At 39.9% G+C, this 144,179-nt stretch overlaps 7 protein-coding genes across 8 annotated transcripts; 2 read left to right on the plus strand and 5 right to left on the minus strand.

Annotated features, from left to right (window-relative positions):
• Positions 1-268: 268 nt before the first annotated feature.
• Positions 269-16,186, plus strand: LOC127355416 (calcium uniporter regulatory subunit MCUb, mitochondrial). Its single transcript, XM_051386260.1, has 8 exons — positions 269-633; positions 11,981-12,050; positions 12,248-12,415; positions 13,848-13,952; positions 14,129-14,289; positions 14,472-14,675; positions 15,182-15,298; positions 15,889-16,186. The coding sequence occupies exons 1-8, from the start codon at positions 526-528 to the stop codon at positions 15,964-15,966; spliced, it is 1,011 nt and encodes a 336-aa protein (XP_051242220.1). The 5' UTR covers positions 269-525; the 3' UTR covers positions 15,967-16,186.
• A 218-nt stretch (positions 16,187-16,404) lies between these two features.
• Positions 16,405-21,103, minus strand: LOC127355418 (caspase-6). Its single transcript, XM_051386263.1, has 8 exons — positions 21,022-21,103; positions 20,677-20,718; positions 19,473-19,515; positions 19,208-19,357; positions 19,033-19,109; positions 18,597-18,772; positions 18,320-18,470; positions 16,405-18,159 (listed from the first exon to the last, which is right to left on the minus strand). The coding sequence occupies exons 1-8, from the start codon at positions 21,038-21,040 to the stop codon at positions 17,921-17,923; spliced, it is 897 nt and encodes a 298-aa protein (XP_051242223.1). The 5' UTR covers positions 21,041-21,103; the 3' UTR covers positions 16,405-17,920.
• A 705-nt stretch (positions 21,104-21,808) lies between these two features.
• On the minus strand, positions 21,809-26,200 carry pla2g12a (phospholipase A2, group XIIA). Its single transcript, XM_051385468.1, has 4 exons — positions 25,782-26,200; positions 25,319-25,395; positions 23,925-24,090; positions 21,809-22,883 (listed from the first exon to the last, which is right to left on the minus strand). Exons 1-4 carry the CDS (start codon positions 25,999-26,001, stop codon positions 22,765-22,767), a joined length of 582 nt encoding a protein of 193 aa, XP_051241428.1. The 5' UTR covers positions 26,002-26,200; the 3' UTR covers positions 21,809-22,764.
• A 2,245-nt stretch (positions 26,201-28,445) lies between these two features.
• Positions 28,446-36,045, minus strand: dnajb14 (DnaJ heat shock protein family (Hsp40) member B14). Its single transcript, XM_051386509.1, has 8 exons — positions 35,875-36,045; positions 32,574-32,748; positions 31,335-31,480; positions 30,945-31,133; positions 30,395-30,480; positions 30,116-30,225; positions 29,515-29,687; positions 28,446-29,393 (listed from the first exon to the last, which is right to left on the minus strand). Exons 1-8 carry the CDS (start codon positions 36,011-36,013, stop codon positions 29,269-29,271), a joined length of 1,143 nt encoding a protein of 380 aa, XP_051242469.1. The 5' UTR covers positions 36,014-36,045; the 3' UTR covers positions 28,446-29,268.
• A 1,807-nt stretch (positions 36,046-37,852) lies between these two features.
• Positions 37,853-43,394, minus strand: LOC127355533 (tetratricopeptide repeat protein 39B). Its single transcript, XM_051386500.1, has 18 exons — positions 43,241-43,394; positions 42,652-42,683; positions 42,083-42,187; positions 41,795-41,926; positions 41,552-41,628; positions 41,069-41,198; positions 40,850-40,955; positions 40,608-40,673; positions 40,412-40,520; positions 40,223-40,290; positions 40,067-40,126; positions 39,802-39,963; positions 39,628-39,719; positions 39,426-39,546; positions 39,239-39,350; positions 39,028-39,145; positions 38,611-38,727; positions 37,853-38,413 (listed from the first exon to the last, which is right to left on the minus strand). Exons 1-18 carry the CDS (start codon positions 43,268-43,270, stop codon positions 38,299-38,301), a joined length of 1,752 nt encoding a protein of 583 aa, XP_051242460.1. The 5' UTR covers positions 43,271-43,394; the 3' UTR covers positions 37,853-38,298.
• Positions 43,395-45,721: 2,327 nt separating this feature from the next.
• snapc3 (small nuclear RNA activating complex, polypeptide 3) lies at positions 45,722-50,463 on the plus strand. Its single transcript, XM_051386508.1, has 9 exons — positions 45,722-45,954; positions 46,601-46,684; positions 46,788-46,866; positions 46,987-47,091; positions 47,213-47,362; positions 47,618-47,700; positions 48,378-48,536; positions 49,571-49,678; positions 49,764-50,463. Exons 1-9 carry the CDS (start codon positions 45,722-45,724, stop codon positions 49,909-49,911), a joined length of 1,149 nt encoding a protein of 382 aa, XP_051242468.1. The 3' UTR covers positions 49,912-50,463.
• Positions 50,464-50,581: 118 nt separating this feature from the next.
• Positions 50,582-61,530, minus strand: psip1a (PC4 and SFRS1 interacting protein 1a). Of its 2 annotated transcripts, XM_051386501.1 has the most exons (17): positions 61,374-61,530; positions 60,929-61,019; positions 60,577-60,653; positions 59,972-60,110; positions 59,210-59,299; positions 58,760-58,873; positions 57,311-57,370; positions 57,144-57,204; positions 56,862-56,955; positions 56,303-56,480; positions 56,085-56,164; positions 55,780-55,835; positions 55,170-55,240; positions 53,996-54,097; positions 53,678-53,879; positions 52,310-52,406; positions 50,582-51,315 (listed from the first exon to the last, which is right to left on the minus strand). In XM_051386501.1, exons 2-17 carry the CDS (start codon positions 60,998-61,000, stop codon positions 51,285-51,287), a joined length of 1,524 nt encoding a protein of 507 aa, XP_051242461.1. In that variant the 5' UTR covers positions 61,001-61,019; positions 61,374-61,530; the 3' UTR covers positions 50,582-51,284. The 2 variants fall into 2 exon arrangements, with proteins under 2 accessions (XP_051242461.1, XP_051242462.1); XM_051386502.1 differs by lacking the exon at positions 58,760-58,873.
• Between the last annotated feature and the right edge of the window lie 82,649 nt (positions 61,531-144,179).

Raw genomic sequence — 144,179 nt, forward strand, 5'->3', positions numbered from 1 at the left:
AAGAGGGGGTGATATTTGCAACAGGTCCTGGGGCATTAGAGTCCAGGACCTCTGAGGGGTCCTCGAGCCTCAGTTTGACAACAGACCCAGTGCATGTGTATTAGCCCTTGTGCTGCTGTCTTCGCCGATTAGCCCACCTTTAGCCTGCTACCCTGTTCGGGACGTTGTGTCGGATGCAATGTGAGCTCACACCCTCTGGTCGGGTTTAGTTGCTCCCTGCTGGCTGCTTCATGCGAAACAGAACAACGACTTAAAAAAACCCACAACCACCCACCACACACACACACACAGAGGGCAAAGGAATCGAGTCTGGCACGGACCGTGTATTGTTAGTAGGAAATGGTACGCAGCTCAGGCTGGGCTGTTCCCTCCCTCTGTCCCGTAGCTACCAACTCATCTGTTGTTATTTGCACAGACTACAGCTCGTTTTTGAACCGGAACACCGTTGCACCGAGGCACACATTTGTGGAGGTATTTGTACCCGGTATGCCCCAACAGCAAAGCTAACACGGTTAACGGCTGACGATGGCTTCGGTGCGGATGGTCGGCAAAGTTACGGCGAGACTTTTGGGAAGTGTTCAGCCAATTCACCGCGGTCTCAAAACTACCCGTCCGGTTGCATTTCTTCACCAGGTAAATGATTCTTTTAGCTATTTGCTTTAATTCGGCTAACGTTACACCACCGTACAACTAGGCTATCTATGTAAGTCTGCCAGGATGTATGTTAACACAGTTGATGAACTGGGTTTCCTCCTTTATGAGCACAACACTGTGTACTTTGGTACACTGTGGACGGGTTGAATAGCTAACTAAGTTAACTTTAGTCAATCCCGAGCACTGTTCAGATAAAGGGATTTCTTCTTGCCTATTTTCTTGACCAATCTAAAATGAGATATAAACTTAAGAAAGAACATGTTTATTTTCACTCGTTCAGGGTGCTTGGATATGATCCATTTTTCCACATTTCCTCTTAATGGAGGTTTTTATGGCTGTGGAGTGAAAAGGCCTCCGTCATTGCCTGCTCTTATGTTTCTGTGCCCTGTAATTTTCATGCAGGACTTACAGAACAAACAAATAAATAATTCAAGCACATTACCTAGCTCTACAGGGATTTAGATGGTATTAACAGGTCTACATGACTGATCAGCTTTGAGAAGTGCTTATGACTGATCAATACTGCACCTTATCTCATCACTACAGCAGTGCTTATTTGATTAGTCCTGTGCGAAAAACCCATTCTGGCTGCTAAATATACTTCTAAACTTTAACTAGAGACTTGCTTTGCCCTACACAATCTCCAAGAAATCACTAACGTTGCTGTCCTCTGCAGCCTGCAGTATGTTCAGCATAGGGGTCAATATCTTGTATCGTCTGTCAGTATTGGGCATCATCAGGTGCTTGTCTGCCATAGTCAAAGGTGCACAAATCATTAAATGCATATAGTTTTGAGGGGAAATGTGGCATAAAGCGAAACCCCACGTTGCATCAGAGCATAAGCAAGAGGTTTTTGTGGTCTGGCTCTACTCACAGGTTTATTTATAAGCTGTTAACATGGCCAGTTTAAATGACCTGTATCTTTTATTATCCATTTCATCATCCATTGCAAAAAAAATTGCAGAGGTCAGCTAAGTCGTAAGCAAGCAGATCCCAAGTGGACGCCTCACATCTCTACCAGTGCAGGAAGAAACAGAGCATACTGTACAGCTGCACGCCATGATAGTGTCAGTAGTGAGTGAATAGTGACATACAGTTTGTGGGATTAGCCATTCTTTCTGTTAGATGGGCATGCTGACATGAGTCACTCCTGCATCCCAGAATGACTAAGATGAGTTCTATTTTTAGACTGAACCATATATAACGTTGGAGCTGCAGTTTTTCCTCTTTTCCAATGACATACTGTAAGAAAAGTGTTTGTACAGCAAACCTCTCTTAAAGCTAAAGACACATTGAAGGCAGCCACAAACAAGGTTAAGGTCACTACTTCCATGCTGTGCTATCGCCCTCTTTGAAGCCCTAAAGAGAAGCAGTGTATTTTACCTGCTTAAATACAGGCAACAAGGGTCCCTGCAGTTACATAGTCGGCGTCTTTAACCCATCGGCCACCAGGATGCCCCGCCTACAGCATACAAACTGGGTGAATGTTTGATAGTCAAAAGATCGATTTTATGTGGCTAATTCAGTGCTGTGTAATTTCCTTAGCCAGCAAAAAAATTACTTCCCTCCCTAAATGTGAGATTTAGATATTGAATAAAAAGTATCACTCTCAGGTCAAGACTGGGTTTCTTAAAGGAGGGGCTGCTCCAGACAGAGAATTACTGCTGCATACAAAACCAGTGTTAGGTATCCAGAGAGCAAGTTGTCAGTTTTTTTAGGAAATTGTTTTTCTAATAAATAATAGAGAAAGTGAATATATATATTCTAGGAAGCAGTATTAGCCAGTGAAATAGACTGGGACTCCAGAGGTTGTGGGTTAGAAAATGGAATACCACAGAGTCTGGCTAATTAATTGGTTCTAAAGCCCTGTGTAACAGCAACTACAAACAACTATAGTCAGTGGGAGCAAACGTGAAGTGAGCGTCGACCTGTGTGAGCAATCAACAGTGCTGTTCAGACCTGAGGTATGTTCTCTTGTGGGGTAGTCTTGGAAAGTGTCATTTTTGTCACAATTTGTTTACCAAAATGTAAAATGAGCCGTTGCCCATTAAGAGTGCACAGGAAATAAAACCTCTAACAAACACTCTGACATCTGCCGTAATTTTTCGTCAGGAAAAGTTTGCTCCTGGGAGAATTTTTATCAAGGCAGCGATTTCGCTTTTATGAGAGAAGCTTTGGGGATTTGGCTTTTATGTCAGTAAGTGATGGTGCTGTCAGATAATTAGTTTCCTTTCTACAGTCAGAACTGGAATGCTTTACAAGTGAACATAACGGATGGAGCTTGAAACCCTGCTAAGCAGTTCAGTGGTGCTGAGAAAAGTTTGACCTGCAGCACTCTCAATGAAGATAAGTGATATTGAGTTTGTTCTGCAGCAGCCTGTATTTACAGTAACATGTAACAGGAGCAGTATGACATTTTGCAAAGTAAATTTATTTGCATTTTTCAGTCAGATAGGAGGATCCATAACAGTTTCATCTCCGTGCATGCAGTATTGAAAGGTTCAGGAAGAACGAAGAATCGGGGAACTACTACTGTAGTTCAATCAGAAGTGAAGAATGCCTTTCAGCATGTCCAAAACTTTCTTATTTACAAACTCATCTCCTGTGTATTCAGCATATGCATTATCTCCTAAAACAAGATGCCAGTCCTAGGAGCAGTCATATTGAGTCGCTTTCTGCAAATCTCTTGGCAAAATGACTGCACACATGATACTAAAAGTCCTGTTTTCATGGTGAGTTGCAAGGTTTGTGCACTCTGCTCTTAAAAGAACCTGGACTCCTGGAGGTGTTGGTGACAAGGATAGGACAATATGAAAATTTCATGTCAACATTATCCTGGCCAATGTAATTGCAATTTATGATATTATCCTGGTAATGAAAATTCACCACAATAAACTTACCTGAGTGGTAAGTATCCCTATACGAGATAACATGCTATATTGTCCCACCCATATTGGTGACTACCTGACTTATTTTTTCCACTTCTGACAGAGGTGGGGTAGCAGTTCCCCTCTGCGCCCAGGTTTTGTGCTTAGCAAGTTAAACGTACTCCCAACACACTGAACCTTTGCTCTGGCTTCACAGAGATGATTGATTACTTCATTTGACTCTGTGTGTGATTGCAAACCAGCCAATCCATCAAAACTTAACGTATGTTCCTTTAAGTATGGAGTGAGTGACAACACTGCAAATTGTGAAAGTAAAGCATGCACAAGCAGGGTTTCCACATCATACAGGAACAAATCAGGAGAAAGGGTTTGTGTCTGAAATAGAGGCAAATTTATGCTATTCTACAAAAACCATAAACATCAAGACGGCAGACACAAGCATCACTTTGTCACCAAAGGGGTTGACATTATGGCCTGACAGCTGGCTGTCCATTTGCTGTCTTGCAACTTTCATCGTCTGGACTGGCACTATACTGTAAGATGGAAGAGGTATCATTCCAGCAAGCCAGACTGCCTGTTCCTCAGTATCGAGACGGTTCCTGCCAGGCATACAACTGTTCTTCATTAGAGTAGCATCCACAGAAATAGAATGAACTCCTGAAAGAAGCACGTGGACATCACCCATAGGGAATTTTTTCAGACTTGTGTTTCACCCTGTAGAACTCGGGACCGGTGCGGATCAGTATGGAAAATTCCTCAACAGAGCATGTAATCTGAGACGTCTGGTAGTTAAGAAGCATACCCTATAACACAACATCCCCAGTTTCATCCCAGCTGGGGCCTTTTGTTTCATGTCACACCCCTCCCCCCTTGTGCTTCAACTGTCCAGTAAAGATGAAAAATGCTGAATATGCTTGCAATCTGTATCTGGATCTCTAATCTGGATAAGGGAAATAAATGCACGTTACTTCAAGGTGTACATTCATGCAGAACCCATTACAATTAGAGTGGTATCAGACAGAATACCTCTCGAGGTGGTCTGGCTCCCAGTGTAATTAGATCTTAGCCAGGTGTAAATGCAGTCAATACAATTTATTTTTCCTCCTGTCTCATGCAGGACTGGCAAAACAGCTACAGATACGCTCTTCCTCTGAATATGAGAAATAAATAGAGTCAATACAGCTGCTTCCCTTGACCTGGGACACTCCATGCTTGCCTATTTTACACTTTTATTTCCACAAGTCAGTCCGCAAATTGCTTTTTTAGATAACAAGAGAACACTTAATTGTTCCAGTCCGGATGTTAATGCAGTGACCTCTGATTAGGTGTCTTTAAACAGATGATGTTACTAGATACAAGGAGATGATGTGGAAAATATTGGATGTTAAAGGGTGACATCATTAAGCCTAACTGATACAACTCACCAAAGCTGGAACAAATGGTGTTCATCAGCTGTTGATTTACCAGCTCCTGATAATGGTTTTAAAGTAAAACCAAAACCATTAAACAGCAAAATACTTCCACTAACTCTACTCGTATCAAGATACAGATCGCAGGGTTACGCCAGGTATAAATGGGGGTCATTGTTTTCAGTCTTTCTCAAAACTGCAAAATGGTTACGCTATCAAAATATTTTTATAGAAGATAAATGTGTTGCCTGCATTTTGCTAGACACCTAGACGTATTTGAATATCTTTTATTTTGCACAGGCTATAAATCTTACACTGACAATCTGCTTGAGCCAAGTCATTATTGATTCTTCGCAGAAATGTGCATAGACAGTAAAATTACAATCAAAGTCCTTGTGGTTAAAGGAGAGCCATAAATAAGTCATTTGATGGAGTGGTCTGTGTTATGTCTTGTCAACAAAACATGCTGGACAATGTGAGATCAATAAGGCATTACTGAATCCTTCAAATTAAAACTTATCAGTTACCACTATGATATTAATGGATGGGTGATAATGATGGACCCCATTGAGAGAAGGTTTTGTGATAACAATCCCAAAACAAAATCATTGAGGTTCATGGCACTATATTGCATGATGATGTGTTCATTGGACGCAGGAATCCTAGAGAGTCTGAACAGTGAAACAAAGTGCATTTATTTCCTTAACCTCAGACTTACTGAGAGTCTAAGTACTAAGTATGTTCATGGTAGTTTTTAATCCAACAGACTGGTTATCATCCAGTGTGCTTCTAGTCCTGGGCGTGACCTTGTGATGATGCATTGCTTGGCTATGTGTGGCCCAAGGGGAAATATGACTCACTCAAGTTGGCAAAAGGCAAAGTTTTTGTGGCAGATCTGCATTTTATTTCGGGAAGTTGTTTGTTTTTTTGTTTTTGGCCTTGGAATAGTTTTGCTCCTTTTCAATTGTCTCCTTTAAATCTGACTGTTCTGGACCTTTGCAAACACCACATGAATTCCTCAGTGCCACCCTTTTTGTCTACCTCTTCAGTATTCAGCTCCATTGTGTTACACTAGGCTGCGAGGTAAAGAACTGTTTGCTACAGAACTGTTTAAACTCGGTGTATAAACTAGGCGTATCTTAATGTGTTGTCATGAGCCAGTAATAAATATAGTAATTTGGGCTGAGTGGTGATTAGCTGTAAGAACAAAATTACTACTCTTATAAGTAGTATAAATATATAAAAGTTATTTTCCCTGTCTTCTCATGGCAGAATAACTATCTGGAGAGTTTCCAGGAACTGAAAAGCTCTCCTTGTTGGATCTGCATCCTTACATTCCTAGCATGCATTTCATTTGGAGTATCCATGTTTTTTAAGTTTTATTCATTTTGTTTTTTTATCCCTCTAATGAATTTTTATTTTTTATTTTAACACATTTTTTACAGTATGTTTTACAGTATGATTTCCACTATTACCAAACATTTTAAAGGCACTAGAAAAACACAAACCTCGTCTTTCCATCTGCATGCCTTCTCCATCCCACTGCTCTGCCCCCATCCTCCTTACCTGACCGGATCCTTAACTGGATAACAGAAGACAAATGCTTCAATGCAAATCTTTTTCATGGTACAGTGCTGGCTGTTCTTACTCATGATGGCAACAGGGACTAGTTCATTTTCTCCTCTTGGCAGCCTTCATTTTTCACCCCAGTCTTTAGGCTGTTTATCACTCTCACACATTTTTCTTTCTGCCTGCTTCAAGTCATGCCTTCGAGATACTGTAAGTCATCACATTACAATCGTGTGTGTGTGTGTGTGTCTGAAAATTTACTTTCCTTTTGCTTAGTGGTATTGAACCCTTGACGAGAGTGGGAGGAGATACCTTCAGGAAGTCTAGATGCAACAGGCCATAGCTCAGTTGTGACAGAATTTATAATGGAGTGACCTGCTGGGAGACTTTGGGGAAAATGCGACTGCTTGTCACCGTGATAACCCTGTTCACTGCTCGAGCAGGAAGCCCTGGCCTGCTTCACTGCAGAGGAGGGACATGGCAGGTTGTCTCCATATTGCACAGTTTTCACTCCAGATCTTCCCGTTCTCCTCCCTCCCTATTGGCATGGCATGAATTAGAAATGCATAGCTTAAGGGGTAAATATACTTTCAGCTGATTGTTTTGAGGAAGAGCAGTTGGAGGAAATTGTTTGGTGAAGGGGAGCAGGTGTGCAGCATTGTTCCCTGAAGCTCCAAATTGACTCCCGAAATATGTGAAGGACAATGGATATACAGCAACCAGCCTGCACTGGAAATATGAATTAGTGGTATAATTGGAAAGTGTGTTTTGTTTTGATAAGCAGACAAACATTGTGAAGCAAATGGTGACATTAGTCATCATGTGAAGTAGAAGGAGTGGGCCCTCCCTTCTTCAGGCTGTGTGTGTATTGTGACATGGCATGGGTGTGGTTGCCTGTTACTTTTGTGTTTGTTCTGTATGGACTTGTTCAGGCAGTATGGTGTTTAACCTGCAGTCTGTTACATGCCATTGTAATAATCTATGGGTGTATCTGTTTCTTTGCATGGGAGTAGCAGCAATGAAACCATAGATCATATGTGCCACTGAGGCTGGACATTTTTTTAATTTAGAACTGCTACGGTGCGAAGCCTGAATTCTCTGTCTACCACACATCTTGCATGTACAATATAACAGTAAAAAAAATACTGACTAATCAGCAGGTGAAAGTAATTACGATTACTATTCACAGCAAAAAAGCTGTATGACCTAGATTTATCTTAATTCACATGAAGGTAAGTCATGTGTAGTGTAGTTTTTTCTTTTGCCTGACTATTAGATGTATTGCCATGAAATCTGGTACAGACATTCGTGCTCCTAGAGTTGAAATTGAAATAACTTTGGTGATTCCCTGAATATCACATTAGTGCTATCTTTAGTTAAAAAGTTTAATTTATATAGTACTTTTAGTTATACGTTGTGCTTAGTGTTAATTACCAAATGTTAGCATGCTAACATGTGAATTTGGTTAAGACTGTAAACATCATCTGGTAAACATCAGTATGTTGACTGTAATTGTTAGCATGTTGTTAGCATGCTAACATTAGACAGCCTCATGGAGCTGCCAGCATGGCTGTAGACACTGTTGTTAATACCAAAGGATTCCCAGTATTGTTTGCCAGTGGGTTCTAGACATTTTGACCAGCAGCCAGATTATTCCCACAAGGCACATAAAATGCATTATTGCACTTGCTCCTTATGCGTTGGTCATTGAGTGTAATGAGGGAAGGGGGCTCGTCTGCTTTTTTTCCACACATACTGTTACAAGAACTCAACTCTAGGGGTCACCTGTCACATAAATAAATATATATACAGCACATTGTAGCTGAATTATTCTTTACTGCTGCATAAGAGCATTTGTAACCACCACATGTAAGGTGAGGGAACTAAAAGGGTCAGTATTTATAATGCAGTCAGCGTGCTACAGACTGTAATAACACAGCTTAAGGAGCATGGCTTGGAGAATGGGCTGTTATTCACCACACAGTTCTCAAGCTGCATTATCTGCCACAGCAGCCACATTCTGTTGATTAAGAATGGGATTGGTATGTGTGCACATAGCATATAAACTGCCTGGAGTCAGTCAGCTGTTGAATTGATTCTGGTCAATGATCTTGCACATGCACACACCCACTCAGTAAAGAGACAAATAGTCTAGCCTCGCCCTTGATGCTTCGCTCCAGATCTGCTCTTTTCACATAAGCAGGGCGCCGATGTGCAATGTGAGCTCAAATGTTTTTAAACTTCTCTGACATGAAGTGTTTGCTAATGAGAGGGACATGGCGTAGGCATTTTCTTCACATGCAGCCGATGTATGTGTTGGCAGTCAGCGGCCACACCACTCAGTTTAATGAAGCGTGATGGCTGCGGCAGAAGGGGTGGCTTATAAAATGCTGTTCCAGGCTGTTTAACACACTGGAAATGTGTTCGCTGTCTGAGGTTAACTATGAGGAGTCATAGAGTAAGCAGACTCTTTCAGGGACAGCGTGGTTATGTAAACCGGTACGGTGAGATATTACAAATTTGTAAACAGTCAAAGATACTATATATCTATACCATTCATACCGTGGCAGCTATCCCTTTAATCTTCTCCTGTTGTTGACCAGTGGTTCCCAGCCTTTTTGTCTTACGGCCCCTTGAAGGACCAGTATGTAGAAACTAGTGCCATCTAGCAGTGAAGTTGCAGATTACAACCAACTGAGTAACTTCCTGCCTTCCAAGCGTTTAGAAGAAACTACAAAAGGCCTATCTAGAGCCAGGGTTTGATTTGTCCCTCTGTAGATAAAAAATGGCTCTTTCTATGGTAAAAAGCATAACGATTCTTATTTCCAGGTGATCACACACTAATGAAAACACAATTATAAATAAATTATATGTATTCCATTTCTGCAATAGATTGTTACAGGTTATGGCCGCAGTGTGGATGTGAATTATGAGCTGTGGTTGTTCCTTCTTGGATTGTTTTTTTTATTTTTAGAAGCCTTTAATAAAGAAAAGTCTGAAATAATATTTTATTTAAGAAAAATACATATTTGTATTTGTATAATCATCCTTTCACCTCTCAGATTTATGTTGTGACCCCCTGGCTCTACTGGTCAGAAAATAGTTAGAAATGGTTTCTTAATGGACTTTCTTGAAAATGTATTATATCAAAATATAAAACACATATGATACATATAGAGGGATTGGGGATTTTATCCATATTACCTGCTTTATACTGCACTGTATGTGTCAAACATAAAACAATCTTTTCAGCAACTCTTGGTAACTCATGATTTTTATTCTATTGTATTTTATTGTATTTTAATGTACCTGGCTTCTATGACGACCCAATTTCCCTCTGGGGATTAATAAAGTCTATCTATCTATCTATCTATCTATCTATCTATCTATCTATCTATCTATCTATCTATCTATCTGTCTATCTATCTATCTATCTATCTATCTGTCTATCTACACTGGATCACACAAGCATGGTGGCGCTTGTGTGATTATATGCATTTGGATGGCTTGTGTCACTAGTGTTAATGAATACATACAAACCCCTTAAAAACACGTTTTCCCATGTCCAAGAAGAGTCGGTGTACTGATGTTTAGGTGGTAAAGCTCTGTGACAGCTTTCAGCTGTATAATAACATCTGGAGATCTCACACAAGCTGAACAGCTAAATCTGGTCGCATTGGGATCACTTTATTTTATCTTTTTGGGACACAGAGTGTTTATAAAATTGTGTTTTTCGTCACAGTGTGGTGCACAGTTTCATTAGCAAGCCAACAAACTTTGTATGTGATCTCCAGATAACAATAACTTTTTCAAGCCTTTAAATGTGTCTGTCTTTTTCTCCCCTTGGTTCTAGCTACTGTAGTGCATTTTAGGTTGTTGCCTTCATGGTTCATGTCACCACAGAAAATAAGCCTCTGGTCTTGTGGACAGTTACTCATTGTTGCATGTGAATGTTGTTTTTCCTGTTAAAGCCCCATCGCCTAAACAGTAGAGTGTAAGGGACTCCTGCACATCTGGCCTCTGCTCCATCACTGTGCCTCAACACTTGTTTGCCTTCTCTGCCTGTAGAAAAAGACGGCTCCCTTGTTTCTCTTTAATGTGATATTGATTGAACAAACTCCCAGTTGGAGGACAAAGCGGTGGGAGAGAGGGGCTGCCACAACCTTAGATGTCAGTTAAGGAAAGATGTATTCAAGTGGGACCCTTTTGAGTCTCAGCTAAATGGGAAATACTGCGGAGGAACCTGTTCTTGAGGTTCAAAATGCTGTGTTCGAACCCCAGGCAACTAGTGCTTTTAGTAGAGGAAATAATAATTGTTATTAATGCTGTTGTTACAATTACATTTAGTACATTTGTGTTGGTTTGGTTTGATATTTTTTACTGACTGTCCACGGTAAAGTTCTTTGTGTTTATGGCTTCATGCAATAAATGCTTTGTAGCACACCCCAGTGGCTTTAAATATTGAGTAGAAATATGAGTTTGCATGTAAACTGCCAAAGAATGTCAAGTACAGACAGACGTGCTCCTGCTGACTAGAATAATGAGATGTTCTTTGTGGATGCCCTCTCTATTATCAGGAGTGTGGGAGAGACCTGAGGCCTTGCAGAGTGATAGTACGTTTTAATTTAGACACACTGGCATTACATTAAACATTAAAGGCTGCAGCCTAAAATTTAATTAACTAAATGAAAAGCTGTGCATCAGCGAAAAGAAGCTGGTTTTATCAAGAATCTGTACTGCGTATCGGATGGTCAGATTACACACCAGTTAGAAAGGGAGTGAAAAGCAGTTCAAAAGCCAGTAATTGCTATAGTAGAAAAAGGAAAACAAGCAAAAGCACTCTCAGAGCAAAGCTCTGAAAACTCAATTGATGTGGTTTGTTGGCAACCTGTTTTTGAGTGGAGCTTTTCTCAGATCCTTCGTTTCAGGAAGCTCTGTTTACTCTCCAATGTCAGCTGATGTGACAGTTTACCAAGGGAGGGATGCACTTTTTTATGACTTGCGGTTTTGATTTGGCAGTATGCAGATCAGTGTATAAATGACATTTGATACATTCACTTTCAAACTGTCTCCATTCCCACCCTACCCAACACAGAAACGAGAGGGTTCAACCTGATATAGAGTGGCTTGCTTACAAGACCTTTGTCAAGGAGTACAATACAGTCCTGAAAAAATTTATGAAAGTTCAGTGATTCCGGAAAAGTAGATAGCAACTTATAGTCTGCTAATATATAATCTTTGTGCAGAATACAAACATACAACACTTTTATGACATTGGTAATTAAATGTTATACCCAGATCTCTCTCCCAGACAAGTTAAAGGGCAGCAACAGTTTTATTCCCTCCATATTCCAAAAGCTTTCTATAATATTTAGGAGGGATGTACTATGAGTTTAAAAAAACTGAATCAACTGGTAATGCTCTTCTTTCTTTCTTTCTTTCCTTTCTTTTCTTTTTCAGGTTCAACAGAGACCGCCTCTACTTGGAAATTGCCAAGCTCTTTTCTACAGTACTCTCCCAACCTCCAGTGGTAATATACAGTTACTGCATGCACATGAAACTATATTGCTGTATGTCGCATGGCTGCCCCCATGTTTGTGACTTTACAATCACTCCTGCTGGGTAAAGGAAACAACATTTTAACAAATTAAATATGTCTGTGTGACTGGATGATTTGCACACAAGATACATAGCATGAAACAGATTCCCCCCCCTGTTGTGTTGCAGATGTGTCCTTGAAGTACAAATATGGCCGTTTGGTTATGGAGGTGCCGTTGCCCTCCAGGAATGAGAAGTGCCTGTTCTTCCTCAGACCCATGCTGATGAGTGTAGGAGACCTGATCACAGATCTGCAGAAAGAGGACCCAGGAGCTACTGCTTCCATTTTCTCCAAGGGTAGGACACGACATGTGATAGCTATGCTCACACCAGGCCGATCACATTCTTGAAGTTTAGTCAGGCGGGTTTAATCATTTTTGTTGCTACCTGGTTTGGCAGGTTGTCTGTTGCAGGTATTTGGCACAATGCCCGCAGAATGTCATTTCCAGACCATGAACCATTACTTTCACCACTGTTGCTAGATTGCTTTAAAATTCACCCTAAAGGTTTTAAAAGGTTAATCAGCTTTGAATAATAGAGAGATACGTTATTAATTGTCTTTTTATTTTAACCTCAATACAGTTATGGGAAATGTATCTTGCATTTCCAATAACTGTGATTATTTCTTATTACAATTGGTCAGTGTTTCCCAATTGTTCTTGCTTGTGAAACCTTAAAATGAAGCAATGTCTACTTGTGACCATTCAACACAAGTTAAAGGTGAACTACAACAAAAAGTTGTATAAAGCTATTTGTGGCTTCAAAAGGGAGCTGTGTGGAGTCTGATAAATTGCTTCAAGTCTTCAGACAGCGTCAGTTGGGTCTGAAGACTACAAGTGAGTTTACCAGACGTCGGTAGCTCGCTACTCATCTCTGCTTGAGGCAAGGTGGCTCGAGGCCGCATTAGCCATTACTAGCATAACACACCCGAATCTCCGACCAAACTGTCAGCAGTCAGGTTGCATTGTGGGTAATAAATGCGGCAGGCTTTGAAAAGGAGCAGTATGCATTTAGTCTGGACGTGAGTTATGAGGTAGTCAACCATGAGGGATTTTTCTTACATAGATTTGAATTTGTATTCAGTATTTCACCAAAAAAGCAAATATTTCAGAAAAGTATAAAAAAAATAAAGATATCTTTCTGTAACAAAAATATATAATTTTCTTTCTCTTCCCTTTAATCTTGTTGGGAACCGCCTGATCTATCTTGGGACTCCAGGTTGGGAACCACTGCTGTTGGTGGTGTTGTGGCTAACTGTAAATGTTGAAATATCTCAGTATTTTAGCTATCCTTGTTGGTCCATAATGCAACGCTCCTGAAATGTAAATAAGGAGTGCGACTCACTTTCCCTGACTGGAAAAACTTGTTTTTTGTCCAACTACAATGCAAATGCAACACATACAGGCACAGTGCCGCTCGAAACTGAGGCAGGTTGACTGGTAGATTTAGCTAATTTCAGGAAATAGACTTTGTAGAACTGAGGTACATTGGAGTCTTCTTTATTTTTCCCCATGTGTCTCATTCCTTGACAAGAACTATTGTTTTGCAATGATGAACTTGGTTAACTCCCTCTCAAGCAATATTTATCTGAAGTTTATGTGGTGTATGCAGGTGTGCATACACCAGTCTAGTATTTCATTATGTATATTTTTGTGTTTTTTTGCTGGGCTATAAAGTTGAAGTTATTGCAGTAAAAGTACGGATTCGGACCTTTGTCCTCTTCTGACAGATGGAGAGCGCGTAGCCAACACCACGCTGATAGACACTCTGCTGGACAAGGACTTCCAGCTCGTCATCAATGATGCAGTTTATAATGTCTTCTCTCCTGAAAAGGGTACAAACAACATTTCCTTCCATCGTTCAGTCATAAATGGTCTTCATTTTGTCTGCTTTGCAATTACAACGTAGGCCTGCTGATAAATAACAGTTATTATCTCTCCAGGCAGGACTCATCTCACATTTCATCTAATTTTCTCATCCACATCCACCTTGTTGTGTCCTCTGCTGCAGTGTGTACGTCCAGTGAGCACGCCATGGAGCTGGAGGACATGAAGCATGTTGTGCATCTGCTGCACACAGCGCTCCACCTGCCTGAACACCACCTGCTGAAAGAGAGGCACCTGCTGGAGAGACTGGACAGCCTCAAACAGGAGCTGTCACCTCTGGAGAAGGTAGTAGATATGTCTCAACATCTGTATGCCATTAAACCTCTCTTTCTCCCTTGTTACATCCCAGTGATAGTCTGTTTTAGTACTGTTTTGAAAGCGACAGATGGCATCTCTGACCTGTTAGTTTTGTTGGACATGGTTATATGAAATGGCTGGTAACCCATCCCTCCTTTACTGCCTGACAGATGAAAGCACAGCTGTCCCAGACAGCAAACTTCCACACCTCCAGGGTTGTCTGGACCGGCATGGCCTTGTTATCTGTGCAGGGTGGTGCTCTGGCCTGGCTCACCTGGTGGGTCTATTCATGGGACGTCATAGAGCCTGTCACTTACTTCATTACCTACGCCACCAGCATTGGAGCCTTCGCCTATTATGTCCTTACCAAACAGGCAAGTCTCAGGGACACAAGACAATAACTTTGTTCTCTTCCTGTTGTGGATTTTAATATAAATGAATAGTTTGACATTTTGGGAAATACTTCACTTTTTTGCCAAGAGTTAGATGTTAGAATATCGATACCACTGTCCATTAAAATGGAAACTACAGCCAGCAGCAGTTAGCTTAGCTTAGCATAAAGACTGGAAACAACTAGTCTGGTTCGGTCTGAATGACATCACCGTGACGACAAGACTCCAGGAAGTCACTGTGCCACACTGCAACCCTAACCCTAACCCTAACCCTAACCCTACCATAACTGCAGACTTCCCCCGTTTCCAGTCTGTATTCTAAGCTAACTGCCTAGCTAGCTGCTGGCTGTGGTTTCAAATGTAATAGATAAATACAACAGTGATCTAACTCTCATCATCAAAGTAAATTAGTGCATTTCCACAAAATGAATGCAGATATGTTTTTCCTCCCCACATTAATAGCAATCCTACTTTATTCTTTCCCTCAGGATTATGTATACCCAGACGTTAAAGACAGACAGTTCCTGCATTACTTTTATAAGGGGGTCAGCAGGAAGAAATTCAACGTGACAAAATACAATGAACTGAAGGAAGAACTGTCTCAGGTTGGTTGACTGCATCACTTTTTAAAATCTCACATTAGCTAAATCTGTAGCCACACGCTACCTCTGTAACACGTTTTGGACACGTAAAAATGTAGGAAGAATAGCGTAAACTATGCATGTGCTACAATTCCACTATTTCCATACTAAAAATGTAAGAGAAAAAATTAAAGATAGTGTTATACATGGAAATATTTTGAAAGCTTTTGATTTTTTTCTCAAGATATATAATAAATTCTGTCATGCATAAACCAGGTCTTACCCAGCCAAGATATCTGTTTTCTACAAGGAAGTGTACATGACATGACTTTCAGGAATTAAGTGAATGCCCAAGGCCAGGAATTTTAAGACTATTCATCCAATAATTAATATTGTGTTCCTCATTGTGGCGCTAGAGGGAAAGTCCGAGGATCACCAAAGTAACACTGCTTGCAGGACTAAAAGCAAGTTCAAATGAAATGGCAGTTGTTTAAGAGAAATGCACTCTTACACTCAATGTTTCAAGACACTGGAATAATTGTAATCCACTGCCTTCTGGAGATCTCCCTGAATTAATCACTGGGTCTGTATGACTGCTGTTTTCTGTGTATCAGGTGGAGGAGGATCTGAGACGTCTAAGAGACCCAACTCAGCTTCAGCTACCACTCGAACAGATCCAGCCAAAGCCATGAACGAAGCCAAGTCACGAATAATAGTCACTAACACTTGCAGCCTCCAGAGCAAAAACAATTTTCTGCTTTATTTTGATAATGGCACCTTTTTACTAGGAATCCATATCATTCTGTGTTTTGTTTACATTCTTGATAATGATGCCAATTATATCTTTGAGAAACATACAGACACAGCTACTATTGAAATAAAAAGTATTTCCCAAAAACTGGGAGAATCTCCTGTCTGCCTGATGTCTCATTATTGAAATCTCAAATGTGTTGTGATTGTACTCACTGCTGGTAGACACCTAATAACCCTGGATTATTTCAGAGGATGGAGATTTGTAAACAACTTCAGGGCACAAGTGAAATAAAGACATCCCTTGAATACACTTATTGCCACATAAAAAAATAAAAGCCTTATAAAATCATAATCACTTTGGGGAGTAAAACAGTCGCTGATATGTCACACAGATTTTATTATACAAAGTCACAACAGTAAGGCCACAAAAACACAGGATCAATGTCTGCTGGTAGATTTGTTTTTCCTGAGTTGTAGATCATGTGACACAGAAGTGTTTTCTGTCCACAGTACAGCTTTAAAAAAAAACACCCTTCCTCCCTGAGGTACTTCCCACACTGGTGTTTGTTGCCATTTTGGGTGCAAATACGCATTATTAAAATGTAGTACTGTAAACTGCTACAACACGAAGAACAGCACAAACATGAATTCCCTTTTTGATGGAGCAAGCTTGAAGACAAACAGCAGGTTTATGTGGTGCCTGGATGATCTGTTATGAGAGATATTACTTGATCATTGGTGCTTACAGAGACATGATTAAGTATTAAACCCTGATGTAAAGGAAATCATTAGAAGTACCTGATTGTTGTGGTGTTGTGTTACCCGCCTCGCAAGATACAGTAAGCTGGAAAGTATTTGTCTAGCTTGTAGACATTCCTGCAACTGACTTTACAGTCAAGAAAACCAGATTCACCTTACATTTCCAGTTTCCTAATAGACTATGTTTAGTTAAAAAAGACCACCAGAGGTTTCTACTGTCATTCTGGTTTGTTAAGAAAAAAAAGTCAGCTGTGGGGTAGGGTAACGTGTGGTACCATAGTAGTTTAAATCTGATTAAACAAGAAAGCAAAAATGTGACAAAGGGCAAAGACAAGTAGAGAAAAATGTGGTCCATAATTATTCTGCAGTTTTAAAATCAATTTCTTGAAAGTGCAAAATGTGTTATGGTCTATCGGGAGTGGACAACATAACAGGAACACCTGAAAACCCAATGCAATTCAATGCAACATTATTGCCTCAAAAATCAACCTTGATTTTGAGTTAAGATTTCTATTGCAAATCAGAAAAAAATTCAAGTTACAGGCTTGTATATCAACTTTCTTTATGTTAGTTTTGTTTGTGGCCCACCTACAGTACTCTGTAAACTCTGCGCTGTTCTGACTATTATGACCAACAGACAGTCTATAAGACATGTGAAATGCTTTTACCTGCTTACCAGTATCTGTTAATGCATACATGTAGCCGTGATGAGCGAATATAGGCCCTCCAATATACTGGTCTAACTTTGAATTACTGCAGGGCTGTTGTATTAGATTGCCTTGTAATGTCTACTATGTGTGCATTCACACAATAACCCAGATTATTGTGAGAAACCAGTAATCAGATGTCGTAACCTGTTTCGTAGCAGCTGGTCTGTAATCAGATCCTTTTCCTCTACTTGCTGCCAGAGATACATTACCTGCCTTGATTCTTCATAAACCAGGTCTTACCCAGCCAAGATATCTTTTGCTCTTATTATTACTGCTATTTTAGTACTGTGAATACTAAGGCTGCCAATTTAATGATTGTCCATTGCATATGTGAATAATAGTGTTCATAATCAACATACAGTAGAAGACTAAAAAAAATGTCATTAATATGAAACCAGCTGATTTTTATGACTCAGGTTTGAAACTACTGCTTCTTTGGTCGAAAGTAGAGTTTCTTGGTGAGCATTGAAGCAAAGCAAGGTACTTGCTTCTTCCCAATGGCACTCCGGTCATTACTGTTCCCAACACTCCTCATCGACACTTTCCTGTTGACCAGCGTGAGTAATTCTGTGAATTCAAGGGAGTCCCCATAATGCCGAAGCAGCTCACACAGATCCTGGACATACCAGGAACCGTTTATGGTCTCGCGGTGGGAATAGTAACCTTAACAAACAACACAGGGTGACAGGATAGTTAGTCATTAAACTGCGAAAGGTGACTCTAGTTTCTATGTAGGATTACTGCAACATCTTCAAAATATCAACCGAATCAAATGGGAGAATCTACCCATCATGCAGACTTTTAAACATCCCAGCCAGCTCACCTTCAGCCACAGAGTAGCACATGATGAAATCAGCACCAGCGGGGAGGGTGTGTACGGCGCTGGCGTCCACCACCACCTGATTTGTCTTCAGCTCACTGTCCACAGCATCACAGGCAGTCACTGGATTGTCATGCTTGTCTCCGCGGCATGCCTAGTGAGTGATGGACATAGCTATGTTCACGTTGACTGCATTTTTAAGAGCTAAGGGTTTCCAAGTAAAGCATTGAAAAAAAAATTTTAGTACTGGATTTGAGATCTGAGTTCTGTTTGAACGTACCTGTAATATAAAGATCTTTGGTTTTCCCACAAGGCTGTTGCACTTGTCTCCTTTGAACAGCGATGTGATATCCTGAATGCTGATCTTTCCATCGTAGGTGTAAACGTGATCATTCTCACCGTGGCTCAGGAATACGAGCAGAAAGCAGTCTGCGCCTGAATGGTCTTCTTCTGCGGCTGGTGGGAGAGCAGGTATTTGTTAAACTCCCCAATGAACAAGTAAAAGTGGCCCGTACCCCAGCATATTATGTGTTGGATCTGACACAGTTATCTTGCCTGAATATCCCAGTAAAAAGGAGAAAAGGAGTTTAAACTTTTTTTATTAACTGATTACTTTTACTATGTCTTATTTTAGGGGGTGCTGCAGGTCCCTCAATACCCCAACCTCCTGCGTCCATGCATTTTAATGTGTCATACGTGATCACGCGTGAGCTTACCTTCACTGATTTTGTCTAAGACTTCCACCTGTTTGTAGTTATCATAAGCCCTCACTTCGAAGTTTAGCTCTGCCAGTCTAAAAGAGAAAGAGTTTCAGTCGCTAAACAAGTTCAGACAAGTTCTTAATCACACAGTTACAGATTTCCCTCTCTGGTAGCTGGCTGGGACTTATACCTTCTCTCCAAGTTGTAACGGTCAGCATTGGTTCCATGCCTGTCATTCAACCCCATGCGCCAGAAGAAACGCTCCTGGTTAAAGATGAGTGCGAGGCCTCGTCGCTTGTTGTCCATCTTGTACTCCTCTGCAGGATCCAAAGCTAAAGAGCTGTTTCATAATGAAAAAGAACACACAAAGACAGTATTTTGGGGAGGATACTGGACCAGAGGATTGTGAGAATTTCCAGCAGATCGAAACGCACAAACAAGAAGAAACAGTTTACCTTCTGATGAAGGCATCAGTCTCTGTTAGGTTCTCCGTACATGCTATAGAAAACAACACATACATGAATAAACCACGCAACGATGTAGAATACAATTACTTAACAATAATGCACATGACTTTACAGCCACTTTAAATATAACAAATACTCTGAATATGCGATTGAAGTTGCCAGAAATACACAGGAGGATTGAGCTTTTCAGGCTTTTGCTTCTTTGTTAAGCAGCACAACTACAGGTGCATGAATTGCTCCACTGCTGCTGGTATGGGGGTCAAGCAGCCATTGTTCTATCAGCTCAGAGTTCTCGTAGCTTTCAATAGCTGAGTGACAGGTGGAGAAAGATGGCAAAGGCTGCTAAAAGAACAGAGGGCAAAAGTGACACCTCCATACCCCACCCTACAGATATGCAGATGTGTGTGTTAAAGGCAGCCGCTCAGGGTGTCGACATGTCTTTGCCTGTGTGGCTTTTTTTTCCCCCTCAGTTGCCAGATTATTAGGTACACCTAGCTAAAACTAGTGCAGTCTAATAAACATAACATAATGTTCAGTTTCTGCTAAAATAGTTTAAAGAGGTGTGTATATATATATTCAACTTAACAGCCATTTTGGATGCTGTGCACTGAGAGGTGTTTCTGATATTTAGTACTCAACATCACCACAAACACAGCCTCATAACTGACCATGCAATTAATTCAACACCTCTGTAAACGGCTTCAGTACAAACTGAACAATATAGCCTTTTTAAGAGGAGAATTTACACCACTGATGTTATATTAAACTGCACTTGTTTTATCTTGGCAAACCTAATAAACATGCAATTAATACTGGATCAAGATAAAACTATTTAGCCAGCTGGGCTGTCTCATCGTTCATGCTTTTATTAGTTTTTATTCCCCCCATAAAAGCACATATATAGGTTCCTGCTGAATCAGTTTCTAAATGACAACGGAAGACAGGGAATATAAAAAAAATCACATCCTGCCTATATGATATGATGAGTCATAATCATAATCAGTTTTGGTTGATGATTAATCTCATATTTGAACTGGCTGCACTTTGGCTTTTTGGTACCAATGCTAACTATGTTTCACTTTTGCTTTAATGAGGGCAAACCTCTTACCATGTCCTACTAGAAAATGAACGAGAAACTTAAACAGTGCACACGCTTTTAAACACCATATGTAAGTTAGTGTAAAGCACTCACCCGCTCTGTCTGTGTCTGTCCTGCTGTCTTTAGCAACACTTCCTGGGAAGGCGAGAGAAAGAGCAATTCAGTCCTAGCATTGAAAACAGTTTAATGACATTAAAAACATCCCCCACCTTGTACTAACTTGGTGGCTGACTGAAGAGAAAGAAGACTTAGAGTAAAGGAGTTACAGCCTTTGTGTAAGAACATAGTAGTAAACAGCCTCACTGATGATACTGAAGTTACATCGGAAATTAAACGTCTTTCCATTTATCTTTTCAACGTGTTAAACGCCGTACGCAGGCGTCCACAACATATGTCTACTAAAAATGAAAAACATTCATAAATAATAAAAGTTGTTACCTCCACATCTGTCAGACATGTTCACGGCTTATCTCCGACTGCTACTACTGAAAGGAAAATGAATTTGCTTCGTCAATACAACACCCATAGGGCTTGGCTCCTCCCCATCGATCTCATTGGCTGAGTGTGACAATCGGAGAACACGATTGGCTCTCGCGTCTTTCAGTCAAAGGTCAACCACCAGGATGTCCGTTTTTGTCATATTACAACAGCCACTCATAAAACAGGAGATTCAATAAATCGTGAACAATAAAAGTGAGATTAGGGTGGGCAGGGTCGAAGATGAGGAGAGCTTAATATCTAATACAGACTTTATTTCATTTTACGACTTTAACTTCGACAACGTAATAGAAAAGTTTATGTTTCATCTTTTGGATGAAGGATCAACAAATATCTTCAGCACTGTAAAACCAAATAAGTTCATTTAACTAAAGAAAAATTGTTGAAACTGACTACATCAAGATTTTTAAGTCAAACACACTCAATTTTGTAGGTTAAGTAACTTTAGTAATTTTAATTGAGAATAAGAATGAATTTCATTTTATAATTTTTATTTGTACTTTGGAAACAAAACTTAGTGTCACTTCAAATTACAGCTTAAATAAGAATATTTTTTATCAAAAAAATTGAGTTTCTGTTGCTTAAAAATCTTGATGTAATCAGTTTCAATCATTTTGTTCAGTTTAAAGAACTTACCTGGTTTTACAGTGAGTGGTCACTAGACTCCACTCTGTTAAAAAATGCTGCTTACAGGATACATACATTTCTACAAAAATGACACACAGAATTATCAATAAAAGCAAGTTTCTTTATTTTTATGGCAGTTTAACACAGGTTTTCATTAGTGTTATCACATTTGAGTTAACCAGTGCATTTACCTCAATATGATATCTTACTATTTGTTTTTACAAATTTTATAAAAGAAAAAACGTTTAGGCTAAGATGCCGTAAAAACAGACACTGTTGACTTACTTATCAGATATTCCTATTAGGGTTATGGGAGGAAGGACAGGCCAGTAATGTAATATTTCACAGTCCATTATTTACTAATAATTTCTTAAAAGTTTCCTATATAAAAATACATTTGGTGCTTTTCTGAGACTTTAGGTTGTGCTGAGTTTAGAAGTAGTTGCTGATTTCAAGAGGAGCTGCCTTGAAAGAAGAGCTCCATTTACACCCAAGTACATATTTATTCATTATTATTGATTACTTGTTATAGAAACATTAGTAATCATATAATATTTGCTTCTGGACACATTTTGTATTTTCAAATGTTCAGCTGTCCCGCTGCTTACTAAATAAAAAGCTCCTGGTTTATCTAGTTTACCATTTAATTGTAATGAATCACTTGGAAGAGTACCAATTGAACAGTGCTAAATTACATATTTTTTTTACACCACAAACACCTTTTAGTAATTTACAAACCCATAAAATAAAGTGTCGGGTGCAACCAAAGCATCCAAAAGCCAGGGAAACCCTGAACACCCTGTTTCCAGTCCACTGCAGGACAGACACATTACACAGTATTAACAAAATATAAATATTTAATTGCATGAGAAAGATACTATTCATCCACTCTAAAAACTAGCTATTATTACATTCACTTTGTCTAATGGATGCCAAAGAAGCTCTATCCCTGAGAAAATCTACGAGTGTGACAAAAGAAAAGTTTATTGTTGGCATCCTTCTGTTAGTGTTGTGCTTTTGAATCAGTCCTTCCACAGTTGTGATCCTGTGGCGATGTCACAGTTCCCTCTTCATTTCATACTGACACACACAAGAATCTCTCTGGCTGTCCAGGTATGGCTTACACCCCAAGTGCATAACGGCGTCAAACAGCAGAGTTACTGCCGACTCACAAGCTGCAAAGAAGGACAGAAAGAACAAGAAGATGAACATGAGGAAATACACAACAGAGGAAATGTGAGTCCGTTAAAAAACAGCGATCATGTTACTGTAACATGACACGTTTTCAAAACTTGACCAAGATCAAAACCATACCGATATTCAAATTTCACTTATGACAGGAGGAGTTTGATTGGATGACTGATGATTGATTTATATTTCTAGGATTAGATTGTCAGACCCAGGAGAAGAAACAAGAAAAAACCAAAGGATAACATGTTAAAGTGATCTTAATTAAGTCCCAAGATGTAAAAAGACAAAAGAAAACACAAATAAACACAAGACATTCAATGTGAAGCTTAATATTGTGGTTAAGTACTTAAGAATAGCATCACACTGAAGCAGATATCCAGATTTAGTATTTAAAAATCAGCTCTATCTTGCCCTCTGCTGGTCTTACTATGTTTTACAACAGTTTCTACTCATAAAATGAACAAATGCATTTCTGCTGTAGTTCAACGATAAACATGAAAGTTACACAACATGCCTGCACAAGCATTGCAGCAGAAATGCATTTGTTCATTAAATCAGATGTAAATGTACATTTTTATTAATTTCTACCACTGAAGCATAGCTCCTCCCCTTGCTAAAAGTGTGCCATAGTCCACCAAAGTTTAAGTAGACTGCATTCTCAGTTGCACCCCGGACCTTAAAACTGAAGCAGCTCAATGGAATTCAGCTATCATATTCATATTATTTACACCTGCGTTTTTCCTACTGTGACATGTCAACATGTTTTAGATTTTTCCATTATTGGTCACTTTTTAGATTTCGTTGATAAATGCTACTTATTCTCCAAACCCACATACTACTTAAAAAACCAAAGAGGTTCATTTTATGTTTCTACAGGATTTTTCAGGCTTGGCATGCAATGCTTCATAAATTCACTGCCAAACAGAGCTTGACAACGTGTATGATGATCTACAAAAACCATGACCTAATTCTGGTAACCGACCTCATCCTGTATCTAATTTGAACACGTTGGTTCAACCTCTTACCTTTCACACTGTGGGCCAATCCCAGAGTCCTTTGCACATTCCTGCAAATGGTCTCGAGACAGTCCTGGAACTGCTCATCGCAGTCGTGCTTCTCGCGGCCGCATGTGTCATAACAGCGGTCATGCTGGTTACAACATTTAGTCATCGACGGGATGCCTATGTCAAACTGGAAAAAAACAGGTTTGTCACTCTTTGTTATGTATTTTGGAATGACATTCAAATGATACTGCCTCTAGGAGACAAGAGTTTCCCCAAAATGCAAAAGATGTGACAGCGGTTTAGTAATCAGTAGTTAATAACATCGGGAAAAAAAGCAATGACAAAAAGAACAACACTGGTTTTACAACTAAATATGTATACCTATGATACTGTAAATGAAACATAACTCAATCACATGTGAATAAAATGCGTTTAGTATTACGTATCTTTTAGTATTGTTTATCAAAGCCCAACTGATACTGGATACTCAAAAGGGTAATGTTGGTATTTTTCAACCTGGACCTTATTTTACCATGTTTTGTGTCAAAGTGAGTAATGGGGACACGTTTGGAATTTTGTCCAGTACTGACAGAGCGCGCTGCAGCTGCAAAAGAGGCTACAAGGTAATCCTGTCAAAATATGTCCATTAAAAGTGCTTGTTTTTGTCACTGACCAGCTCAGATAGTTACTGAAAGGACACTACGGAAGAATTAAACGTTCTTGACACAAACATTTTAAAAATAAGGTCCAGGTTGAAATATTCTAAAGTTATCCTTTAAGCCCAATACCAATATCAATATCTGAGTAACAAAATGTGGTAACAACACATTGACTTAACACACAATAAAAAAGAGCATACATACGGTTATAAAGAATTGTGCACAAAATACACACAAAGTGGTACCTCTGTATGGACAGTCTATGGAATTTAGACAATGTAATGTAAATTACCTTAAAACATATATTTGGCATGTCTGTACTGCAATTTCTTGTTACTTACGCATCAACATACATGCTGACACCAATATATCTCTTCAATGAGACGAGTTATTCCCTAAGCTCTATTTTTTCTCCTTTTTTTAATGTGGACTAAACATGTTTTCCCCTCAATTTAACAGTAAAAGCCACCTATAGGTGATTCACATCCTTTTCATTCTCATCAAACCATTAAATGACCCCTTGTGTCCTGTATGAAAGCATCTGCATTTGTAATGTTTCTCCACTCATTCATTTGGGGTTTGGAATTTATCAAAACCAAAAAAAAAATCTATTCTTTAATCTATAAAGCTTAAAATATTATGTAAAATTTAATGTACAGGAATAATGTTTGGGTTGCTGTGTACATCAGGAATCACACGGGGACCAATTTTGCTTGTCCCAGACATGTACGAAACCTCCAGACTCTGACAGACTACCTGAAATCCAAACAGCGGGGAGCCACATCCGTTGGGTGGTGGCTGCTTGTACCCCGGACGAGGCACCGGCTTGTAACCTGTGAGAGAGGAGCAAAGGTGAAGAGGTTTCTTGTTCTGCCAGTCAGGTACAGTCAGTTATCTTGCTGTCACAGATAACCACATCAGTACAGACCATTTAATGGCTTACTGTGCCACTCAAGGGGCGATAATGTATATCTTATGTCTCCCAAGTGTTGCATAAACTCAACATTCATTAATGTTGTCTTGTCCTCCACTGTCTATCTGTGACTTGACATTGCAAATAAAAGCCAAGGTGTGAATAAAGTCCTCCAATAGGCCAGCATGCATGATACAAGGGCCCAATGAAACACAGCCACCATTAAAAGTTATTAGTTACAAATGTGTAAAACTAATTCAGTTGTTCACTTTGAGAAAAGGTCTTGAAAGAAGACAGACAGCTTACCATCACTACACCTGTAATGACACAGCCCGTCATCGCCACCGAACAGGTCCAGGGCTGCATTCAGGTATGTGTCAATCTTGTGTATTCCGTTGCGGATAGTCTTCAAAGTCATCCTCCAGTCCGGAGTCTCTGGCTCATGTTTGCAGGCAGACGCGGACGGGAGACCTCCACCAGAGTACAACCCCAACAGGAAAGCCCAGATGTAGCTGCTGTAGTGCATAGTGCCGCTTCACGTCAGAGCCAGAGACCAGCGGTTCCCGGCGGCTTGCTTTAATGAAGGTTTAATTTATTCCTCAACGTGTTGTCTTGATGGCATCTCAGGTTTCACTTCTGTCTGTTTTCATTTCACTAAATAAGACACATAGGAGGCGCGAGCCGAAGATGTTTATATCGTTTCCGGGTCTGGCGCTGTCACGTGACCGCTGACAAACCAATGGAGATGATGTCATAAATTGCAACGCGTCAGTAATCTAGATAGATAGATAGATAGATAGATAGATAGATAGATAGATAGATAGATAGATAGATAGATAGATAGATACTTTATTTATCCCGAGGGAAATTCAAGTATCCAGTTGCATACAAAATACAAAACATATATTACATACATTACATACATTGAACAGACATTGAACATACATTGAACTAAAATTAAAAACCCTAACCTTAAGAATAGAATTAAAGATAAAATAAAAGATAAAAGATAAAATATTATATATATATAATTAACAGTAGCTACAGTAAACTGCAAATGGAGTGGAGTGCAAATGGAAGTAAAACAGTGCAAATGGAGGTAGAAATTGTCCATTGTCTATTATCTATTGTCCTCCCTGCCTGATTATCTTTTAATGTATTTTGATCTTATATGATGCTATTGTTTGCCACCTGAAAGTTTGTCCACTATCCTCTTGTCAAAAATGGTTGAAATATGAATTTTAGTGCTATACAAAATGCTGTATTAATGCATTTTAGCAATTAAAACAAATCTGTTTTTATTGTAGGTCAGAACAGTAAAATTCAGTAATTTATTTAACATTGCTCTACAGCTCACCTCCAGCCTCCATTACCCACAGTGCAAGGCAAATGGCACAGATTCCCAAGATCATCCTCATCAGTCCCGAAACTGAGTTTAGTATACAGATACATTTTTACATATCTTAATATTTTAGAATTGCTTCTAATATAAATGAGATTATATGTCACTGATATTAAAATGTCATATATATCTCATGAAAGGAGCCCCATAGAAGCTACCTGTGGCCTCTATGAGGGTCCCTGTTGTGTTGTCTCTACCCAGATCAGCTGCAACATTGTTTACAGGATAGGACACAAGAAACAATAAAATAACAACACAATATACATAATAATATAACATTATGAGATGGTACATTCTGTATAATGTACCTTAAATAATTTAACTTTTAAAATATTCTGCCTCTGCCTTTAATGGAGTATAGTTTACACTGTAGTGTTTCTACTTTAGAACTTGATAACTTCTTCCCCCAATGGTGCACACTGTATTTTGGTTCAACTACAACACGTGTAAAGAGGGCTGCGCTCATCTCTGAAGGCATGTATTTCAGTTTTGCTCCACAACTCTCTTTGGTGGGTTAATCTGATCATGAAAAGTAAAACATGAATATGCTTTTTCGTGGTAAGACCATTCTAAGGCCTATCTAAGGTAACATAAGATAAGACTTTATTGATCCCACACTGGGGAAATTCACTCGCTACAGCAGCTCCAGATACAACACAACAGTTAGGGAAAATGCACATAAAAAATAGAATAGCAAAATACAAGACCTAATTAAAATTGAAAAAACAGAATAAGAGTTATATGTACACTATATACAGCTTTTTATATACAGATGTGATTGATATGGAACATTGCACAGGCAACAGCAGGAGGTAGTAGCATGGTGTAAAAATAAATAATTGCACAGGGCAAAAATATCTACAGCAGTATAGTTTAGAGAATATATGCAACAGACAGGGCTACAACCAGTCTGTTGACTCTTTTTCTGTCCCTCTCTATATCTGTAACATGTAGTTTCAATATTGGCTCTGAAAGTGGTTAAATGATACATTATATATCCTGACATTTCTGAAGGCATTTCACTGCCTGTAAAATGTGCTATAAATATTCTTCAGCATCATATGTCTGTATGTATTCTCAACAATCTAGAAACATATTTTAAGCATAAACATTTTTTTTTACATTTTCAAAAGATTAAATCGTTTTTTGGACACAATTGAAGAAAACGTTTGTATTGTTACGTTGTGTCCATTGTAGAAGCTTCATACCTGTAGGTGTACTGTTTCCATGGCAGTGGTTGACTGGCATCTCAAGATTCTGCGTTGCTAGGAGACGCAATTTCAACTGACTGAAACGCATCATAATCGCATGTCTGTTGACCATTGACACAAGGCGGTTTACCAAACTCAAATAGAGTTAGTTTTCAACTGTTTACAACAACTTTACATTCACCTGCACTGTATTGGAGTGGCAACAGAAATCTCAGAAATGACAAAAGGTGAGGAATAAAACTAAAACTGTATGCATGGCTACATCCCATTAGATGTAAAAGAGTAAATGTGTTTGTTTGTTTGTAATTTCAGTGAGCTGAAACCTTCAACATCTGAATCAAAGACACAAATGCATCCTTATGGTAATAATTTTACTTTATTTAAATGATTCGGCGAGCATTGAAGAAATACTGGGTTTCTTCTATATTTACTTAAATAACTGCATAAACTTCAAACATTCAAAAATGAAAATGTACAACCATTTATGAATAACAGTTTCAACGTCCTTCCATGTTTAGTCCCAACCAACTTCACATTTTGAAGTGCTCAACATAAAATGTTCTCTAGTAGCAAAATCACACCTCCCCTTATAATCCATTGTTGGACACACTCACCTGAAAGGTGAGTAGGAAGCTAAAAGACACATTATGTTTTATTATATTTCCATCTTTTGTTCCTGTGTTCTTCTCAAGAAATGGATTTGGGTGGAGGACAGCACCTCCAGATGAACCTACAAAGTCTCCCATCCTATATTTATGTCAAGCAGATGATGCCGGAAGCCGTTTGTTGATCTTAAGACAGTGATTTGCTTGTGCAGATTGCCTCTTGGGGTTCTCACTACTCGAAGCACATGCCTTTACAATCGAAAGTGTCCTTGTCCTTCTTGTTTTCAGGAAACATGAAAAGCAGAGTAAAAAAAAGAAAAGATCTGGGGCTTTCTACAGTGTATGTAGATTGGTTCATTAAGACGTAACAAGGCGGTTCCTGGGGTCAGGCTGGAGTGAGGAAGGAGAGGAGTTGGCGGGGGGAATATGGAGGAGAGGGACATTTTAAAACTTCAACAATAGAGCTAAATTATTTCAGTAAGTTTTTTTTGCTCCTAGTGTAAAGACTCTTCCTTAAAAAAACATGAACATACACGTCTATTCATATACATTTACATGATCTAGAAGTGTTCAACTCATCCGCCCCTGAATAAGTTATTTAGTCTGTCCAGCTCCCTGCAGTTATCCATGGTCATGAGTTCTGCCTTCTTGCGCATTCGGTCGTCCCTGTATACCTTAGCAGCATACAGCAGGTCTGTTTCTGGATGAGATGAATAGAAAAACAATGTTACTGATAAAAGAAGCGTTCAGGAAAAAAAGGTGCAAAGCAGAAACTATAATTGAATCCAGTAAGCTAGTTCTGAGGGTGTATTATTACTCACTTGTCTGTCTCTCCTTCCAACAGTTATTTCTGACATTAGATACATAGTCCTCCTCCACATTTTTCTCAATCTGATGCAGCGCTGAGCCCTTGAACTCCGACTTAAAATCTCTAGTGACGTAGTAGTCGACATGCAAGTTTTCTGTCTGCCGTTTTACGGTCTGACCTGTGGACCTGGAAGAGATGGAAGAGGTACAAGCTGTTGAGAAAATGCTGAAAACTGTAGTAATTTACTAAAATATGTTGAATCCGGAAGGTATTTTATAGTATCCTTAAAACTCACATTGCAATTGACTGTGAAAAGATTGTCAGTGAATACAAATGTGAAAGAAGATAAAGACAAATACAAACAATGCATGGCACAAGGTTTGCTGAGTAACCAGGATTTGTGGCAACATTTCATAGTACAAAAAGGTAGAAGGTATACAAAATACTTTCGAGACGTCAACCAGCCTCTTTGACAGGTAACCAGTCATAACATGACATGTTGTAATCAGTTCCACAGATCTGAAGTAAATGTGACATACAAAAAGTGCAATTAGCTACCTAGTAGTTGCAAGGAACAAGTTTTCCTCAGCAATGGAAAAAAAATGTGTACGTACGGTCTAGAGTAGAGGCTGTAGGGTGGAGGGGACACCATCATCTGGCTCAGTATTGACACTAAAATCAGGACCACGATGGGCATCAGCTGGATGAACATGGAGAAACCACCCTAGAGACAAAAACAGTACAATGAGTACTTCATTTTCAGCACACGCCTATGTGACAATGTACAGTCAAAGCATGTATTTACCATAGGTGCAATACATTCAAATTATAATGTACATATGTGCAAATAAACTGTTAAATAAAAGTTATAAAATCAGAACCCATCCACATACATCTCCCCTTTCTTCTGTTCTCTCTTGTCGGAAATCCGTCTGATGGCTGTAGCTCGTTCTGCTGTTAGTGAAGGTGTGTGTACTTGCTGGAGACAAAAATATTGACTAAGGTCAGATACAGTTATGGAATACGTCACCAGTTACACCTACTCTCAAAGTTCATTATTTAGAACTATTTTCCTGCTGTTTTACATTATGTTTTAGTTAAAAGAGCAGTGGCATAATTTAGAGACACATTCAGGTACATTTGAAGTCTTTCTACCACACAATGTCTATGGACTGAACCCATAAAAGTGATTGTATATATATATAAAGAGAAATATGTCATTATCTGAGGATCACCAAAAAGCCATGATAACGTGGTTACGTTTCTCACTTAAACACTCTTAAATTAAACAAGATTGTTGACTATTAAATTGATGTGAGACAACATGTGACAATATATTTGGACAAAAACACAAATCAAATTTAAATAGGAAGTGATGAGTGATGTAAACTTATCAGTAGCATTGAACTTTAATGTGTTGTTAAAAGCCATATGCATACTTACACGAGGGGAAGCCACCTCCAAAGAACATGTTGAAGAGGTCCTCAGGAGTGATGTCAGCCTCAAAGCCCCTGTGGAAGTCAAAGCCTCCTCCGTGTGAGTGACCCGGGCTGCTCGGCTCCTCCCCTCCTGTCAGGTCATACTGCCGTCTTTTGTCTGGGTTGCTCAGCACTGCATATGCATTACCAATCTCTGAAGGAGGACACAGTTGATCAAAGAGGGAGGAAAGGCTATGGACATAAACCATTTCACACAGTTTTTTCTAGGTGTTAAAACCACTTCTGCTTACATATTCAATCTTTGCATTACATACAGGATTAGTACATCACATGCAATCTACATTTCAAATAGCTTAGGACGGATCATTAAAGGATCATAATTGAGTTAAATTACTCTTAAAGGCCTCTGTTGCTCCAGGTGCGTGATTTTTGTCTGGATGGAACTTGAGCGCTAGTTTCCTGTAGGCTTTCTTTAGCTCGTCCTCACCGACTTCTTTACTGACACCCAGCACTTCATAGTAGTCCTTACACCGCTTTATTCTGAAAGACAGGGACAGAGTGAAACAGCCGAAAACAATCCAGGGGATTTTGGTCATTGGCTACTTTTAGTGTTAGATTTTCTTTTCCTGTCACCTTCTGAACCAGGCACATCCATGCTTAGTGAAAGTAACATGTTGATGGTCCTGGCCTTAAGTCACACAAATGATGATTCAACAATATCCCCCAGAGAAAATCAGTTCATAGCTAAGCTTACCAATCTTTACATCCACCGTGGTTTCTATATCCACACAGATCATACTAAGCTTAAAAAATGTACTACTAACTAAGCCTCCTGCCATGTGTATGTTCTACTAATGCAATTAGCAAGACCCAGTGAGAGACCGAAGACTGTATGCCGGATATCTTATTTCTAACACATTATTCCAAGGGAAAAAAGAAAAATAATTTTATTAAACACTAATGATATGATCAAAAGAAAAATTCACAATATACTCAACGTCAAAAGAGTTATCGCCCAGTCTACCCGTCACTGAATCATGACTAAAGAAAGACTCCTGATTAGATCACATGGGAGACATTTTAATATAAACATAGGGCACAATTGGTCTTACTTTACCCACTGAAGCCTCCCATAAGGATTAAGTAAAAAAAACTTCAGGGAATAGAGAGATCGTGCAATGTACTGGTAGGATTGCATAATGGCAAGCATGTTTATCCTATAAATGAACTTGCAATCTGCAACTTTCTATGATCTAAATGGAGGTTGTATGCTGTGAATAAAATGCACCACCTACCTACCTCTCTCTCTCTCTGTGGTCTAAAATTGGAGCATGTAGTGGCTACCTGGTATCTAGTATCTAGTTCACGCCGCTTAATGTCTCGCACTTTTTCCCCCCTCATGGGCATAACACCAAGCTGAAGAGATTCCCATGGCAATAGCTGTGTGTGCACAACACTGCAGCCAAAGATAAAAGGTCTAACCAAAAATGATAGAAACACTACTGCTGTCACGGGGCCAAACTGTATGAAAGCCCCAAAATAGCAAACTGAAGTGGGCCAAACTACAGTACCAACTTGTTGAAAAAGAAATACAGCATGAAAGGGCAGACGTAGTGAATACTAAAAACCTCACCTCTGCACACCTTCCACCTGCTCTTTGGTGAAGCCTTTGGACGAATCGGTTCCTCCAGACTCTTGGCTTTCCCTTTCTGGCTGGGCGCCGCTGCTTTCTGAGCTTTCTGCTGGTCGCCTACGATATGCACCGTTACCCGCCGAGCTCCCATTCTTCGTTAATGCGTCCAACAAAGCTGAAGGCGAGAGGAAGAAGCTAAAGATTAATTACATGACAAATTATTCCCTTCAGTATCTTAAAATTGTCCAAGCTTTTAACAACTTCCTTAAGTAAAGAATCGTCAATTAAGATGATAGCGTTTTAACATTTGGGTAACATGAGACTCGAAGAGCAATCAGATGGTTTGTCTACCACTGAAAACACAACAATTTTGGATTTTAAGACCATGATTCAATCCAATTTAAAAACAAAATGCATAAATACAAAATATGCTCACTGTGCCCTAATGACAGGTAGTGATACGACTTTCAAGCCATAAAGAATGCAAACTTGAAATGTGCCCCCTGTATTTTATTCAGTGTGTGACAGAGAGCACAATTTCTTGTCTTCAACACTTTCTATTTAGTCATTTACACTAATTGAGGTGTAGGGCCCCTCCAGTACTCTAAAGATCTCATTCAGGCCATGTAGGAAATATGGTTAGTGATGCAAAAATACATACTGAAAGACAGTACAGCAACAGCAGAGCTGCCTGATCATATCGATATGCTTTTAACTGTTATAATGTTCCTTATTGTTTATTAATGCATTATTCATAATTAGACAGTTTGTTCTCATGTAACATAAGCACACAACTTGTGCCTCTCTTGCACAACTATAATCCCTCTTTTCCATAGCATTAGGCGCTACTTAACATGTTGAGAAAAGGCAACAATGTCATGTTTTTTGCGTTCTGCTTTGTATGCTCGCTGTGTACTTACATTTTACAGCTCTTCCCATATTGAACCGTATATTTTTGAGACCTCATTGTCCCATAGTGATCAATTGTTTAATATTAATAATCAAATTCACTCCTGTTTGCGCTGTACTTTGATATATTATTATACTGACAACTTATTACAATCTTCCCTCTTTGATGTCAACACATTCACAGCAGACTGAAAAATGCTGGGTTTACTGAGTGAGTATATAACCAGCTTACTGATGCCAGATAACTCAAACACAGTACTCTCAAATATGTACAGGCTTTGTGATACAGGCACAACCCCCCACGTGGCTGCTGTGAGGAATGCTTTACAGTGTACAGGTGCTACCTTGGTCTTCCTTCTTCTGTCAACCATTTATGTGTGCTGCTATGGATTACAACATTAGGTTATGTGACACACTTCCTACTCCTCAGTGCCAGACCTGTGCACATGTCATGGCCTCTGCAGGAATGGGGAGACATCTCACAACTGTAGATTCAGAGGCTCACTGACTTTTAAGTCCCAGACAGCACAACTGCAAAGGCACTCAGACGAGGTACAGAAGGACCTGGTGATAATGTTCAGCTCTTGTTTTCCTCGTACTATTTTCATGGCTTATTTACTTGCTCAGTATAGCTTGGACTTCAAAGAGTGTTTTCCTTATCAGTATATATCCTTTACAATAGAAAGGCCAGTCTGTATGTTGTATTGTTAACAGTTACAAACTCCTCCTGCTCATATCCTGTCTCACACCAGCACACACAGGCTCAGAAAGACCTTCTTCACACAACAGGATTGGGATCTCTAATCTTGCCAGAGCCTCAAAATGGAGTCCCTTTACTACCCTGCTCCCTTCAATACACACTTATTATTATATTTCCTGTATAATAAGACATTTATTTCAACTCCTCCTACAGAAATAACCCACCTTCTTTGGCAAATTGTTAAAAGTCTTAAACACCTCTCTTTTGCTTAAAGCCTTTTGTTTTGGGGCATTTTGTTTAGGACATTTTTAATGAACATTCCTGTGATGCTTCTCACTACTTTTCAAAATATATCCTGTGGTGTGAATGTGGATAGTAAAAACCCTTGATCGATTTGTTCAAATAACCGAAAAGTGGTTAGCTTATCTTAAATGAGAACTAGTGGCCTTTTGTGTGGTGTGTACTTTTTTCAAGGTCTGGCCAAGGCAAGCCAGTTCTCTATCTGGTGGGAAATGTCATTTAGCGCTTTCCATACACACAAATGCAGCTAAACCTGAGCAGGCACATAATTAAGCAGACAAGAGACACTGCTGGAGATCTGACTAAATTCCTTTTCCACTGACAAGCTACAGTTTAACAACCGAGGAGCTACTTGTAATCAATGTGCAAGCTTATCTGTCCTATTACACATTCACTCACAATACTGAATATTGAACAGCCTGTTAGAATTAAAGTACAGCAGCAATCTAGTCCTTAATTCAAAATCCGACTTAAACATACAGAAGTATTATCAGTAGCGTGTACTTCAAGTAATACTAAATTATTGAATTGTTAATACTAAACAACTGATGAGCTACTTGTCATCAATGTGCAAGCTTATCTGTCCTATTACACACTCACTCCCAATAGTGAATATGAAACAGCCTTTGAGAATTAGGATCCAAAAGATGTATGTCAGTCCCATCCTTAACACCTGTTTACAGCCGCCTAACAGACAGTGGAGTATCCTGGATTAGCCTATAGTCTCCAGGTAAATCATTTAATTAAAAGGATTGGACTAGAAAGAACTAACGCTACATCTCTCTCCTGGCATCACTTCTCCTGTCCTGTCCTGTCCTCACCGGCAATAACAACGCTGGCTGAAGTCTACTACTATTTGAAGTCAAAGTAAAATTACAGCGAACCGAAAAAAAAATAAATAAAATGCTTTAAAAGTCAACTAGCTAGTCTTTCAGGAAATGATAATGATTGACACCTATCATTAACTACTGAATGAATAATGGGCTTATATGTTATTCGTATCCTGAGGCTTTATAATCGGTCACTGATGGCTAACAAATATCCACTTAACATTACACTGTAACGTTATATCCCCGATTCACCGACAACTTAGTTACACCACAGCGAAGCGCTAGCAAGGTTAGCTAACACAACTCTAGGCCCACAGCTCAGCCAACGCTGACTCGGATGTGTGTTGCTTAATTATCCTGTGTTTGACCCACAGTTTACTCTTGACTACTGCTCCCTAACTAATCATAAACGTGTTTTCAGTCGTTATACAACAGTCAACAGATGACCTGCTGTGAGCTTAAACCGTATAGGTGATGTTAACAAACGTCAGCCACTAGCTAACCCTTCGCTAGGTTAGCCCTGGCCGGCTAAAACACAGAAGTCAACCACGAACGGCCTTACCTTTGGCTTTGCCGGTTGGGTACAGCTTCTCTGCTTTGTTGAGAAACTTCACCGCTTTCTCTTTATCTCCTGCTTCGAGGGCTTTCGTCGCTATATTTATACATTTTTCAGCTTCGTCCCTGTTCCCTTCCATCTTCATTCCTCTTCCTCCTCCAGCAGAGTCAGCTGATCATCTCACAAAACACGTGGTCACCAGCACTGACAGCCCGGTCTGAGATTAAAATCCTTCTGCTTTTCTGTGGGTTTGTGGGACTTTCTAAGTCTATTTTTCCTCTCCTTGTTGTACATACATATGTTAGCACTGGTTTTTTTTTTTTTTTTGTCTCTGTAACATCAGCAGACAAAACACTTATCACAGACACCTTTTTTTTGCATACCTGTACTGTGCAATTATATAATTTCTTATACACACACACACACACACACACACACACACACACATTAAGATTATGTTATACATGTACTGTATATTCATAGCCCTATATTTATAGTCTAGATTTCCTTTAAATTACACTGCTGTATATATTTTTTGTCCTGCGCAATTATATTTATTTCTACAACTACCTCCTGCTGCAACCTGTGCAATGTTCCATATCAATCACATCTATATATAGTTTACAAAATTATTCTTTTTATTTTTATTTTTATTTTTATTATTTCTTGTATTTTTTGGGTTCTAGTCTCATTTAATGTGTATTTTCAAAATGTATTGTATCTGTAGCTTCTATAGCAGGTGAATGTCCAAAGTGTGTAAATCAATTTAGTCTATCATATTGTGTTTGGGTTTCATTGTTTTAAATAAATGGGAAAAAAATCATATTAATGGCCATTGGTGGAGGAATCCTCTGATTGTTTACTCAAGTAAAAGGTACCAGTACAGCAGCAATGTAAAAAATACTCCAATACAAGTAAAAGTCCTTAACTCTAAATCCTAATTAAACATACAGTATTGTCTTTGTGAAATATTGTTTAGGTTTATTACTTTGTACCTTGAATAGTCATTTAAATTGAACCATTTTAAGAGTTTAGAGGGGAAATCAATTTGGTGGACCTGCTAACAACTCAAGAATGTGATAAGGGGCCCAAACAAGACAGGGAAAAGGTGGTCACAAGCCAAAAAGAGTTGGGTACCACTGGTTTAATATTTAAGTTTAATATTAATTAATAGTATAATCTTTTATGTAAAATCATCATCTGAAAGTAACTAATAACTGTGGTAAAAAGTATAATATTTCTTTCCAAAATGTACTATCACTTAAGTTTTGTGGTTGCTGCGTAGTCCCACATAGATCTAGCAGCACATTGTTGTTACAGGTGTTGTTTTGATTGGAGTGACTAGGCTGCAGGGGCCTGTTCCAAGAAGAATGTTTATCTGGATCACTGCAGCATAAAACCTAGATCCCTCTAAATCTGTAACAGGGACTGTAAAAATATTTCCTCAATATTTATCCAGATAGCTGAGAAACATGCTCCTTGGAACAGACCTCGGGTGTCTATCCCGACCTAATACCACACTATGCAATTTCAACGAGGTGCACACCTTCAACCAGAGATGGAAGAACTAATCAGGTACACTGGCAACGTCACCGATTAGTCATGCAGTACTGATGAGTTTGAGAAAACTGTTGAAAAATATATATTTGATCAAAGGGTATTTTAAAAAGGACCAGTGTATGGGATTTACTGGCGTCTAGTGGTGTAATTGCAGATTGCAACTCACCTGCTTCACTCTCCCTTTCCAAGTACGTGTTGGCCGTCTGCGGGGTCTATACACAATAGCTCATTCTAAGATAACCAAAATGATTCAGGGGATATACAATAGTGAAAACATAACTATGAATATTAAGTTATATTAAATATTACATTTCCCTTAATGTTGCACACTGGACCTTTACATTGAGTGATCAAACATAATACTAATACACTAACATCATATGCTTTACATTTTGCGTCACAATTAAATAAATATAGGGCATCATTTGAGTCATAACATTTATTCAGTTAGTACCACTGACCAAAGCAGACAGCATTCATAGCGCACAGAATAAAAGGGTATACAAACAGTTATTTACAAAAAAATTGTTTTGATATACATCTAAAAAATAAAATAAAAAATGTACATTGTTTTAATATCAAATGAAATAAAGTAATTTTCAAGTCATTCATACCAAGTTACCTGCACAGTCTGTCTACTTCACTGTTCTTGCTCTTTTCCCCCCGAAAAAAATAATAATTTCAGAATTAGTACAAAACCACACCAGGGCTGCAACTCAGAGCTGCTATACATGTATACAATTATCAAGTGGCCAACAGCAAGATGCCCATCTGAAGGATTTCATGTATGGTCAGAGCTGAAGGCAGCAAACAGGGTTGCGAGACAAGTTTAGCACTCTGATTTTTGTTGAGCTTCCTGCATGAGGTCTTTCAAGCTGGTGTACGTGAAGGGGGAAGTTTGGCTGAAAAAGAGCCCATGGTGTTGAGCGCTGCATGGATGCGAAAGTGCAGCCTCGACTCCATGTTGTAGTCTTTGTAGTTCATCCTACAAATAAGATGACGTATTAGCTCATTGTGTAATATGGCGTTTGAACAGGAAGCTACAATTTTTGCATTTTGCAATTAATTTCACTTTTCAATTTCTGCCTCGACTTAAAAAAGGAAGACATCAATTAAAAAAATTTAATTCAAACATGGAACCAAAATGTAACCCGGGAATGTGGCTTGACTAAAAACACTTACTTTGCATTTTCTATCACAGTGATGGCGGCGTTGACGTCACCTTTTTGTTTGTGCAACAGGCCCAGCTCATACATGGTATATGGCACCAGGTAGTTGTCATGCTTGATCTCCTTTTCTCTGCAAAAAGTATTAAAGTAAAGTCACCAGAGAGTCTCTTTAGTAGTATTAAAAAAAAGTCTCAAGACCACACAAAGGTAGAGTCTATATTTTTTCTGCATCCCATCAAGATGAGGTGTATGGTCAATACCTAAAACTGTACAGCCCTCTCATTTAAATAATACTCAATGTATATTTATTTATAATATTTTTCAGATTTTACTATCAATTTTATATTTACCATTTATGCTTCTAAAGGCCATATAAACGATAATATCTAGGAAAATGTTTAATACGATTAGTGTGTTAAGATGGCCGCACCTGGAAATGACATGATTGAAGCAGGACTCAGCCTGGACCAGACGTCCCAGCTGTCTTAAACACAGGCCTTTCAGCAGCTGGACAACACACTGGTCATCCACGTGATACTCTGATGGGTCTACCCATTAAATGAAATGCTGTTAGTGTCAGGTTGGTGTGAAAACACAAAAACATATTGGTCAGTGCTTCAAAGTTCTGTTGTTTCTCTCACCTGGATCATCTCTGAGCTGCTCCTCTGCTTTCTCCAATATGGTCAATATGCTTTCTGTCAAATCAGGTCTTTTGCCGACTACTGTGAAACCATTCCATACGTACAGCATTTCCTGTAGAAAAGAGATATTTGTTTTGTACTTAACAATGTTCATTCATTGAAAGTATAAGCGTTCAAAAGTCCTCACCAAAGCAGGGACGGCTAGTTTCACAGGGTTAGAAGAAGAGTATCGCTGAGCCTTCTTTGCTGCAAACTTCTCTGTTGGAATAGACTTCCCAGCAATCCTCAGTCTGAGACCATCCACCTGCCTGCAAACCACTTTTCAAAGTTACTATATAATGATTACACAACTGAACTGTATGCACAAATATCCGTTCTCTCTAGCACACCTGAATAACTCCACAACATCTTCTCCCAGTTCAGTCACTTCTTCCTCTGGTAGCATGCTCAGGATGGCAGCTTTCTGGAACACATAGACAGCCTAGAAGAGAAGAGCAATTAGCTTGTTATAAGAGGAAAAGCTTTTGCATCAGAGCAAAAAGAGAAGAGGTTACATTAAGTACCTGCGACCACTTGCTCTCTTTGCAGAGTATGTCGGCGTATCGATACGCCTCCCTCCAATTTAGTTCGAAGGAGTAGGCCCACATCAGCTCCCAGGAACACAGGTGGTGAATCTGACGCCACTCTTCCTGTGCTGCGATACATGCCAGGAACTTCTCCTGGGCCTGCAGAGAAACAGACTCATTCTTTTACTACATCAACTACTATGAGTTGATATTGTATTTTAAAAGCAACAATGGACCACTGTAGTCCTATTCTAGTACTCACAAAGGTGATGTTTCCTTTGAGCAAAGCAATTCTTGCAGTGTAGAAGAGAATTAGGGCTCCCTATGGACAGAAGATACAAACAAATTACTTCACTAAAGAGGGCAATGAAATAGTGACATTTCCCATCCATTAGGATTGGCAAAAAACACTGCTCACATTAGGGAACTTTTCCTTGTAGGGCTCCAGCAAAGCTTCAGCTTCAGTGAGGTTTCCCTCACCAGTACCTGAGGGAAGAAAATGAGTCCCATAACTTTAAACATCACAAAATAAAAACAATAAATTGCTGTTTATCTACAAATGAATGAGGGATTTAAATGCTGGGATGAAATTGAGCCGTGCTCTCACCCAGAATGACTGTAATGTAGAGATGAAACATCAGCAGAGTCAGGGTGCTGAGGATAGAACGCAGGCTGTTGCTGGCTGCTCCCTCTCTCAACTCTGACAAACCCACTTCCTGGAAGATCATTAGCAAATCAGTATATTATGAGTTTTACTGAAAGAAAAGAAACTTCATCTTTACATATTTACTGATGCCAGCTACCCTGTCTCCTGAGAAGCCCAGAAACTCCATCAGTCTGAGGACTCTGGATGGAAGCAGAGACAGCATCTGGTAATAAAATAGGGAAAAGTTGGTAAGTATGATTCAGACATTTCAGTAGCCTTTATTTTATTTTCAAAGGCTACCACACACATCTATAGTAGAAGTGGAAAGACATACAACATGGCTAAATACATTTTTATAAAGGCCTACTGTATGCCTGCAATGATTTCTATAGCTCTCACCAGATTAAATGATCCAATTCCCATGTTGACACCGCCCCTGAAATGAATGTGTGTGCTCTTCTGCTTTTCAGTGTCTTTTGTGACATTTGCCAATGCCTGGCAATCCCTGTTTCAGGAGACAGATCATTAAAACAAAAGATCTAAAAATATGATTATGTTTATTTATGTTTTCTTAATATCTGGTTATAGTATTACATCCCCAGCAAAAGCAGAGCTTACTTGTAAATCTGATAACTATTTCGGATTTTCATCCCTCCTTTGATGAAGCCAATTATACTCTCATCCAGGAACGTGAGAAATGCTTTCTGCAGGAGAACTTCAGCGTAGCACAGCTCTGCATGCATCTCTTCTGTTAAAAGTTTGCAGACAATAATGTTATAGGCCGCACCAAACTGCAATTTCCCAAAGTGTGTTAAAGTGTGATCAGTGCCCCAGAGTAACAGTAATGGGTGTAAAAGCTTGTAGGAGAATAATACCACAAATTCTAAACAGAATATTTGCATTAGCCCATAGCACTAAAGAAATGCGGTATATACCATAACTGAACTTGTTTTTTGTGCTGTGACTTGTCATTGCTTAATCTGCCATCCAAATCACTTTTTAGCTTCATATTATGTAACATTGTGATCATGTCATATAGGATCAAGTATGCATATTCACTAAAGGTGTACAGTCTGGAGACAGTGGGAGCTCATCTCGTACCTTCTGTCAGGTCCTCAACTGGTTGTCTATACCATAGGCTGGTTAAAGTCTGCACTATTCCAGTTTTCTTCCGAAATCTAACACACACACACACACACACACACACACACACACACACACACACACACAGTTTTACAAAGACAATTCAGCAGGACTGTCTCTCAACTCTTTATCTCAAGGTGATGCTATCCGTGCACAATATAAGACTTGAATGTTCTAACAGGTTTATGACATTGTTGAAACCTTTGGCATGTCTGCAGGGATTCCCTCAATGATGCCATGGCAGCATCAATGTCATGTGGGTCAAAGGTCATGCCTGCCTGCATCAGCAAGATGCTGCTGTAGCCCATCGCATGGTACATGCTCTGATTTCTCCTGAGGGGGACAAAACATTTAAAAAAGGAATACATATACCAAGTGGCAAAGTAAAGAATACAATAATATAATTATTATTATTATTATTATTATTATTATTATTATTATTATTAGAAAAGTAGGGATTTTTAGTTTTTTGCAGTTTCGGTGACTCACCAGGGTTTTAAGAGAGCCAACGCATCAGCAAACCTGTTGTTCAGAAAAAAACCGAGGGCGGTGGAGCATCCCTTCAATGCAGTCTCTAAATCCATTTTAGGTGACCTGAATGAAAGACTGGCAAATTAATTTAGGCTTCTACATCCCAACAGACATACATACATACATCTGACATCAAGTCATAATCAAGTATCTGAGACAGGAGTTTGTTAGTGTGTCATTAATGTTGTGTAAACATTTGTAGTACTGGAAAAACTAACACGGTAGCAGGTTGTGAAACAAGGGGTTTTAATTAAAGTAAAGGCTATGTATGCAGAGATTAAAGAGAGTAAGTGGTAAAGTATGAGTAAGATATATCTACTGACCTCTAGTGGGTATGTATTGCATTAAAAGATTAGATTCCATCATATTTGCAATGATAAAAAGGACATTTCTGTAGGATCTTCTGTGAATCTTAACCATATATATATATATATATATATTTTTTTTTAATCATTTGCATTATGTGCCAATCACTGAAATACACGCACAAATCCCTTAAAACCCTAAGACTGCACGATTTCACTTACAATGCATCCTCACTGGAAGGGCTTAGGTCCACCTGAAAAAGGGGAGGAAAAAAAAAAGTTAGTTTTTAAAGTCAAACTAGATTCGTATGATCCTTCAACTGAGTGTTGAGACAGCAGTTTAACTTGACTTTGGTTTAAAGTAGCATCAAATGGGTTTATCAGACCTCTGTGAGCTTATTGGGGGCTGTAGCACAGTCTGCTGGTCCACTATAGCCCCAATGACAATACTGGTTCACTCAGATCTTTTACTTAGGTTAAAGCATCAATGCAGCAACGTAGAAATGACCAATTAGAAGTAAAAGTCCTGAATTCAGACTTGTACTCCATAAGTACTGTGAGCAATGCACAGCAGGCCTTACACACACAGTAAGGTCAAGTTTGGCTTTTTGTAGGTGAGCATGAGGGGAGAACAACTTTTTACAACTTAACTTTCTTCCTCCATCTTACATTTGAATGATGAAATAAATAAAACAAAGAAACAGCTTTAAAAATAGTTGAAATAAATAAAATAAGTTTGTTGGAATACTCCAATTGGACTACTAATTCTGGTGATTAAACGCCTGTGGAGAAAATGCAAAACATCACCTACCTGTTGTAGAGAATTGTCTATCGTCTCCATTTGATCTTGGAATTTCAGTCAGATAACAAGACGTATTAGTAAGGAAATTGATGCCTTTCCCTTGTCAGAGATTCAGCACCCTCTGTCGGCAAAATGTTCTCCTCACTTGCAGACAAGACGCCAATTTGGCCTCCCGACGTTTTTATAAGGAAAGGAGCCGGGAGTGGCCGACATTCGCAAGGCCAACCCAACGGGGGGGCAGCTCACTTAGGCACGGCCTTTTTTCTCCTCAAAAAAGGTTTCGCCTTCCAAGTTAACAGTTCCTGCACTCTGACAAACTTTTCCAAGAAATGTATAAAAAATAAACTAGGCCTCGGCAATAAAATGTGTATTGATTAAACAAGCGGGTGCAACTAATTAATGTGCGTAAAGATCACAAGGCTGATTAAATAATATGGATGAACTGGATATGTGTATGGAATTACAATTGCAGTTCAATGGCCTGAAGGTCATTGTCTTGTCAGAAAATTTTATAGATTTCAAAATGCAAGACAAGGCTCAGAGAGACCCCGTACTGAGAGACTGATGAGGTGCAGCTGCAGATCACAAGACTGATGACACGTTGTGCGCAGGACGGGTGAACTGGGAATACTGGTGAACCAGGTATCCGCTCAAAACCTTAGAAGTCCAGAAGTATTATCAGCTAAAGTATCAGTACAAGGCTATTTAGGCAGTTAAATTTCTTTCGTTTCTCAGCTCGTTTCTCAATTCTTTCGTCCACCTGGCCATCAAACTGTACAACAGCTCTTAGTCAAGGATGGACAATCTCTACTTCATTTTGCACTCCATCTGCACAGTTTACTGTGGCTACTGTGTTAGGTTAACTTTAATTTTATTTTAGTTAACTTTAATTTTATATTGTTAACTTCAATTTTCTTTTTTAATTTTCTTTTCTTCTTCTAATTCTAATTTATGTTTAATGTATGTCTTGTATGCTACTGGATGCTTGAATTTCCCTCGGGATAAATAAAGTATCTATCTATCTATCTATCTATCTATCTATCTATCTATCTACTTTCAATGCCTAAGTAACATTTAATTTCTGGATCTTGATGAGGTGTGGCAACCTAAGGGTCACAAGATAAATCTCCAGGGTCATGAGAAGATGAAAGAGGTCGGGAAGATTAAAAATAAAACAGAGTTCCACTGCACAATTTTGTATTTTTTTTTTTTTTAAATCTACCTCTTTTGACATCAAACAGTTGTTCAAATAAACCCATTTAAAAGAGGTGAAATCTCCCTTTGGAACTGCTTACTAGACAACTTTTTTTTTTTACTAGACAAGGGGTTATAAGCCAAAAAGGTTTGAAACCACTGATTTAATCTGTAGCAATTCACTGTATTTTATAAGTTTAATAGTAATAATAATTTCAGCTGTTGGATAAACGGTGAGTAAAAAGTAGGCTACAGTGTTTCCCTCTGAAGTCTTAGTGAAATATAAGAGTAAGGTAGCATAAAAGGTCTAGTACAAGTTTCTAAGCACTACTAACAGTAATTGCAGTACTTGAGAAATGTTACTTTCCTGGGAGAAACAAGGAACAGGGGAAGCAGAGGAGGGAAAGGCGTCACCATCACAAATTACCACAGCTTATTAATGATGTTGTCAAGGTTCCTCCGGCTGCTCCTCGTCAATAATCTTTAACTCCACTCTGATAGCACAATGGGTTTTTTTTTAATTTAGATTTGGTTAACATTTCTGTATGCATGCATGTGATGTCCCTGCTTAACAAATTATTTCCGGTGGTTTTGTCATTTTTGGTGCTGCACCACACACTCTCTGAAGCTTCTTTCTGCCTTTTTCCCCCCGCACAGTCATCATAGAAATGGATCTGAAGAGGCAATGGACCATTAAAGTAAAGAGCACATGTTGCACGTTGATTTTGCACTTTAAATAGGCTACAATTGATTGATTGGTTTAAGAAAATGGAGCAGTTCATGACTGGTCAAATATGAAAGCAAAAAAAGAAATTCATAGTTTTTCATTTTTTGCTTTTTCGCTGCTTCCTACAGAATAGTGTTCCTGTCACAATTAGTTTTTCTTAGTGTATTAATCCTCATATCTGGTGTTAACGTGAACATGATTTCAAAACTGTGTTACTATTCCCCTTATTCATCACAAGAAAATGAATATAATAATTATTTAAACCATTGATCATAACTTACTTGTAACTATTCTAGTCTGTTCTTTTTACCACAAGGCAGTGTCCAAGTCTTTGGATTAAACTAAAAATCATGAAAAATGAGTGAGTTAGCAATGTATGTTTATGTTTTTACTGAACAATAAGGGAAATACATATTGGACATATCATTATATACATATTAAAACAACAGCCATATCGAGAAAAAAGCCTACAATTCATTAAAACAAGTTCATTTCTCTCTCATCAGTGGCCACTAGCCGCAAAACTACATTACCCACGATCCACCGCGCACCGCGTAGTTCAGGAAAACATGGCGGCGGCCAAGAGCTCGACAGATCGGAACGCAAACATCCCAGATTACGAATACACTGATGTTAACACCAAACCCTTTCACATCGGCTCCTTCAGGAACGAGTGGCTGAACAGACTGAAGCCGAGCAACTACTCCTTCCAGCAGGAGGACGAGGACACGTTTGACGCTAAATTTGCGAAAGACATGGGGATCGGTGCGGATACCCTGGCTGCACTGAAAACCATCTGCAGGTAGTAGTCAGAGCAATAGTTTTTAAACTGCAAACATGAGGAAAGCTCTTCCACTTCCATGTCCCTCTGCATAATGTTTATGAAACATTTATGTTCCTCTGTAAATACCTCCAGTATTGCACCAACAACACATGTACAGAGATCTGTACAAGGCAGCACAATCGCTTCAGTTAGGACAATAGTCCATAGAGAAATTCTAAATAAATAATAAAGACAATACCAGCATGAGGTAAAAGCAAGAGTGTTTTGTAACTAAGTACATTTACTTTTATATACTAATACAGCTGAAACTAGGGTTGTGATATGGTTTATAAACATATTCCTCCTCTTCTGATGAAGACAGAACATGCTGCTTGTATTGTCACCTAGATAGCAGGAGTATATAAGTTTAAGATTTCTCGCAAGGATATAGTAGCAAGTAAAGAAACAAACATAAAATGGAAAAATACATAAAGCATTCTGCGTCTCCTGCTGTGACCCTAGTACAACCTTTATGCATTATGCTGCTCACTATTCTGCAGTATGTTGTAACAAAGGAAATAGTTTATTTGTCTGTTAAAGGCTTCCTTTTGCAAGTTTTTTTTTTTTTTTTTTACCATGTTTGCAAACTAGGTAAATGACTTTGTTTTCATGTTTTCTTTTCAAGTCTTGATTCACTCCGTTGCCACCCTGATGATCAGGAGCCGGATACAGATGTTGTACCTCCAGATCCAACACTGCAAACACTAATGTATGACTCTTCCTCAAGTGTTACAATGTGTATTGTGTCTTTGATAAACCAACAGCAGGTAAACAAATTTAAATTTGGTGTATGTGTGATTTGTTTTCAACAGACAAAGAAAGAAGAGACAAGATTACAAAGCTTCTCTGAAGGTCAGCAAGAATAGACACGACCTCTATGCAGATGAACTGGTGGGTCCATTGGTTGTAATGCTGAAATGCCGTCAGTCAGTAAGATCCCAAGCTAGAATAGAGCAATACATTCAACAGTCATGTAGGCTTATGAATAAATGTTTTCTGTGTGATTTCCAGGAGCGTTTAACTTTCAGTAGGAGACCAGAAGCAGTGGCTGACATGATCCCAGAAGGAGAGATTATTCTAACCATCAACGTCTACTACCCGGCTATTACTGAGAAAGTGAGCTTTCACCTCCCCCAGGGTGCCAGAAACCCTCCAAATCTGACAATTCTTTATCAGGCAGTTTTTTCTTAAATGTTATCCTCTATGGTACTGACATTTTCCTTCCATTGCCCCTCAGTTCAACTACGTCAGACCCCACATGACTCTGCTGATGACGGGCTCCCATAGCTTGGCAGAGCTCAGAGATGCCATCTGCTGTGTCAGCGACTTGCAAGTGTGCGGAGAGTTCAGCAACACGCCGGATATGGCTCCAGACTTCATCAGCAAAGTAAGCATGAGTACAGTTCATCTGAAAGACCAAGCACTCTGCAAGAGCTGAACATAATTACTTTGTCACAGTGTGTATCCACACTTAGAGGAAGCGATGTCTGTGTGTTTACTGTGACTGCATCGCTCAATTTAAGAATTTCATAGTAAAAGTATCAATTGTGTGGTATGGTAAGGGCAGGTTCTGTCAATATTTGCACACCATTTGCAAACCCACTCACAAAACCTAGTAATCTTTTCATGTTCTCTGTTTCAGGATCATTACAAATCAGCTTTCTTTTTCTTCGAAGGAGTTTTCTACAACGACATGCGATTCCCAGAGTGCCAAGACATCAGCATGTACGTTTTTACGTGGCTTTCTTTCTTCAAGTATTTTTTTGGCTTTTATTGCCTTTATTTTAAAGTGACAGCTGAAGACAGACAGGAAAGGGGGGCAAAGAGAGGGGATGACACGCAGCAAATTCAAGATTCAAACCCTGGGCCGCTGCAGCAAAGACTCAGCCTCGGTACATGGGACACCTGGCTTTCTTTTTAAACTTATCCACATAGTGAGTCCAGAACCTATGAAGCCTCAAGAAATTGCATTACCAGGTGTCAGGTGTTAACAGCTTGTGTGCAATAATGCATTATCTATAGGCTTATACTGGAGGGCAGTCCATGAATTCTACGGACAAAAGTTCAACAAAGTGATTATGCAATCAACTACTGAAGAACCAGGGTCGTCTTGGTTTGAGAAAATATTAATTGACTCCTTGTGATGCTTGTTCAGATCAAGATCAAGATGTTGACATTTACTTAAATACAGTTATTATGCTCATAAGCAGAGCAGAGACCTGGGTTAGAAATATTTAGGGCAGAAAATTGCAGTTGACCTGCTTCCATTCACACTCTGAAATCTTTGTGTGTATTTTGTAACTTGACAGCTGGAAATTGACTTCAGTTTAATGTGTTGTATAACTTTTAAATGAACAGACAGAACATTTTTATGATGTACCTTCTGCATGTTTATGATACAGGACTACCATAGAATGGACAAAGGCCTGCAGCTTCCCACCCTACAGACAGGCCAAGATGGAGGACACACGATTCGAGGATTTGACAGTTAAAGTGGGCTTCCCGTACCTCTACTGTCATCAGGGAGACTGCGAACATCTCGTCATCATTACAGACGTCAGGTCAGTGCTGTGTTTTTTCTCATTATTGTTCAACAGCTGGCCAATTCTGGGATCCAGCTTCTTTTCAACACTCTTTCTAAAAGGTGTACCAAGTATGAAAGTTACCATCCCATTTCTGAAACAACTATATCATGTGGGCTATTTGATAGGCGATGTACAGTAGTAGCCCTCTAAAATTGCTGTGACTTAATGGGCCATTGGTGTGTCACCCTTATAGGTCTTACAGTTTTTTTGTTGTTGTTGTTTTTTAACTTTATTGTGGCATACCTCATTCGTTACACAAAATAAGCACAGAGCGTAAAGTGAGCTCCTGCAGTTCCGGTGGAATAAATCACTAAATAAACTAGAGAAGGCTATTTCTGAAGAAATTGCAGGTGTGAATGCTGCCTGCTGAAAGGCTAATGTTAAACTGAGTTTCTGGCTTTGCAATTGTGTGAAAGATGAGGAATATTTGAAGATTTGTTGAAAAGCTGACGCCATACTGAATTGCTGGCTTTAATTTGTATGAGGTATTTCTAGTTGGATAAGTAGGAAAGAGTCTAATTAGAATGAATGGGGCTGAAAAGTTGAATAAATCATCTCATAATGTGTTCAAGATGTTGAATATTATAAGATTTGAATTTAGTTTGAAAGCTTGAAAAACACATGAAGAGGGTTGATCCTGACTTTCATTCATCCTCACCGTCTACTTTAGTAAACTACACTGTTATACTTTGATGCGGTTATATACGGTGGTTTGATATGTCATGTGTTTTTGTCAGCACTTCTTGAATCTCTCTAATTTTACTACAAGCCGTTGAAATAAAGCACTTCGTTGTTGGACAGGATTGACTGCTCTCACAAGACCTCATAGCTAATTCGATTTCATTGGACTTGGAAGTGCATAATAGTAGATGCGTCTATGAGCTGCTTTATCTTCGGTGTGAGCAAGGTAACCGCTCATGAAAGCAAATGTGACGCAAATCTGCTATCCTCACTCAGACTCTTAATGGCCTAGGTCCTTTTCTCTTTTTCTTTCTGTTGCACATACACAGACTGACCCATAAGAACGACTGCCTGGACAAGAAGCTGTATCCACTTCTCACACACAAGCACAGGGTCCTCACACAGAAGTGTTCCGTTTGCCACGTCTACATTGGCAGGTGTGTAAAATTCAGCAATGCATAAACCGCTTTGGCATTTTTTTAAACTGTGAATACAAGTGTTAACATCGCCGTCTCTTTCCAGATGGTTTACTACCAATGACCAGTTTGCTCCAAGCGACCCGTGTCTCTTCTGTGACAAGTGCTTCCGGATGCTGCACTACGATGCTGAAGGCAACAAGCTGGGAGATTTCCTGGCCTATCCCTATGTGGACCGAGGCGCATTTAACTAAAGGAACTGCTCAAATAACTGATTTAATGCTGTATAATACAGTTCAATGTTTTATATTTCAGAAAGAAATGTTTTGACATTTGGGAACTTTATATTTCCTTTCAAAAAGTAAAAGTTTGTGTTTTGATTACACAGACTATCTTGTTTGAAGTAAATGGTAACATTTACTTAATTTCTTCATGTTCAAGCTTATTCATTTATTAAAAACTGAGATGTAATAGCCCAGTAAACAGTCTCATCACTTTAGTGCTTAGCAAATACTCAAGCTAAAATTACTAGGCTGTGGATCTTTAATCTGTCTAACCCTGAAAACATGGTTTCATTCACTTTACATATTTTCCCAATGAACATTAAATGTTAATTACTATATGCACATAAATTGAAGTTAAAGTTTAGGTAAATAAATGTCCTTTGTTATATTTAAGATTTTAATATTCCAATTCTCAATCTGCATCCTCAAGATTGATCTGATTTGATTGACATCTGCCTGGCAACATAAGCAACAGTAAGTAACATGAAACAGTCAAAGTTCAATAAAAACCTTCAAACTTCATCAATAGAGAATCCAAGTAAGGATACTAGTGTGGAGACCTTTGTGAAGTGCTCTATACAACAGCTATAGTGTTTGAGATTTTCACACAATATATGATTAAAGACAAAAGCGAATACTGTTCTGTATGTACTACTTTATTATTGGATGCTGAAACAGGTCCTCAGACAGGCACAAAAAATACTCTTATTTACATCTATGTTAAAAACAACAAACTTTAAAAATCAGACACTTGAATATGTTGAATTCACAAAAAAAACTTTGGCAAACTGAATTTTCTGTTTGTGCATCCAAATGTTAATGTAGCCAATAATATTAGAGATGGTAATGCTATGACTAAACCTCTTTACTTAAAACAATCTTTAAGTGAAATTAAGATCAAACTGTTGATTTTGAAAAAACAGTCTGAATGCATATGAAATGATAAAGAGTACAATCAAAACCATCTACTAAAATTTAAAAATAGGACCAAATAGTAATATCTAAGTTTACAGTGCTGCCGATCTACAAGTTCTTACCCTTACACTGTCATTATTCAGATTCAACAGATGACACACAAGCTGTCTGAGAGGTAAAGATTACACAAAGTAAAAAAATAAAATATGCAGTCAGTCAGTTTATCTTGGGAGTCGAGGGGTTTGATGTACTGAAACCTTTGAGCAGCAACACTGACAGAAATAGTCAGTAAACCAGAAAACAGTGATCATTATCAGTCATAAAAAAGGAACTGGACAGGAGATCCTAGTTGGTCAGCCCAGTTAAGACGAAAGGTTGGATGAGTACAGCAGCAAATATCTTCTCTTTTCTTGACGCATGTACAACACTCAAGTGGACTCTTCCTGAGCTTTTGGGGCACTACAGTCAAAGAAAATAAACAAATAGGTTAAGACAGTATTGTAGCTTCTTTCCTCTGTGCCATGGACCTCCATTGTTGTCAAAAAAATTTAAAAACATCATTGAGCCACACTGTTGCCATACTCCTTTAGTACAATGAACACGGTTGCTGTCGTTTTATCTTGAGTCAATCCCACATACGCTATCCTAATGCTACTCTCTAGAGTGCCAAATGTGTATTAGTCCGCGTCTTGAAATAGTCCCAACAAAAATACAATTTAAAACTACAATGCCCACTTGCAAACTATACTTTAACGTTAACTTTAAATATTTAAAGCTTTAGTACAGGGGTGTCAAACTGATCCGTGAAAGGGCCGGTGGGGCTGCAGGTTTTCATTCCAACCATGCAGCAGCACACCTGACTTGGTTCATTCAATCAACTGAACTGTCTTCACACAGTCAAAAACTTGCAGCCACACCCACGCTTTAATCAAGGGTGGCTGTTTTTGTTCCAATCAAGCAAGAGGACACCTGAAATGACTGTGTGAAGACAGTTCAGTTGATTGAATGAACCAAGTCAGGTGTGCTGCTGCATGGTTGGAATGAAAACCTGCAGCCACACTGGCCCTTTCATGGATCAGGTTGACACCCCTGCTTTAGTACAACTTCAAAGGGGGTCTAAGGGCTTGGGGCAAAACAGGGTAGGGAAGCCGGTAAGGAAGTACTGAGAGACAGATAAGCATTGGGAAAATGTAACATAACAGCAGCCTTACACTCATTGATGTTTCTTAGCCAGCTGTAATGTATTCGAAACACATTTTTCATGTAGTACTCGAGTACTAGTACCAAACCCCAGACAAAACTACTGGAAAAAAATAATTTTAAACAGTTTTAGGGGCAAATTTTGAAAGTCAAAGAAAAGGTCAAATAGATGTGTCTAACAAATGTATACCAGTGCTTATACTATTAAAGTGGAACACAACAATTCACTGTTATCTGTGTATGTGTAGACTACCTATGATTTTCTCCCACTGAGGTGTCCTCAAGAAGCTTCTCTCTCTCCGTCTCCTGCTTCTTCTCATCGGGGCTGATATCACCATTTGTCATCTTGTCTTTAGGCGGTGCACAGAAAGACACACAGACTCAGTGAGGCAGAACATCACTACAAAACCTAAACCACTGCAGAGAGAACTCACAGGAGCATGTGATGACACATGCCGAGCTCCAGATAAATACGATTTTCCGTTCATTTGGCAAGCCTTGCTGTAGAAAAGAGGGTGAGCCAATAGAGCAAGGATGTGGCTGCAGACTTCCGATTACAGTCAGTGTTTCTACTGAGAATGTTGACCACAGAGATCCTATGACGTCCTCATGGAAAGGACAAAAGACACTGACTGGGAGCTTCAATGTCTCTGTTCTCTAGGTGGTTTTCATACGTGACTTAGCTGCTCATAATTGATTTACCAGCCTTATGATGCAACTTTATCCCCAGACCTAGCCAACTGTCGCTGTTTCAACAGCTCACTGTGCTGTTATGAGCTATTTTGAAGCTCGTAGTGTAAGTAAGATTCCTTACTTTTACTATTCCTGTACATTTGTAACTTGTACACAACAATTAAAATAATCGTTACAATGCTTAATCAGCAGTTGAGCCGAAAAGAAACAGATATGTGTACAGATATACTCTATCAGAGTTCCCACTCTTTTCAACAAATTCATTCAATCATTATAGTAATTAATAGGAGTAGGCTAGGGAATAAACTGTATACTTTTTGAGGCCAACCTAAATGTGTCTGTAAGGTCAGGTAAGGTCTTAGGCGTGTTTACTGTTAAGTGCTTACTAGGCATAACAGTCAGCCACAAATACTGCCTGGAGGAAGTAATCATGGTCAATCTGACACATCACAGATATCTTCTAACATGACTTGTGAAGGCCTTAGGCTGAAGACTGGACAAGTAGGATTTCATCGGCACCCACACGGACAGTTCACTCTACCTCTACCGGTCCCTGTAGGCCAAACTGTCTTTTAAATTGAGTCAAGCAACACAAGCTTTCCAAGTGAAGTTTTTATTGTGTGTTGTATTGATGTATGAGTGATTGCTTTAATGATTCTACAGTAGCCAAGAATGGATTAACCAACACTGGCTCTAGATAGGGCTTTCACGTTTTTCGCAGCCACTGCACAAAATTCTACATGCTGGACTTTCCAAGTAGTCGTAAAAGTCCCGATGTGTGACACATTTGTATATAAAATAATCAAATTTGTACACAGAGAATAGTTTCCTGTCTGTATATGTTCCAGCCAACTGAAAGAGGCAGCGTGGGCAAACTAATTATAATATAATGTAGTATAATAATAATAATACTAATAATCAATAGTACCTGAGTTGTTTTCCTTGGCTTGTTCCACTCTCTTCAGTGCTCCTTTCTTGGCTTCTTCGTGTTGCCGCTGTTCAGCTAAAGACTTGTTGAGCACCTGGCTGAGCACACTGTCACCTTCTCCAACCAGAAACATACTCTTGAACTTGTTATACAACATGGTGGCCTTGTCCATGATGTCCTGGCTGGCCTTGAATCTGCGAATCTAGGAATATGGATAAAAAATAAAAAAACAACCTTGCATCACCACTCAACAAAGTGCTTAGAAACACGTCCTGGTGTAGTTTGTTGTTCAATTTGAATTAATTAAATTAAATATACCTTTTTGAGTGTGGCGATTAGTTCACTGTGTTTCTGCAGGTGCTGGGTTGTGACTTGAAGTGCGCCAATCTCATCTAATGCATCCAAGCATTTCTTCACATCCTAGTGAGGTTGAGACAGGAGGGGCCGTGGAATAAAAGTGATGTGGGAGCAAGAAAAGATGTATAGGCACTTAGAAGTTTAGAAGTAGAAGAAATTTAAAAAAAAGGAATAAAATAGTCGAGCAATAGTGAAGAAATGCAGCAAATAATCAAACTTAATCATGGTGTATTTAAAACAGTTCTCTACTATATATATCAGTCCTTCAAATCTGTATCTAATGGGGTTAAGTTCTGAAGACTGCACAAACTGAGGACAACCTTTATTTTCCTTGAATCATGCTGTAAAGATAGTGTATTATGCTGCTTTACCATTTCAAAATGATGGACATAAAAGGGTGTATCAGATAGCTTTGGATGAATGCCAAACAGTGGTCCAGACAATCCCTGACTAGAAAACTGAACACTTTTGTTTTAGATCACTTGATGAATGTTGATGTTGTTTGCCGTTTGTTTGTGTCACTAATTATCATAACTCTATTTCACTACCATCTGTTTTTGGCTCTGATTGAAGAAAGGGAATTCATTTTTAAAATCATAAAACATAAACAAAATGGTTGCCCTGTATGTCTCGTCACTCTGGGGTCACTAATACTGTTACAGATACATTCATCATGTCATGAATTAACTGAAACAGCCATGAGGCGACCTAAGCAATGTCACAGTGAGACACTAGCTTCTGTCATAATTCTGTCTGTTCATAATTTTAAGCTCATGCACAGACCTGAGCCCCAAATAATCCTAAATCTGCAAGAACAAGGAGAGGATCTGTGATTCAACAAGTAGTAAACAACCAAATAATAGGAGTCACAGAGTCCATCTTAGGATACTATCACTCTATATTTTATACTGCTTTCAGTTTCGCAGCATTTTATGGACTGAGCTGAAACACTGTGTCTGAGCCTTTGTCTTTGTTAGTCCAGTGCATGAAGGAGAAAATCTAATTACTGTTTGTTACACTGATTGTGAGTGTAAAAAACATTGAATGACAAACTAAAGTTGTCAGTGGAGAAAGAGGACTTGTATGTGGTGTGAGGTATGACATTAATGATCTGACAGTGATTAGCAAAACTTACAGCGTTGTCAATTTTCAGTGAAATCTTGATTTCACTGTGCAGTCTCTGGAGTTTCAAGTCAGTTGATATTTCTGTGGAAAAGAAAACATTATGATGGAAATGGCTTAGCTTATATTACAGAACTTTAATCAAGTGTGAATTTAAGAATTACATCTGTTTCAAACAGCGTTTTGTATCTGGCTGAAACAACATGTTTCTGTTTGTTTCTCAAGTCAGTTGTAAGTTCAAACTGTCAAAATGTAAAACGGAAACAGGAATTTCCCTGCCTGAACAGGAGGCTACAGCAGTTCAAAACAGGGAGACCACCATATGTTTAGTCTGGCAGGAAAATCCCTCTGTGATGGATTAATCATGAAAATGTTGAACCATAACAAGGGGTCACATTAAATCACAACCTTAAATGATATTACCGCAGGTTCAATTCCATTAGGTTCAATGAGGTAGTGGTCATCTGCTCACTTCAAATCAATTAAATACAACTTTATTTATCCCTATAGGGGCAATATCTTTTATTTCACTGGCTTCAAATAGGATGATTTTACGACTTAACATGAGCCTTGAGAGAGATGGTACTTGAATTCAACACCATGTACAAACCAATTGCACTTACCCTTTTTCTTGACTCCTGTCTTCTCTTCATTTTTCTTCCCATCATCTTTGTTTGGCCTGAAAGACAGAATAACTATGTCAGAAATCTATTAATTCCTCTTAAATCATTCCTGATAAAAGGAATACATTTTATTTTGTAATTCCCTTTTTCAAGATAAAATTGAATGTAACATTTTCTGGTTATTCCTTCTCAAATGAGATTGTGAATTACTTTTGGACTGTTGGCTGTTGGTCAGACCACAATAAGCAATAGAAGGAATTAATTTTGGGCTCTGGTAACCTGATGGGCATTGTATGTATACGTACTCTCTCAATTCATCTGCTTTCCGCCGCCGCACATCTTTGTCCATGTCCGAGGTTTGGTGTTTCTTTCTGCCTTTGTTTTTCTGAGACAGAAAGAAATCAAAATAAGTACATGAAAGCATTATACTGACTGCATACAACTGTAACCTCCTAATTAAAAACAATGTTGGTGTTTCACACAGATACATTCTAAGCTGAAGAATATCTGTGCTGACACCTGCCTCTTCATCGTCAGAGCCTGAGGAGCTGTCATTGGACTGCTTCTTCTTCTTGGCTTCAGGCTCCTTCCCCTCTGCATCCTTTCCTTTGCTCTCCTCCTTCTTTCTCTTCTCCTCCTCTCCACTCTTGGACTTGTCCTCTGGTGCCCTCTTTCTCTTTCTCTCTGACTCAGCAGTGTCCCTGAATGAGAGAGACATGGTTAAGACAAATGAAAGTAAAGACTACGTACTCCTAACACTAGAGAATATGAGGATGTAATTATAATGACTAATAGTTTAGATATAGCAGCTAGCACCCATGAGTATAGCCCACAGTAATATCTACTAATATTGTTTAAGTTTAGAGCAGAAACTTTGGTCTTTACATCTGTTGGACTAGGAGCATTACTATCAGTACATTGCTGGTTTGACAAAATTGTGATTAAAATGATAGATTATAATAAAGTATATTAGCATTATTTCTTCCTTGCAGGAACAGATCATTCTGGGCCCGCTACCACGGGTAAGGTAGCATACAAGAAACAAGTGAGTCTATGTTGTGTGTTCATTTTCTTGTAATTACATTTCACTTCCTGAGCCTGGTTGCTCCTGCTGATGGAGCAAAAGTAATTTCTCACTTTTGGGCTTCCTGCCTCTCCGTTTAGGACCCTCTCCACCTGGTCACATAAAACACACCACACAAAGACATTTCGTAAATCCAGCTTGTTTATGCAACAGGCAAGTTGAATGCTTAGAAATAAAAGTAGACAGTCTCCTACAATTCAACAGTGTGATGTTTGTCAATCTGATTAATGCGTTCTTTCATATTTGCTGTATATGTATATATCGAGAGAATGCTGCTTACCTGTGGGACTAACAGGACTTGCTGGAGCATCGTCTTTTTCAGTCTCCTGCTCAGCATCGCTCTGTAATAAAAATTGATATAATACCATCTTTTCAAATGTTTCCTACAATCAATTTTTTATAGGTTTTAGAATCACTGGAATTCATCCCAAGAATAATGCTACTAACCTTTTTCTTTCTTCCTCTCTTGGGTTTTGGAACATCTGTGGATTCTTTCTGTGCCGAGCCCTAAAACGTGACACCTTTTGTTAACTTCATTACGGTCTAAAATCCAGACTTTTAACTGTCTTTGTAGTTCTCTATAATGTAACAGCATCGGCTGCTGAAATAAAAGCCAGATGTACATAACAAGTAGACAGCTTAGCATATATTCAGTCTTTCTTGGATGATCCATCCCTTTTTTACCCTCCTCTTCATAAGAACAATTTAAATTGTTGGATCAACAGCACCATCTAGTGTATAACTGTGATATTACACTCTATGCAGTATTACATGTGCAGTTTTATTAACAATGACTGTGTCCAAATTCCATACACACTAGTTTAACACAGTATGTATTATATACTAATTCATATTTAAAGGATATACATATTGTATATCATCCTCTGCTGTCCTGCGAAAACCATCTAAAGAAACATCTGTTTTCAGCTTTGTGGCAATTAATGTTTGTTTTTGTTTTGTTGGCAAATCTGTTGGGGCTTTTAATAGTTTGTTTATTCAAAAAAGTACGTAAAAAAGGAAGTAATTCGACAGTGATGAGATGTGACAAACTGACTTTGGAATTCCATTAAAATTCAACTATAATACTTTTTTTGTTTTCAGGGATCCATCTGGTGTCGTTTCTTAACCATTCCCAGTTTATTTTTAATTTTTGCAGCTGTGCACAATAGTGTAAATTAACAGCAGATTCAAAAAGGTTTTTAATAGTCATACTAACATTCTACTAAGTGTAAGGAATTGGGACACAGTTAATGCATTGTTTAAAATATTGCAGACAGAAGGTGAAATGTCAGAACAGAATGAAAAAGAGTCCATCTGACCCTGATCGGAATACATAAAGACATAAACGGAGTCACAACTTACCTTTCTCCAAAGTACACAGAAAGCCATGCAAAAATAAAATAACATGAACAAACTGCAAACATTAGTTTTGTGAATATGTAGACAGGGAAAGGCGGGAAATGGAAAGCAATAACACAATGTTGTCAGGGTGGTCTCAGAGAGGTAAAACAGAGAGGAAAACACACTTCCCAATTAATTTTGTTATAGCCACACACAGAGTTAATGTGCCAAACCTAAATCAATTTGATCCAGAGCCAGCTGAGCTTACCTGATATTATTCAATCTCATAAACTATTTTTAGCGGCAACACAGGCAATGTTTTCTCAAATAATTCAATTATCACCTCAGTGGCATTAACACAGCAACCCCAGACGAAGCACTCTAATTAAAACATCAAGCGCCAACACAAGTTTGTGTCCACCGGCGAAAAACTCTGAGTCAAACAGAAACAAACCACCAGTTAAAAAAACCACCAAAGTGTGACATGCTTTCCCACGGGGAGGGGATGAGACAACCTGCACCGCTTTATGGGATCCCAACATGCAAAGTACGTACATCCTGGTTCTGAGGAACCTGCTCAGAGATCAGAGACCCTTCCTCCTCCTCCTCCTCCTCCTCCTCCTCCTCCTCCTCATTCTCATTCTCCTGCTCAGCCTCACTTCCTGGAACCTGAATGCACCCAAGACACAGCATAGGACGCAGTGTGGTGGGGTAAACGAGTCTTGAAAGGGAGAAAGGTTAGCGAGTATCCTTCTGTTCCACACACTACTCTTAGCATACAAGCCTTCTTTAATACAAAATGACACTGTCTCTTTTTGAAAGCTATTTCCTGCACTGATATGTAATTCAGTGTGAAGCAGATACACATTAGAGAAAGATTAGAGGAAAACAGCAAAAGAAGAAAGAAGCTGACAACACGGCAACACACCGGTAGCATGTCAATGCAGTGAAGCGACTGTGTGTATATTTGCTTGTGAACGACAAATCTGAAGAGCAAAAACTTACTTTGGATTTTATCCCCTTGTCGTCTGCTTCCTCTTCTCCTTCTGGGCTGCTGTCCGAATCCTTTTCAGTGAAAGATTCGGGGGGAACCGGCTTTAAACAAAAAACAATTGATTAAATTAAATAAATTGGCAAAAACAGGAAGCTCTGTACCAGCTATGCACATACAATGATGTCAACAGGTGCAGGAAAAAACAGCACACAGTGATGCTGGACATGGATTAGGCATTGTTTTCTAGTAAATATACTGTATATGAAGAAACAGACTCAGCCAATGTTGCAGATTTCACTGAGCAATAAATATAAAAACATTGTCTATCTAAATCTTTCAGATAATGTTACATTAAATATTAGAGAACTTCACTTATATTAACAGATGTTATTAACAGACAAGTCTTTTATCACACAGCTATGATCGAATAATAATTTGAATAGAAAAAAAAAACAACTTTCAATGCTGAAATGACACTTTAATGGTTAACAGTTCTTATATGTCAAGAAAATTCTGCTGAACTCAGTTCTATGTTAATCTAAATCATTCTATTCAGAGGAGAGGAAGGGTGTGTACAAGTACTAGAGCTTCATAATAAAATAAAACAAAGTGTAACTGAAAAGTCTGCACATTGTGACTTCTGCAACAAAAAAAATGTAATATGCAAAGATGCTTTAGAGTTCTTCAACAGCTTCATGTCAGCCTAAGGACATCGTCTGGAGTGTTAGTACTGATAAATGTCTCTGGAGGAGACACAGAGGAGGAAGATGTACCTTAGGTGCAGTGAGCTCAACTTTTGGGTTGTTCTCAATCTCCCACAATCCTTCATTGAAGCCTTTCCTCTTGTTGGGCTTGGCGTACTTCTCTTTGTTGAGCTGGTACGGAAAGATATCTTTTGGGCCAAGAAATGCGCTGTTTCAAAGAAGATAATGCAGAATGTTTGTCCATTTAATTACAATGTAGTGTTACGTAATGTGTTTACTGTGAGTACTGTGAGACGGAGAAGGCAGCACACAGACAAAACAGACAGGTACCTCTATTCAGCCACTCATCAAACATTAATGTACTGAAAGAAACACCCTCAATAGAGCACCATGACAACTCAAACTTTTGATAAAAGCGCTATATAAATGCAACCATTTACAATTTAAAATAAGGTTTATGTAGTGAACTCACTATACGCTAAAATACAATGTTCTATATCAGCTCTACCTGACAATACATCAGTGGATTTTTCCTGCATTTTCTGCAACACTTCCTATGTGTTCTGGCCACTTAGACTAAGTGAAATATTAAATGCTACTTTACCTTAGCAGGTACAACGTAAGCCCTGTAAGCTAAAGGAAATAACAAAGACTATAAGTGTTTGGTTACGAACGTTTCATGGGTGCCAAAGAAGAAGATGGGGAACTTGATATTGGATGGTTTCACAGCGCCGTCTGGGACTTCATCAATCTGGTAGAGAAATTAGAAAAAAACAACAACATGCATTTACTTACAGCAAGAAACAACAAACATTCATTATACTGTGTCCACATTCAAAAGCAAACAGAGGTCAGGTGTGTGTGATAAGTGACTGTTTGTGCGTGTCTGTGGGGGAGGATGTAGGTTATTCGTTGTCTTTTGGTGGATTGGTGTTTGCTCTTGCATTTGAATGTGACACACACTTAGTTTAACTGTACTGATATGTTCTATATGAATACATTTGCCTCTGATTAAGGCCCACTTACTCTTGCAGGCCAGTGTGGATAACCCTTCATTTTGGCAAAGATCAGATCACCAGGTTTCCAATCTCGAGCCATGCTGAACGTATTCACCAAGCTGGAAAATGAAAAACAAATAAACAAACACCTTAACATAGTTGTACAAATTCAAACAATTTCAGGGTAAGGTGCATACACATTTGATCCAGTGCACCTCCTCCTAACCACCACCAACATCCGCTGGGGTACACAGTTCATTCACACATAACACTCACGTTCAGTCTGACAAAAAATAGTCCTGCATTACACACAGACAGTGCATTTACTCAAGCTTATCTCCCTGACACTCAGCAGCCACTCGAGGCTACGTAAACAAGCGTGAAGCTGTAGGCACAAACCTCATCCACTAACAGACGTGCTAGTTAGCTTGTAGCTACATGCTACCGAAACTACAACAGTTCCTTTCACTGACCTTTAGTTTGCGCAGACGTCTGTTAGAAAGCCGAGTATTATTTGTAGTTCAGTGTTGCTGCAGCACAATTTATTTATTTTTTTTTTACCAGGAAAAGACACCGCTCCTTTCCCCCATAGTGGGCTGCACGTTTTCCGCTCCCGCGCAGGACGTCGACAGACCGTACCATTACTTGGCAGGACGGGGGGGTGTCCGTTTAATCACGTATCATGTTATTTTTTATAATGAAGCAGATTCAAATGCTTTAGGGCGTTTTAAGAAATAAGTAGCTAATTATGGACATACAGTGAGATTCATAATTGCGCCAAATATGATTTTATTAGAGATTTATTATTGTGAAAGTAACCGCCCCGAGCATCTCGCCGATACAAAGATCGTCTACGAGCCACGGACGTTTCTGAAAAAAGTGGGCGTCAACTTCCACGCATGCGCTTTTAGCCCATAATTTACAAATATGTACATTTATGACCACGCTAAACTTCGTTGCCAGAGAAACTAGTTGATGCAAATGTTAAATGAGAGTCCTTTTCTAAAAAAATGTACCACTCGTAAAATGTACGTTGCTTTAATTCAGTATCAGTGGTAAGGTGTAAATGTCGGGTTTTCTTGAAATAGGATCAGAGTGAGAGCTCTGCAGCTGCTCCTGTCCCTGGTACTGATGCTGAGGCTGGTGCAGGATCCAGCCTTAATAATAACATGTAGGTTGATCCCTGGTTCAGGGCTGATGTAGGTCTACATTTGTTTTTGTGGTTATCAGGCAATCTCAAATCCTTCACCGAAATTCAATGAAACATATAATATATGCATGAGTGTGTTAATATTTAATTTAATGGACACATTTTTGAACAAAATATGGGCTTTTTACACTGTATTGACGTCCTTGCTCCAATTGGTTGTCATTCATTGACATCTAGTGGCAAGATCAGGCCTAACACAAGAAGTGTAAGCAAAAGTGATGGATTACTGTCCAGGTATTGGCATTCAGTATTTGTTCCATAAAGTCAAGAGCTTCGAGTCTGGTGTGAATTAAATTAAAATGTATTATCTGGTATATCTGGCATCTGGTATTGAACTGTGATTTTACTACATTGCATCTCACAAATGAAGTTTTTTTTAAACTCTTCATATCCTGTAATGTATAATAGCTCTTTCAACAGTTGGTCTGCTGTGTAAAGTATATGTTTCTACAGTTTAAATTCTAGTTAGGGCTGTAACTACTTATCATTTTAATCATCAATTGATCTGACAGTTGTTTCCTTGATGTATTGTTTAGTCAATTACATGTCAGACACTGCTGTAAATGACTGCCACAGTCCTGGATCCTAAACAGATTTCTTCAAATATCTTGTTTTGTCCAAAACTCAACAATATTCACATTTGGGCAACTGGAACTAGACAATTCAATTAAATTAAAAAAATTATTCCTTATTATTTTGTTTTCAGTCATCTAATTGTTTCAGCTCTAATTACGATCCAAAACATTTTATGAATAATTGTTTGTTTTCATTTGGGCTGAGAAAAACGTTCAGGAAAATGTAAGGGATAATCAAGTTTAATAAAAACACACTTTGCATAAGTCAACCACCAGGCTCTGACGTACTTTATACTGATAAAACACTGCAGATGGTGGAAGTATATGAAGGTGACCTCAACATTTGTGGCCACACAGATACACAAGCAAGCTTACATAAGCCCAAGTCTGCTGTGTGTGTGTGTATGTGTGTTAAAGACAATAGAAGATGCTGATAGTTGAAGGACAGGCTCATCAGCCACAGGGTCCCAGAGAGGGGGATAAGGGAGAAGAGGAGGCCAGGATGGGCCAGAGGAGAGTGGATGAGACAAAAGGAGACGAGAGAGGTGGAACCCAGGTCCATGCCCAGGAATAACTCACAGGAGCTACCAGGCCCCCTGCCCAGCCTGCGAGGTGAGAGACCTTGGTGTTGGACCCTAGCCAGCTTAGTGGGGTTCCTGCTCAGACACACGGCTGTAACGGAGGCCAGGGATGGAGCTATAGCGAGATGACAGTGTGTGTGTGGATATGAATGTTAGTGTGTATCCTTCACCCTGGCAGACGAGGTGTTGGCAGAACATCCCAACCCACTCTGTCTCCAAGGACCACAAAGTCCTGCTATCCTTCCTCACTCATTTGTTAACCTGCCTCTCTTCTTTGCGGCGTCCTCGCTCACACGCTGAGAGAAGCTACTTTATGTATGACCAGTGCCATTCAAAATCACCTCCCTACTTTTGTGCCGCCCTCTGGCCATCACGGCAATGAGACAACCCTAAATGGGAACAGTCAGATTTTAGGAATGGCGGTAATTCGTCTCTCGTTTAGATAAGAACTGCTGCACAGACGAAGGCTACAGCAGCAGCTTGACCAGCACAGGGACAGAGACGCACAGGTAGGTGAGCATCAGGCTCTCAGGTGAGCTCTGATGTCATAGTGAAATGTGCTGGTTCATGGGCTGAATAAACAATAAAAACAAGTGGATGTTTTTGACATGGGTTATATACAGATTAATGTTGGCCATATGTTCTGTACTTGAGCATTTCCACTTCTACCTAATGCATAACAGAGGGAAATATTGTACTTTTTACTCCACTACATTTATTTGAAAGCTATAGTTGCAAGTTATTTTACAGGTAAAGAGCTTACACACAAAACATGATGGGCTTATTTTGGTCAAACTGCAACAGTTAGTTGATTAAACTATGAACTGATTAGTCAATCAAGAGAAAAATAATAATATAATTCCTAATGATGAGTAATTTTGAAAATCAAATAATCTTTTGATTGTGTTATATATTATATTATATATATTATATATGTTGGGCAAAAATGCCAAACATTTGCTGACTTCCACTGGTCAAATGTGTCTTAATTTTGGACTAACTAGTAAGTAAGTAAGTAAAATGTATTCATACAGCGCCTTCTCAAACCAGAATTACAAGGTTCTGTACAATGCAAACATTGCAGAAAAATAGAAAATTAAAAACAGGACAGACCAAGAAATAACAAATCACATAAAACAATAACTACTACAGGCACACACTTTACTGGCCAAAGAGCAGGTGAGTTTTTAAGTATGTCTTAACTAAATACAAAACACAAAAAATATAAACCCCACAGGGGTTATTTTTCTTTTGCCTAATAAGTACATTGTGTTAATAATAATTACAAACCTTTACTTAAGTAACATTTTCAAAGCAGGACTTTGTAAGGGAGCATTTTTTAACAGGGACTTTTCCACTTTGACTTTAGTAAAAAGTCTGAATACTAGTAGCCGAATCAACATTAACAAAATATAGGGTGACAAATAAATCCACATAATACAAGTTCTGTTTTGGGCAAATTAAGCAAATATATGTTGTATATAGCAAGTTTTTTTTAGCAGAAGTGCTCTGTATATTAGTGTAAATGCACGTGAGCAAGTGCGCACACACACACACACACACACACACACACACACACACACACACACGTACATATTGGTTGTCCAACAAAAATATCTCTACAGTGTTAAAACTAAACCTATTTTCTTGTCAGTAACACCTGCAATTTTAATTTGCAGTTTTGAATATTGATTGAAATGATAATATACACATGTGCTGCTAAGTAACAACCTATAAGTGAAGTTTAATTTTATTCATATAGCAAAGAGTCACAATATGTACAGTATACAACATCTTCTCTCGTTAAACCCTCTTTTTGAATAAGGAAAAACTCCCCAAAAACTCTTATAAAAGGAAAGGCAACGCAAGAGACCTTCTCCAAAGTAACCTTATGTGCCATTTCTCAGTCTAATTATTAATACTGTTTACTGTTTTTCTGCTTCAAACTTCATCATTGATCAAAAATCATTGATTTTGAGTTTGTACACGCTCCTGTGTGGCATCATCTGAAGGGCACCTTCCCTGGTCTTGAATGAGCGATGGTGTCCTTGAGGTTGTTGTGTGTGTTTTTTATGTGTGTGTCATACACATGGATTGGCATCTTTCCCCTTACTGCTGGCAACCCTTCAGCATGTTAGGGGAATGGACGGGGGTGCCACTGGAGAATGATAAAGTAGTCGCAAAAGACAGGTCAGTACATTCATTAACACCATAGCAATATTTGTTAATAAATACTGCTTAATTTGGCAAGGGCTTGGCAAAGTAGACTCTCATACATCTGCACAGATGTTAAAGTGCATGTTGGAGGGTTACCTTTGTATTACTGGTTGAACAAGAACTTGTATTATTCAGGCATGTGCAAAACAACTTTAAAATAATACGAGCACACATATACGCAGCTCATATTTAATAGAAATCTGCATGTGTATGTCTGTGGTCTGGCATTAAGGGCTCTGATTTATTAAGGGTGAGGATGGGAGAAGGTACAGTTTATGGGATTTCTAAAGGAGGCGTCCAAGAGCTTCACACAATCACCAAGACAGCTCAGAGAGGCAGGAGCGAGGAAAAAAAGAGGGAGGGGGCAAAGGAGGAAGATAGAAAGAGTCAGGCCCTCGGACAGCAGGTGAGTGTGTGAAGGCAGGGGATGACAGATGCTTCTGTCAGCGTTCCAACAGTCGCCGCTTTGTGGGAGCAGCGCAGATGCCTCCTCCCCCTCCCCCTCCATGCCTTCCCTCCCTCCCACTCCGCCTCCCCCTCCATCCCTCCCTTCCTCTCGACAGGCTGTGATGTGGGGATAACAAGACAGGAGCAGTCCTCTCAGCAGTAAAGTGACCACACTGGCACGGTACTACATGCGGACGAGGGAGAGGGTGAGGTGATGGAGAGGTCCAGGCCTGGGCCCAAGGCTTGAAGAGGTCTTGGCGGCGGTGGGGGTGGGGGTTATAAATGTGGGGGTCAGTGCGTGAGGACAGGGGAAGGGCTCTCTCTCTGAGCTGTGGGAACCAGCTGAGACATGGGGTCCGTGGCGGTCCTGCCTGTGAGGAAAGCAGATGTTTTCACTCGGGGGTGTGCCAAGTTTGCAGAGCAACCTTCAGCTGCTTGGAGGTCAGGTCTTTAATAAGGGGGCTGGGCACGGGACATTTCGGAGGCAAATGCTTCAACTTTGATACAACAACATATTAATTATGACGGTAGACCATAGGGCAGAGGGTTGTAGCGGAACATCCCACCCCACTGGTTTGGAGCCTCCATCAGGCTGACATTAGCCAAGGCTGGCTGGCAGATTTACTGCTGTCCCAGCACTAGCCCTCCTTTTCAAACTGATCTCACGGATGTAGAGGAGCAAAAACCAAATCTTAGTGTTTAAAGCTCCAATTAAGTTGTTATAATCAATATTTTCATTCAATAATAGATCAAACAACTACATATAATGTCACTGCATTATCCCCGGCACAGTTCTCCGCAGGTCTACAAAGCTTTTTAGTGCATTTCACTGCTTTGATTTTATCATCCCTATACCTTTGGTTTACTGTCACCACTTTCATTAGCATTGTGTTCAGGAACAGAAGACAGCTGTGTTCAGAAAAACCTCTAATAAACTCACTTTATAGTACCTACCTAGCACCAAACGCAACCAGATGAAGTTAGAGACTCTATCTGGTGAGCATTTAGCTGCTAAAAAGACAGATGTTTCCTTTAGGGGTTGCTAGAGACCGAGTTAAAAGGCGATTGAATATTGGACTGAAATTCACCATGTGGCCAGAAACAGAATTCAAATAAATGAAAATGTTGCTCTGTATCTGTTGAATGTGTAAATATGTATCTGTTTGCTAACAAGGTAGCCAGTATATTTTTTTCTTTATGAGATGATAATATCTCAATATTGTTTTGACAGCTTGTTGCACTAGCCCCAAGTTGCAAAACAAATCAATTATTGGAGGTTTACACAATATTTCTAATGTTAATTAACCTAGTGACTCAGATAAAATCTGCATGTTTATTGTACTTTTATGGTTTACCAGTCTGTGTACAACTCCACTGGTTTTCACTAAACCCTCCATATAAATTGTGGGAACCAGTTCCAGCAAAACAAACTCACACAATCCAACTGTATGATACCTGCCCTGTGTGAAATGGCAGAGAGCCAATATAAATGAGTATCTGGTGAAGAAAGTCGAACATCCAGAAGCCAAAGTGACCCACATATTTTTCTCAGGAGCTAAAAAGTGAGTGAATATCGGTCCGATATTCGACAGGTGGTGAGAAAGAGGACTCCAGTAGGGTGCTATTGTTGTTACTACTTATTAAGTTAAGTAACTGTGTTGCTGTTCCTTCAGCCTCTTTATCAGAAATTGCTTAATCCAGCTTTAAAAACAGTAACTTATTTTATGACTGCCGGCAACATCGTCTGCAGTTCTACTGTTTTCTAAGTTTGTTGATAAAGGACATTTTGAAAAGCTGTGAGGCTGCATGAAATAGGACAATTAGTTTCATCATGGAGCCACAATGATTACAAAAAAAAGTGATCCTAAGACTTTATCACTTCCCAGCCCGATGAGTTAAGAAGGGAGTTTCACCTCATCTCAACCTTTGCATTGATTTTCGAGAGAGTGGGAGATCTGGGGATTACTTTGGAGAGCAGCAATGAAGACCTAGCTTATTGGGTCTTTTTTGTATTTGGCAAATGGGCTTGACAAAGATGGAGGAGACAAAATCTAGGGCTTACAGCTGCGGCACCCAATCGGGGGAACTTGAAAGCAGCGCTGGGATGGGAAGCTGGGAGAGAGGGTACCTCATTTAGGAGTGGTGAATTTGGACAGGGGGCATGGGGAAATGTTTAAAGTAAACCACAGAGGCCCCAACAATCGTCAGGAATTGAGACGTTTTAAACCTTTAACGGGGGACTGTGATCAAAGCGGCAGCGGATCCTCACTTGAGTGCAAAAGCGGAACCGGAGGGAACAGAGGGGATTGTGGGGGATCATGGCAGGTTGAAAACGTAAAATCAGCACATTAGCTTTATAAGGGCGTCAGAATATAGGATGATCAGGGGATCATTGGACCCATGGGGAACCAAAGAGAATCCAGTATGTACCAAGCTGAGCGGAGGAAAAATGAGGCCACTGCTGACAGAGAAGCCTCCCTTATCAAAGATGCAGTTAGAGTGGGAATAATGTTACTCAATTCCCATAGAAAATAACTTCATACACAAGTTTGGCTTGCGCGCTGTGATATTATCTTTAAGTATATGTTTGCAAATATATCCAGTGCCGTGTACTTTACTACTGAGTCACATTACAAATGAGCAGCTTTCATCATATAAAACTTTTCTTTCTAAAGTTCAGTTGCAAAGTCGTTTACAACTCTGACCATCATTTCATCTTATCAGAGGGAGGGAGAGAGAGATGCCTACATAACAGTTCATCTTTAAACCTGTATGCCATATTCTGTGATCTGACGCCTACCAGGTCCAGGTATGGAACTCACGTCTCCTTCCCCTTTTTAAACCCACCTCAAACAGAGCACAAATTAATCAGGTCCCCCCCCCCCTTGCTGCAGCTTCTCCCAGTCGCAGGGCTAATTCAGAGGAGCACTAGCCTTGGGTAGCATGGGTTCTCACTATGCTGAATTATAAATCAAAGAGCACTTACATGAAACCACTTGCTAATTACATGTTCACTTCGCTCCTTCTTCTCCTTACCATGTCACTTTACACTGGCTATGATCACTGGGAGGTAGTGGAAGGTACAGAAACCTGCAACTGGCTTTGGGATAATCATGTCTAAGTAACCAGGCAAAGATGATAGCAATTATTTTCCTGTGATTCCCATGTGCTACATTGATGTTAATACCCACCGCTTGCTCACACTTTAGGCTCTGTCCTTGATGTGTGCTCCCCAGCTGATACGCCTAAAATAGAGGCCAAACTGCATGGCTACAAAAGCAGCTCTTGTGTCTCATTGCATCTGTACCTTTAGCTCAAGATATTTTTATCTGCAAAATCCCTCCTCTCCTGTACTGTATTTGTGACTTCCTCATCCCCTTCATGTCCTCTGAGTGTCATTCTCCACCCCCCCCTCAGTCTGCGAGGCAAACCAATTTATCACCGGCCAAAGGAGGGCCTTCACTTTGTCTGTTTTTGAGACTCTCCCTCCATAAGCTGCTCTCCTAATGAAAGGGGGTGCTGCGTCCCGGTCAGTCCTCAGAGACTTGAGGGGGCAAAAAGTCCAGTTCCAAGCCCAACTTGGGGAAGTAATTACCCCTCAGGTGGACCACTGAGAGGAGCCCCTCCAGCCGGCCAGAGCAACTCACACACTGTGTTCACTTATGGGCCCATGGCCCGGCCCCCATCGTTAGGGAGGCCCCTGAACCTGGATGTCATATGACCCGGACGGGGGTGATGCGAAGGGGTCGACTCAGCATGCTTTGGCCCGGGTTGCTGGTATTGGCGAAAGGATCGGAGGACCGGTGCCAAACTCAGCAGAGGAAAGGAGAAAATGGGGAGATGGAAGAGGAGGGGCTTTGACAGGAAGAGGAATGAACTGTCAGGGAGAGATAAATAACGAGGGGAAAGCGGGCAGCAGGTGACCCGCGGCAGGGCTGCCTCGTAGGGACAGTGACCGACTGACCTCCGGGCTGGCTCTCGCGGGGGCCACCCACTGGTCACCTACTTCTACGCTGTCACACGTGAGCCTGGGGGTGGATACCCAACATGACGGACTACAGAGAAGCAGGGATCATGATCACCAGCAGACAGCCTTTAAAAAAGAAATTCAATGTTGATGAGCTCTGGCCAGAGGAGGAGCTTTAGGTCAAGGAATTGGAGCACAGACACACTCTATTCTGGACATTCCTTATTACATTTGTGGCCCATATTCCACAAACCACTTTGACAGGCTTGTAAGGATCTTATTCACTTATTGCCAGTGGTGGAATGTAACTAAGTACATTTACTCAAGTGCTGTACTTAAATACAAGTTTGAGACACTTGTACTTGAGTTAGTGTTTCCATTTTAAAAGCAATTTATACTTTAGTTAGTAGTCACTTTACATCATTTTATGATGAGCCAATGATCTATTACACTAGCAGCGTATGAAATCTAATTATATAAACACTCCCAGGGGCCATTTTCTGGTTTATAAGTAGTTTTATTTTAGAACTTTAAATACATTTTCCTGGTTTTCCTACAACCATTAGAACACAGCTCAGCCTTCCAAGTGTGCAGGAGAAACTACGATGGCTGTGAAACTTGCGCAAAACACCAAAGGCCCTATCTGCAGCTGGTGTTTGTACATAAAGACGTCTAATTCTAAGGTCACAATATGACAATTCTTACTTTCAGGTGATTATACACTAATGAAAACATAGTTATGCATATTATTTTTCAATAGATCCTCCTAAATGTTACATCTGTGCAGGGCTTTATCTGTAATGGAGTATTTTGATATCCCAGCATTGCTACTTTTACTTAAGCAAAGAATCTGAATACCTCTTCCACATTGCCTACTGCAAATATTATGTAAGTTTGGGATAACAGATATTCCTCTTTTCCAATACATTATTCTCTATTTTAAACAAAGTTATCACAGAAAAAATAATTTCCAATATTCTGTACATCCAGAGAACCCCGAAATTATAAATCCTTAACTGAAAAACGACACAGACTTTATACAAACGCTAACCTGATGTTTCTGTAACTGAATGTCCATAAATTTAAGAGCTAACTTATCCTGGAAAAACTCCCTCTGTCTGTTTTTTCCTCCATCCTCTACTTTTTTCATCATGAATCAGTGTCTGAGTTTCTAATGTAATTTACTTCAGTGAGATGCCTGGGATGCCCATCATTCTCTCTATCTGTTCCTGGTGGTATTGATCCTCCTCTCTGACCAATTTGAGATCTGCCTCCACAGGAGCTTTTGCATCCATATCTGCACCACTGGACCAAACCCAGTGTCCGTCCAGCCACAACAGCACTTCTTCACGTATCAAATGAATTGTATTTTGGACTTGACTCTGTAGTCTGTGGACTATACTCAATTACTGTAAAATAAACTTCCAATTATATAACATTCTTCCATCAATTTGTTACGCCCTCTCCTTAAATGTGATAAGCTGCTTTCTTCTTTCTTTCTGTTATATTACTATATTGTAGATTGTAACATTTTAATGTCAATAATGCCCAGTGATTTTTGGGTTGTTTTTGTATTGCAACAACAAATCCCAAGAAGCAACAATGAATTCATCCTACCAACATGTACTGGCTTTGTAAAGGTCTGCTAGATCTTATTCTTCTGTACAATAGACCTCCATGGTTGTCTATAAACTGTTAAAAACACATTATTGAGCCACACTGTTGCACTGGGTGACGCATTCCTTTATTACAACACACATGCCCACAGTAGTCTATTTTGAGTCAATCCCATACACCGTCCTGCTGCCGTAAATATTCACTTGAGCAGCAAAAGTGTATTAACCCACCAGTGAAAATAGTCCCAACAAATGCAGTATTTATTCCTGTTCAAGTAACTTTTGATAAAAACTACAGTGCCCAAGTGTTTGGTTTTGGAGTCCTTTTCATCAACCAAATTATTCATGCCTTTTATTTTATTTGAATGAATTGGCTTGGGGTGAAGAGAAGCAAACAGGCTGGGGACGGAATATTGAGATATATTTTTGCTGTTGTTCCCTAACTTTTAAAACAATAATTTCCCTTTTCCCCCCCTCATTTTGGAAGTTTCCTGACATTTCTTTCCTTACAAAATGTGTCGGCAAAGAGGCAAAGAAGCAATTTAAAGGAGCAGACAGATTAATTAAATTTGATGGGTCGCAGTGAGTAATCTGATTTCCTGTTGGATCAATGCAAGAGGATCCTGGAGAATTGTAGCATTAGTTTGGCTCACATTCATAGTCTTGATTAGACTGTAGTTTGCGGTCTGAAGGAGGCCCCTGAGAAACAGTGGCTCACTACTGTAAGACAAGAGGGCCCAGTTGAGAAGTTTATGATGTGTGTGTGTGTGTGTGTGAGTGTATGTGTGTGTGTGTGTGTGTGTGTGTGTGTGTGTGTGTGTGTGTGTGTGTGTGTGTGTGAGTGTAAGAGAAAGTGTGTTGATGTGAATGGGGCTCTGTGCACTCCTCCTAACACATCTTTGCCCAAGGCAGTCAAATGAACCCCATCCCATAATAGTCAGGGTTCTGCCCTGAGGAGAGGTGACAGCAGGCCATGCTGGAGTCGTCATGGCGATGGCCCGTGTGGAAAGTCGATACTTGGTGAGAAGGGGAATTGAGGGGAGGGAGCAGAGCAAGGGTTGAAGGAAGAGCAGATCAATTTTGCTGTTTGATCTTGCACAGGCTCTGAATAAATGTATATTTTAAGATGTCTTTTTTTCTCTCTCTCTGCGCAAACATTGACATTCTTCATGTTGATTCTTGACTTTTGTGGATAGAGACTTGATTTTATCCAACATCTTGGACTTGTTATTCCTGCAGTGGTTTTCCTGTGCTTCTGCAGCCGGGCTAAGGTGGCGATGCATGGGCAGGGCACTGAAGGTTGTGGCTACGATGCAGGAACGCTCCTCTTGGCGCGGTGCTGCACAAACACAGACAGCAGCTATTCTGGCCACCATCCACCACCACACACGCACACACCTCTTCATGGTGTCCAAACCCAGCCAAAGTCATCTGGACCCACACTAGACTGCTATCCAATAACAGTTTTCTCTCCATCAGTAAGTCCTTCGCTCCTGACCACACAGTCATACAGATTGTGGCACATTGTTTTTGGTATGAACACCTACTTCTTGCTTACACTTGTAGCTCAATACACATGCAGGAGAGAAGACAAACATTATTTCTTTATTCAAAGCTCACTGATGCAAGAGTGACGCAAAATACTCCAATGCTTGGACAGTGCCAAATACCAATGCACAAATGGTAAACAGTGTTGCGTTGGGTTGCGTTCGGCTCCAGTGGTACTATCAGACAAATTGTGTGAATGTTGATGTTACAGTAAAATACAAAAGGCCTCTTAGCTCGACAGTACGAATGGTCTGAGGAATTAATACTGTATATCAATATCAGTGGTCATGTATTTTCTCACTTAAAAGGGTCACAACGACAAGGCTAGATTTACTTTTGTACTTTTTTCTGTCTGGGCATTAAAAGGTTACTTTTTATTTCATAAAGACATTCATGGTCTATGGGTTTAAAATACACTCTCAACAAAGTGCCAAGGGTCTGGGAGGATTTGGCCCATTTACAACCCTCTCCTACTACATGGCTATCCATGCTACATCCCTCCATCCCTGCAGTCTTTCTTGTCCTTGATCTGGTTTAAATAACAGGCACTGCTGCCATAATTATGATTTTATCTCATTTAACATCGCTGGATTAAAGTGTTTCAAGGTTGGACAGATTGGAAATAAAGAGGGATTTGAGCGAGAGTTAATGAATTATGCCGACTGGACATTTGTCTAAATTATTTATTGTCTCTATGATATTAAAGCTATGGGGTGATTAGCAATTTAAATGTCTTGAGGGGGAGTTTTATTACGTTCTATATAGTGTATGTAAAAGGAAAAATAAAACTGCTACTTGTCAGGCCATGCCTCTGTAATGTGTGTTCAAAAGGCATATTTATTCCCTCATTGCTTCAGATGCATAAATAATGTAGTCGACTGGGTGTGAAACTGTTTTATTTTCTGAAATGCATCACAAGTGCTGCAACACTGCAATGCAAGATCAAATGAAATTACATAAGTTAAAGGAACACAAGATCCCAACAGTGGTGACCATGGCTCCTCTGTTAAGATTGTACTGTAAGGTTTTAACAAAAAACATTTTTTTTCCCACTGACAAGCAATATATATTCACTGTATACATAAATATTACAAATATATAACAGAAAATGCACAGGTTCTTACTTTTTTAAGTAAGGCACAATCCAAAAGTTATCAAAAAAGGACAGCTCCAATGAACAGAACTCTATATATCACACTCCCAAATTGATTTTGATTGGACTAACACGACAACTAAATTGACCTGGTTGTCAGGTTGTTTTTTCAATTGCCATTTACAAGGTCAAGCATGAACTTCAACCTCAGATTTAAGACAAAATGGGTGAGAAGTCCTTAAAGGGCTCAGCAGAATGTGAATTTAAATATACTGAAAACAGTGACGAAGATCAGAACAGCCTCTAAATGGACCTTGTGGTGAGGTTGTTTTCTCAACAACTAAATCTCAGTTATTGTTTCTGATGCAGTCTGTTTTAACATACCAAGTAAAGGTTCTGCATTCAAAATTAAGTAAAAGTACAAGAACATAATAAGCTAAATGAGCTTAAAGTATCAAAAGTGAAAACCACATGTTAAAATATACTAGTATAAAGTAAGATTAAATGGAAATACTGACGTTGAAGTACAAATACCTTATAATTTTTCATTCTAAGTCAAAAAACATATTTGTGGATTTAACTCAAATTTATATGGTCACAAAAATTAAGGATTGGTCCTTTAATCTGTATTTCACTTTGTCAGTAATAATACCTCCAGAAAATGTGTGTCAGTGTGTGTGGGTGTGTGTGTGTGTGTGTGTGTGTGTGTGTGTGTGTGTGTGTGTGTGTGTGTGTGTGTGTGTGTGTGTGTGTGTGTGTGTGTGTGTAGCTGTGTGTGTGTTTTATTCTACCAACAGCCTTAAATCTCCTGTGCAATTGAATTTTAAAGCAAGGTAATAAAACTGAATGATCCGCACCTAGAGGAATATTTGACATACGGAGAGAACTGGGGTGCTTATGGGATTCCACTCTGTCAATATGGATCTTAATACCACTCAGCCTTTCCATTTTATGTAGGCTTGATGTGTGTGAGTGAATGTGTGTGTATGCACAAGTTTTTTTTCACCCTATCTGGGAAGTACTCTCTATGTGTCTACTCTATTTTGTATTCTACTGTTCACAGCTTTGCGTGTGTGTATGTTTGTGTACTTGTGTGTGCGTAGGGTCCTCAAAGGAGCTGCAGTGGACCATAGTGTGCGACCTGCGCCAGCTCTCGGCAGCATGACTGTGAGCTAATAACAAACCAGCGGGGGCCTGCAGGACTGCCTGCGTGCACTCCCCTGTGCACCGCGGTGCCGGCCTGCTGCATCTCTCCCCTGCCTGACCTGCTGACCTCTGCCTGAGCTAATGAGCAGGTAGGATGGCTGAGCTGGGGCCTTGCCGCAGCTGAGCTTTGCCCCAGGTTCCAGATGATGACATTGGTCCTCCTTGCTGAATGAATGTGAAGGAGGCAGTTCAGAGTGAATGTTTTACTCTCAAACTCACAGGCAGCTGCGGGTAAACATGCAAAATCACAAGAGCTTGCACACACAGGCACAAAAACATACTGAGGACAGCTGCATTAATAATTCACTAACATTAATTATGACATGCCTGTATCTCAGTTTGGTGCCATTGCTGGGGGCATGTTAATGTGACTATGTCTGTGAGGACCACCCCGTCCTTTTCTTTCTCTCTCCATCCTCCTATTCTCCCTTCATGGGACCAGCCACTGCTACTAGCCAGCCACAGCCACAGGGACCTAATTAACACAACATAAATGATGGGATGCTGATAAAGCAGTCACTGGTGCCATCGCAGGGCAGCACGCCGCTGCGCTGGCATTCACTGTCCACACAGCAGACCGACGTGGCCAACTGTGTTTACTTGGTAGAGTAAGTCTGTTTTGCTTGCTTGCAGAGACGTGGGAAAGAGCTGTGTGTGTGTGTGTGCGTGCGTGCGCGTGTGTGTGCGCATGTGTGTGTGCGTGCGTGTGTGTGCATCTATATCTGGCCAATGCCACCTCAGTGAGGGTGTGATTAACTTGAGCCTGGCAGTTCACTGAGGCTGTGCTAATTATTGCCCCACACATTTTAATAATTTCACTGCAGCTTCCATCTTAAATTTTTCATTATTATAATAAGGTTTATAGGGATTTAGTTTTTCTAAACAATAACAAAAGCAGTAATATGAATCATACAGAAGGCAGATAATGATTTTTCTAGTTGTTATTTTCGACCGTTTGCTTGCTTTTTTAAAGGAATAGGTTGACGTTTTGGGAAATAGGCTTATTTTCTATTTTGTAAATAGTTACATGAGAAGACTGACACCACTCCCATGCCTGTATGTTAGGCTACTATTGCTATTTGTTGGCCGGGTGCAGTGACTTCCTGGAGCTTCTGCTAGTTGCCTGGCAACCTCACAGTGACTCCAGAAATGGCCGAAGAATAGTCCAACACTTAACCCCCCCTGCAAAACAACATGTCATATTGGTTTTTGTGTGAATTAAGCAGTAATATATAATATTATAAAATGTATATATAATATAGCTTCACATTTTTTTTAAGTCACGTCTATGTACATTACAACAGTTTTTAACAGCTGTAATTGTCTCTCCTGTCTACATTTGATAGACTTGAGGAAAGTGTGAACCTATCCTTTCAATGCCGCTATGACCTGCTGAAACACTTATGCTTTTCAGAAATGTACACAAACTGATACATTTCCACACACATTTCCCGTCATTTTGCTTGTCAGACTTTATTAACCTATCCGCTATCCGAGCAGATGTCGAACCTGGGTGCAGTGCTGACAATAGATGTCAAAACATAAACACAATCTAATATTCAACTCACACAATTTCTTTTTCTTATTTGCCTCTATGGAGAACACCAAGGTTGGCTGCTCTGGGGTTTAAGGGGAAAAAATCAACCTGCTGATAAATCTCTGAGTAAGGAAAAACATGCAGTAAGGTATCCAATACAGAAAAGTATTAGTGCTTGTATTTATTGTGCCCCTGTATTCTCCTCATTTTCCACACTGCAGGTTGCTGGAAAGTGCGAGTTATGTTCTTGGACTTTAATGAACACAGAATGACTGTATTTGTGTACATAGAGACACTCACTTACACAGACAGAAGCTTGAACTCTTGGCCAGTAAACAAGGATGACTCTCAAACACTTTATTGCAACAATAGGAAGCCCTTCAGCTAATACTCCCCGTCAGCTCCAGATGTTTGCTGTATCATTGAACAAACAGAACAACCCACGCTGAAAACATGGTGGCAGTGTTCCTTTGTGGATTTATTACACGCACACACTAAAGCCATGCTATTGTAGGTAATTTCTCCTGCAGTTTGCCTTTCTGTTGAACATGTAATATAGAGGAAAAAACAATTCCTTTTGGTATGTTTGCACAAGTGTTTGCATCCTCAGTCCTCTTTCCAAGAGTCCTTCTGGTGCCGCCACAGTTTGACCCTCCAAAAACAAAAGGCCATTTCACCCATAAAAACATATTAATGTTGCATGACCAAGCAAACAAGCAAGGGAAGGGAAATTCACAGTAAAATCAGAATTGCCCAAAGAGCTTGTGTGCCCTCCCTTGAAAATACTTCGAAATTGATGCTGAGCAGTGAAAGGTCCAAAGGAAACATGTTAGATTATTGCATTACTGCAGGTTAGAATCCCTTACAAAGGAAGAAATGGGATTCACTGACCGGTAAAATGATGTCTCATGAAAGTGATTTCCCCCCCAAACCACTGCACACCTCAGTTAAACATGTGCCATGCACATTTCTTGTCTGTCAGGCCTGTGGAAATTCAGTTCAGGGTACAAACACAGAGGGATTGGGCCAATAATGTATTTTAAGTATTGTTTAGTAGTGTGTCAACCAGCTGACAATAGAGGAGTTGTCTCTCTTTGTCTCACAGGTGTACAAATACATTGACGGAAGGGAAATGCTGATGATCATGAAAATACACGATACACACCCAGTGGGCACTTTATTAGGTACACCTTTACAATCTAACTGTTCCGCCATAAATCTGTCTTTACTGAGCTCACGGTGTTCAGTTCTTCGTCACATAGTCAGTTCAATTATGTTTATTACTGAGGTCATAGTTAAAGGTAATATTAATAATAGTAAGTCCTATTATTAATATATTAACCTGTAATAGTACAGGAATGCATTATGTTAGAAACATCTAAGTATGTGTTTCTAATATATTTGAAAAACCTCTCAATATATTTCCACAGAAATGTGAGTAATTGTTTATTGTTTTATATTTATGTTAAATTATTAAAACATTGGGTATGAGAAAATGAGATCTTTTTGGCCAAAGCTATTCATGCATAACAGCCCAGCTCTGTGCATACAGGCACACAAAGCAGGTAAAAACTGCTGGCTTTGTGGCTTCGCAGTCCTACCAACGATGTGGGCAACTGTCCCAGAATGTAGTGTGCCTGGGGCAAGCCTGAGGTGACCCATGAGTGCTCCCTGTCAGTGACAGCAGGCAGCCAATCAACGAGGGCACTTAAAGGCTGACCCTTGGGTAAGAGTGGCAGTGGATCAGGGCAGTAAAGTTGCTGAGACCCCTCACAGGCAATGGGAAGAGAAGACTTGATTTAAGTGTGCATGTAAGTATTATTATCGCTTACAAGTAACAAAACATTCAAAGAGTTGTCTAAAAATTGCATTTATGTTCCTTTTTACTGTACAGTATTCAGATTACCCTGGTTCCAGACCTGTGAATTATAAACAACATAAAACAGGTAATATAAAATATCACTCAAAGTTAAACTAAATTGTGATTATAAATTCATCAATAAGATATCTCACACCATGTAAAAGCTTTCATCATTAAAAAAAAACAACCCTAAAGCTGTCTACAATTATTGAAATAACCCCTTTTCTGTAATTCAAATTGTTTTGATTATGGACAAACAATTGAGCCAATCACTTAAGAATGGGTATGTCATCATCCTGTGTCAACAAAAATGGCGACAAACTTGGCTGAGATCAGAGCAGCTATACAGATTGTTGTAAATCAGTTTACAGAAATAACAACTCTCAAATCTGCATGTTTATTTGATTAACATGACAAATGTTAACTTCGCCTAGCAATAGGTAATTAGTAATAGGTACTGTCCAGTGTTTGAGTCCGGCCCAGGCCCTTTGCTGCCTGTCGTACCCTCTCTCCCCCTACCTTTCCTGTCTGTCTGTATAACTAAAGAAAAAAGACGGGACAATATGGGACTAATATGTCAGTCACTAATGATTAATTATAGGAAACTAAAACCCCTCCCAAACAGAAAACAGCTGACATAACACCTATTATCAGGCTATTTTAAGACAGTATGACAAACAAATCATTAAACATGCAGCATACTGGACCACGTAAGCCAGGCCAAAAAGGCTTTGAGTATTTCTTGAATGATTAGCTGCAATTTCTCTACTGGATGTTTTTTGGAGCCTTGAACAACACAATAATAATATTTTTAAAAAGTCTGAATAAGTGTTGGGAGCAGGCTTGGGAGTATACGAGAGAGAAAAAATAAGAGAAGACAGCAAGGCAGTGGTCGATAAACTAAGACAAGATGAGAATGGAAGTCTGGAGCCGTCTGTTAACCTCCAGCAATAGAGGAGACAAACCTCAGCCGTAGTTAATGTAGACATGTTGGGGACCAGCAAAGAGAGGCAGTGGACTTAAACAACACTAAGGGCATGATAGCTACTTCACTGAAATAAAGTGAATGAAACAGTGGGCTAATGAGCCATGAAAAGATGGAACCCACTGGCGCCAACATCTCTGCCAAAAAAAGAAGCAAGTAAATAAAGTGGGGGGAAAAAACAAACAAACAAAGACTATTCCAGCAGCTCTTGGCTCTTGAGGAGAATCAGGCAGTGCTCAGGTAGCCTTGTTCTCTGTTTATCCGAGAACAACAGAGAAATGGGCCGAGGTGTGTTCCTCCAGGTGCATTGTGGGCATTGCCCACGGATGCGCTGTTTGATTTGCGCTCGGCCTTGCTGTTGTGCTTGTCTGTGGGCTCTTGACATGTGCACTGCCGCATGAATAATTGAGGCCTCGCACGCAGTCAGGGTCCAGCAAGCACTGCTTGCTCTCTCTCTTTCGCTTTCCCTCAGTCCTCCTTTTTGTTTCTCCCCTTTTCTCAACCTTCCATAAGTCTCTTTGTCTCACTTTCCTTTCAACTGGACCCAACAGCCAGTCCTTGACAGAATGTCTTGAAGATGTTGTGACACTGTAGTTTTAGTGAGATTATAACTGAGCCAAACATTACTTCTATTTTCCAGTTAATGCCCTCATGCTAAAAAATGGTCTCACTTGTGATTTCATCCAGCTGGCCTGGCAGAGCCCCACTATTTAAGTAATGTCTGTTTTATACTGAATCTGTGACTCTTATTAAGAATAGCTGGATATTAGAAATAGATAGCAAATTATAAAGTCTCACTTTCCAGTCTCAGTAAAAACAGGCGTCTGACAAACAGGTTTTTGATTAAAAATGTATCAAAACGTTTTAATACAGAAATCATATGTCCCTATAAATTATGTCCTTGGCCTTGTTTAGTCCATTTGTGGCTGCTTTGACTGACACGCGCTTGGCAGGTGCTCCTGTCAAGTCCATACCAGAGGTCTAAGCTGGAGCGTGAGATAAAGAAAAAAAGCCGTACCTGGGTCAGGCTGTTGATGAAGACATGCTAAATCAATGAGAAAAGACTGGAGGAGATGAGAATATATGAGTAGTCTGTCTGTCTGTATCTCCCTCCCACTCTCTTTCTCCCTCCCGCTCGCTCGCTTTCTGCTTCATACTTAGGCCAGTAGAGTTATCAGCCCCAGCAGATAAACAAGTCTGGCTGCTAGATATAACTCCAATATGTGAAACTCAATCATAACTCCGGAAACCGGCTGGGAATATGAACGGAGGAAAGAGGAAAATGAAAGCTGCCATGCCCACAGGGCAAAACCCAAGGTCCCTTTTGGCAAAGTAAAGCTCCCTCTCTTCCCTCTTTTCTATCACTTATTTATCTTAGAAAGTAAAAAAAAAAAATCACCATGAAGCAATCTCTTTTTTCTCCCCCCCTCCTTTAAATTTTTTGTGTTCTCACTAGTTTTTATAGTATATAGCAGAGAAGATGTGCTTGGTGTCTTCATTCTTGAGTTCAGGACACTGATAGCTGTAGGGTACACGTTTCTGAAGTCTTCTTCACTCTCCATCTTTTGCCAGTAGGATCTCTGTGATTTCCACTTGTCAGTGAGGGCCAGTCATGCAGAGGGGATGGGACCTGTGCATCAGAGGGAAAGAGAAAACTTAAAGGGAGAAAGGGAAAAAAAAACAAGTGTGTGTGTGTGTGTTGAAGGGGGGAAGACTACCTTTGACTGGACTCACTCATGCTTTGACATTGACGGCCCTGGGAGAGGAGAATAGGACCAGCTACCCCAGAGGACCATAGAGAGGGAGAGAGGGAGGGAGAAAGAGGAGGGGGTGAACTGCCAGAGGCTGCTCTCGGCTTTGAAGCAAGGACTAGAAAGGGCTGAGGGCACTGTTAGCCCCCTTGAAGTGGTTTCAGCACTTGTCACTCTTTCGGGCATCGCCTAGAGCTGTGGACAGCTCTGCTCTTTCAGGATGAGGTCCCACAATGGACTCTGCTGCACTGATGCTCACCTTGATGTGGTGACTTGGATCAATAGTTGGACCAGTGAGCCACTGGCACCAGTATGTTGTGATGTTAAAAAGTAGCTGAAGTGCTGCTCAATGCCTGAGCGCCGGGCAAGTGAGAGGAAGCGGTTCCTGTCAAGATCATCTCAGCAGCACACTGCAGGCTACAAAGTACTGGAAAGCCACAATGGATCAAGCCATACAAAGCTGCTCTGTAAATGGATGAAAATCATGGAGAAAAAGGAAACAAAACAGATAAAAAAATAACTTTAAGTTATATTTGTAAAAATGTACTTCTTAAAAGTCTGAATTTGCATCATATATAATTAGTCCTTAAACTTGTAGTAACAGATTTTTCTGACTCTTGGTGCCAGCAGAAACAGGCTGTAAACACAACACTGACATATCTATCTACCTATCACCTTATAAAGTTATGACAAACATGTTAGCAAACAGTTTTCCATTTACACATCCTGCAGCTATGGAGGCAACATTTTCATTAATAAAGAGCCAAGGCCATGATGTCACGTCCAGGCTAGCCTCTTTAAAACAAACTGTCAGCCACTGCAGCAGTTGCTATTAGAAATGAAAACCTTTGTAATTTTAACGAAGTTAAAGAAGAACCAGTGTGTAGGATTTAATAGCATCTAGCTGTGGAGTTGCAGATAAAATTGCCCTCGCTTCACCCTTGTTTTTTCCAAGTGTGTAGCAGAAATTAAGGCTAATCTAAAACCAGTGTTTGGTTTGTCTGTTCTGGGCTAAACATGCCAGTTCAACATGTCAGACTCCAAAAGGGACCCGCTCCCTCTGTGGATAAAAACGGCTCATTCTAAGGAAACAAAAGCACGTTCTTATTTTTAGTCAATTATAAACTAATGTACATTTTATTATATTTCTACCACTAGATACTCTTAAATGTTACACCCTGTACGTTTAAACAACAATTACTGTGAGAGCATACACAAAAACTACAGCTCCCATGAAAATTTACCAGTTCAGCAGCAGCAGGTTTCATCCAGTAATTTTTCCAACAATTTTCTCCCACTTCCCATTATTAAGGACAATGTTATTTATCATATATTTCTCTCTATAAAAACCTGTATCTTTGCTTTAGTAGCCCAGCTCAATAAATAGCCTGAAATACTCCTGCTCCCAAAGTACCCACTAAGTACTATTAGTATTTACTGCCTGTGTTTCCTCTGGCCCCTCTTTCGGCCTCTCCTCTCCCCAAAGATAGATTACATCCAAGACAGCCTATGACCGATGGATAGGGGGCACAATGCCTGAGCCTTTGGAGAAATATGTGCTTATGAAATCATAAATATTATCTCAAACACTAATTAGCATTAAGAGCACTGGTGATTTTATTTATCAACTTTAGCCACAATTAATAACCACAGCCTTGAGAAGAGCACGAGGCAGATAGGCAGGACATGTTTGCCGCGTCAAGGCCGTAAACCCATTACACACATAGACTGATTGAGGCAGCCCCACTGGGGGAATAAGTAATTGTGCCTGAGAAATTTTAATTGCCCTGAAATGCATTCTAAATTACACTACCTTGTTTTCAGACAGAAGTAACATGGCTGAAGGGCTGGGATAATGGTGGAGTGTCGTGGGTCCAGTAATGCGTTGCTAAACACCAGACGACCTTGCTTTTTTTAAAAACTGATTTTACCCCGTGCTTCTCACAAAAGTCTAGGAAAGTAAGAGCAAATGTTCACTGTGTAATATTGCACACTGTTTTATCTTAAAGCTTAAAGCAATACTTCGACATTTTGGGAAATTCATTAATTTCCTTTCTTCCCTGAGAGCTGGATGAGAAGATTGATAGTGCTCTTGTGGTTGTCTGGTAAATATGAAGTTACAGCCAGCAGCTGGTCAGCTTAGCATAAAGACTGGCAACAGGGAAACAGCTAGTTTAACTCTGTCCAAAGGTAACAACATCCACCCATCACAACCCTAAAGCCAATTAATTAAGACGTCATAGCTTGTTTGTTTAATCTGTACAAAAATGAAATGTAAAAATTATGAAGTTGTAGTTTTCTTGTCTTTATGGGGAGCTAACCGGCTGCTGGCTTCAGCTTCATATTTAAGAGATAAGATAACGAGAGTGGTATCCATCCTTTCATCTAACTCCAAATATTCCTTTAACAGTAACCTGTAAATAACTAGCTGGAGACATTCCCACTCTTCGTGTATTAGATGCTTATTGGTCTGACAGATGTAGACGGTACAGAACATGGTTAAATGGAGGAGAAGAGATGGAGGGGGTGAGTTAAGCACGGTTTGAGGATGAAGGGGGTGAGATATCCAGGGGATACGGGGCTGGTGGTGGTGGGGCTACGGGCGGCTAGTGGTCTCATTGCTAATTATCTTTATTGTGCTTGCCTGGCAGTTTTTCTGTGCAGGGCCTGTCGCTGGCTCTTGTGTGGGAAGCTCTCCAGAGTCCTCCTTAGTGGCCCCTGGCTAATAACCGCTGAAGGAATCACTACGAGGTCACAAGTCTCGGCTCTGTCGCGTTTTAATCCCTGTTGGATCAGCAAGGAGTATGTGAACAGGGACCGATTCCACCACTCCTACATTCTTAACAAGCAGTAGTTTGTAGCTCACGGCTTTTTGGGAGTTTGTTGAGCCGCACACTGGAAGATGGACATCCAAAATGTACACTAAAGATATGCCATAGGCCTGCAGAGGTCCTGCCTGAAAGCAAAGCATGATTGGTCTAGGTTGGGTGAAACAGTCAGGCCCCAAAGGTGAGCCTCTGCCTCACCTGCTTCACACGCCAAACCTCCTACTCTCTGATTCTCACCCTCACTGTGGGGGGGCTAAGACGAACCCTCTGCCTTGAAAAGTGAAGTGACCACTGGGCAAAAACCAAAAGGCTCTGACAGCTCTTATGCTGTAGGAGGCGATAGGTAGATGTTGTTTTTCTTTGCGATCCATGACAAGCACTGTGTTGAATTACCTTTCATTCAAATGCTCACATGCACACTCTTTGTCTGGTATTCACAGCGGAGTACTCTGAGAGATTTTTGATGATTTATGTTTCTCTGAGATCTCACAACCCTGTTTTGACCCTGTGGTTGTTGCTGGGGTTTGCATCACCTCCAAATATTTTTTGTGAAAGTCAAGAGGGGAAACCTATCAGATGGATGAAGATTGGACTGATGTGTTTGCAGAAAATCAGTAAACAACATTAATTTCATATGAATTAATAAGAAAGTAGGAAGGGGCAATTCTCACGTGGGCTTCTTTAAGTGATACTCTTATCAAGCTGATAAACTTTTGAGGTAAAAGTAGGATATTAATCAAAGTTTTGAGTTGATGACTCAAAGTCATTTGACCCTTAGACCTCCTCTATGCTTTTTTTTCATGAAATACAGTTTGTGAAAGATGTACTGTGTAATTTGTCATTCTCTAGTTACTGAGAGACCTTATTCAGGCTGCATACAGACCTGTAAAACGCTGATAGGGGAGCTAGTCTGCCAACTCTGTAGTAAAGACCTCTGTACTGTACACTTCTACAGAATTAACACAGGAGCCAGTTGATCTTTGTCGCTTCAGGGGAAAACAGACACCACAAGTAAGGCCAGATATAGTTTGAAAGCACCCTGAGATCATACACTGTCTTTAACATCAAAAAAGTGTCCACATGGATATTCTTAATGGGTTTAACTTGGATGAATTATTCAAATCTTCCCCAATGCCTCTCACTGGCAAGTGAATCCACAACGCCCAAATGGTCATAGTTAAATGTTATCACACTTCTAAATCTTTATGAGTCAGTTTCTCAGTGCAGTCTGTCTTCTGAAAGTTGATCCAAATTTTCTATAACTAATTAGACTATTGACAGTCAATAGAAATTGAAAGTGTTGCAAACTATTTTTCTCACTGGACTTTTATATGAAATCTAAATGATGTCTTGAAATGAAATGTGTACTCCACTTTATTGTAGGATGTGACAGTGAGAATATTTCAGTCATCAAAGTCAGTCTGAAAACACATTCACTGTTTGAATTTCTGTGTGGAGATAATATCTCAAAACTTTCTAGTTTACACATGTGATTTACTGCATTTATATGAATGAATGTGTCTTCAATTCACTGATTAGGGTCATATCATATTCCCTTTACCACTCAACATCACACAGTATACGGCACATACTAAGAATTTGCTCTTGAATTATTACATCATTAATATTTTCATCTGCTGGCTGGCAAATTCAGTGTGAAGCAGAAAGCTTTGCAAAATGGTGGAGAATCAGTGAAGAATTGGTCTAAGAAATGAGCAACACAGCCTCCTGCTGTGAACTGTCAAATCATCCAGATTGCTTGACTTTTTGAAGATCCTGCCACATGTGGTCTGCTTTTTGAGGCCAATAAAGAGGGAGCTCTGCTAAAGCTCGGTGGGGCACCCACTTTGATACCCAACTCAACATGGCTTACTGTGACAACACGTCACAGGGGGTCTCTGTGAAGCTAATCTCTAATAAGGGATGAAACGCTGCTTCTGATGAAGCGGCTGAATGCCAGGTTGATCTTTACAGAACTGCTTTAAGATTGACCGTTAATGATGATGTCCTAAGATGGTTGAAGTAGAAGTGTTAATGATGGATCCTCCACTCTTGGATCTGCTCCTGTTCATTGAGATACTGCAGTTTGTTCATACATTTTTTATAAAACAGTTTTTTCTCTTTTATATTAGCAACTAAATATGACCTTGTGTCATATTTATGAGAAAAAATATACATAAAAGCATTAATATCAAAATAATAAGACCTATTTTTTTATTGGACAAAAATGAATGAAAAACAAGTTACACAATAGATTTAATAAATAATATAGCTATAGCTTTTTTCAAAATAAATGGGCAGCCAATCACATTACTGGCTCCGTCCTGTCTGTTTTTATTGGCAAAGTTAAACAAAGTGGCATTATGTAATTAAAAAAGTTACTGTAAATATGTTGTCTTGAAATAAAAACAGCGAGAATTGAATTAATATGACCTACAATGATTTTAATGAAATCAAATGGAATAATGTTTCATAATATTGAGCTGATTTTTAAAACCTTTGGATTATTTCACAATATTGTAAGGTTTTACATAGTCTGTCTGCATGTATTCATATGATGGTTTATTTAATAATGGTCTGTTTATTCATATTAATATTGAACATGTTGTCATAACACATTTTCAAAAAATAATAAAAAAAATACTTCTGTGGTTGGGAAGGTTAAAACTGAATCAGATACAATTACTAATTACCTGTTAAAAATGTAGTCAGTAACCTAATCCAAGTATCTCAATATTAAAGGAACGTATTAAGTACTTTCCATTACTTTTGGATTTCCTCAACACCAAATCTGCAAATAAGAGACCTTTTTCAAATGTCAATAAGAAGTATTGATGCAAGTACATTCCATAAGACAACAGAGCAATGTAACCTTTGAAAAGAAAATGGAAATTGATTAAAATGCGTCCTCTACTGTATTATTAATCTACTATTTTTAAAGAAAAACAGTTTTCTTTAAAAATTGTAATCCTGCTAAATAATCCCCATTTTTACTAAATGTAACTGTAATCTGATTATTTCTTTTTAAATGTAACTGTAATGGATTACAGTCATCTTTTTTTGTATCCTGATTACATAACTCAGTTCACGTTACATGTAACGTTACTCTCCAACCCTCGACATTGACACAGGTACCCAGCGTCATTCAATCTGAAGCTCGCGGTGAACGCCATCTTTTTCTCCGGTGTTTCGGGGAGTCCCGTTTGGATTAATGGGAAGATAACGTCCAGGATTAAACATTTCACCTGGAAGCTGGAACTGAATGTACTCATAAAATCGGTTTTGTTTCTCCAAAACACGAGTGAAGTTTGGTGTGGCATTTGAAATGTGGAGGCGGCTGTGGACTAGTGGCACGGAGTTGGCATTATATTTGCTGTACAGGTGAGCGACCTGTGATATACAGAGCAGGTAATGATGGTAACATAAGAACGCAACATAAGATAGATAATGTTCACAAAACGTTAGTTTGCAGAAGCATTAATTAACATCTGAAATACACTTAACAGGACTTTAATTGTGCCTCATGAAAATCTCCTCTCAGTACACAGATAAAGTCAACTTTATATATTTGTATTTTGTTGTGTGGCAAATTAAAGTTTCCATGAAGAAGGACCTTTTGTAGGTTAATGTGCCAGTTAGCTGATAGGTGGTAACCTTCAAATTAGTTGTTTCTGATGTTGTTGTTGTTGTTGTTGTTGTTTACTATGGTTGACACTAAGTTACATGTTGCAAAACAACCATAATTTCACTGATAGATCCTTACTTGTTAGGACATCAGTTCTCAAAGTAAGAACCCTATGATAATTTGTCAGGATGTAAATTAGTTTATGGTGCTGTTGAATGGTGTATGTACTGTATTATTTTGTCCCTCCCATTTATTTTAATGAGGGTAGGTTAAATAACACAAACATCTCTCTGTATTAAATGAATTACAGTTGAAGTGGGTCAAGTTTATATCCAGCCTTTACAGCTACAAAATGCAGTAGAATTTTTAATGCTGTGACATAGAGTATCTATTTAATATGTGAGGAATTAATGCAAAAAGTATGCATATGTGAATGCATGTTCTCTGTAGACTTTTATATTTATCTCAAGTGGTTCCCAGCCTGTGGGTCGGGACCATCCCGAGGCCTCACAAGATAAATTTGAGGGGCGGCAGGATTATATTAGATTTTTTTCTGACTTTTCTGTAATCTTTGCCTTCGTATTGTGAAATTCTGAATAGTACAGGCCTCACATTAACCTTGCGTATGCAGCTGACTCACGAGATCAAGCGATAATTAATACTGCCAGGCCTCAAGCTATGTGCTTGTGCTATGCAACCACAGTGGTACCGGACCAATCGCCATCCTATGAGTAATTATTGGCAGCTATGAATGAGTAAAAAAAAAAGAAAAGGGTTCAAACACTGCTTACAGCCCATTTATATACACAACTTGTGATTAAGGGGCTGCTAGTAGAATGATTTGCTCTAAACGGTCACAAGGTAAAACGGTTTGATATCACTGACTTCAATTAATTGGCTGTTGATATTGAAGTTGGGATGCACCGATACCATTTTTGTTACATTTGGGTACTTGCCCGTATGGAATACTGATATGAGTACTTAGTAATACCATTACAGTTCTAACAATGATTTTGAAACATGTTTTCATCAGATGCTCCTCACTTTAAAGGAGCCTCTTCTTGGCAATTTAGCAGAGCATAGTTTGCTCTACTTTTGTCATGGTCCTTTATCTTAAAATGTCTTCAGACTGCTGACATTGATTCTCCTCCGCCTACTTGCTCAACCAACAAGAGGTTGATGTCACGTTGCCGTAAAGTTGTATCGGGTGCTTTGGTAGTTTTACGATTACAAGTACATGAGCACAGTATTGGACCCGATTGGTGAATCCCTAATTGAAACAATTTATTACTGACGTTCCCTAATGATCAGACGACCTGCTGAGTAAAATGTATTTTATGTGATTAGACTTTTTTTTTTTGCTTTTCATAGCAGGAAAAGCGCAGGTGTAAATAATAACCTTAATGACGGCTGCATTCCATTTAGGTGAGACTGTTCTCGGGTCCTGGTATTGTGCATTGTTCACTAAGGGTTTCCTGGGACACTTGAATAGAACAGAGCCAGAGTTAATGTTATTAGGTAGCAAGCCAAAGTTAAAGCAAAATCGTCAAGAAGGGTCTATTCGGGGTAATGAACTTTTTAGCCACCTCAGTTCTTACATTGCCAACTGTTCTCAATGCTTAGTTCGTTTAACAAATAAGCTGGCAGCTCTTGATATTTTTTCAAAGATCAAACTAAAGTAAAAAAAAAAAAAAAAAGGGGGGGAACAGTCTCTTTGGCATGACAACTTCTTTTATGTTGAGCTGAAACGAGGACCAAATAGACAATAAACGCCGCTGATGATCTCGCTGTCAGAGCCTGCCATTTTATATGTAACAGATCAAATTATGAGAGACCTTGCAGTGCAGTGCCGGGGCTCAGCATGGGATTAGGGGGCAACTATCTCAAGGCTGTGCTTCTCAGATAACCGCACCTAAAGCAACCTTTTCTCAAACACACAATTACCCGTCAGCTCCCTCCCCCAATCCCCTTCACCACCTCCCTTTTGAATTTCATCAGGGGCTTAATTAGTATACAAATAAAACTTCCCTTATCTCCCTCTCGCCCTAATTGGCCTGTCTTTAGTTATGCCTGGTGAGTGTGTGTTAGTGTGTGAGAGAGCTGGGGCCCCTGTAATTAGGGTGACCGTGTTCACCTTTCCTCTCAGACGCACGGGTGCTCAGGCAGCCCATAGGGAAGGTGGGGCTCTACAATGTGCTCTGTGCTCACATGGATGTGTGTGTGTGTGTGTGTGTTTTTTGTGCGTTTGGGTGAGTGTTTGGAGTATGTGAGTTTGTATGGTGGTGTTGAGATGTGGGGGGGGTGCTCAGGATTATTGCTCTGCAATCATTCTTGGACTGTCCCAACGGTGTTCTCATGAGCCAGGAGGGCTTTGGGTGCTGCTGGTTCCCACTGAATGGAAGGGGCATCTTACTTTTCTCTCTCTCTCTCTCTATCTCTCCCCCCCCCCCACAACTAAAGTGTTTATCGATTATCTCGTCCCGCTCTTCAACAACTTAATATTGGGTGACAGTGCACTGTGTTCTCACCGTAATTAGAGTTCAGCTCTGAGGTGGGGGTGCGGGGTTGTGGGGGGCAATTAGAACCCTTTGTTATTAAACTTGATTCATCTTCCTCCTGCACACCGCTGCCCTGCTCTACTCAGGTCTCCGCTGCTCTCGGATGCTTACCAAGGGTATCGGGCCATCCAGCCTCCTGAAATTGGCTAACCCGCAAATTATCATGTTTGCAGTTAGACTTCCCCCATCTAGCCCCCCTACCCTGAACCCTTCCTCCCAGGTCTGCTCTCCTCGTGATGCCAATAACACACAGTAATAACTGTAAAGATCCCCAGTCAAATCCGCTCAGATGCCTGGACTTACAATCACAACAGAAGTCCTCAAGAGCCACTGAGAATACATCCTTCACTGTATGACTGCACGTATCGTTGGATGAAAGTGTTTAATGTTTGATTATGTTATTTATGACTATACAGTCGTTATTTTCAGTCTAATTATGAGTCCAGATTAATTTTAAACCCGTTCAGTCAGTTGTAGATGCTGTAATTTTTATTTGCCAAGGGCGTTGTGTTTTGTTGTTCAGCAGGTTTGTTTGTTGGTTAGTGGGGTACTCCAAAAAACTATTTACAGATATCAATGAAATTTGGAGGAAGGTCAGGCCATGAGCTGCAAAGGAAATTATTTGTGCACATCCAGGAACTTTGCTGAAGGATTTATTAATATAGCAGGATGGACATTTTGTAACATAACGTGTATATGTACATCTGGTTATTGTTGTTGTAGTTTCCTCTTTCAAAGTAATACCAATGTAGGCCGGTAAAAGGTGTACCAGCAACTTTAGGGCTTTAAAGGTCCAGTATGTTGTCAGGAATGGAATATGATATGTGTTATATTATAGGTATTATAGGTATGTAGGTATATATTTTTATTAGTGTATAATACTCGTGTTTTTGTTACATTATAAATTAGCAGTTTTTATCCATAGAAGTTGTGGGTCGCCTTCCGCAACAGCCACCTTCCGAGGCGGGCGCCATGTTGAACTCCCGTGTTTTTGCAGTAGCCCAGAACGGACAAACTAAGCACTGGCTCCTGATAGTGAGTTACAATCTGCAACTGCACAACTAGAGGCCACTAAATCTTTCATACTGATGATTGGTTATCAAAACTAAGTCAACTGTTTTATCATTTTTGATCCGACGATTGTACATGGCAGTTCATTAGAAATGTTTATTATTATTATATTTCAGAACATTGACAACACAAAAATGAACAATATTGATGAAATAAAAAATATCAAAGAACATTATTGTAATTTACTGTGAGTGTGGCATCATAGCAGCAGCTGCTCCATTGCTACTAACGGGGCAATTAGACACTTTTTGTGAAATGTAGTACTTCTCTGATACACAGGTCTGTGTGGCCTGCAGTGCACATATATGAAGCTCCAGTAACCTAATTAAAAAAAGTAATTTTAAATATTTAAAACTAATTCTGGTGTAACTATTGTATAAAATACCTCACTAAGAAAAGGCCTATAACACTCATTATTGTGCAATTTAAAAATAAAGTGCAGCTCTAAAGTGGAGGAGGGCTGTCACACATACAGTCTGTCTCAGTCTGATGGTATTTACCCAATGTCCAATTTAGAGTTTAGCCTTCTTCTGTTACCAATAAAAAGCTAGGCCTCGTACACGAGCTGTGTAAGCATCAGATATATTTTAAAATGTAGCCGTAATGCAGGTATTGTGCTAAACAATGAGAGGCTTTTCAGAGAAGCAACACATAATGTAAACAAGATGTGTTCTGCATTATTCCTTGCTCCAGTGAAGCCTGGTGACTCAGCTGTGACTTAATTGTTGTGTAAAGGGATATTGCCAAAATATGGTTAAGTCTGTTGCATTGGAGACTAAACAGTTTACAGTTTAGTTAAACATTAGATTATTTTTCCTGTCACCACTGAATGAGCCATCAGCATTGCTTCTCCAACCGCAGTCACAGCAAGAGGCAGCAAATAATTTAATATTGCCATCTCTTAAAAGTCTGTTTCATGAACTTTATTAAGTAGAAATCAATACAAACTAAATACAATTAAAGTAAGCAAACAACACAACGAAAGTCTGATTTAATTTGTGACCTCAAGTGTGACCTCAAAATCACCATGTGGGCACAGTTCATCTACCAGTTTGACAGACATATAGGCAGCACACACAGCTCATAAAAATGTGGTGTGGTACTCGTGGCAAATCTTTTAATCAATCATGTTTTGAAGTCTATTATTTACAGAATGATTCAACAAATGTTTTTTTTAAATACCACATCTTCATGTTAGTAACTAGTTTAATATTTCAGACTTGTTCATGAAAAATAGCTGCTGTATGAAATCCAGTGTTTGGTGTTGTCACTGTTAGCAACAATTTAGCAACAAGAGTGAACTTCCTTCTATTAACGCCAATAAAACTGTCAACTTTGTGTTCTCTTCCTTCACTGCACCAAACATTGTTAGTTTGAAGAGGTGATGTGAGTTGACAATATTCTCCCTCCTCTTCCTTCTACTCCGGCCGCCTCCCCAACCTTTTATCCCCACCCCTCCGCCCATTCTTTGTCTCCTCCAGAGTCTCCAGGAGCTTGATATGGAGCTTATGGGGAAAAGGGGGAAGATCAATCCTGGTGTCAGCAGCTCAGCGCACATCTCTCCCAGTAACGGCAGGACAAGTGTCAGCTGGAGGAGAGGCAGCCGCCATGCAGAGCGCAAGAGAGAGAGAGAGAGCGAGAGAGTGAGTGAACGAGGGGGGGTGAGGGGATGGTGGTGGTGGGGGGTAGGATGAGAAAGAGAGCCCTCTGCATGGCAGCCAAGCGAGTGAGCAAGCGAGCGGCCCAGCCCAAGGGAGTGCACCTCCAGTAGACAAAAGATCAATTCTCTCCATTTCACTCTCAGCTCCTGATAACAAGCAAAAGTTCAGCAAGCCCAGGAGCTGTCTTGCCTTTGAAATGTGCATTCTGGTGTGTTACACACATGCAGTTGCACAGTTACACTCTCATACAAGTGGCATACACACAAACACAATCGCACTCACACATTGAAATTAAGAGGCCCAGTTGTTTTAGGAGTTATTAGAAATAACTGTTACACAGTTGTTTTTCTAGACACGAGAGACAATTAGGAATCAAATTCATGACGATACAGCAGTGTCTAAAACAGATTTTTTTATTGGGTTTAATCAGTGCAGATTGTGTTCTTTTAAGTTCCAAAGTTATAGTCATTGTTTACTTGACGAGGATGCTTGTTTGTCATCTGCAGCATCCCACAATTATGATTTGTTACTAAATGTCATTTCCGCAGTGAAAACAGCATCCCTTAGTTTGCATTTGGTTCAAGATAATAAAACAGTAAGAGAAAACAGCACCAGACAGGAAGCTGTTACATTTGGTCAGAATCAAAACATAATTTGTGACAGCGTGCCGTGCCAAGGGTGTGTGGTTTGGATCATGATTGCGGGTAACATTGTTATTGGCAAAGGGTTACGGTCAGTCAAACCAGAAACATGCATCTTGAAGAGCTTCATTTTGTTTTTCCTGCAGACGCAAGTGTAATTGATAACATTCTCATTTGGGGGAGTTTATGGAATATATTGTTTCCTTCCTGTTTGTGCTGGTACTCAAGTCACAGCACTTGTTTTTGTTAAGATTTTAAAGCGTTCCCTCAAAACCACATGTTGGTGGGTGAGCCCCAAGATGTTCCTCATTAAATGTAACAACTTTTTCAAACTTTTAGGTGATTGAAATAAATGTGTGATGCGATGTCACATTTATGTAGGCCATTCTTTGTCCAACACTGACACAATCTCTTTAAATACTGTATTTCACAGTCTGAGCATCTAAACCTTTTGTACCATGTCCAGGTCTCATAAAACAGGCATTTATCTAGGTCAAGTAAAAAAAAAAAAACTTTTCAATTACATTGCCAAGGTTCTAGTATGTGAAAGTCAACAGGCAAATTTCTTGCAAACGTGGCTAAAGTTTATCTCATTTCCCCTGTTTGGTGTTACTTGATGAGTCCTCATTGTCCATTGTGGTTGTTGATTTGTCTATGGAGATCTGCAAATCTCTGCTGAATTCCAGAGAGGCTGATGGTGTGTGACAGTTCTGTTGCTGGTTCTGTTTAAGACAACCACAAAGCGAGAGCAATTCTGTGGAGGTTAGAACCTTGCCACTTCTCATCAGAGTGAAACCCAGATAGCGGGTCATTCTCTGTTAGTATTCAGGACAGGTAGTGACCTCCCTGTCCACAGTGGACTCTACACACTGCTATTCAGAAAATGTTGACTGAGTTTGGAATTAGTGTTATTTACATCCCCCATTACAGTCCTCCTTCACTTGGAATCCAAATGTCATAACAGTGTCTGTATAATGTACCCAATGATTAGGTTTCTCTCAGGGACCCTTATTTATGGCCTCCAACAGATGGCCCACACCTCTTTTTATATGCAGATTTATTCACTGGGAATGTTTACAGATATCGTCATTACATGGACATCCATAGTTGAATAGGCAGTAATTGCGGCAAAAGCTGTCATCTAGTCAGTGTTGTTTTTGTCATGGCTGAAAGAAACAACTTGCAGAGAGGGACAGGCAGTATCACACAATTGACCTTTTACATGATTTTCAATTACTGGAGAGAGGAGAGAAACGGAGGGGTCCCTGTAGTGCAGCTGTCTCTGCTGTCTCCTCTCCAGAACATCTGTCCATCGAACGTGGCAACGGCTCGTCTTTCTCCCCGTGAGGTCGCCTGCCCTGCCCAGGATGGGCAGGTGTGTGCTGGGCCAGGCCCCTCTGTCATTAAGCGGCCCAGCTGTGCTGTCACGTCTGGCATAGAGGCGGGTGTCATCCATGACCCTGTCTCAGCCCCCTTGGAGGGGCATACACAGACCTTGACAGGGCAGCTGAGGGTAAAACCACGCATGGAATATCTATGAAGGACGACCATGTCGTCCCCTCCTTGCACCCTGGTGGGCGCCACCTCGGCATGCTGGCCTACCCTCCTGCCAAAGTGCAGGATGGGCCCTCATCAGCCATGTCAGTCAATAAAAAGAGAGAACATCACACCTCCCCTCCTGCTGTGTCCTGTGTGTCTTTTCAAAGAGAGTTACACACTTGGAAAGAAGGACAGAGTGCTGGTAGACATTTTCTCGGCTGCACTGAGGAAATAGAAAGTATATTCACTAACAACCAATTTAACAAGTTTTATAATAAAATAGGCCTGACAGTTTGTACGCCTTTAAAATTGCTTGATGGGATTTGAAATCTTAATAAATGAGGTCACAACAAAATGTTTAAAATTCAGGGTGAAAACATTCACTATCACAGTAAATGATTTAAATGTGAACTGTGCAGTGCTGGTTCCGCCTACAACATGTACTTGGTTTTTGTTTTCATGTAAAACAAAACCAACCAACTACTTGTGCATTTCATATGTTCTCATGGAAAACACTGTAATCATTAACTGTATTAATCATAATAATTACTGGAAATCATTATTTGTCCTCTCCCAGACACATTTTAAAATGATCTATAATCAACGACCTCAAAGCAAACCTTTGTGATGTGAGCCTCTGCTAAAACCTGCATATTAGTAGGCCATATATGAGTTGAACAGATGAGGGTATAAGTTATTACCAGCCAGTGTTGGAATCTAATTCGAGTTAATTGTGAAGATGCTAATAAAAAGAAACAAGCTCTACAGATGATGAACTCATACCATTTGGTGTATGTGTTGCATTGCAAACTAGCTCCTATTTTTGCAACCCAAGTGTTTCTTCGCAGATTTCAATCAAACCTCAATCAAGTGCTTCATGTCTTCTCACAGATCTTCCACAGGAAAAAAGACATACATTGAAACAGCTGTGTGCTACATAGTAATTTACAGTTGCTGGTGAAAGTGTAGCTCCTATAAATGTTCCTTAGTTAAGGTTAAAATGTCAAAGTGTTCAGTAGCAGGAATGCTTTTTATCAGCATTTATTTCCCTGTAGGTAACAGCAAATTTGCAAGAGTCAGTGCCATATTTCATGTACCTGATTTTGCTTGAGCAAACATGTCACTATTGTCAGAGACACTCACTTTCCCTTAAACTCTTCTCTTTATTCAGCTTCTACACGTGCCACACAAGAAACCAGCATCTCCAGTGAGTTAGCAGTTTGACTTGGTCTTCCTGGGAGTTGATGGCCCAGCGAGGCTGCCTGCATTTGAATGCAAGTACCTGTTTCCCCTCTGGTCAGTGCATTTATTTACTCCATATTTACTGAGTTGCTCATCCAGCTGCGGAATGATTATTTCACTCACTAACTTCTTGGTAGATAAGGCAGTAGATGGGACAGATTCAGGGGAAAAGAAAAATACAAGAGATTGTGGAAAACAGAGATGTGGGAGTGAGATAGACACTGCTGAACACTGGTCGGCAAGCGGGAGCGTTTATCCGTAAGTGACCATCAGTGGTTTAGTCCAGTTCAGATTATTGTGGGAGATTCATATAGCAATTGCTGCCATACTAAAACACATAGACACTGTGATCAGAGTCGTGGTTGGAGCAGGAAACTATGGAAATCAGTAACTGATGCTTGGAAAGAGAAGAAGTGCATTTTATTTAAACTGGCCATGTTGCACAGTCACTGCCAAAAACTGATTCAGTTTTTAAAGGAGGGGGTAATTTTGTGCAAAATGAGGGGCAAACAAAATTGCTTTTCTGCTGTACCTAATCTGAAAAGCAGACATGTTTTGTGTTGCATTATATGGTATAGTGGCACTATTGCAATAGCAATAGATTTACGAAAACCAAGTGCAGACATTATAAAGAATGAAAGGTCTTTCCTATTTACAGCATCTCACAATCTGCATGCATTGCACCACCATTATGCCCACATATCTCTTTCGAAGCACATTTTTATTGCAATAATTTCTTTTTTCCTGAGTGACTTCCAAGTGTTGACATTGATATATGTTAAATTCAGTCCCTTTCTCTGTATATTGTAACTTCTCGTCATGTGCCTTGAAAACTGTAATTTACTTGTAACGTAAATTATAAATTTTAAAAACATACAATATTATTTGATCCCCTGATATTTCTGTGAGCTTTTCTAGTGTTGCGGACACAGTAGAGAGGCATAGAGGGGGTAACTCTTTTTTTGCTGGTTTTCCAAGATCTCCTGATCAAATTAAGAAACCATTTCCAAAGGCAGACACAGTCATCTAAAGTGAAAGCCAACATGGCAAATGGTGAAATAACTGATCATTATAAAGAACTTTTTTAGAATACTGCTTCTCCCCCACTATGGCAACTTCTTTCCGACTGAGCCTGATACATCGATGATATTGTTATTATATTTGTCTGTAAAGTATCAGTCTAGATAGCCTGGCCATCTCCAAACTATTGCTGACAGTCATCAAGTCTTGCTTGTGTGTGCATGTTTTGCTGCTCAGGGAAAATAAGTCTTTGCCCTGAATATTCCAAAGATTTAATTAATTATGCCGTGGTTAGTCTGTCTCCTGATGTCAAGAAAGTTGCCAGAAATTTAGGAGTTATCTTTGATGGCAATCTAAGCTTGAATAACTCAAGTGGATTAAGTTTTTCTTTTCTTTGCAGAATATCTCTAAAATAGATTAAACAAAAGGTTTCTATGATGGATGTTACTTTATCAGAAATCTTTCTTGTGTTTCCAGCTTGTGCATGAAGGCCAGGGAGGCTATAGCTACACCTGCAGAAAAGCTTGAATGTTTTAAAGTTTACCCTCAGGCATACAGAGATTGGGCGACTAAAAGGGAAAATCCACATGAAAATAGAATCCCAATACAGTACGTTGCTTCTATAAAAGTTCTGATTTGTAAATTTGACTCAGTTTCTTATTAAGTAAAACGATCTATATTCAATAATGCAACTGCTCATTCCACACTAAGATATGACACGAGACACCCTAAATGAATTAAGGGATGTTCAGTTATAAAAAGAGAAACACTTTACTTTTCCATTTCCAGTGGCCTCAAAGCTGTATAATTAAGTTCACATCGTAGTCTTATCTGTCATGCATTTCAAAAATCAAAACCCTCAAGTGCACATCTAAACCAGAATGCACACTGAATCTTCTTTTGACCAGCAAGAAATCAAGAGTGTGATGTTTGTTTGGTCATTTCTGAGTTATTGGATTTTTCAGCGTCAGTAGTGCAATTCCCAGCCTCACCTACAGTGTATACACATACGTCTGGTGTTATTGGCAGCGTGCCTTCATCCACCGACACCTCCAGCGTCCCTGGTGGCCTTTGTCACAGAAGAAAGAGAATGATCAATATCCCAGTTAAACTAGACTTTCAAAGCTGATCGTAAGGCCTCGTTCTGGGGCCATCTTCTTTAATGAATTTTCTTTCATTTCACACAAGTTTTTAAACATCAAACAATAAATCGGCCAGGGCACAGTAAAATATTTAGATCTATTGACTGTGTTTGAAAAATGTAGAGGGCAAAAACTCTAGTGGTTTGATGCTGATACATTCTGAACACTTTAATCCACCCGAGTGTTTCCTTTTATCTGCCTGGGTTTCTCCAAAAGAGGGGAAAAGGGCCTCAAGAATGTTCTCAAAGATCCAGCAACTCTTTCTTAAAAGCTCCTTACCTTCAATTGCTCTCAGTGATTCTCAATGTTCTTGGTACCAAGGCACACTTTTAAAAAAATACACCCACGGTGATGGCACGCATAATGATGGATTCTGTGAAGAGAAGATCAGTCAAATCCTTGAGTGATTGTTCACCAGGTCAATCAGTAGACCTGTTCCAGAAAAACAACAACATTGTAAATGGCTGGAATTAAATTCTTCTCTTGTTCAACTCTAATTTTTCTCTTGTCAACAAAACCTCACATGTGGAAATGCTGTGCATTACAGCATGGCAGTGCGACATTAGGTGAACACATCTGTTTTATAGCATTGGAAGTTTATTGTGGTAGTGCTGCATTTCGTCATCCCCACCCCAAAACAACTCCTAAAAACCCTTAAACAAAGAGGTTATAAAAATTACATGTGTGGTAAGAAGCCACATTAGCTTTTTGGTGGAAATAGGTTTTGACAAAATTTCTTTTACTCTGCCATGAAAGGTCCCACAAAAAAAGGAATCAGGGATGCTGGTGTAGGGTTATCTAAAATATCTTCTGCCTTTCAATATTGATGGGTTGTTTTCAGATGGTACAAGCCAGAGATCAAAAAGAGTGTCTGAAAATACGTTATACTGTAGAAACATTTCATGAGACTCAGCGAGTTTGAGCAGAACTGCATGTCAGTCAGTGTGTTGTGTGTATTTATTGCACATCACAGGATTTTTTTGTCCACCCTGAAAACCCTTCTCTATAGGTTTAGTGTAATCTCTGTTTTGTTATTTTTGGTCAAAGTCACATCAAGGTGAACATCGGTGCCTTCGTCTGACCCCTTGTGGAGCCACTCTTCCTAATGTAGTAATAAATTGTACAGTGTGTATGCATATCTTTGCATGGCTGGTGTGTGCATGTGTGTTTGGCTGGCGTGACAGCCTGGCCTTGACGTTAAACATCTGTTGGGTGATTCATTCGGCTGCGGATGTGGAGTGACACCAAGGCACATCTGCTGAGGTGCGGGCGATCCCTGCAACCTGCCCCCTCGTAAGGCCCCAGCTTCACCACCCAAACCACTTTTCTGATGATTGCGTCATTTTCCCTCCTCTCCACCATGGCTAGTTCACAAAAGTGACATCCTGCTTTTTTCCCCAGTTGTGCATGCTGGAGAACAGCAGATGCATAGCCTTGGGGAGATTTAGAAATGGCAAACACAATGAAACTCAAGAACCTGGGAAAAAAGCAATCCCAGATAAATCTAGTTTTGTCCTTTTCTGCTGTGGCAGAATTAACATAATGCTAAAGACATGCTATGCTTTTTGCATTTTTAATGTACTTAACACATAAGATTATAGTGGACAAGAATAGTGCTGAAATTATAAATAGTTAATCAAACATATTATTAAAATTGTCAATTTTAATAGTCTTGTAATTGTGTAAGTCATTTTAGATGTAAAAAATCTAAATATTTGCAGGTTTTAGCCTCTTAGATGTGAGAATTTGCAGCTTTTCTCTGTTTTATCCTTATTGGTTTTGGACTGTTAGTAGGACATTTGAGACGTTATCTCACTCTTTTCTAACATTTGTAGACTAAACAATTAATCGATTAATCAGAAAAATATTTAACAGACTAATCAATATTGAAAATAGTTGTAAGTGGTCGACCTAGACAAGATTATGTTTTATTTTGGCACAAAATCATCATCGGAATGTATTATATACTGATACACACGCGATAAATTTATTCCACTGAGTGGAAAGATTGAGAAATCATTTGAGTTTAAGTGACAGATGCTTCTCTTCACTACTGTGCAAAGCATTGTAATCACTTCAATGAATACAGCTTGACTAATTAAGGTTACGCAGTTGGCTGGCTCTCTCCAAACAAAGCCCAAGTAATGTGGATTGTGTTGTAGCACAGCCCCCATAGTATAGTACAGATGAGAGTCGAGTTGATATGCTGTTCAGTCTGACGTGTCAGTTGGAAAAGAGCTAGAAAGATCAATCAGTGTAGCACTTGATTTTCAACATCACATTCATGTTTCCACTTAGCTAAAGATATAATTTTGTTGTGGGGTAATAAGCTCATAAATTGATTTACTGTATTGTCTAGCTGCACTCAGACCTGCTGTTACCATGACGAAAACACTGAGGAATATGACTGTAACAAATTAAACAGAAATAGCTGATGACTAACAAACACAGCCAGTGCAGATGATGATGACTGAAATGCGTTGGATAGCCGTTCTTGAGCTTGCTGTGCATGTTTGGCACAGATAGAGTCCAAGGACGCACAAGGCCTTTGATCCTGTCTCTGGGGCGTCCCAGATGTTCCAGCGCAGGGCAATGTCAAGTCTGGTTTATTTGCAGAGGTAATGCCCAGCCATTATATGTACAACTCATCCATCAAACAAAAAAGAACATTTCAGGAACGCTTTTTTCTTTGCACGACTGAGCAATTGAGGTTTGTCAGTGGAGGGAGTCTTGATAGACCATAACCACATCGTCAGCTACGTGTGCTTTAAAGGGCCTAGGGCACGATGTTTAGTCAGGGCACCCATGGGACATTTCCTCCCCTAGTAAATGCAGATGTCTGAGGATATTATCCATCATTTGAAATAAGACTAAATGTAATATTTCATTTCCATAGATGTCACTGACGTACAAGTTGTCCTTCCTGAAATATTTTTAATCATGAGGAACTCATTTGAGTGAACTCTGACTGACTGAACATCTTTGAGAAAAGTCTCAACCAGTAGGTGGCAGTATGATACCTGAATCGACAACTTCCCAAATCAAGACTCCTCAATCATTACTAAGAATAAGCACCCTGACTATTTCAATTGACAACTTGAATTATACCATAAAATCAGCTGCATTTATTATATACAAAGTGGTATATTTAACCATTATTATTATATACTATTACAGATTAAACATCCATATTCAAATGCAAAGTCGGATTTCACATTTTTAACACAGCACAGAATAAAAGCATGCACTTTCCATCCACAAAGCTATGATATTTTACTGTGCAGCGATTTCATCTGTAGCAATGAATTTGAAAAGCAAAGAGAAAAATATATTGTATAAAATAAAAAACTGTAGCGTCTGACTAAAAGATGAGTGAACTTTAGGATCCATTGATTAAACAGTGAACGGCATGCTCCAGAGTGTTTCCAATCAGCTTCATATAGTTGTGACTAAAATGAGCTTAAAAACTATACCTGTCCTTACGCTAAATAACTTGTCTTTTTAATATAGCTTAATGGGATACTGAGAATACTTTTTTTGATGTAGACTTATTTTTTAGGTTTCCACAGTTACAAAGAAATATTGTAAAAGCAATTTTAGATTTTAATTTAAAAACAGTAAAGACATTTTCTTACCCTTTGCAATATAAAAAATTATATAAAGAAATGCTCACTGATCTCAGAAATTTTCCTTCCATCAATTTGAGTAAAACTTCCTCGGTAGTTCACGTTCAGCATATTTTTCAACATCTTCTTCCACTTTGTAACAACAGTGCCTAATGGTTGGAATCTTTTGCAAATGCTTTCTTCCGATATTGACGGTATCATTCTTCCAACTGGCAGGGTGAAGGGATAGGGAGCTCTTGTAAATGTATATGTGACACCATTTCCCCTCCAACTATTACTTCAATCCCCTCTGAAAGCAATTAAAAGGTAGCTGAAATCCAGAGGACCTAATGGGTTAATTTCTGGGCTTGTTGCTTCGGCAATCCTAACACAAGGAATTCTCTTTGTTTGTTTAGCAACTGAGCTCCAGGTGGACTTTTTTTTTATTGACTGTCAAGTCACAAAATGATAAAACTTTGTCCTGGATCAGGTGATATGAGAGGACACTGAATATTTTTGCAGCTTATTTAGTTAGTTCTCAAAATGTATTTCCTACAGATTAAAAAAAAAAAAGTAAGGTGGTTGCACAATCTGCTACATTCACTGCCTCTGCTCAGAATTAGAGATTTATTTTCTGAGGAGGAAAAAAAATCAATTAGTGCTAAATTTATTCATGGATTTCTGCGATCAATGCGAGTCCACTCAGAGGGGCTCGGTGGGACCCAGTTCATCCCAGTTAATGTGTTTGAAGGGGAATTACCATTGATGTTGTTTTCCCTTCCTCTCAGGTCAAAGAGCATCTTGGAGCTGTCACGGCCTGCCTGCCACACGGGAGGAACAGGGTGTCCTCACCGTTACCCGCAAGGCACCTGGACAGCAGAGAGGATGGCGTGGTTGATGTGAGGGAAAGACAATCAGGTTGGTTTGCTGTGCTGAATCTAACATACCCACTGTCAGGGAGTCTCTTACTAGAGCTAATTGTGAATCCAATCAAGGCTGGGAATACTGCGTATTGATTTAACTCACTAAACACACACACAATAAATAAATACAGAGGGAATACATTATGTGTAAATTCACTCACAAATGGCTTTCATGTCCACAGAATATTCATATCATCTACAGTAGCGTTCAGTGTACTCCTATTATATTGGTCTGCTAGGTGAAAAACAGCTGTTCCTCACTCTCTGCTAATTTGCTGCAACCGCTGTAATTTTAATTCACATGACCTTTCGTGACTTCTTGATTGTTTTCATAATTCTTGCATACTTGATAATGCTGCTCCGAAAAGACATGCGGTCTGATCTTCTGAAATGTTCCTTCAAGGATATTCTTTTCGCTATTCGTATTGATTTCAAACAGTTCCTGCACACAGGCTATATTTCAGGTCAATTAGACATATTTGGGCATTTGCAAATCATTTTTTTCTCTCAGATCCTGGGGCTCTAAAACTGCACTTTTGGCCCTAACAGCACTGCTCAGATTCTCTGTGGAGCTTGACATTTTGATCCGCAACAGAGACTAAATGATAACCGTTTCCTTGTAAATACAGTTGCCTGCGGGGGAGGGTTTAAATAGACCAAGAAGGACTTTTCACTCACTCACTTGTTTATATTCACAACTCATCTAAATATGGACAGCTAAAGCATTTAGAATATAGTGTGCATTGCATGCAGCAGTGTGAGGCTACAGAGTAAGTAGTGCGAGGGGAGACCCATAATTACAGCAAATTAATGTTCGTAAATTTCTAAATTCCTCTGCTTTGCACTTACAAATTATGTAATTATGACCATTTCCCAGAAAGATAGCAAATAGGTTGCGATTCTTCAGTTCAGACTTTCTCCACCAGACAATATAATTCCACTATCTCTCTTCTGTCACTCTCTTTGTTTTGTTTTCTTTAAAGAGAATATCTTTAAAGGTTTTTTCAGTTCATGTATGAAAGAACAAGCTGCCTTTGTTTGAAGTGTTTGGTCTTGGCATCTGTGATCACTCTCATTAGGGCTCTCCTCTCACTGAGAGCAAAAACACTCCAATTCATTTATTTTTATTTCAAACATATCATTGACTGCTGTCTGAGCTCGCATCCACATCTAAGAGAAAGTATTTATTTGAACCTAACAAACGCCCCTCTCTTCAACAGTTTTAAATATAAATGGAGGAGGGATCGATTAGTCACTCGCTGATTTTTGTATGTTTTCCCCCTTATCTCTGAAAAAACATAAAACGAGTAAATAATTCCTTTTACCAATAAGTGCAGAGATTGGATGTAAGATTTATTTTGCCTTGAGAGAAAGTCAGTACTGAAGTTTGACCCTTGTGTATTGTCATGACAACCTGAGGTCTCTGACTCTTCATGGTTAGTAGATGACAACATCCCACTACTACGGTGTACATGTTGAACCGGCATCGCACACACAGTGGAAGATTGACATAAACACTTTTTAATTGAGCTGCAAATGTTGTCAAAAGATGGAGTCATTACTTTAGCATCCCTAAGGGGAAAATCTGCTCATGCAAAAAGAAAAAGAAATGTATAATTAATACGGCCACTCGCATTATGCCCAGTGTGAGGCTGCACAGATAAGATTATATTAAATTTTTTTTGTGTGGAACTGTGAGCCTTTACCAGATTGCTGATAGTGTTCAGTGTTCAGTGCTCAGCGGCCGGCTCCTGGGAAAGATTGCTCCTTGTCACATCCTTATCAAAGGAGCATTTTGTTCCTTCTTGTGCACACAGTTCTTATTCCACAAGAAGGCCTGTGATCTGTTATACGTGTGTAGATCTTTCTTCAGCATCCCCCTCCTCTCAATGCTCCGCTGAAGATCAATTGTGTTTGTACTGTATGTGAATGTGTATCAAAGAGTCCCCACAGTCAGTGCCTCCACTTATAAGGTAATGTACTGACACGGGAGATTCCACGGGGACTGTGCAGAGCTCTCCGTGTACAGAGTATGTGCAGCAGAGGGAAGGGTTGGGAGGAGGGGGAACACAGCAGTCATATATAGCGTGGGAGGAGGAAGCCGGATTGATAACACACACACACACACACACCACTTACACAATACTATCTTCTCATGGAAAGCAAATATATACCTACATGCGCCGAAATGCAAACACATATGCACATACAATGTTGTCAGTGATTGGTTTAAACATGAAGGGCTCCTGACCTGTGTGGTGTTAGCCATGCCGATGAATCTCCCATCGAACACCTATTCTGTTTCTCAGAGCCACGGGGGGATACGCTGAGAACTTTCATAGCAGCAAAAACACTCACCCAGTTGTTTTATTAATCCTTCAGACTTATGAAGGTAGCTGTCCAGGCAGAAGGGGCATTATTCCCATGCATTTCAATATTATATTGACCTTATAACTAGCCAAGTTTAAGTCATAAATCCATAGTTGCTCTTGTCTGAGAAGTGGGCAGCCCGGTGCTCACCAGCTCCTCCTTCCTGCACTCACTCTTTTACAGCTGAGGTGGGAGGCAGGTCAAATACAAGGCTGGGGTTTTGCTGGATTTAACCCAGCCAAAGAAGAGAAGTGGGAGGATGCAAGTGATGATCTGTGTGTGTGTGTGTGTGTGTGTGTGTGTGTGTGTGTGTGTGTGTGTGTGTGTGTGTGTGTGAGTGTGTGAGTGTGTGAGAGTGTGAGTGTGAGTGTATTTAATAGCAATAAGATGTGGGGCTTATTGTCCTTTTGATGTGTATATGTGCTTTTCCATGTGTGTGTATGAATGTGGGAATACATAGGCAGTGACAGAAGGTGACCCCTGTGTCAGTGGTTTATTATGTCCGGTTCATTTGCTAGGCCAGACTCCATTGGCTGTCAGTTTTACTGCCTGACTGTGTCAGCTGGACAGTGTTAAGTCTGATGGAGTGTTTTTGCCTCTGAAGCCATCCTGAACAGAAAGGCAGAGAGAGCTATATAACAGGCTCAGTGACAGGTTCTCAAAACAGGCGGGCCATGAATATGCAAGCTCTTCCACAAACAGCCGGAAAAAAAACAAAAAACTGCTTGATGTGGCTGAATCTGAAAATAAGCAATTTTGCCATATTCAAGCAGCCGCATTGACACTTTCAGCATATTTCTCTGAGAGTCTCACTGTCTCCTCAATTTTATTTCTGTAGCACGAGTTAGAGGGGAGAATTTCTTGCCTGTTTCATCACTAAATATTAAATAATGTTTCACTTTACTGTCACAACAAAATGAAAACAGGAGAGGCATGTGCGAAGGGATAAAAAGAAATCATAATTGGATATTTTTGAGAAGTTATGAGATTTGTGCATTTTTTAATTATGTGATTTTGCACAAGTAACATGTCTTGATTGATTGGGATAAGGACCTCCTCTTAGCTCCGAATGTGCACCCTCCCCTCCCCTGTTTAATGCAAATTAAGCGAACATGTGCCTTTGATATTGAAATGATCTTACTGCTTTCCTACAAACATTTCAGCTGATGAAATGGAACTGTGTGTATCTTACTGTAAGTTACATTTACCTCACCACGGCCATGAGCTTAATTTAGACCCAGAGTTAATGTTTTGTTTGTTAAAAAAAAAAACTAATATTATAGCTACAAATCATCTAAAAACAGAATACAGTTCAGTTTTTTTTTACATTTGTGAAACATCAAAACAAGTTCACTCCCGTTACATCAAGATGTAATCGTACACATAACAAGTGACTAAGGTGGGGCAGGGTTTGAAATTTGTTGATACTAGTTCTGATATGATACCTGAGTTTAGCACTGACACCAAAACAATATAAGGCTACAGTTAAAGATTATTTTCATTACAGATTCATACTTTTTCACTATTTCTTGATTAATCATTTGGTTTTGAAAATATCAGAAAATAGTGAAAATTACATTCATAATTTCCCAGAGCCCAGATGTCTCTCTTTGTCCAACCAACAGTCCGGCATTACTTAACAATAATGTAAAGACAAGAAAATGCAACAAACATTCTCAGTACCTCAATACTCAAACACAAGCAGCCTTACAAGACCTTTACCTACATAAAATACAGCCTTGCCAAAATTATGATTTTTAATCATAAACTCATCTGATCAAAGGAAAAGAAGAGTAAGACTCTGAGCAAACATTCCAGCTTTTGGTACTTGACAGTTTCTCATACTCACCACACATATATTTTGGTACCAAAAAAGTATTGAGGTGTGATCTATGGGACTTATGCTGGGTTTGTAAAAACATGACTTCAATAATATTTTTTCGACTAAACAAGACAAATACAGTGATTACACTGTACATGTAATGACGTGCGGTTCCCAGGAGTCAAAGCGTTATGTTTTTTCACACTTTGTTGTGTGACCCTTGGGGTCGCTCTGTGAGGTGATAACAGGACAGTTTTTGTGTGTGTGTGTGGATGGATAGACGTGTCTTTGTATTACAAGGAGCCCGCATTGTAAATGCACACAGTGAGAGTCCCAGTGCAACAGACACAGCAGCCCTGACCTCACAGCCCAGCTTTCTTGAAGAAGCAACACACCGACTCACTAATTACCAGCTATTGTTTAGATAAGTGGTAGTAGAGTTATTGGCTTGTCCTCCCCGCAATTGTGTGCTTCTTCTATTTTCTGTTGCCTTGTTCACATATCTTAGATAGCAGGCACATTCTTTGCAAAGAGATTGATAGGGAATTTTTCATGTCTCCTGCCAGGTGCTTTGTACAGTAGACTGCAAATTTGAGTAAAATCCTTCTGTGGGATTTTACTGTGAAAGGGGTTCAGGACAGGATCACACTGGCTCACAGTTCATCTGTTCTGGCCACCGTTCTGTACGAGGGGAAAGGGTGTTGATGCTATTAACTGAACTCCTTTCCTGTTTAGAGGAAGGGGCTGCACATTCCAGGACACACAGACACTCACACGTGGGCACTTGTGAAGACATTCTTGTACATGAGCACAAATACTTTTTATGAGCACCACCTAAACAAACTTTATACTTAGTATACATTTTACAGCACATACACATGAGCATGCACTCACACATCTAAATGCATGCACATGCCTTCCTGCTCCGACACACTCGCTCACTCAATGACTCTATCTTCTTCTCCTACTTTGTCTCTCTCTCTTTCTCTCTCTAACTCCCTTTACTGGAAGGCCACTCTGATAGGCCCCCTCATAAGGAGAGACACACCATCCCAGCTGATTCCAGGGGGAGTCCTTCAGAGGCAGCACTTCCAGTGGCTTCAGTGCATTAAAGCTTTTACCTTTTGCTTCTAAAGGCATCGGGACAAAAACAGGCCAAGCTCTTTCTCTCCACCAGGGAGAGAGAGAATGCATTGTCTTGTGAGGACACTGATTACTTAGGAATCAGTCATCAATTATTCAAATGATGGCATACTGTATTGCCTCCACCTTTAGTGACAAGACGGCCTTTCAAGGCTGGGAAGTGCAGAGACACACCCTGCCCGGTCCGCAAGAATCAATACAGGCCAGGGTAGTGAGCTTCCCTCGCTTTCGTTTGAGTCTGTCTCGCTCTTCATACCAATGTGAATTTGGGGCCCTGGCATTACACATTTGGGAAACCTTGAAGTGCCAGCTGCTGAGAAGGCCACAGGGCTAAGGCAGGCCACCATGGAGGCCTGCAGGGTTTGGAAACACGCCCTTGGCATGTCCCTCAGTACATTCGGCCGCATTTTTGTCAAATTCTACCCACTCCCTTTAGTCTCTCCATTGCCTGTTGTCTTAGCTCAGATGATTAGCTGTAAGTGAGCCTGATGAATGTCCACAGTTCATCCACAACACCTGGTTCTCAGGAGAATCGATGTTGCCTCAAGGATGGAGACAGACGAAAAAAGGGGACTTTCTCTTAGACCAGTCCAAAGATTGGACCACCCAGGATTTGCATACTTGAGGTTTTTACTTTGCTTTTCTTCCTTGCCTCCACTCAACGGTGTTGCTGAGTTTTCCCTGGAACAGACTTCTGGCATACTTTGCACTCCCGCTCCTTAGTCACTGTCACTGAAACACAAAGAGCCCAACACATAGCCTTATGTCCTGTCCCAGACTGTCTGACCTCCCCTCTCTGGAAGCCTTCACTGCCTTGCAATGTTTGCAAATAGAATATCCTCTTACTCTGCCGCAGAGCCAGAGCCCTTATTTTGAACGACCACAGACCACAAAAAAGGGTCAAGCAGCCCAAACCAAAGAGCCAATTAAACAAATGAAGTGCAATTCACACCTGATCAGCTAAAGTGGATGGATTTTCTTTTTTTTTTTTTTTTTGCTTCTGTTGTCATGTATTTATAACATGTTGGTATTCCACAAAGGGTTCTCTGACTTTCGTGACCGTGTCAAGGTCAGTGGGCATGCCACTGCTGTCTTTAGCGAGCCATTTGGCCTCTCAGAGTTTGCCTGTGTTGTAGCTTGTGACTTGAAAGACTGAAGAAAATATGAAGGGGGAGAGGAAAAATCACAAGGGTGAGGAAAAGTATGGGAGGAGCCAGATGGAGGGAGGGAGAGTTGGGGAGGTTCGTTGGAGGAGTTGGATAACAATGGCTGGAGTCCAAGGTTGGCTAATAGTATCTGACACACTGCAATTTTGAGGCTTATATCAACATTGTTTTTACAGCTGTAATTAAGCCACCTAATCAGAAGCACATTGGTCGGGACAGTCTGGGGCTGTGAGGGGGCAGACACAGTGAGCTGTGTTCAGCCCTGCGGCAAGGCAGCAGCACCGCACTGGGCTTGGGCTAGGTGGAGACCAGCCAAGGGAACTGTGGGTGGGAGAGCATCCTGAGTGTGACACACATGGACATACACACAGATGTACACAAGGGCTGTGCATTGTGAAGCAGGGCCACACTGACTGAGTATAGATATGCGGAGGGAGCAGTTTTTTCTGCATGTATGTATAGAACTGTAAATGTGTGTCTGGGAATTTTTGTGGTACATCTGTTTAGATTGTGTTTTCCAGCTGTGTGTGTTGTAGTCTCTTAGTGGCGTGCATATCTGTGTTTATCAAGTGCTCAATTATGCCCAAATCTTACTTATGCACGCATGTGTGCTCAAGTGCATTTCCATGTTTGTTCAGTGGACGTTTTATGGTGTATGCCTTTGTACAAAAAAGAACAGCGTGCAAATGTGTATATGAAGGAGAGAGGGAACATGTGTATGTGTGCGGTCGCCTCAGCCCCACAGAGGTTCACCCCACCCTTGTCAAGGCCCAGTGCCGAGTCACCCAAGTCTCAAATGGCAACAGCACACAGACAGGCCCACACACACACACATACACACACACACACACACACACACACATATAGAGCAGGACGCGGAGCTCAGCTGGGGCCAAAGTCAACAGATGAGCTGGTCTGAACTGGCTTGCTGTGTGTTCTGATTGTAAATTGCGCTGGTGATGATTAGAGAACTCCAGCACAGGATGTCGACTCTTAAAACTGTCCAGAGAAAATAATTTTCTACTATGTTCAGGAAACTTTTTTTTTCTTTCTCTCCTTTACACTGATCCCCACACCAACCACTCCTCCCCCCCACTCTTTAATTTAAACATCATGGGGCTGTATGTGAGGAGGTGGAAGGAGTTGGTGTGTAAATTGGTTTAAAGCCTCCAGAGTAAAAAAAAAAGCCAGACAATGGAAGCTGTTTAGAGTTTCATCTTATCTCTGCAAGTGCACAAAGTGCACATACAAACCCATGCATGCACTTGCAAATATCCCTGAATTGTCACTATGCTTATAATTTATTTGTGTGGGCATCCACATGCACTTTTCTTGATGTGTGTACGTTTGAGAACGGGACATTACTGTGTGTTATTTCACTATATCTATGTATGTGTGTATTAACAGCATTACATAGTTGGTTATTCCTTTGTGGCTGTCAGAAAGTGGGAAGGAAGATCAATGAGGTTTTGTGTAACAGAGCCAGAGGTTGATGAGGATGAATGATTATTGCTCTACTCTTTACCTCCTACTCACTGTGTCATGATGTCATCATCCTGAGACACACAATACTGGACTAGCGCAGGTTGTTGTTGTTTTCTACATCCCCACAATAACCACAGCTTTCTGACTCATCATCACTCACTGACATTACATTGAGCTTGTCTGATGGACTGTACAGAGAAACAAACCTAGATAGATGGATCCTTTTTGACTTTGCTTGTACTGATTGCCAACATCCCTGTCTCTGTGGCAGGAGTGTAGAGTTGCAAAAAAATATCTTTGCATCAACAAACATACCTCAAATGACAAGCCACTAAAGTCAGTATATTGGACTGGACATTTGAGCAGAGTTTGCTGAACATCCTGAAGTCTGTAGCCAGCTGGCAGATTTTGTCCCACATTCTTGCACCCCTGCTGCGTCGCCCAGCTTGGTGACCATGAATGTGTTAGCAACTACTGAGTTCTTTCACCACGTCCTTCAGGCTAATTCAGATTTATGTCCTTTTTAAAGACTTTGCCATTCCCTTCCCCTACAGATGACATTTTTGCTTCTCTGAGTCATATAGTATATACATTCATTCATTTTTCAAACGTGGAATGCTTTGAGGAGATGAAAGAAAGGATGGAGGCAAGGGAGGGAAAGATGGACGGAGAAGGAGAAGGAGAAGTTTGTGTGACTTCTCTGGAACAGTGTGTCACTGCTTGCCTAAAGTTTGGCAGCAGGTCCTCTCTCCCTCCCTTGTTTTTCTCCCTCCTTCTCTCCCACCTCCACAGAAATGTCCAGCTTGATTTAATCAGGGAGGCTGAGGGGAAATCAAACTGGGCGTGGGACCAAAAGCCTCCATATGGGGACAGGCCTTGTCCTGTGACCTAACTGATCCTGGGGGCAGGCAACAAAGACAATCAGTGAGTATGTGAACGAGAGTCTGTTTATATTTTTGTAATCGTATCTCTGTATGTGTACGAGTGTGACTTGAGCAGGGGAATGAGGCTGGCGGGGAGCAGGGAGGATGTTAATGTGTCCCTCAGGTGGCAGCAACAGCACAGTCACACACAGACTTGTGTTTGACATGAAGAAGGTGGGGAGAGTATTTCCTGTGCCACTGCTCCCTCCTCCTCCCTTTCCTGCTGTGCGGTTCAGACGTTAGAGCCGGCATTAAATTCCTGTCGACAAGCTCCAGGTGGGGGAACGTGCCCCGTTCTCCGTCGCTGTGCCCCCAGGCCCTGCAGGGGAGTCGCTGTCTTTCCCAAACATGGTACACCTCTGTTTTCCTTTTATTCCTCCAATTCTTTTTATCCCTCCCCTCTCTCTCTGTCTTCTCCTTGCTACCCTCCCTCGTGTTTCATGACTGTTTACGCAAAATGACGATTCCTCCTCAGCTCGCCGGCTTGTGGTTGACCGAAACAAATAAATAAATCCATGAGAACACAGATTCATTCACAAACAGTCTGCACACACCCCACAAGCACATAACAAGATGAGAGATGGAGAGAAAATGTAAGCTGTGGGTAGAGAAAGTAAATTAAAAACAAATCATTGCATGACCATGGAATGCAACTGGCGTTTGGGAGAGACAAGCAACTAAACAACGGCCATGGCTTTCATTGGCTCCCTCATCTGTGTTAAACAATAATCAGGAACAGTCCAGATTTAACACTCCTGCAAATAACTGAGATATGTGACTTAGTCTGCTGAGTCTCAGTAGTAAAGATGACATGATGTTCTTAATTTAACTTGGTAAAAGGACAATTTAAAGAGGACCGATACCTTGTCTTACTGAAAGCATGTTATTTTAGTTTCAATATAACCCAGCCAAGGTTGGCTCCAACAAGGTCCCATAGTGTGTGCAGTATGTATTCAAACTGCAGTCATAGGTCCTGAGGGACTTCGTTCGTCTGTGTCTGCGTGTGTGTGTGTGTGTGTGTGTGTGTGTGTGTGTGTGTGTGAGTGTGTGTGTGAGTGTGACTGTGAGTGTGAGTGTGAGTTTAGTGTTCAGGAGAGGGACTTGGATGTGGAAAGACCCAGATTTATACGTTTTGCTCTTGGAATATCCCAGAGATATGTTGGAGGCAGCAGGGGGATTTTATAAAAGTCTTCTCCGGTTTCTCTGGTTCAGCATTTTGTCGTAGTGAGGACATTACGTGGTGACAACAGGCATTAAAATACTGCCCCCCCTTTTTCCTGTTCACACCCGTCTGTCTCTGTTCCTTTACTCCCTCTCTTGCTTAATTCTTTTCCAGACTGCTATTTCTTCCTTGAAAACGGGGTTGAAGCCAAGTCGCAGTTAGGCTATATAGATACTTATATTTGTCTTAAATGTAGAATGAAATGATTAATTCAACTGGACTAAAATTACATTTAATGTAATGGATGAACTGGACAATGTGATTCATGTGAAGAACCGGCACCACAAACACACACGCTGTTGTATGTAACATCTGTCCTGAAATTGTTCTTAGCCACATTGCGCTCCAACAAATAATGAGTGTTTCCCTCTCAGATATGTTGCTACTTCTACCATTACAGCAAGGGCTTCATTTCAAAGGCTTTTTCCTTGAAGCTAAATACTTATCTTATTCTAATGGTACTCCTGAGAACAGACCGCTTATCCTGATATGAATTGAAAATTCACTAAAGGAAGCAGCCATGGCATGCAATTTGAAGCATAAAACATAAAACGAGGCGTAATACTTGAGGGGGTGATGCAGAAATATTTACACTAAGTTCCAGTTTTATTATTAATATACATATGAGCAAGGTCCACTCATATTACATGTTTGAGTGTGAGAAAAGCTAGAGGGGAAAAAGCAGTCAAAACTGGAATACATAGGAGCATATTTCATTATGCGACTACTGTATGTGCCATCGCATGTGTGTGTTCATGTGTGCTGTGTGTGCGCCTGTGTGCTCGCTAAAGACACTTCTGGCATTTAGCCAGATTAAAACCCAATTCATGACTCTGGCTGCTGTTTCCACAGCACCATAAAGAAATAATTTAGGTCAGAGGAAATGATTAAGTGTTATTAATATTGTGCCAGTGCTCTCTTTGTGGATATGGATGTTAAAGTGAACTGGAAGACCAAAAGGGTCTGTTTGGGTGGTTGACTAGATGTGAAACCACATGAGTGTCCTTGGGACCAGCTAGGTTTTTGTGTGTGTGTGTGTGTGTGTGTGTGTGTGTGTGTGTGTGTGTGTGTGTGTGTGTGTGTGTGTGTGTGTGTGTGTGTGTGTGTGTGTGTGTGTGTGTGTGTGTGCGCGCGCGTGAAAGTGCGTGCGAGTGCGTGCGTAAGTATGTGTACTGTATGTGTGTCTCCACCAGCTCTGGCAGGAACTTGGGAAACCACTGGGAGCTCTTCCAGTAGTACCTAGTGTGGACTCATTTGTTGACTCAGTGATGGTTAGAGGGGCAAGTGTTGCCATCTTAACACCAGCACAGTCGAGTGGGAGACAGACAGACAGACAGACACACATACACACACTGAGAAAAAACATCAAATAGTGCTTTTAAGAGACTACAGTGTATAGCTAGAGTACAGTTTGCCTCCTCCTCATGGTAATCCACAGTACTTTCATACAATTTGAATGACAAACTACACTGACAGCCAAAGGGCCAAAGGGGTGCATTTGGTTGAGGAGAGGAGAGAGACTGGGACCAGCACTATACTGCAGCTCAGGTGTGCTGCGAAACTCTGGATGAAACCACATGCCTACTCTCCAGTTGCTCTCCCCAACTCTGAGCCTTGAGAAAGGACTTTATTTTCCCTTACCTAAAATGGTCTGGGGTGCAAAAGTAGCTCTGATTCACACGTAGCTGGCTGTGTTATTTTTAATTTATTGGACAAAGCCTCAGCTGTGGAAGCCATCAGAGAGATCCTAGCAGTTCAGGCATACTCTAATGCAGCCCGGACTCTGTATTAATAGATAAAACTCAACAGCACAATCAGATCACCAAACTAAACAAGACTTAGGCCTCAGTAACAGTCAGCTATGTGTCTCTTATTTTACTCTCTTCTAGTGGATTTGTACAGTGAACAGGATGCCTAGGGGCGCAGCACTGAAGATGTAAAGGTGCAGGAGTGTCAAGTGTTACAAATTCCAAACTAAATGAGGTGGTGTAATTGCATGGAATAGTTATATTCATTAACATTTTAGTCATTTCCATTTGGGTATTGCAAGTGGTAGAAATTTATGCATGTCTCATAGTTATTAATGTTAATTTTAACCTCTCATATTTGTTTTTACTTATCATGGAGTAATGTGGTCCACTGGGGAGCCTATTGTTTAATAGGAAGAGCAGATATAATTTCAGCACACTGTGTTAAGACACAGGGAGTTGCATCTGGTGAATGGTCAATATCCTCGATCGATGCTGTTCAAATTTGGGATGCCATAGGGCCTGACAGCTATGAATTGTATTATTTTGGGCAGAGTGAAGAATGGATGGAGTGGGATTGTTATGTTGTGGGAATTTAAGCCCAATATTTATTTTCTGTACATACACAATTTGGAGTTTGGGGTATGAGGCATTTGTTTTGGGTCAAATCACTGCAGGCGCATAAAACTTTAGCTCCTAAATTCTATAACAACTCCACATAAAATCTAGAAATATACAATGCTGGCTACATAAGGATTCTCTTTTTGCTTTTATCACTGTAGGTTCTGCCAAAACTATAGTACTTGTTTGATAAGGCATTGTGATTAAATAATGATGAGCTACTTCATATTCCCTCCATCTTAAGGAAAAAGTTAATCTCCTTAAGAAGGGAAATAAGACTGAAGTGTTCCAATGTGCTCTAAATTGGGAAAGAAGACAATTAGGCTGGCTTGTGGCTGTCAGTCAACCCACTGTTGCAAGGTGTTCTATGAGGTGAAATCAAGCAGGCGAACTAGGGGAGAGGTGGTGTAGTGAGATGGAGAGGCCGGGCAGCCATGGGGCTACACTAGAGTAGCCGAGTGCTGGGGAGGGAAACACCATTGTACTGTTCGTTTGGAGACATTCTGTCAAAGCCGGCCCAGGCTGACACCTCGGATCACAGTTTGATAGACGGAAGAGTAGCTCTCGCTGACTAGGTCCTATTAAGGTGGATGTTTTCAAAGTTTGGGCCTGGCACTAGGGAAAAAATAGGAAGGACACAGAGGGGAAGTGGAGCCTGAGCGGAGCTGACATGCTTCAAGACCCTCTTCCCCAAACGCACAGTCGGGGGTCAAATCGCTTTCCTTCCTTCGCCCTGTCTGGCTTGGTGTCCAACTTACTGAATGTCTAATAGAGAGAGAGCTGGAGATAGCCACACAATGCTTCACAAACACACACACACACACACACACACACACACACACACACACACACATTCGCGCGGTCACATTTGGAAATACACACCGATATCATGCACATACGCGTACAAAACTGCAAAGCATGCATGGACGCATGTTAACAGGTGCTCACAAGCGTTCATGCAAGCATAGATGCACACAGATGTGCAGATCTGCATATGCAGTTTGGTATTCTATAGTGAGAAGGCTGAGTTGTGTCCAGTAGGATTAGTGTACGTAGGTTTCCGTGCAAGACAAGTTTGTACCCCACTGCAGCCCCCTCTCCTGGATCAATGCTCTCCTGCTGTCACAGTGCAGTGAGCAGGCAGAGGCAGCCAAGAGAGGCCTGCTAGACCTACAGAGGCACAAAAGCATTGAGAGGTAGTAGAGGGGGGTGGATGGTGGGGGCAACGCTTGAAAGTGTGTGTATGCGCACTGCTAGTCGTCAGAGAGGGGCGAAAGCAGACACACTGCACCTTGACCACCTATTATGAAGCTCTTTGCCGCGATGTCAAGTGAAAGCAAGTTAATTGGGTGAAGCTGTAGAGCATGTTAGGGCGGTGGTTGAGGGCTTGCCGGCTTGACAGTTGAGTGTCAGCGGGACCCAGTCAAGTGTGGCTGAGAGACAGAGCCCTGTCACCGGACCTAAAGCAGGGCCGCTGGGGCTGTTAGGGAGAGAGACCGACCCCTCCCTACACACACACATGCACACACACGCATACACACACACACACACATACACACACACACACACACACTCTACACTACACACATTGACACGTACACCCAATTACATTCACTCATCCCCTCTGGTGCACGCCCACACTCTGTCACAAATGAAGATGATTTTAGAGAGACTTAAATAATTACCTTTTCTTAAATTAAATAATTAACTTGATTTTGTTATCACAAATTGCCACAATAATAAATTGATAGTTGTAATAACTGACTGATCTTTATTTTTAAGTTATTTTTCCTGTAAAGTTTGGATTTCTGTAAAAAGACTAAGAAAGACGTGTGCCTTGTGCAGTTCATGGTGCATACGTTATACATATGATTATTTATAGTAGTAATTATGTCAGAAGATAGTATTATTTTCATATCTACAATATCTACAATGAAAGTATACAAATAAAAATAAATCTCTATATACCCATTTTACATTCTTTAAATTCTCAATTTTTATAATATACTCTAAATATTATCAGGTGATTACTAACAATCAAAACGTAAATTGAAATCATGTGGCAAACTTATCAGTTAATATTATTGTTATTGGGGTTTTATTGTACTACATAATTATCAAACAGAACTTTTTTTTCTGTAATTCCGAAACCCTAATTAAGTCACACTGATTGTATTGAACATTATCCCCATTTTCACTGGGTTTCCCGAAATGTATTCACTAATTTAAAGGCAATGCGCGGGAGACCTGACGAGTTATTGACAAACCTAAGCAGAACTTAACGAAAGAGGCCCCAAATATTCACCGTTAAGCGATTCCCCGGGGAGGGTTATAGAACAGCTTTGCAGATAGTGTCGGAGGGTTGCGGGATGCCCATTTATCTTCCTAAAGCTCACATTCAATCTCCATCACACTGTCAGATGGAAATGAGACCCTCTCTTTTGTACCATTCACACCCCCCAGAAGTGCTACTCTGTGCCCCTATCTCAGTATGACAAAAAGACCCTAATTAGAGGAGATTGAATGATAGATGAGAGGAATATGGCCGTGGCCCAGAGATCATTGTGTTTTACATCATGTTATGTCCATGGCTGTAATATTTGTGCTGAGCGGTGTGGGAATCAAGCATGGCAGCAGATCCCCTGCTATGGGTGTCTCAACATACTCAACGATCCATAATGTAGGCCTTATGAAACTGATGGGCCAGAACACAGTCTCTATTCTGAAAGGCACAAAGCATTTGACATGGTTGTTAGGACTTTGTCTGGCCACAGTCACCGATTAGACTAATCCTGTGTATTCTTCTTTATATCAAGCAGCGCAGAAGTATAGAATAGACTTTTAGAGTTATGCTGCTATATTTAAATCTGCATTATCTGTGTCAAGGTGTTCCTTCATTTTCAATTTAGTCAAAATGTCATGAATTTAATGTTTGTTTGTTTTTTAGATTTTTTTTTTTTTTTCACAAAATATAGGCAGTTGACTTTAGTATGAGGATGTTTGGGATATTACTGATCAAATCCAACCCTGCAGCTAGACACAAGCCCTTTGACACTGAATGAACCACCACTTGCCTCAGGCAGCTCTGAAATAATTATGTTAATTTGATTATCCTGCTAACAGTACAATATTTACCACGTTACTGAATTTTAAAGGTAAGAGTGACCTAAATATATTATTCGAAACAAAATACTTGGATAAGCTTCATTGGAGTAATCTCTAATTGGTCTTGAGCACTTACTGAGCGTTTCATATAAACCGTGCAGTTATCCTTACAGTCTTAACCTCACGAGTATCACCTAAAACCTGAGTATCAGTTTAATGCAATCAGATACACTTATAAAATCTAATTCCTCAAACATTTCTACCATTGTCCAAATGTTCGCCCCCTGTCTGATTCTACTTCATGACTCCCTACTCCTCTACTAACAGCTTTGTAAACTGCTTAAAGGACCATTACGTTTCCTTACTTCCCCTGTCATAATGGGTTAAATGTACTGTAAGGAGTCAAGTCAAGCAGTTAAGTTAAAAGGCTATAAGCAGTCAAGTCATGAACAGTACCTCTATGATAAAATACTTTTTCATTGCCTTCTCTGTATTCTATTCTTTTTTTTTATGATCCAGATATTAATAGAAACGACTATAAATCAACAATACGAGCAAGTAAATTCACACAAGTATGCAGAATATCTGTTTATACTGTGCATGGAATATTTTAGTCACCAACAAAGTTCAGTATTTACAGTCGACTGTGGAGATAATTATAATCAGATGAGTCACTGACATTGCATGATAATGCCCATTATTAGTGATAATCATCGCATAAAACTAGATATTGTGTATGGTTATTTTAACCTCAGCAGTTGGCCTTGTTGCTCAATTATTCATTTGATTTAATTTTGTTACTACCAATGACTTACTGGATCAGTCCTTGTCTTTAGGTGATTTAAAACATTGTGGCATAATAAAATTGAGCTCTGAATTTACTAAAGCTGAAAGCGAAGCACCATTGAAACTATAAACAAAGTACCATAACAATGTAAAAAAACAAAACAATTAAAGGGCTATTTTAGGTAACTGTAATGTAAAATTAATAAAGTTAAATTGTTTTTTTTTTTACCATCATTATTAATAATGAGGCTGTTTTATGTTATTTCATCCTACTGTCCAACATTTAATTTAATATGTTTATTATGTGATTACAGGACAACACATACAGAATACTGTGCTGTGGTATTTCCTTAATTACATAACAATTTAAACATTTAAATCAATGTGATCATACAGACACTGTGATGTCACAAGAGACCACTTTTTTTATTATCCCTTGTAATTAAAAAAAAAAAAGATAAGTTCGGGGTCTAATTTTTAAAAGTTCCTAACAAAGAAAAAGGGGTGAGAAAATCAATAAGCCATTTTAGTCTCTATCTATCAAAGCGGATTCCTTCTTGTCTGTTTTAAAGTGGGGATGTGGCACTTTAATAGGATAGCGCGAGGCTGTTTGAAATGTATGCCAATGATTCCTGTCATTTCATGGCAGCCCGGCCATGGTTCACTGAGCGCCCACTTCTCCCCTGTCAGCTCGACTGAAGACAAGCATTTAGTTGCAAACTTTGAGCAGGTTGCGCAAACCAGAAATGATGTGACTGCTACTTCCAATCCCCATCCTTCTCTTTCATGCTGCAATGCCACTGGCGGTCAAAGAAAGGGGAGAGGAGCATGCTTTCCCTCATTTAACTGAAGAACATGCTGATTTAGTAAAAACCTTAAAGGTGAATAGACTAGAGGGGGGTCGAAATGACAAGAAAGGAGAGCATGAGAAGGAGAGAAGAGGGTGAAAGTACGAGAGGTAAGAAGAGGTAGATGCTCAGTGCAGAGGAAGTCAAAGGTTATTAGTTGACCTTTTGTGCCATATGTCATAGCTACCAGGAAGTCTGCTGTTATGTTTGTTGTCATCTTATTAATTGAAGCAAACACCCCAATTAGGTTTGTATACGTTAATCACGTTGTTATACCCAGAGAACCGAGGACTACAGCTTTAATTTCTCATTCATGGCCTGCATCATTTTCCAGATATTGATATAATGTCCCAGCCACATTTTTTTTAACAATTCCTGTGTCTTAACACTGGGCCAGTAAGTCAGCATCAAGTAGCCCTGCTGGCTAGCTGACAGTTTGTGTGCATCAAGGCCACGGCCCTGTATTTTCTGCCTTGTAGCACACCAAAGTAAAATCGCTTGTCAGGCCGAGGTGTCTGTGAGCTGACAAGATGCCCCAGTGACATTTCAGCTCGAAAGAGCAAGTGTCTTGCAACCGAGTGGTCAAATATCAGAGAATAGGTCAAGCAGGGCGGAGCTGAGTGCTATCCGGAAGGCCAGTCTCTACCAAACGCCAAACGCCCCCTTGACTTTGACAAGTGGGACTGCTGGGGGGTCAGTGAGGGCAGCGAAGGGGCGGTTGTGCGACGGAACAAAGTGATGTTCTGTTGGGCATGGCCAGACAGTGTGCACCTTATTGGCTTCAAAAGGGAAAAGACATTGACATTGATTAATCTTCTTAACCCTCTTGAACATGAAGAGAGTGGTGGGGAGCTTAGAGTGGAGGGGGTTTGGCAGCCCCATAAGATGGGCCACTCCAGTGGTTTGTACGGCGCATGGCCCCCTGAAATGTACTCTGACATTCATTAGAATATCTTTGACACCTATCATGGGGGAGCCAGCAAGGCAAGAGGAGGAGAGCAATGTCTCCAGTGATCTCAGTCACCCCCAAAATCTGTTAGATTGGGTCATGTCGTAAAGCCGCGTGTTGGCTTCATGTTTGTGTTCCATACGCAGTTAAGTTGATTGTAGTCTATTTCGCTACGGTCTGCAATTGGTCTTTTGGCATCCATGCACACTGATGCATATTTTGAATGAAACGAAGAGGTGAAGGGAAAATAGTGCATGTCTTTGCATATACAGTATGGTGTCAATTCCAACGGCCAGTTGCTGTTATAAATACATAAATGCCGTTACTTTAAGCTTATGCCTTTTGTGTTTTTGTGTTTTTCTGCTGTTTTTGTGTTTTTGTTGAATTTTAATGGACACAGAAAAAGAGAGAGATAGCGAAAGAGAGAAAGCATGTGTCAAAGTCTTGACAGCCATCAAGGCAATACGGCGGTACTGACATAAATATTTAACACTGAGGGGCAACCTACAGCATGTCATGTCACGGCCGTGATTAGGGTGAACGGTGACCCCCTCTCATATAACATGGTTTCATGTTGGAGAGTGGCGGGGGGGCATGTGTCAGCGCTTCATAGGCTCCCTATCAGAGGACGGACGATGCTCCCTTTAACCCTCATTTCCATAAAGCCATTCCTTTGGAACAGTGTTCCCCATAGGTTTTCGACTCCCTACCTGCTTATTCTCCATCTCCAGGTGGTGCAGAATCCTTGCAAAACGAGCTGCCTCAGAGACTACAAGATCAGGCCTGTTCAAAGTGTGTTTGTGTGTGTTTGTGTGTGTGTGTGTGTGTGTGTGTGTGTGTGTGTGTCACTCTATTTGACATCAGAGCTCTTAAGAGCCTGATGGTGTAGGTCCAGGGAGAAGAGCTGTTTATCATTCAGCCAACATCATTTGGTTGTTTCTCATCGATTGGTTCAAAAATGTTTTTCCAATGTTATGTCATTGTTTGCAGGCCGTCAAGGGTGAGCCCCCTGTGAATAATTCCAACCTTAATTGGAAAGAAATCCATACATGGAACTTCACTTGCACGCAGGATCACAGTACCTTGAAGAAACAATTACAAAGCATAGAGAGGTAATCAATGGCTAAACCTCGCCATGAAATGTCACCAGATTAAACTGATATGGCCCTGTAGTATTAGCATTTATTAATGGCTGTTTTCCAAAGTATGAAGGAAATAAAGTACAATTAAAGGTAGCTCAAAAGGAAGAGTGGCACATTCCGTATTAGCTCAAAATATACAGTATATGTAAAACTTCAGCTATCAATTATTTTAGTGATTGAGAATTCTGCCGATTAGTATTTCTTATCTGATTATCGAGTAATTGTGCTCTGTGTGACTATATAGTTATATGGACGTAGCTTCGATGCAAAGAATTTGCATCAGTGATTTTTAGTAATCGTGCTACTCACGTTACTTGAGTAACTGTTTCACCCATATGTATGTATGTAAATGAAATGATATTTAGAGTGTGTGGATCCTCAGTTAATGAAACATCAATTCACTTTAGCAGTTCTTTTTTACCCCTTAACCCTCAAGTGTTAATTCAGTGTTTCTTCTAATCATCCATTTAAAACGTTATAATGATAATAGAACCAGCTAACACAATCATATTCAATAATGCATCCTCTACAGCTAAAACTTGTCAGAAAGACAAGTAGAGAGAGAAAGTAATGAGTTTGCTTTTTTTCTGAATCCTTCCAATGCAACAGGCTACAGCTGCACAATGTTAGAATTTACTCAAGGTTTATTGGGGTAAGGCCTCCCTACTGTAAATCAACATGTTCATCATACTAATATGTTAACTTCCACTACTGATTTGTTGCACTTTGTTGCTCCATAAGAAAATACATAATGATAAAAATCTAAAAAAGAAAAATAAATGTTTTAGCGAGTCATCATAAAATGATCTGAAATCCATCATATCCCAGATTCAAAGATGGGGTAACTTTTGCTGCTCAAAAGTTTCTATCACAGTCTACCTTTATAATTAAACTGAGACACATTCTTCCATAGAAACTGTGTCTGTATCAACGAGAATGCAAAACGGCAAACAAAAAAAGTTGCCTCTCCTTAGGCAAAAGCCTTGTGATTTGATGACAAAAAAAATGTTTGTCTTAACCACAAAAGTAGGACAGAAGCACTTGACACTATATAATTTACCTTCAGCACTTGGGAGTTTACTCCTTTTCCAGTAGGCTGAGCTGATAGCTCTTCCGGTAGATGACATATTACACCAGTCCTGTGGTCATGCCCAGGCTCCAGCTCTCCAGTTCTTTGTTCAGTCACAAATCATTCTGTGGGCTCCCTTAAGTGCATCTGTGTTTGTTAAGTGCCCAGGCCATAGACCGTGGTGTTAATCCAATTTGCCCTTAACATTTTTTCGAGCAGTTGCCATGTGGTTGGGTGGTTAAAGGAGGATAGTGACACACCTGGGAGAAAATGAAATAACTCTCCCAAGGTACAGGAAAGGGATGAACTTGAAACAAACAACACGAGAGGGGATGAAGATGGGCTGTGAGTGCTGTTACCTGTCCCTGTAGTCGTTTACACTCGCAGACACACACACACGGACACAGACACACACACACCCACACACACACACACACACACACACACCGTCACATATAGTGAGAGACAAAAGTCTCTGATTAAATTTTAATGGAAAGCCTTTTTAGGCCAGCCCTATTGTCTTTCCCATTAAAGTCTCGGGGATACTGGTATCTCTCTAGTGAACGGTGACAATAGAAGGCCCTCATATACTTTCCTCCCCACCTCTCTAGCAGGGAGACGGAAGTGGGATGTTATTATTATTTCATGCCTCAGAAGAGTCCAGCGCTCACTTTAGGGCTTGGTCACAGCGGTGGAGCATCCTGCTCAGGGAATGCTCTGAGAGGTGCTCTGAGTGCACATACTATTGTTCACTTCAGGTTGTGTGCCATTTTCTTACATGCCCCCTGAGCGGAAGAGACGCGTTGTTATTTCAGCCTTGTTTCGCATGGTAAGACAAGAAAAGCATTTAGTGCTCCAGCGAAGGTCAAAGGTGACAGGCAGAATAATGGACAAGCAAACTGTAAAATCCTGTTCACAAGGCCTTCTTTCAATAAGTAAAGCAAAATAAAGTCTAAATTACAGCAGCAATATGAAAACAGTAAGTACTTGAATGTAAATTTTACACCTGTGTTTGCAAGCTTTAAGGTATTACGAAGGCCAAAGCCTTTGTGCAAGGGAATGGAAGGGACATCATAGAAACAGACGAAGCAGCCTTTCTTGATCTCTTGATACATATACCTACATAAAGACCTCTAGTTTCTGGTTGGTAAATTGATCTGATTATTAGTGTATTTTGAGTTTCACACTGCCACTAAATAACACTAAAGGTATGACTAATACATAAATGTTTCTGACCATTACATCTAAAAGTCGGCAAACATACAAACATCCATGTTGTCACCGTTTCATGGATTGGTTGGAGCGATTCAGAGTCCTGCAGGCTCAGCCTCTGCCAGAGGAAAAAAACAGTTGCCTCTGCTGGATGCTACAGACCAGTGGAAATACTCCTGCACATTGGAGAATGGTTGGTTTGTATAGTGTTTATGCTCTCTTTACCCCAATAAGAATAGCAGCTGGTAGCAGTTGAGTGCAGCTTGTCTGCTGCCCTCAAAACCCAAGGTTAAACCAGTTTGCAAAAGCCAAAAGCCAGTTTTCTTGTGTCGCGATCTCTACAGTCCTAAGTATGATTTTAATGATAATAAAACATTAAAAGAAAAAGTATTTGTCACAGTAGGGAAGCCCTAAATACTGATGGTTCTGTTTCAGTATGAATGGATTAGACAAAATATCCTGAACACCTAAAACTGTAGGATTATGAAAGACTTAATTTGTTAGTTAGAATGCTCCTTAGATTTCTTTTATACAATGACCATGCACCAGAACATCTGATACAATTTTATTGGTGTTTACATTTGATTACTTGGGAGGCTATGGAAGGCATTCTGGTCATTAGACTTCCCTTGTAATTGAATGGGAAAAGAAGAGATCGTCGTGAGGTGTAAAATGGTCTTCTAGTTCTTTATTGAGTTCTACTGTACGATTCTGCAGAGCAATCATTAGGGCTAATGGCTCCTAGTAGATGGCAGTTGATATCATTATAGATCCACTGCCATGTGTAACTTTGCAGATGTCTTTGGCTTTCTTACAAATATTCCTTGAGCATTTTTTTTTTTATGTGAAAGATGACTCATCTGACTATGTTTTCTTTTGTTCAGCTTCCCAGGATTTATGCGCATTGTCCTGCAAATATGCTGATATGAAATAAAATAAAATGCTGATTTGGGAAGGTTGACAGAGCATCATGAGCGAAACAGCAGCTGTACCTTTTACACACAGAGAAGTAGGGGTATCATTTCTGTACCCAAAGGTGCATTTGTCAGAAAAGTAGGCTGCTAGGGTACAGCTGGAGCGATAAAGCATTTGTATCCTTTTAGGTCCATTTCTGTACCTTGATTTCTTAGTGTGTATAAACATAGAGAAAGTGACAGGCAGAGTTCAGACTGCTCTGATTCTGATCCGAAAGGCGTTATTTAAAGTATTTATTTTGTTGTATAGATACAGTATCAATGATAATCACTGTACTATTTATAGTATGGATATCATGGGTGATCATTATGCTTTTTAATTGCAGAGACAAATATAAATCATTGCCTGAAATCAGATGTGACCAGGCATTCAGTGTAAATGTTGAATTATAAATTTATGTATGTATTCCTCTCTTACAACCTTTCAGCGGCCGTTGTTTAGGGAGTTGGGATTGTTAGGTGTCTGTGTATTCTGAAGACATCTGAGGGTATAATTAATGAAAAATAGACTAGCTGTGACCTTTGAGCAAATTGATTGACACAGATAGACAGTTACAATCTTTTAACCTTCAGAAATGTCAGGATAAACCTAAACTCTGTGGCTGGGCCCGCTGACACCTGTCCTCCCTTCTTCCTGGCCTGCATGCCACAGTATGAGTCTCCTTATGTTTACTATCACCATATTGATTTGTTTGTGAAGAGGCTGTGGTGCCCATTAAAAATTCACAGCTTGTTTTTTCCCTTTCACCATCACTTTATTCTAAAAAGCAATTTGTCTCCTTGACTCTTTATAAGTCATGTTCCGCTTACAAGTTGTAGAAACATGAAGGCAAATCCTTTCCACCATTAATTTTTAAATCTCTATTCTTTTGAATCTCTAAATCCCTTTATCTCCTTTGGCAGTTAGCTCATTTTGTCTGGAGCAGTGCTTCAAATAATAATGTGAAAAGAGCCCCCTCACACTTACAGTTCTGATAACTATCACTGTCTGTGCTGTTACTCTGTACTCTCAGGTAGTTCATAGGAGGGACTATCCCGTCCACCCTTGTAATTGATTTATAGGATCACGCTATGATTTTTCCACAGTGAAAATATCAAAGACTGAAGATATCACAGCCAGAGTCAACTTCATCCACACTTCTGTCAACCAACTCAAAGTTTCCTCATATTTATTTCAGAGGGCGGCAAAACTTTTATCTTTTTCTGCTCTTTGTTTGTTGTTTTGTTTCAACAGAACATTGTTAAAAACAGTGGAAAAGTAGCTGAGGCAGATTAAAGCCCTCTTTTTTTAACTTTTTTTTCTCATTCTTAATTCCGATGTTCCCAGTAGAGCAGAGACTGAAGTCTTTGCTGCCGTCAGAGTGATTAGGTGTGGCTGCGGAGGCCAGCTTCCTACCCTCGTCTTCAGCAGGTCCTAATTTCATGTGAGTAGCTGAAAGGATGTGTTTGCGTTTATTTGCGCCTTTTATGTCGAAAAACTTCAAAGGCGCCCCTCTCCTCTTCACCTATCATCAATGACAGATAGCGCATCCTGGGAGAGAGAGGGAATCACTCTCTTTCTTTATTTATTTGCTCTCCATCTGAAGATGAAATACACCACACATACACCACACCCCCTCCCCAAAAAAATAAAGGAGCATGGAACTGATATTAGGAGTGTTGCAGGTGAGGGGCGTCCGTTAATATGTTAATGTAATCCTCCTGTTAGGTGTCTCCAATCCCCTGAAGATGGGCAGTAATCAGTTTGTTCCTGTCTGCTGGCTTTCTGGGAGGGAAAGGCGGCACTAATCAGAAGTGGCGTAGCACTCGCAGATGCCAGGCAAAGGGGAGGGGAGCAAGATGACACCTCACGGATTTATTACCTCCGAATCTCCATCCAAGGCTGGGAGAATTCTGCATAAAACGGGCAAAATAAATAAAGCTAACCACCATGTTAACCAAACATGGCAAATGTGAGCCTGGAAATTCTGAATCAAGACTCCTCCAGAGAGCCTTTGTGCTGAAGCGGTATTTTGCTGCTTCACATATTTGAGTTATTATCCTCGATTCATTGTTACTATTTCTTCATTATTTAGATTTGCTCTACTGTGCATCCTAAATCAAAATTTGATTAAGTTTCTCCCTTGGCCTTGATAGAGTAAATGATACAGTACAGTAGAGTAAGTTTAAACTATGTGGGCAGCAACAAATAATTATTTTTATTTATTGACTTTTATTAATCGTTTTCTCTTTTAAATGTGCTTCTTAAACTTTATTACTGTAAAGCTTAAGTTGATACCATCAAATTGTTTGTTTGGTCTGATATTGTCAGAAAAGGAACAGTCGAGAAGAAGCTAATTATCAAAATAGCTGCCAATTAATTTTCTGATGATCAATGAATTGATTAATAAACAAATCAGTCGTTTAGCTGTGAAATACATTTGCCATCTAGTGATTTTGAAAAATGCTCTATGCTTACTAACATACAGAAGGTACCCTTAAAGAGTAATATTCCTTTTACACTGTCACTACACACAGTATAAAAGTCATATGCCAGGAATACAAATTTGTATAAAGCTAAACAGGGATTCTGAAGAAGCTAAACATTATCCTTCTTGTGACTGCGTGCTATTCATCAGAATTGATTACCTCTTTTGTTCTATTGTTTATGTTTTGTTCCATTATCCAAAGTAGTATAACCCCACATGGTGCAGTTTTGTTGTTAGGCCATGCCCCTAATAAGTTTTGCAATTGAGCCACACATTAAGGCTTTGACCTTTTCAATGTAACTAAACTGCCCTTTTCACCTACCGACATTCACCTTTGACCCCTGTCATTCTCAATACTCTGAGCACAGGTTATGAATTGAGTATTGATTTTATCTTGTCTTAAAGATGTTCAGATATTGAGCCCTTTTCAGGGAGATTACATATTCAATGAATTATCTGTGGAATACATTACTGACCTAGAAAGTGTTTCATAATAAAGGTGTATTACGTCTATGATAGTTTAAAATTTGTGACCTGAGGCTCATCTATTTATCAATCATAGGCCTCTATAATTGTCCTTAATAGGTTACTAGCAGATAGACAGCTATACCTTCTGTATACTGGTTTTCTTTTCCCCTTGGGGTATTCTGGTGTGTTTTTTTTATTATTGTAGAAAATAATGTGAAACTTTCTGGAATTCAAGGATACTTTTGGACAGTTGAAAGGGTGGTTGCTCTTTGTCTTTATCTGTCCATCTGTTTGTCAATGTGTCGCTCTCACTTTTTCTCTTTCTGTGGTTAGGCAGTGAGCAGTGTAGTCATTTGAGCAGTATACATTTGTAGTTGGTGTGTGTGTGTGTGTGTGTGTGTGTGCGTGCGTGTGTGTGTGTGTGTGTGCATGCACATGTCCATGTGTACACACGCACAGCGCAGGACAGGGCGGTAAAGGTCAGTGCGATGAGTTCAGGAATGACAGGAAACAATGAACCTTCCTAGGTCCAGTAAATTAACCCATGTCACGGGCTGCTCATTCCTACTGATCAATACTGAACACTTTGCTTTCAGAAAATGAGGGTCATCCTCCTTGGGCCCCAGCCTCCCGGGGGACGGACAGGAACGCTGATAAAACAATCACCATAAAGAGTTCCAGACTCACAGCTGAAGAGTGAGTGCTGGAGGCTCCTTCGGTGTCAGCGTGTGTGCTAAGAGCCACTTGCTTTCCTTCAACCCCCCTACCACTGCTAGCTCCGCTCTGACAGGGGTACGGTCGATAAAGTGGATTTGAGATATAAATGTTTCCCAGGGCCCTCTCCATCACTAGGAGACACCTGCAGGCCAGGGCACAGTGACACAAAGGGAGGCTCTATTCTACCATCTCTGTCACCCCCTCAGAGCAGCCTGTCTTGAAAGTTAGTCCCAGAATGTAGCGTGTACCGTGCTGCAAGTACGGCTCGTAATCTCTGACTGCTTTGGTACTTACTTTTATCTCTCGCTGAATTTCCTGAAGTAATTGAAGAGCTAAAAAAGTCCTTTGAGAGTAATATGCTTGGGAGCCACAGGAGTTAGATAAAATGTCTTGAAAACTGAAAAAGTATACACAGCATCCCAAGTGGCAGGTGCAGTTGTATCCAGCAGTACCTAATTTTTAGCCACGCTAGTAGCATGGCTCTAGGGATGGGAATGTAGGTCTGTCTATTGGTACGTTGGTTCAGATTAAAATGTCCCAATGGATTGTCATGAAATATGGTACAGACATTCATGGTCCACAGAGGATGGATCCTAATAATTGTGCTGATCCCTGACCTTTCATATGGTGCCACCAGCAGTCCCTTTTTTTTAACCTTTTACCTTTTGACTAGACTCACAAACCAGTATCTAAACACTCATTAGACTGAGGACAGTCTCCCAGCTTTCATTTCTAAAACTGGGTGGATACAATCAGAGACTCTCTAGGGCGACCCTTAGGGTGGTGACATATCGGTGACATGCAGAAGTCGTGTGCTTGTAAAGACTGTCGTACCATATAACGTTGCTTGGGGCATCCATACGTAGAAAGTAATTTGTTATATCTGTACAAGAATCATTATTTCAGGTAAGGTGTGTCCTCGGAATAAGGGGATGGACGTTTGTTAGCAGCCAAACTCACCACTTTTCAAGTTCAAACTACAGTGCATTAGAAAGTCCCCAGATGATTGGTGGGGAGATCTTTGATTGTACTACTTCTTGACAGGATACCTTTAAAACTAATGATCACATTTTGTTCAAGCTCAGCTGTACTTAATGCCAACATAGCAGGCTAACATGCCAAACTTCATACTCAAGCTTCATGATTTTGTGGTGTTGTGGTATGGGCTGGCTGACAGATAAGTCATGGTATATGAAAAAGCTAAGAATGCATCATATTATTTTATTACACCATTATATAATATTATATGGACAGTCAGTGTGTGTCCTATATTGAAAGATCAGGCAGACTATTCATAATAACACAACCACATTAGGATTGTTACACAGCAGTGTTTGCTGGTGTAAACAGGAAATTCTAGCATTATAACATTTGAATGTCAGCATGTCTGTAAGATGATTGTTGAAAGTTAACTGATAAAAGTTGAGTCAAGTCTGAAAGCAGAGCTGAGCTTACAGCCCAAAGATGTACAGTGGATAAACCCCTTTTGAATTACTTAACAATGTGGTAATTTTTCTGGAACAGTCCTATACCAAACTTTTCATTTAATTTGTTGCCCTACTAGCAGTAAGGATATAATAAAACAAAGTTTTCTTTCGTTTTCTTGTGTGTAATGAGTTTTGCAGCCTCACAGGGACTGTAGCATGGCTAGTCTTTTAGTCTTGTCTCTCCTTTAATTGATCTACTATCTCGCTCCTTCTTTTTCCTCCTTTTTTCATTTCTGTTGTTTGATGGTGACGTCACAGCAGTGTACGATTATCGTTTTCCCCAATCTGGTAGCCTGGTATCAACAGTATTTTCTTGTCATCCACTCTCACACCACACACGTGTAGAGACTAGAAACAAACATACACTCAGCCACCGATGCCTCCTGACCTCAGCTTGCGGTCGCTGCTGGCTGCCCAGAGCATATTAAAGGCTTAGATAAAGGGAGCTGGAAACTGGTTGGGGCCGGCCCATCGGCCCGGAGAAAGTGCTTGGAGCAGCAGATGCAGTGGCGGCTCAGGGAGCCCTTTTTCCATTAGGAGTCATTTCCAGGTCCACCCTCAGCCGGTGACAAAGTGGTCTCTGCGTCTTCATTTTCTGCTGATCCCGTGTGAGCCGGAGGGAGGGAGGGACTGTCATCAGTTACTGCTGCCGCCGCCCCCTAATTGCAGCCAACTGTCGATGCGTGCATTTGGACCTTTTTCAGGCCTACATTATTTATTGGGAGAAAAATATTGTATTGATTTTGGATGGCATGGTGAGGTATAAGTGATGTTGCTAAAGAGCTGACAAGACACTCTATAAACTTTTATAACAGTGTCATAGCCGTTCTTTGCTCATATAAAATTAACACGTTTGAATATAAGGTGGGACAGGGAATGACTGCATTGCAGAGAATCACAAATGTGAATCTTCAGTCCTGCTACCAGATTTAACTTCACCCTTTCCGGGTTTCCACAGCACTGCTGTGACTTCCAAATAAAAGCAGCATTTTTTTTTTTTTTGTTAGTCACAATATTCTGTCCATAGCAAGAAGAAACTGAAAATGCCACAATTTTCAAAATCAGAAGTAAATACCAATTGAAAGCCCAGTGAATGAGTGATGTATTTACCCAATCAGATGTTGGAATGCTTAATGTTGATGTCTGCATTATATATAAATTAAGTTTTTTACACCGTCTTAACCAAACAGTCTTCGCCAGGCATGATGAGTGAATAAAAACATTCGGCCATTACGTCTTGTCTTTAAAGTCCTATCAATTAATCGGATAATTGGTGATATCAGATTGGAATTGAGTGTTAGCAAAGTAATGCTGTACAGTATGTACTATTTGGAAAAGATAAATGCTGGTCTGTGTGAATGTTTTGTAAAGTCTTCTTTGGGTCTGCTTACTAAAGGTGATGCAGGCTTACACAACGGGGAAACGGAGAGTAATGCTTGCACAGTAGGGAGTATGCTTGACTTTGGCATGGTCGTGGAGTAGTTAATTCCTAAGACAGTCCAAGTTAATGTAATAAGAATTAATAGAAAACACATCACCTTTTATTTTATTATTTCATTTTGCTACATAGGGCATATATTTTGCTCACTTCAGACTAAGAGCAGCTTGGTATGTTAGATTGGCTGTACAAACACACATTTTTAACTATATGCGCTGCAGTGGTCTTACCACCTTATCATAAACCTGGCTGCCATTTTTATATTTTCTGAACTCTGCAGCTTTGTACCTTACCCTCTATGTGAGTGTGAGTTTTCTTGTTTTTCAGTGTATTGACTTGCCATTCCCTCCAACAGGGTCACATTATAGAAATGTGTTCATGATCCCTTTCCAGTGCAGTGACCTCATTACCTGTAAAGACTCCTAGTAGATGTATGAGCACATTAGAGCTGTTTAGTGGTTTAGGGGCAATGAGGTACAGGGCCCTATTTTGGCACCAGCTGTGGGCACTCCAGGAGTCCCAGGAACAATGCAAACAGCCGGAATGCTGCTCTGCATATTGAGGATCAGTCCAAGGTTCATAATGAAACACATACATGTGAGGAGTGACACGTATAATCCAACTCTAATCTTTTCAGACGTTTTAACAAGGCTGACAAGTCACATAAAATCAAAGGAACCTCACTATAAAATTCTGCATATAATAGTTAGCACAGCTTTGTTAAAGATAAAAGAAAAGAAATCACATTGTTACTGAAAACACAACTGTTTGCCAAACTACCACTTTCTTTTGTTTTACAATAGTTTTCAAATAAAACAAGGCTGTCTTTCACGGGCGAAGGAGGGCAAGGGCTTTGTAAACCACTTTCTCCCTCCCTTTCCCTCTTTCAATAAAGACCCTGTGCCTAGCATACCTGCAATGTTTGATTCCATGTAATTGAAACAAGGCGAGAGTGGGTCCTTGCCAGCACATGGCCTCACCATTTAAGGTAATGTTTGCACTGCTAAAGCAGCTAATGAATCCAACTCTTGGGAGCTGGCACAGCGACTCCCCTCACCAGGGTCTGAAAGCGCCTCAGGATGCTGTCCCCTTCCCTTCCACACAGCTGTGAAAAGTTTAAAAAGCCCGACCCCATAACATGAAACGGTGAGGGCGAATACAACTACAATTAAAAAGGGGGAAAAAAATATTACTTTGGCATCCCGAGGTCATTATCCGCAGTTTATTGCCATTTGTACAGTGCTTTTATTTTGCTTTATATGAGGAGGATTGGCCTTTAATTGCAGCGTTTGCTTGTTTTTCCTTGCAGTGTTTTTTAATTTCTGAATGCTTGTATGGGTCGGGTGGGGGGGGGCTGTGTACCTTCAATGACCCCATGAGTTCCCCCAAAAGGATGATGTGGCCTATCATAAACCGTCTTTGTCCTGGGATTCTCCACAAAGCTCATGACAAGAAGAGCAGTAGACAATAAGGTTTTTCAAAATATCATACTTATAATTGGTACTAATTTCATTGGGGGACAGTCTGGCTGTCTGAATGTGTTCATTTGTTGACCTTTAAAAGAAAGGCAAGTCTTTTTTTACATTTTTTTTTTCCTTTGGAGCAAGACATGAATTGTTTATTCACAGTTAAGTGCAGCACACAGGGTAAATTGTAAGTTGATAAAGATCTCTGGACCAGAAATGATAACAGTTCAGGTTCAAGAGTCAGACCAGAATATTTGAATTTTCTAAGGTTTATTTGTATAATTTATGGAGAATAATTAGAATTCCACACATTGCTTTAATGTGATTATGTCCAAGAACAGCGGTGCTACATTTCAAATACATCTTAGTTGTCCCAGATTTTCTGTGATGAAGTGTAACAAAACACAGACTTGCTTCATACAGGACCAGACCACATTCAGCCAACAGTACAACAATTACATCTGTCCTAGGAATTAAGAACACATTTGAGACCACAAGCCACAAATACGTTTCAGAGGAAATAGTACTTTTCAGCTATGCTACCTTTCTTGTGTGGCTTGCTCCATTGAGCCTTTTGAGAGAAGGGCTTAATCCACTAACTAGACCAGAGAGCACCCTAACTGGCCTAATCCAGATACTCTCTGGGGCTCTCCCAGGTACTGATTGACTGATTGGTGGAGATGGATGCTATCTGGTGTAGTCCAGCTCCTTTGGGCATTTAAACAACATTAACGTTGGTGGATAGGCAGAGAGAGGGAGAGCATTATGAACTATGAATGATGGTCTCCTGACAAATCAGTATTTGCCATGACAAATGTACATTTTATGACACTCTCCAGTTGCTTCTGTCAGCAGGGATGACCAATGTAGCTAATGTGTTTGTATGTGGTGGGGTTGATGCATGAATGTGCAGCCCTCAGTAGCTGTCCTTCTCTGGTTATTTGGGATGTTTCTTCAAATGTAATGTGATCATGTTGGTTCATATTTTTGGCCTAAATATTCAGCAGTAACAATGACAAAACAGATCAACATCAGATTTGAGCAGAAAATTATAAAGTTGTTTAAATTTTTTATGATTGCTCATTCTTTCAACCCCTGTCTGGTGTGACACCATGATGTAAATAGGTGTGTTAACTAAACTAATAATCATTTCTGAATTATGTATCCTGAACATAAAATATAAAATCATGCAGTATGCAGATTACGGAGACTTTTACGGAACATAATGATTTTTAGGTCATACACAGACTTTAATTTTATTTTTCATCTACCTGAAACCTGTAGGACATTTTGTCATCATCCATAAATGCAAATTGTTAAATTGAATTTAAATATGACACCAAAAATAATAAAATTCAGTAATACAAAATTAGCACTGATTATCCATAATGTTTTTTTATATATATTTGTCAGGTACATTACTTTGATTGTCGGATGTGATGTAAGGCTTTTGCTTTAAACATTTATGTTAGAAATACTATAACAGCCTACCTTTGAATTATTAACTCATTTCAAAACACTAAGAACCTTTTTCCAGTTGATATATCACACAGGTATTCAGAGCTTGAAACAAATCTAAGATGGGTGGGATTATATCCAAGAAATCCCTCCCTCTAAGGTTTCAGCTGCTTGTAAAATATGTCTATATCCTGTGCTCGGAACTCATTAGAAGAGTTTGTACCCACTGGAGTGTGTGAGCCCTCGCAGAGCTCAAATCTAAGGAGCACCACTGATGTAATTAGAGATTGGTTCACATAGCACATTATAGTGGTCTTTCCTTTGTGGGCAAAGAAGCAAAAACAACTTCATCTGACATTATAATCTAAGTGATTTTACTCCCATGTTTTTTCACAATATTTGACTGTATTGAAACAACAATTTAGATAATAAAGAGGAACATGTATTGCTGAACCATAATTGAGCAAAGCAATATTGAACACTAATTAAATTATACCCCATCCCCTTTCATAGCTAAATGATAATCATCACAAAGATTCACATGCACATTTGCTAATAGATATGTTGAAGTTATTAAAGTAATCAGCAGCAAAGGAAATCCATTCAGAATTGATTGTGGAATATGCTGATTGAGGCATGGTATTATTTGGAGGTTGAGTCCGGTGTGGGAGTGATCATTAAGAGATTCTCCAAATGAATGGGAATTATCCTTATTCTGAAGAGGGGGCTTACAGGAGTGAGGGCTTCTCACTGAAACAGACCTTAATTAAGAGCTCCAATGTTATTATAAAGCAATAGCAAAGTCTTTGCTACAGGAGGATTCCTTTCTAACTAAAGTTACCTGAATACAGTAATAATCAATTAGTTTTTTGCCAGGTAAGAAATGAGTCTGGGCATTAGTATTAGTTTGAACAAAGGAACTGTTTTTTTTTATTTCCAAACTTTGTACCCCAAGTGCAATCTGTCCTTCACATTCCCTGTCAACACTGCTTCTCATGGTTAAAATGTTTTTATTTTATTTTATTTGCATGCAACCTTTTCTATTGTCTTGATTCGAGTAAAAATCAATGCTGATTAGCCCGGTAATATGATTATGTGCATCTGGAATTGATGTTTACTCTTAAACCAGTCAATGCCAGTTAGGTATGAAACCATGCATTCCTTCACACTAAATCACATTAATACCTAATCATCCAGAATGAGGGAGAAATTCAATTGGTGACAAACTCAGTTTAAATTACTGATTTCTTTTCCAATTTTCTTTTAAAACTAAATAAAATGTTGGACTCAGGTTGATGTTTTTAGAATAAAGAGGCCCTGCAAAAATGTCAAAAAGGAAAAAAAAATAAATCAGATTTTTGTTGAATTGCCTCTGTTTACAGTGCTTGCAAGCCAAAATAAACCAGACCTCAAACAAACAAAATTATCCTCCTTTTGCTTTTGCAGAATATCTGTATTTGCCTTCAGATGTCTTTACACTTGTTATTTTAAATTGGGGCCTTTTATTGAAGAGAAGAATGTGTAAAACAACTGTGGAGAACATGTCATTTCAATGACTCATTAAAAAGAAGTGCAAGTGATTCATTGTCAAAATCAACTCATGAAAAAGTCTAAAATAATCTGTTCACATATTTAAAATATCCATTAAATCATTGCGAAGACACCGTTATTGTTCTTTAACAGTGGAAGCAACAGCACATCTTTTGTGTCTGTGCCTCGTTTTTATCTTGCACTGTACGAGCCCTGCAGACAGCACAGGAGAACAGGGTACAATAGCATTTCAGACCTATCTGCTTTGCATTACTGTACCAACGAGCACAGATGCCTTTTAAAATTCATAGGAAGTCCAGACGAGCAAAATGCTCAGGAAGGGGAAAAAAAGCGAGGGTAGGCATACAGTCCAGTCTAATGAGATCTGTTATTCTGGCCCATTTTATACCCACCTAATCACACGCTCAAATAGATTCTGTGAAACCCCATCTCCCTTTGAAGACACTCCCACCACTCATGTGATCTGATTAGTATTTTACATGAGATACCAGCCCAGGCCAATTATGAGAGCTGACCACAATGTTCCAGTCATTCGATGGGGTGGAGATTCAGTGAGGTGGAATCATAATTTAGGGCAGTTAAAGACAGACCCCTGGATCAGTGGCTCCCATAATGCACAGTAAAAAAGGTGGCCCAATTAGTGCCTACCCAAGAGCGCTTTTAGTCTTACCTTACTTTGCGTACGCCAACAAAATGACTAGTTGCCAAATCCTGTAGGGGAGTTGGTTAATCTTTCACAGCTCTTCACAACTCTATTAGAAGATGATTGCTACCAGTTGCAAATTTAGACATTTTCTATAAAATGTTATTCACTTATTTAACAGGGAATAAACTGTCATGATTACAACATTTTTCTTATACTAAAAGATCACACTGCACATTTAATAAGAATGTGTGGCTATGTCTGAACATCATACAAAATGAAAGACTACCTCTTATCAAAAAAGAAAAATATACTTAACTTATTTTTCCTATATGAAGAGTCTTTACTGGTGAATAAGAATTAGCAAGTTTTGTTGTGTTCTCTGTGGAGAGGATATTCAGAGATAGTGGGTCCAGAAGAGGGTGCCATAGATCAGAATCCAAGCACGCTCCGCCTGCCTTTTCTATCTGCCATGGTGCTGTCTGGTAACACACACACACTCACACACAGATCTGATCAAGTAGGGTAGCACACTCCTAGGTAGCTTCCTATTCTTCTGCAGAGTTCATAACTGTCAGCTCCTAATTCAGTACAGTAGAGCAGTGTTAATTATCATCCAGCAAGGCTGGAGAAAGGGAAGCAGGGGGCCACAAAAGGAAGAGCTTTTCAGAAAATGAGAAAATGTATTTTAGCTGTGAGGGAAGTAATTATGCTTTTATCCTCAACAATATTTTTTTCTTTTCTCATTCTCTACTCTCCGTCTTCCTCTCGGTCTCTCTCTTTCTCCTCCAAACCAGTGTGTGTACCCTCCCGCAGGACCTAGGTGAGGAGTTATTTCTGCATCTGGCTTGAGGTTCCACCGAGCTTTTACATAATCAAATCAATATTGCTATGATTCACCCTCTGGCAACGACTGCCTCGTGCAAGTTTCACTGGTGATGTTTGGCAGCTTACGAGATAAAAAAAGACAGAGAGTGAGAGGAAAAAAAACCCATAGTTAAAAATCTGTGGGCTATTGATTTCTTGCCTTGTTGGTCCTCTCCCTACCACCCGGCTTCTCATCGCCCTCTTTTTCCTCCCTCTCTCCTTTGTTGTGTCCTCCGTGTTCCAATTGTAATTTTTCAGTCAGGTAAATAAAGAAGTGGTCCGACAGTGAGGTGGGGTTCTGGGCCAAGGAGGGGCCTGAGGTGTGGCGCAGTTTCTCTGTTAGGAAGCGCGGCAAACCCACTGTGTGATCCATGTTGATAAGTTGACGGGCTATAGACAGGAGCAGCACACCAAACGGAATCCTCAATAAAAGCAAATATGACAGCCAAATGTTGAAAAGAGAAAAAAAACACACCCACCGATATCTAAAACACAAAGACAAAGCCCTTGAAAATACTACAGTGAAAGGCAGATCTCGGCACTAGTGTTTCACTCGTTATTGAACTGGGGTGGTTGAGAAGAGGTGCAGAATGTTAGATATCATTACACGATGCTGGAATGACATGATGAAAAGCAACAGAACCCGCTGCACTCCCAAAAATCAGCAGCAAGCATCAGAGACAGACAAATTCAAATCCACAGTTGAAACAATACATAAAAAGTGCGATTAAGTTTGCAGTGTGTCTCCAGAAAAAACAGGGCTTATCAAAGCCAGCATCTGAGTGGTGAAAATCAAATTCACTATAAAATGTGTTTTGGTTTAGGAGGGTGTAGTGAGCACATTCAAATATCCTCTAAGATGGTAAGTTTTTTTTTACCCTCTTATATTTTCATAAATCATGCCCAAATATGACTTATTTAAAGGTTTGTTGAGAGCTTGAAGCTCCTCCAGCCTTTTCATCTTAATACACTTGTGCTGTCTGGACAAGTTCACTGCAGTCCTGTTAGTTTGCCGCACCAGAGCATAAATCCTTCCTCTTTGTCACTTTGATCAGACTGGCTTCCTTTCCTCAAGTGTCCATGAGGAATGTGAGAGGGTGGGGGACAGCGGGAGGAGAGAGGGAGCACAGGGTGAGGTGACAGGAGGCGAAAGGAGGAGGGATGAGAGACTGTGTGTGCATGTGGCGGGAGGCGGGGTGTATATAGCACATATCGCATCGCATTGATTCGGTCCATTTGGTGGACTGAACATGAACCCAATAATCAGATCTTGCTTAAGCACGCGCTTCCTCAGTAATTGACTCTCGCATATTGATTAAGATGTTGATGTGTCCCAGTCCTGCTCCTGTGCTAATGCAACTGAGAATGAGCCTGAGCCCCTCCACCCCACCCCACTTGCAACACTGACACACAGACATATGACACACACACACACACACACACACACACACACACACACACACACACACGTACATGCATGAACAGGCACAACACACAGACACACAAACAGAAGCACACACGCAGCCGGAACAAGGCTGTCATTGGGCTCAGTCTAATAGATAAAGCTGTCATGCCGATGCTGCAGTGTCTCAAAGGGCCAGCAGACCAAATTAGCCAGTCAATAATTTATGTAGAATAAGCAAAGAGAAAGAAACACTGACAGAAAAGTGAACAACACTAGATGGAAATGGCAGTGACACACAAATTACTGGTGGATTGTTGCTTTTAAAAGGTCAGTCCCATAGGTCTGTGTTTAGTTTTATCTACTTTCATTCTTTCCCTCCACCCATTAAGAGCTTTTTAAAAACATTTCATTTAAAAAAGAAAAGATGTACATGCACCGTTTCGTGAATATTGGATATTTAAGAGGCAAACTTGACTCATTGATCTGTTTACTGTTGTGCATTGTTACTGTGTGTTAAGATACATTGTGGGATTTGATGACCTCAAATGAACAAGTTCATGTAAAAAAAAAAAGCAAAAGTGTGTCATAAAATCAAGTCCCTTTTTATACGCTGAGTCATTTTTTATAATCAGACTCTGATTTTGGTGGTCATTATGTTATGCTCAGATATAATGTTGTGATCATAACCTGATGACTCTCATCACATCATCTGTATCTAATTATCCTTCTTGTAAAAACAAACGAATCACAACCAAGTTTGAGAAAATGTGTTTAAAATGTTTTAATATATGTTGCCTGGTGCTGTGCTATAATAGCCGTGATATGATGTTTAATTCACAGTCCTTTCAGTGTTTTAGTAGTGTCCTTTGTTTCAGCTGTCTGCATCTTAAATGGAGCCATGGAGTGCGCAAGATAAATAATATTTTTTTTATTTTACGACCATTAAATGAAGGCACTAATATGTGGCAAATCTGATCCTGTTATTATTGCAATATTGTATGTTCAATTCAGTTCAAATCAAATGTATTTGTATAGCACCAAATCATAACAGAAGTTATCTCAGGACACTTTTCATATAGAGCAGGTCTAGACCGTACTCCTTATAAAATATTTACAGAGACCCAACAATACAGTATGTTGTGTTCATGTTTATGATACTGTCAGAGTCCATTTATTGTCAGACTTGAGAAAGTGCATTAGGAGGTTACACGAGTGCATGCCCCAAGATCATTATATTCCACCTACAAAATGCTTCACGTAATATAAGTTTACTTTCATTTTAAAATTACAGTATAGCCACAACCATACCTTCAAATAACTCCCTCTCCTTTTTACTTGACTGCTAATTAACCTCATCCATTGTCTCACTTTTCTACAAAAACATAGCCTATATGCTATCAGAATCATTTAAAAGATGCTATAAACATGTAAAAGTGTTATGTTCGTAGCTTAGTGATGATTGTCAAGGGAAACTTATCATTGAGAGTAAATAAATATAAATAAAAATAATTCAATTAATGTGCACAGTGCTTATACTGAATATAATGCAGTTTTCAATCATTTCTGTAGTGTTGGTCTGAGTTATTGTTGTTGTCTGCTGGTAATGCTGCGGATGTAAAGAAATATATAAATCATGTAATGATAATGTAAAAGGACTGAAATGCAACCATTAACCACAGACTGTCATGTATTTGATATGAATGTGAAAGAGTTTGACTCTTTGCACATAAAGCTTCTTTCTTGCAGATAAGTGAATATATTACCCTCACTCTGACATAGTTCATACAAATATTCAATGTTGATGCCCCTTAGGTTTTACATATTTCCCATATGGCCATTTTGATGAGCTCTTGGATGACAGTAGTATCTGTTTTTACATTGTCTTGTTGGACAGAATAGATGATTCTTCATTTCCATCACCTTTGAAAAGCACTCACTCTCACACACTCTCACACACAGTTACCAGTAAAGCTACTCAGACTTAACTATTCAACAATGCAGGGTTACAGTGGCAAAGCATACAAGCACTCTTGTTTGATATTAACCCTTATCTTGTTGGGACTGCAAGTCCCATGACAAGAAAAAAATGTTGCCAAGGATCTGGTAGAAAATATCGTTGTGTGTTTGTGTCTTTTGAAAAGCAGAATGCAAGTGTGTATTTCTGTGTGTGTGTGTGGCCTTCAGGCCTCTCCTAGCCTGCTCCTGCCCCAATGGGAGGGCTGCCTGTAGCGAGGTGAACCATCACTCTGAACCACCCACCCCCTCCCTTCTCTCTCCCTTACTCCTCCATCTCTCCCAGGAGTGGACCGACACCTCTCCGCTGGCCAGAGGGAAGACCAGCACCTCTCCTGGGCCTCCTTCTATGTCTCCAATCAGCCTGCGCTGCCATGGCCCTAGGGCTGCTGCAATGTGATAATCTCTGCCTTTTGCGTTATGCATTGCCCTGATGAATTCATCTTGTGACCACCTGGCACTCGCTGTTAGGAATTCAAGTGTTGTTTTTGCAGCAGAGGCTGGGGCGAACGCTGTGAGGGACTGTTTTCTGACTGTCAGAGAGACCCTCTTCTCCTCCCTCCCCCTTCTCTTCATCTCTCCTCCTCCAACATCGGCAGAATGTTTTAACCTCTCAGAAGACCCTGGCGTATCTGCTGTTGTGGTGGCAGGAGTGGGATTCTTCACCTCAGCAGGACCTGTGTGGGAAAAAGCCCTGCTTGGTATTTAAAAACGGAAGGGTTTTTTGCTGTAAGACAAATTGAAACGCAGGAGGCTAGAGAGGAATGTGGCTGTCAGAGTCAACAGCTGCTAGTTTTTCGCTATGAATAATCACTGAGGTTGACCCATGGAAGCTGAGGATTGTGTAACACATATTTCACAAAATTAAAGGTCAATGCAAACATGTGGCGAAGCTTGTGCCCCATAACTTTTGACTTTCTTCAAAGCTGCTTTTGTGACCTCAATTAAATTATGGAAATAGAAACTTGAGGCAGACAGAATCACTGTTGTGTTTCAGTGTCGGGTTTTATAATACAGGTTCAATCGAAATAATGAATTAATAGATGCATTTTTCATAAACCTTCAGCAAAAATGTGCGCCCCGATGCTGAAGAGTCCAAATTTGAATATGGTCTCACATGTACACTATGTAGTCACACTGCACTTGAAATAGCTTGTGGCTCAAAACATTAGAATTTCATATTTTCTTCTTGGTTGCTTCTGTGTGTGCGAGAGAGAGAGAGAGAGAGAGAGAGAGAGAGAGAGAGAGAGAGAGAGAGAGAGAGATATGTCCTTGGAATCACACCAAATCTATAATTTACACTTTTACATAATTGGACTTTGCCTTTGCTGCTTATTGATTGTGCATCCTCGTCTTCTCATTTTCTCCAAGTGACAGAGCAGCATGGGTAAATATTTTAATAAACCATTTGGAAAAAAAATGCTAGACACTTCACCAAGACATGTCCCGTGTTTTTGAATGAGAAACGCAATGAGGGACCACCAAGTGATGGCATACACACTGCAGAACCCAGGCATGTGTCAGTTCTTTTGATTTCACGCTCATTTAATCGTATTTCATTCGAGCCAGGCCAGGACACTAAACAGACACAGTTCTCACCGCTGGGTCCCTGAACAGGACATTTTTTCAAACCCTCAGAAATTTATTTTTCCACAAAAAGAAAATAATCAAATAAAGGTTCACTTTGTTTATTATACCTCATTATGTTATGCTGTAAGTGGATATGATAAATTGTGCTATATACCAGGCGCGCTTGCCAGGAAAATCTGATAAGAGAAATATTTACCCCCAGAGTTCTGCCAGTAAACCACCAGTGATGGATGAGCAGGACAGAATGCAACATTAATTTGCCAGTCACCACAATTTTTGGGCCCGGAATCAACAATAATTTTGTCTAAATTTCCACAGAAATTTAAAATGGTGCATACATGTAAATCTCTCTCCACAATATGTGTGTTATTCTGTTGTTGTTTTTTTTATACAATATTACAAACATACCTCTAAAATTCTACATTTTAACATATAGTTACATAAAAAATTTTTGAAAATGAGTTATTACCGTCAGGTTTAAAAAACAGTGACAAACAACGGAAGCGAAAACAGCTTTCTTTGTTGGTGAAAACATTGGACATGCTGTCAAAAAAGTTGCAAGAGACAGATTTTAAATAGTGTTGAAGTCCCTAGTTTTGTAGTCTCAGCACTAAGTCATCTAAGACTCAGACAAGTATGATACATCTTAGGGCCAAAGTTCCAAGATGAAATAT

This window comes from Dicentrarchus labrax, unplaced genomic scaffold, assembly GCF_905237075.1.
Source record: "Dicentrarchus labrax unplaced genomic scaffold, dlabrax2021, whole genome shotgun sequence".
Lineage (NCBI taxonomy): Eukaryota > Metazoa > Chordata > Actinopteri > Moronidae > Dicentrarchus > Dicentrarchus labrax.

What these genes read in the sequence shown, in the direction of transcription:
- LOC127355416 (XM_051386260.1), top strand. Translation starts at nt 526, where the DNA reads ATGGCTTCGGTGCGGATGGTCGGCAAAGTTACGGCGAGACTTTTGGGA. An exon ending in AGCTGTCACCTCTGGAGAAG is followed by an intron (nt 14,290 to 14,471) that starts GTAGTAGATATG and finishes ACTGCCTGACAG; the next exon opens with ATGAAAGCACAGCTGTCCCA. An exon ending in TGAAGGAAGAACTGTCTCAG is followed by an intron (nt 15,299 to 15,888) that starts GTTGGTTGACTG and finishes TCTGTGTATCAG; the next exon opens with GTGGAGGAGGATCTGAGACG.
- LOC127355418 (XM_051386263.1), bottom strand. An exon ending in ACTGATGCCTTCATCAGAAG is followed by an intron (nt 19,358 to 19,472) that starts GTAAACTGTTTC and finishes ATTATGAAACAG; the next exon opens with CTCTTTAGCTTTGGATCCTG. An exon ending in CAAAGATCTTTATATTACAG is followed by an intron (nt 18,471 to 18,596) that starts GTACGTTCAAAC and finishes ATCACTCACTAG; the next exon opens with GCATGCCGCGGAGACAAGCA.
- pla2g12a (XM_051385468.1), bottom strand. Translation starts at nt 26,001, where the DNA reads ATGCACTACAGCAGCTACATCTGGGCTTTCCTGTTGGGGTTGTACTCT. An exon ending in TCATTACAGGTGTAGTGATG is followed by an intron (nt 25,396 to 25,781) that starts GTAAGCTGTCTG and finishes CCTCTCTCACAG; the next exon opens with GTTACAAGCCGGTGCCTCGT. An exon ending in CCCCGCTGTTTGGATTTCAG is followed by an intron (nt 24,091 to 25,318) that starts GTAGTCTGTCAG and finishes GTTTTTTTCCAG; the next exon opens with TTTGACATAGGCATCCCGTC.
- dnajb14 (XM_051386509.1), bottom strand. Translation starts at nt 36,013, where the DNA reads ATGAAGATGGAAGGGAACAGGGACGAAGCTGAAAAATGTATAAATATA. An exon ending in CAGGTGGAAGGTGTGCAGAG is followed by an intron (nt 31,481 to 32,573) that starts GTGAGGTTTTTA and finishes CCTGTCTTTCAG; the next exon opens with AATAAAGCGGTGTAAGGACT. An exon ending in AGCAACAGAGGCCTTTAAGA is followed by an intron (nt 31,134 to 31,334) that starts GTAATTTAACTC and finishes GTCCTCCTTCAG; the next exon opens with AGATTGGTAATGCATATGCA.
- LOC127355533 (XM_051386500.1), bottom strand. Translation starts at nt 43,270, where the DNA reads ATGGAGACGATAGACAATTCTCTACAACAG. An exon ending in GCAGCTCAGAGATGATCCAG is followed by an intron (nt 39,146 to 39,238) that starts GTGAGAGAAACA and finishes TTTAATGGGTAG; the next exon opens with ACCCATCAGAGTATCACGTG. An exon ending in ACTGTGATAGAAAATGCAAA is followed by an intron (nt 38,414 to 38,610) that starts GTAAGTGTTTTT and finishes TCTTATTTGTAG; the next exon opens with GATGAACTACAAAGACTACA.
- snapc3 (XM_051386508.1), top strand. Translation starts at nt 45,722, where the DNA reads ATGGCGGCGGCCAAGAGCTCGACAGATCGGAACGCAAACATCCCAGAT. An exon ending in ACCTCTATGCAGATGAACTG is followed by an intron (nt 46,867 to 46,986) that starts GTGGGTCCATTG and finishes TGTGATTTCCAG; the next exon opens with GAGCGTTTAACTTTCAGTAG. An exon ending in GAGTGCCAAGACATCAGCAT is followed by an intron (nt 47,701 to 48,377) that starts GTACGTTTTTAC and finishes TTTATGATACAG; the next exon opens with GACTACCATAGAATGGACAA.
- psip1a (XM_051386501.1), bottom strand. Translation starts at nt 61,000, where the DNA reads ATGGCTCGAGATTGGAAACCTGGTGATCTGATCTTTGCCAAAATGAAG. An exon ending in ATCCACACTGGCCTGCAAGA is followed by an intron (nt 60,654 to 60,928) that starts GTAAGTGGGCCT and finishes TTTCTCTACCAG; the next exon opens with ATTGATGAAGTCCCAGACGG. An exon ending in AGCCAAGGAAAACAACTCAG is followed by an intron (nt 52,407 to 53,677) that starts GTACTATTGATT and finishes CACCGCCTAAAG; the next exon opens with ACAAGATGACAAATGGTGAT.